We start from the raw sequence: 143,708 nt of genomic DNA on the forward strand, positions 1-143,708 counted from the left end.
TTTAACATTAATCTTCCCACCAGCTTCTCATTACTTTGCCAATAAGATGATCTCCCTCACACCACATTTCGATATATTTGACATCTGTCATAAAACTCAGGTCACACATATCTGTCTTCTGGTAAAATGAGTCATCCTACAGAGACCCATGCTACACTGTTCAGGTCTCACCAGAAATAATTATTGATATATTGTCAACACATCCAGCCTACAGTATTAACAGGAGTCATAAATTACCAACCTTTTTCTACCCACTACCTAGCAGGGAAACGAGGGGACATACAGCAGGAAAACAGGTATGTGGAAGTTGGGCAATGGCCTTTCACTGTTTCCTAGAAGAAATCCAAAATATAAATGTATTTAAGCAAGTAAATAGTTTCAGAAATCATTCAAAACTAGTAGGAACTTTCCCTTTGTTTTGGTGCTTTTAGGAATCATACAGGTCCTGATTTGTCACCAAACCAACCAGCCACAAACTCCCTAAAACTTGTAGCTGATAAACAGCAGTTATTTAGAGAAGAATGGTTACAGACAGATAAAAGCTGAACTATTCTCGGTATGTCATTGACTGCATTGAGGAGAAAAATTTAACCTGTTCTTGGCACTTGCTGTGCAAGAGAAAGGCAACTTTTTTGTTTTGTCACATGAAACTGATTTCATTAGTTTAGGCATTGGGTTGTTATTCTGCTCTTTTTCTTTTAAACTACAAGTTCACACAGCTAAAGGTGAAAGAAGAGAGATTCCAGCCAGAGATGGAGGAGAGGCAAAGCCTTTCCCACAAGCAGCATCTGCTGCAGAACAGTCACTGGGTTCAAACACTGTTGCATTTCCCTTTGGGGGTTGCTTCAGTGGGTTCCCACCTCCTTGCAATTTAGGGACCAGGGGCTCCCCATGCTCCACGTTTTCATGTCAGAGGCACAAGGTCAAGGCGGTTACACCATCTTCCTGCAGGCCCAGAGAGAGGAGCACAAGCTTTGCTTTGAGGGCAGGCCTGAGCTGTGGGTGGAACTGGGAAGTGGTGATGGACATCACATGATGTTCTGCTCCATCAGCTGCAGAACAAGGCCATTACTGCTCTAATTGAGGTGTGCTGGGCTGCAGCCAGGCAGGCTCTGACCTTGACCTTTAGCAGGTGAATGCTGTGGTGTGCAGAGCTCCTCCTGTGCACTCTGGAGTAGGGATTGTGACTGCCTTGCTAGAGAGACCAGAGAGACCAGGAGCACCTTGGGGAGGTCCTCCGTGGGAAGGAAATTTGTTTTGTACCACTAAACCTCCACAGGCTGCTGTGTTGGAGACAGGCTGCTGTTGCTGAGGTCAGGGGAGTTCAAACCCACCAAAAATCACATGCACACAATGGATAAATTTTGGGAGAATATTCCTCCTTGTATAAATCTAGCACAAACCCCAATCCCCAGCTTCAGTGTCAAAATCTCAAATCTTTCTGTGCAACTTTCATTTGTTTTTGTAAGACCCCAGCTGGGATGACACTGAGTGAGTTATCCAAGTAAGGGTGCTCTGCACATCACAGTAGCACTCCACAGGCCCAGCAGCTGCTAAAATGTCACCTCAGTATTTTACGTTTTTAGCCCTTCCATATATGCAGGAGCACTGAGAGCACCTCACACTAATTAATAAGCTGCTCTGTATCTTTGTGCATTAGCATTCTTTTCCCCCTTTGATTCACACACAAATTATTTTTAGAAAAGGAAAGAAAGGTTTCAGGGAGGGGGGTTTAGGAAAAAGCAATGAAGAGAGGTCTGGCACTGTCATCTGCTCTGTTCAGTGCCTCAGCAGTATATTAGGTTTGTGGGAATATGGAGGAGGGGGAAATGTGAGGAGACCCTTCACTCCTGTCACCTCCTTCATCCCAAAACCTCCCAGGTCCTCAACAAGCACCAACTCCCTTCCTTCCTCCCCCTCAAAAACCCCTGTGGTTTTACTGGCAAAATCCTGGTAGGAATCTTTGAACTGTGCTCTGCCCACTTTCCATCATTTTTGTAAGGGAAAGCTGCTGCTCCAAGGCAGTTTTCATTTTCCTGGAGTACCTGTGGGTGGCACATACCTGGGTCAGCTGCCTTGGTGGCACCTCCAGCCTTACACTGTAGGCACCGTGTGATGGCACAGGCACCTCAGATATTCGGTTCAGGTGTCGAGTTCTTGGGCAATTCTGGGCCAAGAAAAGTGACCTGCAGAGATCATTTTAAATCCTGCTAATTACAGTATCCCTGAATCTGCTCCAGTTTTTTTCCAGGTTGAATTTAGCAGATAGGGGTGCAGAAAGGCACTCTTGCTTCTCTTCTTGGGCACTGAGCTCTGACACACCAGAGGATGTCGTCTTTCATTATTAACTTTGGCAGCATTTAAATTAAGTAATATCTTGACAGGGGAAAGGAAGGGAATGAAGGGCCCTGGGAATATTTTTTTTTCTCCTGTTTAATTGTACTGCATTTGATGTGTTCCAAAAAACGCTAGAAAAGCTGCTCTTCAGAGACCAGGAAAAAAAAGTTTATAAACCTCCACCAGTTGAGGTAGTTTGGCAGCACATAGAAGGATGGAGAATTATCATCTGTCCAGGGAAATCCACCCCCCACTCCTCCCAACCCTCTTTCAGCTGGTGCACACAAGATGTTCCTGCTCACTTCATCTTCAAACATTTAAACACTTTGAGGACCACACACCTACAGTGCGTTATTTGCAGGGCTTTCCGAGCCGAAATCCAGCATGTGTGTGTGTATCTGTGGGTGGGAATGGCTGGATAATGTTACCCTGATAGTTGATGATAATATTTCTACCAATTGTTAAGCTTCCTAAGTCTCCACTTTGCAAATGCTTCAGAGGCTGGGTTTCTGAAAAACCCATCTCTCCTTGCCGAGGGAAAGGGACGAGTCAATAACGTGTTTGTGCAGATTATCTCAGAGGCTCTGATTTACTCCAGAGGAAAAAAAAAGTCTCCCTTACACAAATGCACCTTTCTAAACACTTCAGGGGTCGCATGGTTCACTGCAGGATTGTGTCAGTGCAGCCATAAAACGAGGGGGCCATTCAAGCTGTCCTGGGCTGGCAGCAGAGCAGGTCCTGCAGAAACACAGATGTGCTGGGGCTGGGCTTGTCAGAACTGCCTCCCTGCTTCTGAGCTCTCTGCTTTGGGTCCAAACAGACATTAGGAAAATGTGTGAGGAACAAGAGAGTGTGTTCCTTCAGTGTTTCGGGAGGGGAAAAAGCGTGGGATGAGGGATAATTTTGTTGAGTCAAATTCCTAATTCCCTTCAGACCTGTAAAGTCAGTGGGAGTTGCTTCACTTTCATCTTAACATGCAAAGAGGGGTGAAGTTAGAACAAAGGAAGGTGGAAAAAAATAAATAAGCTGGTTTTTATAAAGTGAGTTTAAGGAAAACCAAAAGAACCAGCAATGTTCTTAGTGTAAGGACAAAGACAAAAGCAAACTTCATTCTTCATAACATACTTTTATCTCATAATACTTTTTCAGATCCTGGCTTCTGAGAAGTCCTCTGCTCATCTTTGTTCCATTTCCTCCACTGTGGTGACCCTTCTGGGCTGTGCATGCCTCACACAAAGCATAATATCTTCTGGGACTTGGTTAAAATGCTATTTAAGACCAACTTCAAGCCCACTTCTGACTTTATTAGGCCTTTGTTTCATATTTTCCATCAGTGCCTCCTCTTCATCCACTGAATTAAGGCACAAGATTGTTCTTTTATTCAACGATATTTACAAGTTAAATCCTCCATAACATTCTTCTCAGCTGTTTTTGTCCCCAAAAAAATCAAACCTGACTCTACACTTCTCCCCCAAGTATTTGCAGTCTCAACATTTCTCAAACTCCACAAATTAACAATTACTTTTGCGGCAGGGATTCACATTCTACTATTCCAAATTTACCTTAGACTGAGCAGTTTTGCACCTCAAGTTCTGCACAATTTTTTGTTTAGTCTTGAGGCAGAGAATATCTTTTTAGAGATCCATGGGAGGCAATTTATGTATGTAAGACTGATTTTTAGGGTGTTTAAATCTGCCACAGAAGACAAAAATGCTGTGGATTCACAATTCAAAATGAGTTGAAAAATCACAATTTAGATATTTGTAGATTTCCTGGTACTAAAAGGTTCTGACTTTAATAAAACCATCTGCACTCTACTGTAAAATATACAGTAAAGCTGTGCTGTCCCCATCACAATGTCAGGCTCCCATACTCTCACTGAGAGCTCCCAGGCTCTCTCTTTCTTCTGGAAGGCACCGAAGAAATAGATTATACAAAAAGTCTGTTTGTGCACAAGGGGGGAAAAAACCCAGCACCAAGGCTAAGCTAAGCAACAGCAATGAATCACTCGTTTCATTGGGGAAGCAGAGAGCTCCAGTTTTGTTTATCTTTTGTGTGCACAAGTTCCCTGCTCTGGGTCCCTATCTTTTTTGAAAGCCCCATCCCCCAGCAGGCCCCAGCTGACAGCCCCATTGTCCCCATGGCTGTCGTGGGAAGTCATGATAGATGGTGGCACCCCGACCCTTTTAGGAGGTGCTTGTTCATGTTATGCTCAGAGACCCTTTTTTTTTTGATCAATAGTCATTTTGAACCTTTCCACTCGTGGAGACACACAGATATATTTATGTTTATGATATATGTGTGTATAAATAAGTGGCTGGAGAATTGTTAAGATGAGCAAAACTACTTCAAGAGGTTTCAGCGTTCTGGAGCCCAAGGCAGTGATATCTGATGAGTAAATGTGGTCATTTGCAGTTTCTGCAACATTTTTTTTCAGTATTTTAGTCAAAGGAAGAGCAGCCAGAATACTTTCATTGTGGGGAGCACAGAGACTTGAAATAGCTAGGGTTTGATACTAGCCATATTGCACTTCACTTTTCCTCAGCACAAAATGCCAGCTTGTTTCTTCAAATTAAGACAATATGCTTATAGTGATGAACCTTATTGGCCATCTATCTTCCTTTTGTAATCTGGCTCTCATCAAGCTGAAATGAAGCCATTTCTTCTGACTGTGGCTGATTAAACACAGAGTAAACCTAGATCTCTGAGGAGGCTCTAATGATTCTCCACAGGCCTAGTGTCAGCCCAGCACCTGCAGCATTCAGCTTCCCCATTTCCATCATGAAATGAAGCATCTGTTACAGAGAAGTGTTATCTTTTTATCATCGATGGTATCTTTCTGTTTGAATTCACCTACCCCATTTGGTATAAATTACAGCCATTTCATATGTAATGAATGGTCACACAGGATGCACTCTGGTTATTGGGGGTTAAAAGGGCACAAAATCCTTTTACTAAACCTTTATTTAACTTGGTGAAAGTTAAGACTACATGGCTTGTGTAAAACCTCCTTTCTTACAACAAACAGGAGGAAATACTTACCACAGCTTAACGCTGAAGCATTTTGATATTGCTTATCTAAATACTGGCCTTTGAGTTTTTTGGAAGCAATTCCTGAAGAAACATTATTAGTTACAGGGAAGAGAAACAGAGAAACATGTTCATGCCAAAGACATTTCTGTCTCAGTAACTTGATTAACTATAAGCCTGAGATGTAAAAGTAGACAAGATTTGTTTGCTAGAAAGGGTAGTTGCCAGCTTAGAACCTGCTGCAAATCCCACAGAAGTCAATTGGCATATTTTCAATTATTTCAACAGCATTTGTTTGGATCAGGCCAGAGATCAGGTGGCTGTTTACTTTTTGTGTGGTCCACATGCTCCTCTATGTTTTACCTTCTCCAGCTTTCCATCTGAGCTGAAAGAGGCAATTTCATCTCAAAAAAAAATTATTTTCCTCTGAGGGGGATTTGGGACACAAGCATTTTGCTGTTTCCAGCCTACAACATGGATAGTCTGGACAACTTCACATATCAGAAAAGGAAAGAAAAACTTCCAAAGACTCTAACTCGGAAGTGAAACTTTGCTCACCTAAGTAGCAATGTAATTGATGGCAAAAGCAGCTGTAAAACTGCTGAATAATTCCACTTAGTAACATGCAGCTACAGGATATAGAGGTGGGGACAGCAACTGCACAATGGCCTTCCTGGTCACATGGACCTGAAAGAGTTTATAACATAGCAACCACTGTGATAACATCTGAAGATTGCAAATAAGAAATGGCTTGATGTAAGTAGAGATAAAGACTTCAGTGAGCCAAAGAGCAGCACAGAGGCAGCTTGCTCAGGTATTGGTATGAGGCTATTTGAAATATCAGCATCAGCTATTTCCTGGCAAATTCTTGGGATGTTGAACCATTCAGGTGTTACATAAATCTGGGACAGGAGAGGCAGTTGCAGTGCAAAAATTTCATTCCACTCATTGGTCTATGCCACAGTCTGAACAGGGATCTACAGCCCAGCATAGCCCAGCAGCCACACAAAGCAGCACTGTCAATGTTCTATTGAATTACAGATGTCAAACAATCAAAAAGGAAATTACAATCACCAAAAAAATAACATAGCCACAGCCTCTCTGGTGGATCATTTGCCTAGGTGTTTTTCATACTTCTCTGCAGGTGAAATAATTTCACTATATAAAATTAACTTAAAATAATGTACTTTATTGTCATGTTTAAACTTTCAACTACCTGTTATCTCCAAAGCCAAGAATTTCTTAATGGACTCATTAGTGGGGGAAGGGGGGAAATCATCCTTGTGAAAATAATGAAGAATGAGCAATTTTGTACCAACATGCATTTTCATGATAGCTTTGCTAACCTGAATTATGTGGTGACTTTCTGCAGATCCATTTTGTAGCAAGCAAAATCATATTGTCCTACCACAAGAGCACACTTGTTATTCAAAATAATTAAGACGTGAGTCATCTTAGTATCAAAGTTGGCATTAGTGATATATGGGGCTGATGACTGATGAGTCCAATGAATGTTTGACTCATGTAGCCTTAAAATATGCAGCTGAAAAGCTCAGTTAATTCAGAAGAGACACAGCACAGATGTGATAGGATCTTGTAAAAGCAGGATCCAAGACAAGTAGAGATGCAGTAACACTAGTGATGAAAACAGCTGAGGTCTTTGGATTTCTCAGGACAGCTGAAAAATGGAAGAACTTTTTCATTAAAAATTTCAAAATTCCATTGTTTTCCCCTTGACAAGGTACAAAATGTAATATTTTTTTCTACTGTTTACATGGTATTTTTTGTAAGAACTGGAATTATTTTTGTTGCCTGTCCATTTCCTCTCATTTTTCCTTTTTGTTGCTTTAGTTGAATAAGTGAATAATATCCAAAATTTCAGTTTGGTTTGGAAAAGCTATAACAGCAGAAAGAAAAATGAAACTACTTTAACCACTTTAGAGAGTTTCAGTTTTCCTTTGTTTTCCTCTGTAAGTTCTCCAGAATTAACAATTTTTAAGAATTAGTCTGAAAAGAGGAAAAATAAGGAAAACAAGTATGAGGAGTGCAAAAGGAGGGGGAAAGAAAAATAAGGAAAAAATCCATAGTACTGCTTATTCTCTTACAGGAAAAAAGAGGAAAATGGGAAATAGGTGTTTAATATTTGTTTCAAACAAAAGAAAGGGAAAAATATGAAAAGAAGCTTTTGTTTTAGTCTTTTCTTGTGGATGCCAACCATTTCCCTGTCAGCAACTGTGTAATTGACTTATACAGTGAACATGTGGCAACTATTTTCAGCTGTATTTAGCCAAGTCTGCTGCCTTGTTTCAGACATAATGAAAGCTTCCAATGCCCAATAGTTGCTTTTCCAGCTTTTCTATGGGACCTAACAAAGGCCATTGCACCTAACAGCCTTTGACTCAGTTTAAAAAGTAGCAATGTTTGCATCTAAATATGATTTAAGACAGTATCATGGGATAAATCTGTGTCTGGTACAATTAATTTTGAAGGCCAGCTCTGGTAGGATTTCCACTTGGTAGCCCAGTCAAGGTGTCCCAAAACCAGCTGCCTTCAAAGCCTCTCCATGGAGCTCTAAAACCAATAAAAGCTTCAGCAGCTGGACACCCTGAGGCAAAGAGAAAGCAAACAGAGCCAGAAACTCCAGTGAGTGTTTTCTTCCTCCGTGGGACAGTTCTGGGTGACACGAGGGTGTTCCCCACCTCTGCGTTAGATCCAAATGTCACTGGAGTTAACAGGCTGTAAAGCAGTGGAGACCACAGCATTTAACTGCAGACTATAAAACTTAGGGGATCTTGTTTCTACCAGACACCTCACAGAGAAATCTGGTTTGTAATGAGTCAAAAATAAACATTTGAAAACTGGGAGAAGAATACATGTGTGTCTCCTCAACAATGGCAAATATCAAGGCATCTAACCACAAGCTTAATGTTAAAGGATTTGCAATCTCTGGAACCAGTCTTAGGTTTGTGCTCCCCTAGAAAAAAAAATGGCTGCTTCACACCTCTTATTCTTTTTTAAAATGTTGCTCTTTTACATTTAAAACATTCAAGTGACACAACTATATTTGTGATCAAGTGTCTTCTTGCTGTAAGTTTTTTTTCTTCACTGATTCAAATGCTCTAATATATACAACTCATATATAATGGTGTCTGTAGAGGCTCCATTAATGGACTGAGACTATTCAGTGCTTTATTGCAAGCCATCAAATCATTCTGTAGTTATTCTGGGGGGGTAAAAAATTACCTGAGCTAGAATGAAATATCAGAGGGGGACACCAGCTTACGTGATTGTGAAGAATACGTGAAAAATGTTGTGATCACAGGAGATGAAGAAACTTTGAGATGAAATTGGTCTTTCACAGAAATGTCAGTTCTCTTCATCAACAACAATGCATCTGGACAATGCACCAGAGCACTGACTTTCACCATTTTAAAGGCTTTTAATACTGATTACTGCCCAGTGAATAAAAGCTTTTCTGGTGAGGAGTCTGAAAAAGTTGATTATATGTACATTACAGCTGAAAATGGATCAGAGGAGTAGTAAGTTATGAAAGTACAAACACAAGAGAATAAAACCATTCACTGGGCTTGAATTACTTTAGTTTATCTTCTTAGACTGAATTGTGTCTGTGGTCTTTTGCAACTCAAATAAAAAGCATAGATCAAGATGAGATAAAGATAACAGAGTATTGTCAGCATTAGGCAATAAAATCAGTAGCAGGAATGGAAGAAAACTTTGATAACCAGAGAGAAAAATTTTTAAAAGTTATAGTAATAGAGGCAAAAGTCCTCCATAGCTACTGCAGTTGAATGAATTAGGCACTGAGACAATAAAAAGATGCAAACATCTGCTCTTGCATTTCTTCATGAAGATATTTGGAACTGAAATTATTCTGACCAGCTGAAGGGACTGTCTCTGATGTTCCAGTTAAACATGGTTTGAGAGTGGGAACAACTTTCATGTTAGGGCCCACACAGGATGGTAATTGAGATTCAAAATTCATTCAAAGTTCCGTTTTACACTGGGGAAAAAGAAACAATTCTTTTCAAAAAAGCCGTTTGGTTCTCGAATGGATTGTCCAAGGTCTTTAAAATCATGTTTCTTTCCATATCTTGAAAAGAAACTTAAGTTTTGATTACTTTATGTTTGCTTTAGCATGAAGGAGGCAACAAAGCCACCGCTGGAAGAATTTGTGTTGGTAACAAGAGCTCACACCTCAGGAGGAACACAGCCTGGTCTCCAAGGTTGAGCTGAGTTTGCAGATTGAGCAGACAGGGAAAAACTATCATAAATATCTTTCAAAAATGCATTTTTGTTCTAAGTCACAATGAAGACCATGGAAGCCCCATTGTTATTCCTGTATAACAAAGCATACACCTTTTAAAACAAAAGATCCTAAATTAAATTTTAGCCACTGCATTAAAGGGTCATTTCCAAAAGATGAAAGTACATTCTGTGGCAGTGTAAAAGGATAATAGAGGGCAAAAACAGAATTACAACACACTTGTATTGTGGAAAAAAGAGCGTGAGTTTTGATATCCATGAAATGTTAGATTTTCCGCTATTCACAAGGCTCTGCATTCTTAATATCTGTAAAGAATGGTCATCTCACTTGCTAAAATATAACCCAAATGCTCAAGCCACTCAGCTAAAATACTCCAAAGTAGCCACTCCATCCAGCTGATTCTGCCATTTAGCACTTCTCCTGTAACATCAGCAGTGTAACCTTAGTCCCCAAAAATCGGAGGGTGAGTTATGCCATTTACCCCAGCCTGATCTGGCTCTAGGACAAGCAGCTGTGCAGTCCCTTGGGGCTGTGAGCCATGGGGGAACTCCAGGGCTCTGGAAGAGGAAAACAGCCCCAGATGCCTCAGCTAGAGGGAAAAGTCAGAGCTATAACCTCTCTCTGCAGCTGCCAGGAGCCTGAAGTAGTGGGGCCAGGTTTTTGGAGAATCACAGAATGGTTTGGGTTGGAAGGACCCTTAAGGATCATCTTGTTCCACCCTCTGCCATGGGCGGGGACACCTTCCATGAGAATAGGCTCCTCAAAACCCTAAACAACCTGGTCTTGAGCACTTTGAAGGACCTGTTCCACCCTCCCAGTAAAGAATTTCTTCCAAATATCTCATCTAACCCTGCCATCTTTCAGTTTGAGGCCATTGCCCTTCACCCAGTCACTCCATGCTCTGGTCAAAATCCCTTTCAGCTCTCTTGGAGCCTCTTTAGGCACTGAAAGGTGCTGTGAGATCTCCCCAGAGCCTTCTCCTCTCCAGGCTGAACAACCTCATGTCTCTCAGGCTGTCTCCATGGCAGAGACATTCCAGCTCTTGGATCATCTCCATGGCCTCCTCTGGACTCACTCCAACATCCTTCTTATCAAAGGGGTCTCAAGGCTGGATGCAGAGCTCCGGGTGGAGTCTCACAAGAGTTCATCCTGGCACACAAAAATGGAGAAATCCCAAACCAGAGCCCACCTGGTGACACACTGGAAGGTGCTGGTGCAGCCTCATGGATGAACAGCCAGTGTTGGTGTTGATGTGGGTTCATCATAGTGAGAAATTCACATCTCCAAGTCTTTAGACACATTGTTTAGACACCAAACCCTTGTATTAAACACTGGGGGACACAAGAGACCCTTTTGCTGTCTCACCACATGTCACACTCTCCAAAGTGCACAAATACACACACCCCTGTAGGGACACTTGCATGCAAGCACTGTCTCCTAAGCCACAGAGCAAAACTCACTAATTAATGTTTGTTAAAATTAATATTTTTGCCAGTCAGTATTAGTCACACTTGAAGCATCCTGAGCTTCCAGTAGGCTGTCTTAATTAAAGTTTTATCTCCCACTTAATGGAAGAATTATTGATCAATTTTGATCACTCTTTTTTTCTTGCAGATTACAGCAGTGCTGTATCCCTGTATAGAAAGCACAATTTCTTTCTGATTTCAAAGGCAGGCTGATTTATTTTGCAATATTCTGCTGCATCCTGGGGTGTCTTGGATCCAATGCTCTCACCCCACAGTGCAGAAACCACCAAACAGGTGTCCCACAAAAGGAAAGGACAGTCCCCATGATGGGTATTTTTATGGAAAGCAATACCATTTGCACAGCTTTGTTTTCCACTGCTTCAGACATTTTCAACAGCAAAAAGCCATCCAAGTACTGCTTCTAGTGACAACTGAAGGCTCTTTCTTCCTTTTTTTTTAATCAAATAATAATTCAGCAGCACTGATTTCCCTGTAAGGTCTATTGCCCTCATGCAAGTCTGGAATAATAGCACCATCATGAATGGAATTCAATCTGGAGTCATTCAGGAGCAGCTGAGATCCAAATTCCCCAATCAGTAACATTTTGTTCCAGATTGCAAAACTTCTTGTTAGAACACAAACACTCTCTTTACAAGAGTTTAAATGAGTTGTTAGTGACGTCTTCACAGAGAGAGTTGGAGAATTTATTTGTACTTCACAAAGACCCTCTTCCTCTCTTTAAAAGCACCAGTTGTTTTAATTTAAACTATTATTAAAGGGTTTTTTGCCCTGAGTGTGGTGCTGGATGTACAACTGTACAGCATCTCTCTATCAGTGGAGGGATTCAATGGCATAAAGACCAGGCACTGGAGTGAGACAGATCCTTGTATTGCTTCCCTCAGCTTGCCAGAATTAATCCAGATTTACACGCCACTCATCCGTAAGGGATGGCCAGCGCCTAATTCTTTCCTCATAACCATGGAGCAGCAGGGAAGACAAGACCCTCTATGTATTTTAATTGAAAAGAATGGATTGGTAAACCAAAGTGTCCCCTTTTCAGTCACAGACTCAGACCTGGATCAAGTGACAATATGTCCTAGAAACTGCAGCGTCACCAGCACAGTGACCCAAGTCAAGAATGCCTTGGTGGCACTTTTAAGAATTTCTTTTTCTCTTAAAAAAAAAAAAATAGCAGCCAATCTTCCTCTTGTGCCACGTTGACGTCAGGAAACACAGAAATCTACAGAATTCTCTTTAAAGTATTTTGGCCGCATGCAGCGGAGCTTAAATAGGATCAGCTCTTTCCTGACAGGTCACAGTATGCTGACTAAGTTTAGTTACACTTTATGATTTCAAAGGCTTCTCCCCCAAAGATACTCCCCTCTCTCTTCTGTTGTTTTTTTTTTTAACAGCGCCATGATCAAAGTGCTTTTCAAAATGCTATTCATGACGACTTTGAGCTAAAAAATGAAACCTAAAGTGATTCCGAGCAGCATTTCATTTTAATTTAAGTGATGCATAAATTTTGCACGACTGCTCAGCTTCCTCCATTCAACCACTATAGATAATAAAGAGTTATTTAAAATATGTGGAATATGCGAATAGTTCTGTTAGTGTGAAATGGTGCTATGTATATGCCAAAAGCTGAAGAGATGCCCAAGAACTTTAAAATGCCCAAGAACTTTAAACCAGAGCAAGGGTGTTTGGTACCATGAAGAATTAAGGCAAGAAGACACAAGTGAAACAGAGTCATCACCTTTGATTTAACTGCTATCATTTTATTCAAGCTTTGAGTTATATGGAGCAAAGTTTTAAAAACTGGAGAGCTTTATTATTGCAACTGAAAGGGAGAAAGAGGAATATTTCTGCCACTTGTACAGGGTATCTCAAGCATGTAACATGAAATGCAGCCTTGTGCAGAACTTCAGCAGAGATGAAAAGCACTTTAGTCTCCGGAGCAAGTTTATATTTTTGTGGTGTTATCTGAAATAACCGCTCAATGCAAACTCCATACTTACCTTGGGGGGAAAAGCCAAGTTCTTTCTGCCAGGATTTAAACACCCTGTTCCTGGGAAGTGTATGTTTTCCATGCTCAGACTGCCAAACCTCCTGCACCAGCACTCATTACATGGTCCAGTGAGAGTTAAGGGCAATCTACTTCCTCCAAAAAACAGACTTTTTGCTCATTTCACCATTTTTTTCTGAAATATAGGGCTTCTCCAGGGGACCAGCTTCAGCTCCTAAGTAGGTAGTATATAATGACATAATATTCTGGGCACAGTGTCTGCAAAGGTACACCCATCCCATGTGAAAGCCTGTTACTAAAAAACATTGCCACCTCTTTGGTATCCTTGGGAAAAAAATGAAGGGGAAAACCAGATTAAGTGTTAGAGCAGAGAAGGGGGAGCCACTGGCATTTGTGCTGCTGATTCTCTGCAGTTTGGGGGCTGAGAAGTTAATGCATTCAGCTCATCTTGAACGGCAGCCTTCCCTCACGTTATTCATACAACTTAACTCCAGCTGCCTCCTCCTCCTCATCCCTCCTGCTTCGCCTTGTGCTTCTCAAAAGGCATTTCTCTGCACGGCACATCAGAAACTAAAAATCTAAGTTGCTATCTTACTTCCAAACCAAGCTGTTGTCAGCATTAAAGCTACACAATGCATTACAATATAATCCATTTACAGGGTGTCTTATCATGCAAATAACTCAAGGTGCCTCACAATAAAATAAAAAGGACGAGAGGAATAAACCTCAGCCATTGGAACACACAAAAAGGAAACCTTGAAATTTACTTTTAAACACACTAATGGCTCTTTTCTCCCAGTGAGGCATGAAGAGGGACAGGGCAGAGGATTTGACCAAGGAATTCCTATTAGCATTTGATGCGACTTAAATGTGTAAATCCATCCCAAGGTTACTGGGAGACCAGACTTCTTAAAAGGAGAAACTTCCTTCATACCTTGAAGAGAGAAGACTCATAAAAGCACAAATGTTAGAGGAAACCTTGGTCAACAAAAGATCATCTCATTGGCCTAGATCTAAACAGGAGTAAGGACTGAATTATCCAATTCAGGGCACAAACCATGAAAGTTCCCCATAACACAGAAGCAGAAATAGTGTTTAAAAGTAAGAACAGCTTTGCCCAGGGCTTACCTCTGACTCATTTCCAAAAAGGTTCCTTAAAATTAATGTTCCATTATCAGTGCAGAAATATCAAATAAAAGGTGTTTTGTTTTGTTTTTTTTTGTTTCCTACTTTATTTGTTTTCATTTTCCATAGTTTTTCCTTAGACTTATATAATGCTCTTTGGAAAAGACAGATTGGCAGTTCCCCCCTCTCCTTTGCCCCCCTGAGTTGAAGCATGAAGCAGTCAGAAATCATAGCAAAAATGCCAAATACTGGAGATAAAAGGCAGCACTAGGAACAAACATGTGAAGGTACCAGCTCTTGTAGTATATTCAAGGTATTTCCTTTATTTTCTCTTCTCCGTTTTTCAGATGTACCTGACAGTTCAAATTAAAAATATTTGGTGAGTGTTCAGCTTTAGGGCATTCAGGAAGGGAATTAGAAGGACTGGAGCACCTCAACCATCAGGAGATAATGAGGAGCATAGAATTCAGCCTAGAATGAAAAACCCATGGATATCTTGGCAGAGTTGAACAATTCTTCCTGCTCCCAGAAAAGAAAAAACCTCCCCAACCCAAATATATCCAGCATATATCCAGTAGTAGTTTACTACTTTTTAAATTAGTGGGCATTAACACAACATCCAAATCATAGTTCAGCTAGCAGCCATCTATCCCATTCTAATTTTACTGAGGAATGTATAACCTATTTCCAAATCTATACTAGCAGCCATTATAGAAAATTATTATTATTATGCACCAATATTTGCTCTACTTCTAGAGCTCATTGCAGCCAGCCTTGCCTACAAGCTGGGTTAAGTCTACGGACGAATTAGCAGAAATATAAATTGCTATTTTACATTTTAAATACCACTCCCTTTCTTTCAAGGTCACAGTAGCCATGGTTTCTGTGTTGCTGAACACTGGCTCCACTCAGATTTGAGTGATCTTTTTCTTCAGGATTTCCATTTCCACATTCATTCCCACAGATTTAAATCCAGAGTAATACTTAAATAGTGAGTGATTTTCCACATTTCTAAATGCTATCAGATATTTTCCTATGGCCCAGGCTAAGCAGTAATGAACTCCTAAAGTTACTCTAAGAAATAAAAGACTAAAGTAAAAATGCAATTTAAATTGGAAAGCACTGTGTTGTTTGACTTCTCTTGCTTCAAAGTAAAAAGGCCAATTTATTTGCCATTTGAAGAGGATGAAAGCCTTTCTAAGACACCATTCCCCCTTCATCTATCACATATTGCTGGAGACATGTATTGCACCCATGGTTTGTGAGAGCCCTTCCTGGGGGATCATAGCTAATTTCAGAAGAGACAGAGGGATATGTATCATCTGCCTTGCCAAGATCAGAATCAGGTCTGCCTTGGTAAGCTAAGCTTTAGCTTGGAGAGAGTTTTTATGGCTGAGTTATAAAAACCCTGGAAACAGGGGAGTTTATGACAGAACCACTGACAGACCCTTAACTATGGCAGTATTCATGGTTACCACTACAAGACAGGCATTATGTTGGAGGGCAGTAAAGTTAAACCTGCCCATAGGGCATTCCCAAATGTTAACTGCTGGTGCATACAGTAAAATTTTTAGCACAGGTGCACTCTCCAAATAAACTTGACTTCCAGAAACCCCCTTTAAAAAAAAATAGGGAAAAAAAAAAGGTTTTCATCTATGCCACTGGAAACATTTCTATAGTTGTGAACAACTACATTTGATTAAAAACTGTCAGATTTATCTTCTTAGCAGGAGGGAAGAAATATGTGTTTTCCTCCAAAAGGAAATCAATGTGTCTTTCTGACAGATACAGAGTGAAAACAGGGATGGTGCCACTTTAAAAGGGGAGGGAGGAAGGAGTGTGACCCATTGGATGTGGCCATTAGCTGCTGGCATAATCATTGTGAGGAAATGCCCTGTTCAGGACTTATATTCTGCATTTATAGGGCTGGTTTATAGTCACTGACCCAACAGTTACTACTCACACTCTTAAGGCACAGCATCTTCAGTGCAGAGACACTGTGATTCTTTGTCCTCTTCCCATTTCTTAATTATCATGCCTTAATGAAATCTCATGAAAAAGGCCCTTGGCTTTTTCTTTACTGATATTATCACTGCTAGAGTCCAACCAGATTCTTTAAAACAGCAGAATAAAAGCAAATTCATTTTAATTGAAATAACACAGAATTTTTTTATTATGGCATACTGGTTGATTTAGTGGCCAAAACAAATATTCTCACTGAGACAATGTATCACTGAAATTAAATATATATATATATATATATATATATATATATAAACTGAAAGAGTGAAATGGAGCTTGATTAAAACCAGTGACTTAATGCCTCTATCAGGCTATTTGACCTTAACAAATGCACTATCAGCTTGGATTATGACTTCATCCAGAGTTACCAAACAAAATGGTTTAAAGAAAAATCTAGAGGTAAAGATACTGCCTCTATCCTGGAAAGCTTAGAAGGTGAAGAGAGGTGATGGAAGAAACAAGTAATGATTGCACCTCTGAGCAACTGCACTGCAGGAAGATGAAACAACTTGCTCAGTAAGACAGATTTTTGGCAGAGAAGGAGTACAACCTGTATATCGCAAATGCCATATCACAGCCTTAAGCAGAAAAATGCATTCTCCTTTTGAAATTATTTTAAATTTAACCAAGCAAAACCACCGTGGCTTTTAATGCCAGGTGATGTTCAGAACCACCCCTTGCTCTGCACAAATTCCTTTTAATGAGGTTCTGCCAAAGGAATCAGTCACTTCACGTGCATCTCCAGCAAGGGCACACAGATTTTTAGAAAGGCTTTGAGAAGGTTTCAGTGCTTTAAACTGAGCTGTCCTAAAATGTGATGGCTGCAAGAATAAATACTCAGCTTTCAGAGTGGGGGCAGCTACTGAGCAGGGGCCCCCAGGAGTCTGTCACCAACTATGCTGATCATATATGGATAAATGAGAGAGAATTATCCAACACTCTCCAAGCTGAAATATCTCACTGTGCTAAGTGCCAGAGTATTAGAAAAACAGGAGAAATTCAGTGTCGCTGGGTGGAGAGTAATAAAAGTGCAATACAGACACACACAGAGGCTGTAGATGCATCTGTGTCAGAAAGATCTCAGTGACTGTGAATAATTCACTGTAAAGCATCAATTCAGTGCCCCACAAAAGGGAAAATAAGATACAAGATTATGAGTGGAGAAGGAAAATGCAGAAAATATCCTCATGCCATGTATAAATCCACTGTAGTTCTGGTCACTCTGACTCAAAATAGATGCAGAAAATTACAACACCTTCCTGCTTCTTTTAAGTAAAGAATATCTGAAAAAGAAAAAGGGAGCACAATATCTGGCCTATAAAATCTGGAATAGAGAAGGTAAGTAGGGAATGATTATTCACTCTTTTTCATAATACAATATAGGGCACTTGCTGCAAGAAAGTATTTTTCTCCTCAGCATGAATTCAATGATGGAACTCATTTTCAAAGATGTTGGAGAGAACAAAAGTATAGATGGATTTTAAAAACCATTAAACCATACTGAGTAAAATTAAACATCAGCTTTGGATGTCTTTTAACTGCAGATTTTGAAATCAGGAAGGTACAGAGTTCTCCTTCCAATAATCTTTCCCTAATCTGTCACAGACTATGGCTGGGCCAGGTTTTACTTTGGTTTGACACAACTTGAAGTTTATAGTATCATGAACTTTATTATGAAATTTTCACATAGCACATAAAATTGTGCCAATAAAATCTGTAGATGACAGGAAGAATTATTTTAGCAAGTGGTGGGAGAGGATGAGGTTCTGATTCAGGGCACTCTGTTATGCTGTATTTGCTGCAATGTAGCTAAACAATGCAAAAATCAGGGAACAAGGCTAATTTTATGGAGTGGGAAACTGTCTCAAAACATTTGAACCTGAAGTGTTTAATCTCCACCTCTACTCAGCATAACAAGGCCAAAACTCTCTGAAGTCCAGAGCCAGAATGGGAAAAAAAAAAAAAAAAGGAGAAAGTTTCAAGTAGAAACAAGGAAATTATCTGCTCTGACAAAAACTGGCAATTTGAATCATTAGACATCTGGGTCTAACTTTACTTTCAAAAGGGAGACCTACCAAAGTAAGACCACAGAAGAATAAAATAATCTAGATATTAGAAAGAAGCACTGCTGTGCAACATATAAACTCAAATTCCTCAGCTGAACAAGAAAGGAGGAAGAGGACTTGATTTCTAAGCAGTGGGACCTGTGCACAGGGAGAATATTGGATAACATGGGGCATTTGACCTTGCTGCCAACAACATGACAAGATGCAAAAATGGAAACAGGAGTTACAGAAACTCAGCTTTGAAGTAAAATGCAGTTTCCCAGTGCTGCAAACTGCTATAATTTGAGATCATTGGGCTTGGACAACGTAGAATTTATCTTCTTCATCATCTGACTTGGAACACGCAGCAGTTTATACACCCTCCTGTTTGAGAGGATAAGGGGAAAGGAGGAGGATTCTTGTGCAAGTGAGAGAAATGCAGATGCTCAGCGTCCATAAAGCAGAGTCTTTCTCTTTACCAGTCTGTGAATCTGGGGCTTTGGCTTGTCTCCTTTTATTATCCTTGTGGCCCAACATTAGGAAAATATTTATGCTCCAGAGTTTCAAGCATTAGAAAGGTACTTGCAATGTCAAGAACAATTCTCACACCTTGGTGTATAACTCAGTTTCTGGCCTTGCTTTATGCCAGTATTTCTTCCCTTGGCTACATCCAAGATTTTGCAATGCTAGACGTGAAATGCTGAAAAGGTGATCAAAGTCTAGGGGGGGCAATAAAAAGGTCTCACAGGTGGTAGATGGTTCTGATCACCAGTGTCAGACCTGGTAACTTGTTCTGATCACCAGTTTCAGACCTGAGAGTGAAATTAGCCCAGATCAGATAATCAGGGAATTCTTACTGGGCAGGAATCCCCAGATATATTTCAGCCAGTTTCTCTGGACTTTAGTATTGCCTTGCTATGACCCATTCTCTGCCTACACTTAATATTTGAGGAACAAGAAAGGGCAGAGCTAAGGGGGGGTGGGGGAGAAAGCACAGAGTTTTAAATAGGTTGCAATCTCTGCTCTTATCATAGGTAATTTGTAGTATTTAATAGCCCTGATATACAGGAGGTCACATGAAATCATTTAGAAGTCCTGTCTGGATTCAATTTCTAAGAATGTATTAATCTCTGCCTGGCACGGGAAAGATAATGGCATTTCCTTCAGCAGAGCCTCAGTGTGTGCCAAGAGCAGGAGCCCGACTGTCATCAGATCAGCCAGTGAAAACAAGAGGGCTGTATGGTTGTTTATTTATTGAGTCATTCCAGCCTGATATTGGCTTTGTGCCAATGCATATAAGGCCAGAGATAAATAGTTATTCCTGATGATAGCAGGACAATCCACTTCTCCCCATCGCAGCGCAGAAATCCAGGGCTAAATTAAATCCAAGCCCAGATATGCAGGTAACCTGAATCTTGACTTTCACAAGGGAGAAAAGGTTCAGGAGACAAGTTGGGACAAATCCAGAGAAGGGTCATAAAGGCACAACGAGCCAGATCCTGCACAAACCTTTTGCTGTCTTTCAACAGCCCAGTGCAGATCTGAACTTGGAAAGGTCCAAAGGAAACTATTTAAAGCCAGGTCCCAGAATGCAAAGTGAGCTGGTGGGATTGCTCAGGAGACTGAAGTGGCATTTTTTTATAGAGCAAACAATATAAAGTAAATAAAGGAGAATGACAACCCTCGAAAAGAAGACTAAAAGCCTCACTGGTGTGTGCTGCCTGTCAGAGAATACAGGAGCAAAATGCAAGTGTGGTAAAAGGTTCTAGCCTGGAAAAACCTTTTTTATTTCTTTCTTCTTTAAAGTAATGAAATGGTTCAACAGCCTTCTGAGAAGGTGAAAAATCTTGCCTGTTTACATTTGTAAGAGAAGCCTGAATTACCTGCCTTTCCCTTTAAGCATTTTCAGATACAAATCAAACACAGATGGCCCATTATGTTTATGACCTCACTGTCAATTGCTCTAGATAGTGCATGCATTAATTATTGAAATATTTTCATAGTATACAACTTTTTAGTGTTCACATTGTCACAGATAATTTCAACTTTCTGATTAGGAGATATAAACAGTGTTATTTACGAGAATTAATCTCTCAAATGCCATAAAAGTCACCAATATACTGGGGGGAAGGGAGGTTTTCCATATATATGTATATATATATACACACAATGAAGCCAGCCCAAAAAAATAAAATAAAAAAAAATTGGCCTCAGTCCTGAAAGTCAACATTATGTTAACATTCCCTGTGATACATAAACGATGCCAAAACCTATTACAATTGCAGTAAATTTTGATTACCAGAGTTGTTTGTTATTTATGTCTAGAAGATAAAGATAATATTGGGAATAGCCCTCTTCTTTTCTGCTTATAAATTACATCCATAAAATATTGTGTTCTTCAAAGAATAAGAAACTTGATTGAGGTTTTTTTAAATTGTGTCTATTCTGCTTCAAGAAAACCTGCTTTGGTGAGTGAGCAGGTAGTAGGACTTTTTTTAATTCTCATTTAGTTTCATTAGTAAAAATTGAGCAGCTCTAGATTATGTCCAGAGAATTCTGCAGAGTAACAAACATCTCCTAGGGATGGCCAGGTGTTCATTTTACAGTGAGGTCATTAAAAACACCAGTTTCACCAGAAACAGCCCATTGCAACTTGCCTGTTAATCACTGTATTGCTTAAAAAAAAAATTAACCTTGACTTCTAATACTATTTTCCCCTCCCAATACTATTTTTACCCTCACAAAAAATCTGCATTCATATTGTGATAAACTTTTCTAGACTTCCTCCAGCAGCAAAGCATGGAATTTTTATCCTAGGTACTGTTTAAAAGGAAAGAAGAAAAGGAGATCACCTGCTCATTAAGGTTGCAAAAGTATATCTATGTACTAAAAACTTTTCATTTCCTTTTACTTACACTTCTCTTGCCTTAGTATTTCTGCAAGGCAAAACTAGAGTGTAAACCCCAAATTTATGGGGTGAAGAATTCAAAGAGTTAATCCTCCCCAGAATCTTCCAGATGAGCCAACAGAAAACATGCCTTTTTAATATTTCTATTTTCAGCAAACCCCTCCAACCAGCTGATGGCATCCAAAAGAGCAAAGGTAGAATGAGGAGGGGGGAAGGAAGAGAAAGAAACATCTCATAGAAGTAGCCCAAGGGAGAAATAAGTTCATGACTAGCACATTTACACCTTTCTTGATTTATTTAAGGTACAAGAATAGTGTAATATGACCTGTTTGCTTCCCTAACAAGCATTTCTATTTGCAGCAGATCAAGTCCAGACCCACTTCTTGTGGCACAGGCACCTCTCAGAGCCCTTCAGGAGAGCACAGACCTGAGCCCTCTGCAGCATCCCATGAGCATGGGGGAAAGAGCAGATGAAGCAGGAGGAAAAACACCACACTACTCCTTTTTAACCAAATTTTGTGGTGAAGCAGCATTCTCCCTTTTAGCCATAGCCCCCATCTTCACACCGATTCCATCTCTAATTGTTCCAGCCAAGTGGCTTTTGGGTTCTCATAGACCCCAGGTTTGTTTGCCCAGCCCAAGGAAGAGCCACACCTGAGAGCAGAGTGATTTCTTACTGCTCCCATGAAACCCTCCCAAACAATTATTTCCCCTCTCCTCACTTCACTCTCCTCAAACAGGTCTGTCATAGATTTTCTGATAGTCAAAATAACAGAAAAAGAAAAACAGCTGGCAAATAAAAGCCTAACTTTTCCAAGACACCCCTTGTCTCATGATGATTTTTAAGTCCTGCAAGGACTCAGACTTCCTTTAGTCCAATGTACACCCAGGCCCCAACTCTCTATAAATTTCCTTAATGCAATTTCTTCCCCTGTGGGGTCCTGTGCATTGTTAGAAGGGAATTGGGAAGGAAAGAAGAGGTTTGCTTCTAGGTAGAAGTTTTTCTGACCTTGAAGGAAGGAAAGATGTAGGTTTTCCATGCCCCTGTTTCTATGCAAAACTGCTCTTAATCCATCCTGCTGATTTTATTGATTCTGAAATTGTTAGCACTGGCTTTTGCTGGAGCTGAAAAACAGGAGAAGAATTAGGATTCTTGATTTTTTGTGGGTCTTTTTTTATTCTGTAGAGGATTGTTGTGGTTTTCTACAGCTTGAAGAGCTAAACCTCACACTTGTGATCATTTCAGATGGATTGTCCCTATCAACTCTTCCAGGACTAGTGCTTATGAGAGATAGTAAATATTAACCCTTTCTTCTTTCCTTTTTTGCTTCCAAACAGAAAGCAGAGGCTAGGTGAAGCTTCTGTCCAGGCAGATAGCTAGGAGGTTTATTGTTTAACTATCATTTAACGGCAAAACTTTCCTGCTTTTTTTTTCCCCTATAAACTGTGAGGGAAAAGTGGATGTTCAGGAAAGGACAGACCCTACTGAAACATGTTTGGGGCTGATGGAAGCAGGTTGGCTGTGCAAACAGATCTTTAGAGATTTATGATGATCAGTTTTTCAAGCATTAGGAAAGCCTGAGAGCACATTATTTTTAAATGAGTTATATATTTAGCACTATGCCCACCATTCTTTCAGTTCTAATTTTAGAGGGCAGGGGACAACTCTGGCACTATTGTAGCCTTGTCTAAATTTAATATAGTTGAGCAGCTGATGATTATCAGAGAGATTGGCTTTTTGCTCCTTCAGGAATTTTTCACTCAGGAAAAAAAATCACTGTGTAGTACTCTGCTCAGGGTATTGTACCAGCTGTTGTACTTGAGTAGAAAGTGTGCTCTGCAATAGTCTTTTAAGCCTTATCTTTTACTCCAGGTAGGGGTTTTAGATACAGGAGAAGGGGATGAGGTTGGTTTGGTCAAGGTTTTCCTTTCCCTTCTGCAGGAAGAGCAGTACCTCATGCTGCCATGTACCAATAGACAACTCCTTATGAGTGCAGACACAACTGGAGACAGAGCTCAGGAACGTCCAGGTCACCAGCTGTCCTGTGGGAGGGGTGAGGAGAGGTGTTTCCAACTTCTTGCCCACTGCCAGAAGTCAGATGGTCCATCCAGAGCCATGGCTTGAAGACCAGAAGAGGAACTTTTGTAATCTTTCAGCTCAGCCTCCCCCAGTCCCAGCCAAATGTGAATTTTAACTCTTACATGCACTGCAAGACAGCCCAGACCTGGTGCTGTCTTTCTTGCTGTGGCCTCAGTGAGCAGTGTCATCCCAAGCATCATTTGTCTCTGAGTTTGACAAATGATATGCCAGTCATAGTTTATGGAAACAGGGGCACGATGCAGGGAGGGTGTTTAAGTGTTTGTAAGTGATTAAAGGCAGCATTCAGAAACACTTCAGTATTAGAGGCAAGCTCAATCTGCATAACTCTACACAGTGTCAAAGACTCATTCTAGACAAAGGATGTTTAAGGAAAATCTCTGTAAAAAGAGGCCTTGCAACTTCCTATAAATATTAGGCTTTCTGCCTTCCTTCTGAAATATATTAACAGCCTCAAGAGGGGTTATTGATGCTGGCAAGTTTAAACAGCCCTCAGAAGTCCCTGACACTGTGTGCAGCATTAGAATTTTGCACATGGTTCCCCCCTCATGCACTGAAGTATTTTGAGGTTGAGGTGACTGCAGGTCTCTGAGAAAGCAAGATTGATAAAGCAAAGCAATCGGAGTTATTTCCTATGCATGAAATTGATTAAATGCTTCACTAAATGGCTTATAAATTTGGCTCTCATATTTCTGTCACCCACTGCAAAGATTACAGAAATTCCGTCTATAACCATGTTGTATACAATACCAAATTACAAAAGGTTGTAAAAACTAATGTTTTGTTTAAAGTTTTGAGCAGGACCATATGCCTTTGGTGACCTTGAGTAAGCTATTTTAATTCAAAACATTTTAAAGAGTAGAGGAGAAGGAAAAAAATCCATCTGCATAACAAAACTGAACTAACAGAATTTAGTACTTAGGATGCTGCACATCATTTTTCACTTGTTGCCAGAAAAAATGTTGAATCCTCTTGTACCACAGTATTCTAATTTTATAGCTACTAAATGTACATGGCATGAAACCTAGAAGCTCGGGTTTCCCCAGATTGAATTTGTTTTTCTTATTTTATGAATTCTGTTATCAAATCTACCTGGGAACTTGCATGGTCCCCTCTACTCTTGAACCCATGTGCATCAGGCACTGGTGTTTCCTTGACCTCATCAACCCTTTAAAGTGAAGCTTTATTGATTCTTGCCTTAGCATAGAGTTTCATTACCTCCCAAAATAGGGTGAAAAACTGAGCCACAGAGACCCTGAGGATCTTTAGATGCCAAAAACAGGTGTGAGTGTAGTTTGCACCCAGATCTGCTTGTTTTCCTTTCACGTGAGACAGCCACAGGACTTCCTAGAGTTTGTGCAATGCTCTGTGAGCATTGTCAGCTGCTGAGATCCACTGGTACAACATTAATTTCCTGACTGTGCTCAGCCATGTGCAGTGTTCTGCACACATTTGACAACAGCTGCTGCTCACACCCAGTTGTGCTCTCAGTCCACAGCAGAACAAACTTCGGGGCATCTGAGTCTTCTGTTATTTTAAAATCTTGTGTTGGATTATGCCTTGGCTGCCCTTGTGTAAGCACCTGACCTGGAAACCTAAGCCCTCCCAAAGTGTCTAATTGTGGATGTCCCATCCCTGGCAGTGCCCAGTGTCAGGTTAGACAAAGCTTGGAGTAACCTGGTGTAGTGGAAATTTCCCTGCCCACAGCAGGGGAGTTGGAACAGGATGATCCTAAATGTTTCAACCCAAATCATGCAGTGATTTTCTGACTGTAGGAAAGGACATTACTTAGAAAGTTACAGATATATAGTTAGCCACACTGAAATAGCCAGATTGCTTTATAGATCAAATAAACACTGAACTTCTCACAATCACAAACAAAATTTTATGGGATCTTTTTTACATGGAGCTCCATTGTACAGATGAGAAGAGTAAAGTTCAAGTGGGCACATTGCTTTTGCCCAGTTTCACAGTGCAAGACCTCTGGCAAAACTTGAGGCTGAGCTCTGGCTCTTTTACTCCCCAGTGCTTCAAGAACTCAACCATTCTCTCCTCAACTATACAAATAAAGACCTTAAGTGATTAAATGTAAGTACTGAAGCGAAGCTCATAGCAAGCAAGAGTGAATTGGCATGAAATGCAAACACAAGCATGAGAAAACAATCCATGTTTTAACCATAAATGCCTGTTTTCTACAGGAAAAGCTGTGTTCTCCCATAACATTTACAAGCCATCTTGTCCCCAGCAAGGATTAACATTTGGCATGGAAGTACTGATCTGGCAAAGGGCTGCCAGTAACGTAATCTTTTTTACAACCAACAACATGCTTAAAGTCTTGACAGACTTGACCTCTGCCCATTGCTAATCCCTAACTTTCTTGCCCACTCAGATATACATCTTTAAAGAGATGGCACCGAATGTATAGCAAACAGCTACACTTTAAGTGATGGTGAAACAAGAGCTGCCCAGGGAAAATCATTGGATGGAGAGCTAACCCAGCCTGGCTGGGATTTTGGCTCCATGGTGGGGAGAGGTGCCTGCTCAGTTAGACATTTGTGGAGACTTTGTTGCTGCCCAGATGGGAGAGCACACCTTTTGGCAAGAGAGGATGCAATGTATTTGCTTGGATTACTGGAGAGCCCAAACTGTAATCAGACTCTTTGTGCTCAGACAGTCTGAACAGTCCTTGATCCCGAAGGATAAAGCTAAACAAAGTAGATGAAACTCACACATGGAAAAATGAGATCTAAAGAGACCTTATATTTTACTGAATCAGTTTCTAAACTCCCAGTTCAGGTGTCTGGTTGAAAAACCAGAGTGGTAGATTTACATTATATTCACAGAAAATAACAGTCAATCCAAAAAGATTCCAGCTGTCTTTTCTTTCATTTGTATGACAACCAGTCCTGGGACACATGCCAGCTCCTCAGATATTGCTGCTCCACAGTCTAGTTATTTTAACTTCTGGCAACTGGTTATTTGACCTCTTGGTGGCTTGTCATTTTAGTATCACTTTCTCTATGTGGATAATCTAGTGGGAATCCTTCTTTTATAAGGCCACGTGGTAATTGGCCAGAACACTTAAGAATTGTGCTGTTAAGTCCAGTCGTGATCTACAGCTGAGGAATTGTGGCTGGGAAGCACAGAGAGTACATTTCAGGGTCTTGTTCATGAATTGGTGGTCATCAGACACTGGGAGAAAATGAATTTTTTCTAAGCCATGTGTTATATATCAGCTTTGGATCACTCCATAAAGCCATGTGATAGCAGACTCTTCTCCTGGATGAGCACAGGCTCCAAAGGACACACAAGGAGGAGATTTGAACATCATCCCCCTCAGCTTTCACTGGCTTGAGAATGCTGAGTTAGGTCACTCTGACCAGAGAAACCATCCAAGTGTAAGAACTGATCTATCCTTCTCTGTCCAGTGATTCCAAAGTGGCACAAAAGCCAGCGGAGTTCTCTGTATCCCATGGAATTCCTCCGGGGACTGGCCAGCGCTGCTGGATGAGAGTTGCCTTTCAACAGTTTCCAAAGCAGCCTGAAAGCACTTCAGAAGAGCCTTGTGTCTGTAAACAGTCTCATCTTCTGATGAGAAAAAGCAGTGAGAAATGTCAACAAAAGGGGCAGCCATATATCTTTAATTTAAGGCAATATTCCTTTGTCCACCTTGAGCAGTCAAAGCACAGCCATAGATTTTTCCAGTAGTCTGGGAATGGGATCTTAGAAAATGGAGTACTCAGTCTGACATGGACTTAAATAGGTTTCAGAATAATCCATTATGCATCAAGTGTTTAATTGACATAATTAATATTTTTAAGGGGAGCCATTTACATTGTAAGTTCTATACACATTATTTACAATTTCAACAGTAACAGTTAATGCTCTGTGACAAACTATATTGTTTCCAGCTTGTTATCCATTCATAACAAGGTCAATCTATTACCATTATTTTTGTGAATGTAGCTTTTACCTTGAGGCAAAAATTTAATTGTAAATTACAGAGGAGGGATTATTGAGTTGGATTTTTTAACTGTATTCACTGCAATGTATGGTAATGCTGCTGTTTTATGAAACATTTACATTTAAAAGCATTTTGTTATTCATATCACACATGCTGGACAAATTCACTTTTAAACTTTTCAAGAACTCGCTCAATAGGAAGGGAAGAGCCATTTGGAAGGATCCAGCTGAACACTTCATAACCACTGCAGTTAAAACCAGATGGAGCCTCATCTATTTTTCCCCCTTTGTCTGAGGCTGGTCCCTCTGCCACCACCATCCAACACAACTCTGAGAAGTGCTTAGTGCTCTGAGGAGCAGGAGCAGATTTGATTGTAGTTTAAAATAACATCACAAAAGTGATCTGTTAGAGATGTATCTGCAGATTTTATTCAGCCCCTGACACAGCAAGTACACAGGGCCACTCTGATGGCCGAACTCTTCTCCTCCCTACTCCTGAACAATTTCTACTGCGTTGGTTGATGCCCTGGAAGGCAGAGCTAAATTTTATGTTTACACCCTGCCTTGTTTGCTCCCACCTGAGCAAAAGTCAAAGGGTCCATGGCATTGCTGCTTCCCAGATGGCAGTAAAATTGTCATTCAGAGACTACACAGAAAAGGATGGAGAACCATCATAAAACATGTCTTTTTTTCCTACATCAATTTAACAATGCATCTCAGGGCAAAACCCATGAGCTTTCCATTAGATCGTGGACTTGTCCATCTTAAAGGAGAGCTGACACCTTTTAACTCCAATCTAGATCTGTCTGCAACATTGATCTCCACTTTAGTTTTCTTCTATATTGCACTTGGAATTAGTTGATTTATATAATCCCATTCTATCCTGGCTTCAATTAAAATACTGTCATTTTATCTTCACAATCACTTCCAGAATAAGAGAAGAGAAACTCATAAACACTGAATATTTTGAGCACACTAAAGAATGTAAGAGGCTGATCAGATGCAGAAATGCACTTGCAGTCGCACAGAAATAAAAAAAGTGTGTTAGAGTTTTATCTTCCTTTACTTAAGAATAGGCAGGTGAGAGTTCTTGGGATATTTCTTTAACCAAGCTATAGGAGATATGTTCTAACTTCTCAGTGATGAAATTTGTGTAGCATGCTGAGGCATATTAGGTGAAATTTTATAGAGAAAAATTTAAGTCCGTTAGAATCTCAGCTGATCACTTGAAAAAATTTATTCCTTTCTTCCTCAGGTCCTGATGAAAAGTAAATTTGTCAGGCTTGTGTTTTATATTTCAAATGTTTAATGTGCTATATCAGACCAAGGCTTTTTCCCACCTCATGCTCTCAGAAACTTCAAAGCATCATCAGGTATTAGCATATCAGGCTTGCAATGGGTTAATTAACATTATTTCTGTGGTCTCCTTTGCTGGCAGCATGTTCAAAGTGCACAAAGCTCAGGACATGTGCATTCTTCGTCCAATAACTTGTCCAGTAATTGGTATATTGATTGCTAATGTCATCATGTTTTAGTATATATAAACCCTCTCACTCTATCACACAGCAGCCAACAATCCAAGAAGTCATTGTTTATTCATTGTAACTCCCAAACTGGCCGTGTCAGATTCTGCTTCAGGCCTTGCTGATAAAAATCAGCAGATGATTGGGCACACACATTCTTGACATGGCTGACCCATGACATCTTAGGGCCAGCAGGGAGCCTGTCATTATGTGTACAATACTCTTCTTTCTTCCCCCTTATCTAGTCCCAGATGACTTTGAGATTTTTATTAACTCATTAATGACTGAAGATGTCATTAAAGAAAGTGGGGAGGAAGGGGGAAGAAGGACATGGTGTTTGTTTGTTTAAAAGTGGGGAGCAGCGAGCCATTGGCTCCACTTGGAGAAAGGTGAGGAGCCTTAAAGACAAAGCTGAAGTATGTCCAATGGAAAAGATCATTAGTTCATTAGGATGAATAAAGCCAAGCTTTGAACAGAGAAAAAAATATATCAGGTCGTATTTGAAACAGAACTAAAAAGGGAGGGATGAATTTGTCTACAAAAAGAGTAAAAAAAGGCTGGTCAAGTTTATTTAGCACAATCAGGAGCCCTCACAAGCACATAAGGATATGTCCCTGGCACTGCCTGGTGCTCAAACACTTCAGAATTCAGTCAGAAGGAGTTTTGTGTTCAGGCTTAGAATTTTATCATGTCTTTAAAAGAGCACCACTTCACAAACAGAAATAGGGCTTGGGTTTATGTTTTTTTTTAATTTTCTTGTGTACATGTCAGTTGAAAGGACATTGAAAAGCATTAAATAGTAATAACACCTGAAGTTTTTCTCAGGGTTTTTTTATCCTAAGTTTATGAATTCTATCTGTAAACGTAGAAAACTACTGCATAAATAATTTTGCAGATTTTTACTGTATGGTCAGATTTTATTACATTCAAATATATGTATTTAAAGCAGAATTTCATGTGAGTCTGTTGACAGCCTATTTCTGGTCCTACAGCACTCAGTCACAAAAATAACCCTAAATTCAGGATAAACAGTTAGTCGTACCTTATAGATTTTTCTTCCACCTCAAAATATTGCTTATATTTCTTAATTTCTCTCTGAAACAATCTCAAATCTAATACTTTATTGGAAGCTGGATTCATATGAGAATGAAAGTAGCCTTTTTCTCCTGAAATTTGTGTGTTTCCTATAATTAGAGTCCTGTCAGTTTAGAACCAAGGACTTAATATTTTAAAGATTGCAATTATTTTATTTTAATGATTGCCATTTGTGGGTTGACTGAGGAATAGTGAATGTTTTCCTTTCCTGGGCAGCTGCCCTCCATATGGTTGTTGATCTCAACCTAGGAAACTCAGATGTGATTCTGTGATTCCTGGGTGCTAAAGTGACCCATAGCTCGGCGTCATCTCCATTGGCTGTCCCTTCATGTTCCTTGTTTCCATGTCTTTCTGCTCCATGAGGTGAGTGGAATAAAGATGAGCCTGTTTCTCAAAGAGAGCTTCAGGTATTGGTATAAAATATACCTGTTATATTATATTCCATTATAAAATAATGGAATAACCTCTGTAGATTGGACGTGTGAGTTCCTGCAACCAGCTCAAACAGGAATCTGCTTATTCCATCACATAAACAGCAGATAATGGATCAGATGTATCAATCTGATCTCATAGACTGAGTACAGTCAGTTTTAGTACTCCTAATAGGAGCTAAATTAAAATAATTTAATTAAACCACATTGTTGGGGACAACTCTCCATTCTCTCCACTCAATAGGTGATCAGATCACCTGGGTCATAGGGCAAACATTTATTCTCAGGAATAATGATAAGATTTGCTGTGTCCCAAGTTCCTATGAAGACAGTGGACATTTTCTCAATATTAGATGTCATTTCTGGTTTGCTTCTTTAAGAGTGATTTCTATTCTTCTTTTGTCTCCTGATAATTAACAGAACATTGTTTGTATTGTAGTGGGAGCTGGAGCTCTCCATCATAGGTCACAGACTTGTGGAAGATGCTGTCAGGGGCTTTAAAAATCTGCACGTACATATATTTTTATATACCTATATTCTCCAAAGGAGCACAGATGGTTTTAAAAAAGAAAAAAAAAAAAAAAAGGCAAGCATTTGCTGGCCTAATCAGCTATGCCCTGATTAATCAAGGTGTGTCATTTCCCAAATGCACCTTTCTGAGAGGAATCTTTCCTTTCTCCTCCCTTTCTGACATCCAGCCTCTCTTCCATTGTGTACCAGAGTGGGAATCTGTCATGAATCTTTGGATAATGGACTGTTGCTTTGACAAACTACTCCTGGTGAAACACGTGCCTGTCTTGGCAACAATAATAGCAAAGTGCAGATTTTGGGGAAGAAATAGAGGTTTTGAGGGCCTCAGCGCCAGACTTTGAGTCTATAAATTGCTGGCCTGGGATGTTAGATGCCTTTTAATATTTTCAAACATCCAGTAGAGTAATGAAAGGACTGTAGGACTACCCTGATGTAAGACCTCGGGAGAGTTGTTTTCAGAGATCATGGGAGCTCAGAACTTGTTTAAGAACATGAAGTCCTATCCAAGTAATAGCTGGAAATAAGTTGCTTGATTTTTCTATCCCTAAAGACAAATTCTTGTAATAGCAAAAGTGTAAAATCCAACAAAGAGGGGCTTGATACTTTCAGATACTCCAGCCACTTCACAGTGGGGAAAGAAAAAAAAAAGTAAGGGCAGACTGACAGTGAAACTATTTGGGGTAAATAATGAGGACAGACTTCTCAGAAACAAACTGGCATGGATTTGGCCATGAGATGTCAGATTCATAACTTGGGAAATGAAAGCCTCTATATACTAGAGAGCAGGCCCTAGCCCAGCAGTGGCAATTCAGCCTTCTGAGCCACAGGGATTTCTTTATAAGCAGTGGTATATTAAATGTGGGATCGGGCAGGCCAAAGGGACAGCAGTAAAACAGAGACAGCGTGCAGTGACCAAAAATGAGCTAAAGCCAGACACTAACTACTTCACAGTAATTTGGTTTTCCTGTAGAGTTGACTAATATTGCTTGCTCCTGGAAAGTAAATGCTTTCCCTATCAGTTGGGTTTTAGACCTAGTACGGGGCTTTTTTTTCGTTTAAGTGAAACCGGGGAGAAAGCAGTTTTTGTTTATTTGTCTGATTTTGCACCTTTTTCGACGTGAAGATGAGGGGTGGATTGTTACACTGTGCACATAAATGGAGTGGGCTGAGGAGGAGACAGGCCTAGGTCAACAAAACAGATTCATCCATCACATCTGCCAGAGTGGAAAGATAGTTGTCTGGATGCTCGGTCAACCCTAGACCTTTCTGCTGAGTCAACTGACAAGATTGCAGATACCTGTGACAACGAGGACACTTATCCACGAGTAAGTGGACTGAAGACCACCAACACGTTTTTGGCGGTGGGTCTTCAGCTTGGGAAGCTCTGAACTCTTGAACACCAGAGTTTGCAGCCCTCCTCTCCTTATCACCCGAGAATCGTTGCCAAAAACTAAGATGGAATAAGATAAAAAGAACAAAAGGAAGGGATTCTGAGGTGCTAATGGTGGAAGGTGTGCGAGTCAGTAGAAAGTACAGTAAAGAAACCCATGACAAGTCATGATAAATGGGTCGTTATAAAATTCATGTTTAGGCTGCACCAGTCTGGGGATAATGCCATTCGTCATGGCAACACTGGGGCACTAATGAGCCCTCATTGCATATTCATGGCTTTGGCGCCTCTCTCCTCTCTCTGCCTCCCTCCCACCCCGAACCAATGCCTGGTAAATATCTCCACCTCAAGCTGAAACTCGACTTAGGCTGCTTTTTTTTTTTTTTATTTGTTATGTTGCAGCAATTACACTGTAAAAGTGCTGCACAAGATTGATTGCTCTGATCTGTAGTTCAATTGTAAATTAGAATACACATCCCCCTGGGGACACACGGCCCCTATTTGTGATTAAGAAAAAAGCCCCATAATAGACTAATAGCTAAAGTTCTCTCTCTTTTACTTTCAGGCAATTAGCTTGATGAAATGGCCTCTTTTTGTGTACCCTGGAAGTGTAAACCGATATCATAATGAAGTATATGATGTTTATTCTATTATTTTCACCTTGCCATGTATGCAGGAATGCATAAATAATGGCTGCTTTGTCTAGTACATTTACTGATTCAGAAGTAAACTCTGTCTTAAAGATGCAGCCTGTGATCCCATAGCCTTCTGAACACCGTGACTAGTCCCTATAAAAACTCACATTCTGCCCAAAGAAGTTGGAGACCATTTTTGGCCAGGTGATTAAATACTGTTTGCCAGACACTTTCAATTATGATGAACCTTAATTGGAAAATCCTCCTAATAACCTTGTGGAAAACAAGGTATGCCCATTTTACAGAAAGGAAAACTGAGGGGCAGATGCTGAGCGCGTTACACAAGCCCACACAGGACCTTAATAAGTACTTAAGAAATCCTACCTCCTTGAAGGTTTTTTCAGGCAATCAGAGGCTCCCTTTCCTCCCTCTTGTGAAGTTATTAATGCTGTCATGGATGGGTCATGGAGTGGCTCTGACCTTACTCTTCCTCAACAGCGCACGAGTCCACAGTGTCGCGGTTGCCTTCATTTCCACGTGACACACAGAGCTAAAGCTCTTTCACCTGAATCCAAGGTGGATGTGGTCATGCCCATTCTCAATGTTGTGTGCTGGATGTTGGCTTTCCCAAGGCTCAATTTGAGCTGTCAGTCTGAGCCAAAGGAGTGGTGTTGTGCAACAGCGTTAGAACGTGGGGATGGTGTTCGTGCAGTTGAGCTCCAGATAAATATCTGGGAAGAAAACTGCCATGTGATGATAGCTCTGGGCATATCTGCCTGCTGAGGAAAGCTGCTTCTGCATTAGCCTTTCACTTTGGCCCAGGAGTGCACTTTTGAAGAGAATCCTCCAAATATAACCCTGCTTACCCCGTCCCACCATGCCAGGCAGCCTTGGAGCACGCAAACAGAATTCTTTAGTGCAGAATTAAAGCAGGTGATGTGGTCTGGGAGCTGCAGCAGCAGCTAACAGGAATTCTGTCCACAGGAGCATGCTAGAGTTAGTCTGAGTAAACCTCTGCCATGCAGCCACCTGGGCCAGTCCCTGCTCCTCAGAGCATGGTGTAGACAGAGCTTTCTTTGCACATTTGCAGGGCTCCTATCCAAGGAGTTATGACAAACTTGGGCAGTATGGTAGGGAGGACGTCTGAAATGGCCTGAAAATCCTGCCTGAGGAAATGCACTGCTTTATGTACAACCCCATCAGTTTGCCTGCAGTAGAAATGTCTCAATTTAGTTTAAATTCTGTGTGAGAAGGGTTCTGTAGGGGAATATAACACAGCTTGGAAACATTTTGCTAAGAAGCACTACCAGTGCAAACCTTCAAAGGGTAACTCTGTACGTGGCTACAAAACCATATTCTGTTTAAACTTGTTCATCATTGTCTTCTTGCATGACAGCCCTGGCATTTAAAATATGTTAGGGGTGACACAATACTTTCACCTGGTGCAGACATATATCACTGGAAGGATGTTCTCATAAACAAAGTGCTGCAGGCTATGATCTTATCATTCTCCTCTTCCTTCTTCTCAGCTCAGTTCAATGACAAACACGTATTTCTCTTCTTTGCTCCAGTTTCTGCTCTACAGGAGCCTGGTGTTGGAGCAACAGGTGATGTTGCAAATCAGGAATGACAAGCGTTGGTGGTGGCCTGGTGAGGGGAAAGCATCAGAGGGGGCAGAAAACAAATGGAACAAATTTTATCCCAATCCAGCTGGTGCAGTTTCATGGCACGGGCAGAAGTGCACTCGCGTGCGTGCCTGCACACGCGTGAGCTTTTTTTGAGGAAGACAAAGCAAATTAGAGTGTTCATGTGTAATTAGCTGACTATTAGTGTGGTTCAGCCAAGGCAATAGGCAGACAGTTAACTTGAAGATAGCTCGCAGATAAAAGGGCTGGGAAGGGTGTTCTGGGGAAAGCTGGAGGTAATAGTTCAGAAGATAAAATCCTGACAAATTGAGCAGGCATCTCAGAAGTTCTTTCCCCACACCATTAGCACAGTGAAGCTACACAGGCCTTCCCTCTCTGCCCTACAAAGCTTAACCCTTCACGGCATCTGGGGCTCTTTACCCTTGGATAGCTCACTTCTAAATTATTTAATTATCATTTCCTGTTTAAATGCATTCGTTTGAGATAAAACTATGAAATTTCCTGCTCGTGCTTCCTGCCCTCCTTCTTGTGCTAGCATAAGAAACAGAGATTATTAGCCCTGTAGAGGCTGGAATAATACCTCCAGCTCTTTATCTGAGAGGGTGTGTGACCAGGTCTAGTAAAAACATTATCATTAAGCATCACACCTAGGGAGAAACAAAAAGTCTGTCCGAGTTCAAGTCTTTGCAACTTCTGTGAAAATGTGGGTGTTTTAGTAAATCTCTGTGCTAAATGAAAATGTCATTATAATTTTCACTCATTTTATAGCTGACAGGGAAGTGCTTTCTTCTGTCCCTTGGGAGTTTTCAGGATTTCATCTTTTTTCAGCTAATTCTGTGGCTAACCAATAAGCTGCTAAAAAGTGAAAAATCTTACTGAGCCATTTGCTTCAGTAGTTTCAAAATATTTCATTTTTTTACTTTCACTTATAAATTAAAAATTAAAATCAAAATATATTTCAAACCAAATATACGTTCACTTAGAATAATATTATTGGGACACTTGCAATGATTTTTAAAAGTCTTTAACATCTTTTTTTTGCAGCGGAGAAGCCTCATGAAAACTGCATTGTTCAATCCAAACCTTTTTGGTTGTTTGGCATTTTCCAGGACAAAGTTCTCATGGAAACCCTAGCCACAATCCACTTTTATCATTAATTCAGTATATCAGGGTGTTCCTGTTTGGGATGACTTTTGGGAAAGAATAATTGAGAACTTCATGCTGAGTTGATCCAGCAATGAAATTCTCAAATAGTGCTGAAATCATCCATACTTCTGAGTAGCCATTCATGGAAAATTTACATTTCTCTAAGGTCTATATGCCTATGGCCCCTTCCATTCCTCTCAAACAGGATTAATTAAAACTTCTTTTGTTGAAGTAAAAGTTTATCACGGGTTTTGCACAACTTGTGCACTGTTTCTCTGTCAGTGTGTAGACTCTGCAGCAAGACTGTTAGAACTTTTTCCTGCAAGGAAAATGCACTCAGGGTATTTCGGATGTTCCTTTCTGTGATGCCAGACACAGAATTCACCAAACAGACAGGAAAACCTGCACTGTTGGGGTGGGTAAAGCCATATTCACTGAAGAACATGTTATTTTTTTCAGGCAAAAAAAAAATCACCTCTCAGGGTACAATTAGCAACTTTTGGTTCATAGCTATTCTTTAACCCCCAAAAGAAAATTCCCACTGCTGCTTTTAATGCTTGTTTGTCCAAGCCTTGTGTAGGCATTTGTCACGAGCCAAATTTGGAGCAAATTCCCTACAGAAGAAATGAGGAATGAAGAGTGGGCAAGACTGTGTTGGTGTTTCTGTTCATCTTGAAGGAGGGAACCTTCTGCTGCAGCTCTCAAGTGATGCTCGAGGGGAAGAACAGCACGTACAAGGAGGAGAGCCAAGTGCCTGCCACTAGAGAGAAACCCTGGGGACAGTACCAAGGTAAGGGCCCTCACCAGCCACTCAGCAAATGCTTTCCTTGTGACTTTTGCTGCCCCACTCACCTTCTTCCCATGTCCTGTCGTTTCCCTCATCCCATTTTGCACAACGACAGGAAAGCCTGAGGTTTTTTTAGACAGGTTTCAGAGGCGAGGAGCAAGCTTTTTAACAACTGTTTACCTTGCCTAAAAATAGCAGTAGGGTTACACCAGAGGCCCTGCAAGCCCCTCACCATCCCCTCTGATGAGCAGCTGAGGGAGCTTGGGGTGCTCAGCCTGGAGAAAAGGAGGCTCAGGGGGGACCTTATCACTCTCTACAACTCCCTGACAGGATGGTGCAGCCAGGTGTGGGCTGGTCTCTTCCCCCAGGTAACAAGCCACAGGACAAGAGGAAGAAGACTCAAGTTGCACCAGGGGAGGTTTATGTTGAATATTAGGGAAAATTTCATCACTGAGAGAGTCATCAAACACTGGAACAAGCTGCCCAGAGAAGAAGTGCAGTCAGTATACCTGGAGGTGTTAAAAAATGTGTGGATATGGTGCTCAGGAACATTGTTTAGTGCTAGACCTGGCAGTGCAGGTTAATGGTTGGACTGATGATCTCAGAGGTCTTTTCCTACCTTAATGATTCCATGGTTCTATGGCCCCTGTGGCAGAAACTCCCAGCAGATACACAGAAAAAAGTCAGAAGTCAAACTAATTCTTCTCATGAGGTATTTTCCTTGTTCCTAACATGCAGTGCATTAGAGACTGGCAATAGAAGTTGCATAAAACAAGAATGTTTAATGGTATTTTAAGTTGATTATATTTTCAGTATTCTTTCGGCAGAAAGTCCTGCAATTTAATTAACTAATTGTGCCGCATGACAAAATTTTATTCACTTTAAACCTCTTTTGCTCCTTGTATTAACATAGTCTATAAATATTCCCCTCCTAAGAACATTCTCCGTAACATTTGCCATGGTATAAACCTCAGCCCCCTCCTCCCAAGGAGTTCTAAATTTATCTAGTTTATCCTGGCATGGAAGCAGATACATACAATTACTGACAAGACAACCACTATCAAACCCAACTGTTGTTACCCAGACTGAAATTCTTCCAAAAATTAATTATTTAAAATAATCCAAACGGTGCAAATATCCAAAGATCAGACAGATCTATAAAACTTGCCTGTAGCAAAATCATGCAATTAGAATCATGCTCATAAGTGTTGCAGTCTTAAAACATTAATGGAAGGAGTTATTAAAATTGTATTTGATTTGCATTATTACAACACTGAATGCACTATGGAAAACTGAGTCCATGAGTGAGGTGCAGCACAAACCAGAGTCTTATTATCTGAGTTGGAACTTTAAAATAGACTGTGCTTTACAGTTCTGCCTGAATTTTCTTTAGTTTTATTGCTCTTGTAAATTGATAAGGATTCCTGGTTTTATATTAGAAATAGAAAATGAGGAGGAGGATAAGAAAATAGTTGTAGATAAAGACTCAGAAAAGCAATTTGAGAAAAAAACAATCCTTCCCAAAGTAAGTAATTTTTATCAGAAATGAGATGTGTTGTTGTGATCATAAGTGCCATCAGAAGCCCCAAGAATTGCAGGGTTTCTGTAGACAACCTAGGGAAAAGTTTCCCCAAATGTGGAAGCAATTATAAAGAAATTCATGACTCACAGTAAGAATTTCTGGTTTTATTTCCATTACAAATAGACTGCAATTTGTGCATCTCTGTCTGGCATCTTTTTATTGGGCACTTACCCTCCCTGACATGTTTATAAAATTACCTGCTTCATCACCAGCAAATCTGATGCACAAATATTGCCTTTAATCCAGCAGGAAACAGAGTTTGCTAAAGTCAGAGGAATAATTTCAATCAATTCCAACAGAATTAGAGATAAACCTGTGAGGGTTAAAAAAGATATATATATATAACCACTATTACAAAGTGTAAGAAGGAATACAGGGAATTTTCTTTGCAACTGAGATATTTTTAGGTTTTTTATTCTTTAGAATCCCTGTACAGGCACGTCCCTCGTGCACAGTTGTCAAAAATAGTGTTTAGGCATTTAGACTCAAGTTGATCTAATCCAGTACAGAAGTGTGCTCTAAATTTTTCAGGGCAGTGAAAATGTGAAAAAATGGTATCTTCATGTTCAAAAGCTCCATTTCATTCAGAAGAACAGTGCCAATAAATTAAATAAATGAGATTATTTCTATTAAAAATAGAAATAGTGTCTTGTAGAAAAAAACTCCTTCTTCTGAACTTAATCTATGTTTTAAAATTCAGTATTCAGATCCTTAGCAGGTGTAAATCATCACAGAAATTATGCTGTTACACTTTACATGATATTACCAAGTTGTCTTGCTGGTAATTAAGAATATCCTCTATGGAATAAGGACCAATGACAGGAGAAAGTATAAGTTGATATTGTCTCAGCACGCCTAAGTGGTAGACAGAAATATTCATGTGCATAATCTTGCACCTTCCCTACATGATACCCAGTGGGCTGAAGTAATAGTGTACAGAATTATCTTGGAAAAGGCAATTCTCAACAGAAACTAAAAAATCTTATGAGTTGTCTGTGATTCTCATAAGTATACATGGCAAAAATTAAGATAAAACTAACAGGCATGCTCCTGGAAAATGTTTCTTTAAGCTTTCAGCATATTATACTTAAATGTTTTCCAAGCTCAAATTTACTGTATTTTATTCCAAGAAAATCAATATCCCTTTTTCTATTTCTTTTCATGGGTCTATCATGTCTATAATGTACAGCACAGGGAAACCAATGCCATTCCTATTACTCAGGAAGGCAATGAAGCTGTTCTGATCAAAGACGAAATTTCTGAATTTCTGGTGTAAATTTCAGGGGAAAGGCCTGAATTCAACAGAGGCTTCCATGAAGAGCCCAACAGCCACTCTGTCTTCTACAGCACAGCTCCTCTAACTCACCAACAGAGAGTCTTTTCCAGAATCAAACTTTTCTTTAAAATGCAAATGCTCTCCTTCCTCAGTATTAAAAAGTGATTCTCGTGAAAAGCATTTTCTTCTGATTCTCATAGAAATTATTGTCAGCAGCTCCCTTAAGGAGATGTCCACTATGAGCAGCAGAGGCTCAGGGCTGGCATTTCAGGTGCTCATGAAACATGCTCTGACCTATGTGTTCAGCTCATGGGTCTCCCCAGTATGCTTTGGGCTTTAGAAATCACTTTTCTTTAATTCCAGCTAAGTTACTGTGAGGATACAAGGTCTAAATTCCATGGAACATGATGTTACATCCATGGAACATCAGCATACAGCTGATGACCAAGTCCCCATTTTCTCATTTTGGATAAAAAGGTCAATATGGGTTTCATTATCCCCAAAAAAATTGAAAATAGTCAACTGAGACAGGGAAAAAATACAATGTATAGTGGTGAATGATGCTTGGATGCATGTGTTTAAAATGTCCTGTAAGTGCAGAGTAACCAGAATCATGATGTCATAAACATATGACATTGAAAGGCCATACATATTAAGACCAAAAAATATTCTGTATAGATTACTAGTGACCATCCTTATGGCAGATACTGAGGGATATTCTAGATTCTAGCAGGAATCAAGAAAGAATTAGGCATATATGGATATATAGGAGTAGTTTTTGATCTCACATAAAATGTAGAAAGCATCAAATACTGTGTATTAGAGGTCCCCTGAGCAAGAACTATTATCTCAGCATCAACTGCAAACACATTACCATCGGAAGGCTGACTCCAAGGTATGAAAAAAATCCACTAACAGCAGGAAATAGAAACGTTTGAAAGCTCCTCTGGAAGCCCTCAGAACCAAACCAGGATGCCTCTGTTCAAGGCAGGCTCCAGCAGCACGGTCCCTCCAGGAGCTCTGATCAGGCACTTCCCTGATCTTCATGTCTGCACACTCCAAGCAGGGACATGCTGAATATTAGCATCTTTCTGAAGCTGCTTAATGTGTGAGGCTCTTGTTTAACCTCTTGGTATCCTGTCTGCACGTGGAATGCAGAGAAGTGTGGTTTTTATCCTTATTAATATAGAACTGACAAGGAAAGCATCACCTGTTGTAATGCAGGACGAATTTTGTACAGAGGGAAAATTCTGTGTCCTGCCCACTAAATGACAGGCACAAGCAGCTCCTTCTGTACATGTGATCACATCCCACTTTGTGCACATTGAGGCTTTTCAAACCTCCAGAGTTTTGTGTTTAGCAAAGCAGATGTGCAAATGGAGATCAGGGTGACCTCCCCTCTGAGAAGCAGGCCTTTGACACACATTACTCCCCTGCTGACAGCACCAGAAGTGTGGATCAGTTGGCATTTCACACCTGCAACTAATGTTGAAGTTGTAACAATATGAGTGAGCATTAGGGAGAGAAGGAATCCTTTGGACATAAACCAGCTATATTTAACAGGAAAGGTGCAAATCCACATTATGACTCAGGATATGTATTAGCTGCAGCCCTTCTATAACCTAGAAAGAAAGAATTATATCCAAGGGAACTTACCTCAAAGAGTTTCTCTTTCCTCAGGCAGAAGTGATGATTAGGCTAAAACTGGCCATTTGTTTTATCTGTGGGTCGGGAATAGACAATTTAGTCCTTGCAGCTTCAGCTATCTTGGCTCAAGATCCTGACCTACAATAAATACCTCTCCAATCAATAGAGCACTGAACTTGGAGCACAGCCAAGGACCTTTCCTGGCAACTTTGGCCTGGACTGAGCTGACCTGGTAAATCTGCAGCGTTTGGGGAGAGATCTCACGGAGGAGCCTGAGTTCTCCAAGTCTTCCAAGCCTTGGGAAATCTGTGCCTCCAGTTAGGCTGCTGGGGACAGGAATTACAACAGCTTTTCACATGCTATTTTCTTGGTGACAGATGCTCTGCACTGCTCCTTGGGCTGTTTGGACCTTCCTGATGCTGCAGCACGTATCCTACAGCGCTCATCACTGTTCAGGGCTCTCTTCACTGAAGCAGGTCTATCAAGTGCAGAGCATTTGGGGTAGGATGTATTTGCTCCCCCATTTAGGAGTAGCAAATCTTGTTGGGTGGGTAGGATTCTACCACCTTCCTTAGTACCAGCATGGTCTGGGAGCTCACCTCTGGATGAGTTCTGGAGGTTTCTTTGGCAGTGTCTGAAGGTGGCTGCCCTGATCCCTCCCTACAGCCTGATGCTTTCTGCCTTTCTTCCTGCCTGAGAGACGTCACAGCCGTGAATGAGCAGCTTCAGCTCCTCCTGCCAGGCTGGGGACACAGCAGCACATCTCTCCTTGAAAAATCAGGGTGCAACCCCCACCAAAAGGGGCCCCTGGGCAGTTACGTGACATTTCCTTGGGAAAGGAAACCGGTTTGTCACCTCTTGCTTAACGGTGTCACCTCAAGGCAGAGCTGAGGAGCACCTATGGGCACCAGAGATAAGGTTGCATTAGTAACACCATATTCATCTTGTTCTGAAGATCATGGAATCATAGGAAAGCTTGGGTTGAAAAAGACCTTCAAGATCACCTAGTTCCAAGACATTCTATTTTCCAGGCTCAAAATGTGATACAACATTAAAAATGTGGTGAGAGTCTCACTTACATAAATGTTAATTTATAGATTGTCCTACCAAAGAAAGTAAAGCATCTCTCCCAACTCGTCTTCCTTTCTCTTAGAAGATAGAACAGCTCCAAAGTAGATGAGAGCTGTCACCATCCATGACCTCTTGGGCTGAGAACTGTATGAAAACATAGAAAAGGTGTTTTAATGCAGAATGACAAACTACAGATGAAGTACGTGTGAATACTTTTGTGTAAGGTGATTGTATGTATGTACTCTGCAAAATGTATTTTAAATGTAGCTGAGAATAGTAGTGCACACAATTCAAAGTTACCAGGAATATTAAAACAGGTGGGAAGGGCACAGAAGAGACAAAGGAAATTGTAGATAAAGACAGGAAAAAAGGAAAGATGATAGATATGGAGACAGCTAAGAGGATGACAGGTGTGACAGGCAGGATGAGGTAGGACAAACCCAAATAGTTCATTAGATGGAAAAAAGCCTCTCTGGCATTGTACCTTTAGTTTGTTTTTCCACAGTGGTGTTACAGTTCTTTTTCTACTGCTGCTGCAAATGCAGCACTGAAGTTCTCCTGATTAGTTTTTCCCCCCTGTGTAAGATGTCCTTTATGCTGTGATGAGATCATTTGTGTATTAGTTCATTTTAATCTTTTCAGAAGGAATCCAGGAACTGCGATGAGGTCATGACTGCAGTAATGTCTAAAAGGATGGTTTTATAGAGGAGGGGAGGAATATTCCTCTCATTTAGCAAAACTGTAACAGAATTTGTGGCTCTCAAGTGTGTTGGACAAGTTAAGGTTTGGGATTTTTTCTGTTGCATGTGTTTGCAAAGGACAGCCTGCTTCATACTCTTGTTTGTCCCTAAGTATTGCATAAATCTAGTAAAGTTTGCAGACAAAGGACCCTGTTGGAACTCCACCTGAATAATCCTCTAGCATCATCCCAACCCATGGCACCTCCAAGTTTTACAGTCAAGAGCAGGGTAAAAAAACCCAGACTCCTCTGATGGCCTGAGTGTCCTCACATCAGACCTTCTGTACTATTGAGAAGGCAGATGCCTCACTGAGAGCATCCTTGTTCCCATCTCAAGGAGAAAAATCCTTGGGGCATGCCCCAGGGCCATGGTATCACTGTTTAATATGACATATTTGTGCCTCATGGGTCAACAGAGCAATGTCAGGCATGAATTTGGACCGTGACATTTCAGGCAACGACCCAAAAATAAAAGTGCCAAAATTTCACTGTTACTCTGATTTTCACCTCCAGTCTTTTCCACTCTCTGTGGGCGTGACAAGACTTAATGATATAATTCTGAAAGGTCTCTCTGGATGGATTTAGTACTGGAAAGAGACATGTAGACAGATGGAATCACGTGCCTTGCTTTGCCATGGCCAATGTATTATATTTTGATGTGTTCTAATGAATTTTAAAATTATTCCCCAGCATGCATTGGTCAGAGGGGCTATCCTGAGTGTGCCATCTTCCTGGATCCTTCAGATCATTCCCTCTGGATCTGTTGGATCAACACCAGAGTGGTGATAACAAATACAGTGCTGCTTTAACTGCTTTCCCCCTCTTTGCTAAATGGATTTGTGCATACCAAGAGTTACGCTGCTCCTCTTTTAGCAACTTCAGGGCATTAGTCATGTGCTCAAAACCAGTTCCCCTCTTATATCTAGAGACCAAATGTCTTGGATGATCCATGGGACGCAGAAGACGCCACAGGCTTAGTTTTGCTCCAGGGGTTTGAGAGATTTAGTTACCCAGAGAGGAGTGGGAGATTAATGGTGCTCGTTGATGGTGACAGGGACCTGTGTGCTCCAAATCCCATCACAAGCAGAGAAGAACCCACCTCTGCACGCTACTAATATGCATAACTATGGAAAGCCTTTTCAATAAAAAAGACTAATTAATAATGCTTAGTGGTCTAGGTGTCTAAGTATGAATTGTCAGGGATTTCTGCAGGCTCAGGGAGGTGGGGAAATGGGTTAACATTGCATTGTTTCAAATTACAGGGTTTTAGATTGTTTCAAACGAGAAGCAGAGAGGGTTTCCACGCCAGATTTGAGACGTTTGTTCTCTTTTATTTGTACTCAAATTTCGGCTTCAGCTCACATTGTCATTCTACCCAGGCTGCTTCCCAGACCAGCTAATTTGTCTACCTGTGTTCCATTTTAGGCCTTGGTTTTAATTTGAGGATGATTCCTGCTAATACCAAAGAGTGGATAGGACATCCATTAAAAGTCTACACAGCAATTGAAATGGAAAATTCCAAAAGAAACCCTATTAGAGTTTTTCTCCATCAAATCAACATTACAGACTTCTTATGCATTTCTTAATTAGACATTGATATTAACTGGACTGCTGCATGATTTAAATCTAGTTCTTAATCTCAGCTATTCTATGCTGCTGTAGTTTTTATGACATCCAACTAGCGACTGCTTTATACATTAATCTATCTGGAAAACCACCTTCACATTTTTTTTGTCTTTTTTTAGAAGAATAAAGGCCCCAAGAAGGAAATGAAAGCTTTTGGGTTCAGCCATTAGTAATTTTCTGCTTAGTATTTGAAAAATTGCTTATTTTAATTGCTTCATAGAAGAAAAAGATATCAAAGCTAACGTTCTTTCTCTCCAAACTTTGTAATTATTTCTCTCAGACTCTTATTTGAAATGCCTTGAAAGGATTTTCATTGAAATGTAGATTTCTTCTCTTTCAAAAGTACTTTTATTCCCCTGTGCTTCTTTCCCTTTTTTTTTTTTTTTTTCCTATTGACTTCCTCTCTAGATTTAGAGCAAAAACATAGTCTCCAATGTCTGGACACTGCAGCATGTGTCACACAGATGTCCCCAAAGTGACATCTTCTTTAAACCTAACCTTCCCATGGCCTATAGACTGTGCTGACAATTTGCCTTAGGTCTTAGTCTGGTACCCTTGGGCTTCCTCCAGGGATAGCAAAGAAAAGTCATGGGTATTATAGGGGTTTGCTCTATCTACTCATTCTGAAAAGTATTGTGTGATTTGCTAATTAATATCACCACCAAAATTAGGAATCTAATGGAAAAATTCTGTAAATATGAATCAGGGTGTCAGTGAGCTGAAAGAAAAGCAGAGGTAAGCCTTGTACAGTTTTGGGTTCTGTTTCCAGCAGTGTAAATCCTGAATATCCTAATCCAGAAGGGAATTTACTAACCAAACCCTGTAGTTAATTCTGCATTGTATTTAAATGCCAGTAGCACAAATCCTCAGGATCATGTTGGCCTCCACAGTAATCCTTGATACCAATACAGCAATAGTAGCAAGAAGTTCTTTATTTCACCTATACATTTTCAGAGAGCATTATTTACTAATAGATTATGATCTGGTCAAAGTGATCTATACATTCATTACATCTGGAGTGGGCTTTCATAACTCACAGGACCTAAGAATGAGGCAAAACTCACATTTGTTTATAGTGCTGCAGTTCTGCTCAGCAAGAAAAGGTGCAGAGAAAACACTGTCCTAAGCACTTGTGGTCTGCTCTGAGTCCCAGGTGATTTCTCATGCCAGCTCACAAATATCTTTAAGAGCCTCAGAAGAGTGGGGACGTGGCTGCCCCAGAGCCACCTCAAAATGCAGCTGTTCCTTTGCAAATCAGTCACCCCACAAGCCTCGTGCAGTCATGGCTGAGGTTATCTCCCAGGGGAAATCTGCCCAGTGGAACAAAACATTTTGAGACTAGAAGATGGAAATGAAGCTAAAGCATTCTCAATATCAGATTTTGCACACATTTTTTTGCAATAACACAGAGGGAAGAAAGAGAATAAGAAAATGAGTTAGAGGGAGATGGAGAGAGAGATGGTCTATTAAGCAAAGCTACATTTTTACTCTCTGAATTTACAGTCCTGATAGACATCTTTTTTCAAAATTACTCATTTTTTATATTCAGATACTACAGCTTTCAGTACTAGGTCCTAGATTTGTCTGGACAGATTACCCTCTTATTTCCACAGTGAAACTTAATTATCCTTTTTATGTCTTCAGATACTGCCAGTTATTTCCTGAACTGTTTCTGGGGACAGAGAGCAGCTGATGGGTCAGTCAGTAAAGTAAATACTGTGCATCCCTACTGTTTTTAAGGAAAAGCCCTTTGGCCCCAGGTCTTTTTAGAATATTTTGAGGGCTAGTACATATAATTTGCTCAGATCTACTTTTCTGATCTTTTTTTTCTTTTTGTGACTAGGCAGAGACTCATTATTTTCTCACCAACTTTCTGTGTATTACTTGGAAGCATCTAAATGTGACTAACTCACCTGGAATCCGTAGAGGGATATTTGAATGCGTCATCTCTGAGACAAGAATAACTCCTCCTGAAATCCAGGGTGGAATTGACTGCATGGTTTCAAACACCCCTTCCTGTACCCCTGCTGTTGCAGCAAGAAGGAATGCATCCGAGTGCTTAGAGCCCAAATGAATAAATAAACTGGTTCAAAGCAATGGCAGGAGCACAGAGGGGTGTGGAAGTTGATGGTATTGAGTAGTTACTGGATTTTAGGGACACTCCAGGTTTTATCTGTAAAGAAACCTATAACACATGATGCACTATCACTTCATTCTGTCTGAGCAGAACTAACACAGAGCAGTCAACATGAAAATGTCACCTAAGATAACCCAGGACCTGCAAGTACTGAACAGAAAATTATAATGAGTATCCATTCAGACTTTGAGAGTTATTTTTTTAGCTTTTTTCTTTTTTTTTTTTTAAAGTCTCAGTTGTTCAAATTAGAAAGTTAAGAAGGAAGTAGAGAGAGGGCACAACTGGGCATGTGTTATAGAATCCTTTTTGAATTAAATGCTAAATCCTAAAGGGCTGACCTGGCAAAATAATCTTAATAAATAAATAGAGCAGGTGTTGCTGTGGTACCCAGGTATGCTTTACTGGGTTGAACAAGTAGTGGTCAAATGCAGTTTAACTATGCTGGGATGAACAACAGAATTTGTATGGACTTTACCTCTTGCATACACCTCAAATTAAACAAAATTTCTCTTACCCTGGCACAGTATTCACACTGCAGTCACATCTCTGCATGGAAGTTCCTTCTTCCAAGTCCAACTTGTGGCCCCAGCCTGAAAGCAGGAACCAGGATGGTTCAGTATCACTTAGTCTGTCATACCAAAACCAGAAATTAAGATGTCACTGAGGTATAAAACACAAGTTTCTCTGTCACACCCAACCTACATTTTCTCCAGATGAGCTCATCATACTCAGTTTCCACTATCCTCAGAGAACAGATAATCTGTTTCCTATAAATACAATAAAGAGTGCTTCAAATGACATGACATTTTTTCAATTCATCATTTCGGTGATTCAAAATAAGTGTGATGGGAAAAGATGCTGAAAGCAACAAGCAGCAGGAGCCCAGGACTGAGGAGCTCAGGAGGCTGAGTCCCCATTTTTGCTGCATTTTGCTGGATTCTCCCATCTCAGACCTGTCACCTGAACCTTCAGCCTGGGTGCATTTACCTGCCCCCACAGGGTCCTGCAGCCCCATGTGCTGCACAATAAACTGGGTCCTGATCTCATCTCTGCCCTTACTCCCTGCAACTGGAAAAAGAGTGATAAAAAATAATAATAAGCCCAGAATAATTATGTATTGTCTTTGTAGTGAAGGCTATGCCTCTCCCGCCTTGAGCATTGAGAGCTCTCCACTGGGAGAAGTCCCATTTAAAAAAATCTCCCTGGCATAAAAATGAATCGGATCCTGTTACATGAATGGCCTGTGTTTACTATTCTTTTCACTTACCTTCTAGTCGTTCATTTTCTGAGCTGACTTGTGCCTCTTCCTCTGTTGTCAGCAGGAATTGGGTAACAAGAACTTGCTGGAAATTGAGTGGTAAATAAATAAACAAACACAGAAAAGGACCTGCTGACTTGGCAGATGCACTATTACAACCATGATGTAAAACTATCAAACAACAAATGCAACTTCTGAATGTCTCATGACTCACGTCACAAACAGAGAGGGGGGAAACTGAAAGAGGATTTTAATCAGTGATAATGAATTTGGAACAACGCTGGATTTCCAGATCATAGGAAAATCAGGACAAGTCTGGGTTGAATTCTTGGTCTGAATCAAATATTCTTCTTCCTGTAGCCATCAATCACTACATCCATTATCTGTAAAAAGGCAGCACTTGGACTACCCCAATAGCAACGATCACTCTACTATAACCAAGAAAATCAGTCAGCATCTTTGCTCTAGGGAAAGGAAAATATTTGGACACTTCAGGAGTACTCATTTCTCCTCCCAAGAGCCCCAAACCTCTAAGTGTGTTACCAGGGCTCCTTGCTTCATCTGTTTCAATTTTGAAGCTCTTGGAAAAGGTAACAGTTCACAACTGCTGCAATGGTCTTGCCCCAGGGAGATGGACAAAGCAGCAGGGCAGAGGCAGACACACCACAAGGAACCTAACGGATGTTTTCTTGGGAAAAAGGGGAGATTAATTAAAGGGGAAAATCTGCTGGTCATTAAGTGTCCTGGAGCAACTATTGTAACACTGAAGCAGTGAGTTTCTGTGTGGCTTTAAGACATCTGCCCTGAGGAAACATTTGCAATTGAAACTGTGTCCTCTTTTTCCCAAGTCTCAGATTCCCATGGGCCAGCAGTTGCCTTGCTAAATGAAATGCTTCTTTAGGGAGACTGGCTGGCCCCAGGGATTGGTAATGCAATATAGAGCCTTTCATCTCTCACCCATGAACCCAAGTCAAACAGAGTTTGGTAAATGGCCAATAACCCCTACCATTCCAGGGCTGTTTGGTGACCTGTGCGAAATGAGGAGGGTCATCTCTGTGTCTGTTTACTAGAAGGCAAGTGTCAACTTCACCATAAAAAAGGACACAGTTACTTCTCATTATCACCCAATTTAACATTCTGAAGACAAGAGAACGAGCCTGGAAAACTCAGCCATCTTCTGACTCAACCATGGCGGTCCCAGTACATCAGGGCTTGAAGAACATTAATGAGGACAGTTGCATTGTAGCAAACCGGGCTGTGCCTCTCCTGCCAACAAGAAATCCAAGTCTGAGCTACTCTCAGCTGCATGTGATTACAGTCCTTCCCAGATCCACAGAGAAATCCACAGGACTCAGTCCAGTTTTTGGGTGCATCGGGCACTAAAGCACAACCATGAAGTTACAGATTGCTGCAGGCTTCTGCAAATCTGCATTTATGGTCTTAAATAGGCACAAGCAACTTGCACAGGGACCCAGAATCCAGCACTGAGAGAGTTAATGTGCTGAGAAGCCCTGCACTGAAAGGCTCTGTTCCCTCACCCATGGTGAATATAGTGTTCTGGTTACCAAAATAGATGTATTTGGAAGGGTTGAAGGCCAGAAGCTCACTGCAGTACCCACTCTTGCCCTATGCACTGCTCATTTTAAGGTCAGACCTTTAGCATCAGGAATCTGTTAGAAGAAAGAGGAATCGCTTTAAAAGTTGTTGCCACTCTGGGGATTACCCTGGAAGGTCTGAGAGGGTAAAGGAAAGGGCAGGGGCAGATAAACACTTGGCCACATGAAAAATCAGCTGCCCCTAAATTTCAATACATCTGCATAAACCTTCCAAAACTGCAGCCAGCTTGTTCTTCCTCACAGTGTTCCCAGTCACCAGTCTCATTTTGCAGCCCTTCTCATGCCACAGCAATGCTGACTCTGTCATTGTCAGCTGAGTTACTGTTTAATCCCTCCTATCTTGATTAATTGCATTAAATTGGTATACCTATGTTAATTAAACAGAAGATGGCAGAGGCAGCTTTTACTTCTTGTTCTTTTGTGTAGATCATTTCCCAGGGCTTCACAGGTTGTGGAAAAATAACAATACAGACACACCACACATCATATTTCAGCACAGCTGATAAAGCTATTTCACTCATACAGTGGTCCATGATTCTTTTTGCATATCACAGCACAGGTTTAATTACCATGCTGCTGCTGCATGGCAGCTCTTCTCGCTTTTTCTTTTTTTTATTTGTATTATTTGCAAGTCATAATCATGTTTTCCTGTCATCCCCGAGCAATGTGCATGCGTGCGTACAGGCAAATGCCAAGCCTGGAAAGGAAATTTGATGCGTGTCCATGAATTAGAGTTTTCAAACTTTGGCTGAAGATTAGTACATGTAAACATAGCTCTGCCCCCTTCATCTTGGATAATTGGTCACAAATGCTACTTGACACTTCTCAAATCAGACACTTTACATACTTCTGAGCATAGCTGAACTTTTTTGGCAGGAATTAATTTGCTTTGCAACTTAGCTGCTCATTCCTGGCCCAATCCCTGCTGCAGTGATTTCAGGGCAATGTTCTGCCCGTGTGAGGAGCACAGAGGCAGGACCAGATCTGTTTGCTAGCGCCGACGAGCCCGGCTTTGTTGAGTCCCTCAGAAAAACAATTACTGCAGCTAATGTTCTGCCCTTTGCCAACCTTGATTAACACTGGGATTTTTACCTTCAGGCCCCTCTTTCTATTCCAATGACTGAGCAAGTTATAATGCATCAGGGGACATCTCAAAAGAACGGAGAAGGCGAAGTAGCATCACCAGAAAATGCGACTTTTGACACACCAAGACCCTTCCACAGCTTTACCAGCTTTATGGGAGATGGTCACAGACACCATCCAAGGAAACTCTCTCACTTTTTTTCCTGCCCCCTCCTGCAAACAGGGCACGCTCCAGCAGAGAAGGGAAATCCATTTCTGGAGTAGTGATGGAGTTTGAAGCAGGCACAGAATTTCGTGCTATTAAAGAGCCCCCTGTTTGCTCTCACAGTTCAGGGTGTTTACTCACCCTGCACCAGCACTGAGAGAGCTGAGCAGACCATATGCTCAATTAGAAGGGCTGCCAGGTCTCAGGGAGCATTGCTGTGCCTATTCTAGCAGGGGTTTGGGGCAAGAACACATTCCATAATGGATTTCACTAGGAATATTGTGTTTTATTTGGTGATTTATTTCTGTCCAGTGACTGGACTAAATGGCAGATTATAAGCATCTCCATGTAGATCTATGAATAACCAGTGGAAAAATCTCATTTGCCCTTTATTCAGTGGGATGTTGATAAGCTGCAGCATATTAAAAATATTTGTCAGTTTGTTCTCAGCTATCAAGTGGGGTATGTCCCAGCATGCCCTCCTCACATTGGCTACTTCATCCAGAAAATGGAGAGAAAATGATGAAAAAATGTCAGTTCTAGAAGAGGGTGACCATTTGAGTTGAGTTATTTTAGGATTATTGCCTTGCTTCTAACCAAAACTTAAATCTGTAAATTAGATTGAGCTCCTACCTGCAGAAGCAAAGGGTGGAACTTTGTGCTGTGCTTCAGGTGTAGAGAGAAGGAAATCCCTGGTGGTGCACTCGTGTTTCATTGGTTCTCAGGGCTTCCTGCAGCTCAAAGCACTGATGAGGAGTAGCCAAGACAGAAACAGTCCCCACCTCTGGCCTCTGGTGCTTGTGCCATGACCAAGAGCTGAGCCCAGGGCCAGGGAACCAGCTGCATCAGCCACCTCCCTGAGGGCTTGGTCCCCCTGCTTTCCAATCACAGGCTTGTGATGGTTCATCCCTAGAAAAGAAGGGTAGCTCCTGTTATCAGAAATATGGCAGATTCATTGTGCCCCAGAATTTGCCACGGAATAATTCAAAAAAAGACATGGCATGTTAGTATGTCTTGAGTTTTTCTAGATCCATACTATGAAATAAACAAATTGAGATGTATTTTGCTTCCTTCTGTTTGAATCACTGTGGGAGTGGTGGGTATGATATTTCTAGGTGAACAAGGCAACAATTGGCCAAGAGATACAGCACAGCTCTAAAGTCTGAACTAAGGAGGATGCTTGGTTTCCATTACTATTATCTATCACTATAAATTTAGCTTTCAGGTCCTAGACATTTTAAAATAACATGTCTAGTGTTGGAATAGGAGACTATCAGAAAAAGTGAATTACAGGTTACAGGCTTCCAGGATTTGCAGTAAAAGAACTATTACCGTAATTACACCTGTGGAGTACTCATTTATGTTGTTATTAGGGGAAAGGGATGGGAGAATTAGGATGTGTGGAAAGAAAACATTGCAGAAGGGGAGCTAAATAGTTTAGCTGGGACAAAGAACTATGATGGCTCCCGGTCAATCTTGTGTTTTCAGCACATGAAATCACCATGTGCATGTGGACCTGAAATGTCCAGGGATTTAGGTGAAACCACTATAGATCACCAATATCTGGTACAAATGGAAACAAACCTCAGCCTCTAGATTGGGAGCTGATGCCTTTTTGTACCATTGAACACCTCCATGGTCTCTGCTGGGTGCAAATGGGGATTGACCAAGTGACTCCATGAGCTCCCTTCTTCAGAGACAAAAGTCCTTCCCCATCCTCAAAGAAGATCAAACCCGGATTCTTGAACATTTGAAATTAGACTAGAATAGGGAAAAACAAAATCTTTCTTTTCAGGGGAGAGGTGAATCTCCATTTTGTCTCCTTATTTTGTCAGGACTGAGTGGCCATTATTAGTCCATAAGCATTTGCTGGTGTAAATCCACTGTGTCACCTCCTGGATGTCATTACTTAAAGTCAGCAAACTTGTGCTTCAGTGGCCGAAGGTTTGCTTGCTTAATGCCTGGTTTCATCAACAAATTCAGGCTGGCAATGACATCCTACTTGTCTGAGCTAATATACAGCCTTGCACTGGGCTTGTTTCCCTTCCCATTCAAACTTATGGCTCAGTGGTAGCGTCTACCAAAAACCAACATTACAGCTGAAGAGAATCAAGTGATGAATGAGCATGAGGTTTGCATGTAGGTAATTAGAAGTCCGGCTGGGTAGATCACATTATTTAATGTATCATCATTATGTTTGTATTTAAAAAGCATTTAAAATGTATTATTTCTTCTATTACTCCATCTCTTCAGTGCTCTGACGCCAGGGAAGAATCATGCTGTGTTTTTTGGTAGAGATTTGTTTTCTAAAACATGATGGAACCATGTGGATCATTGCTGTAATAAGTAAGTTGTCCCTACTTGAGGAAACTCTTGTGTCAAGAGTAAAATCCTCGTTTGGCTGTGCTGCAAGAAGCAGGATAATATTTAATTATGACAGCTGAAACTCATCTCCAAGTGCAGACAATATTGATTTGTTCTAATATAGAAAAGGTGGAATTAAAAAGCTGGTTTATTTAGAAATTTACGTATTCCTAAAAGTGTCTGTTCAGCTCATTTTTAAATTTGATTTCTTATCCCAGGTGAATTACACTGCATTTCTGAATCTCAAGAACTGCCTGTGCCTGATAATAGCTGATCGAAGTACCACCATAATGTAGTTGTTTTGATTGTAAGATTTTTTTTTTGCTGCTTTATTGGACAATGGTGTTTGCAAAAGAGAGGTGAAGAGCACCAGATATGGAATTACAGCCCACAATTGGTGCATGAGACTTAATATTAGGATAGGACCATGGTCTATAAGGTCAGTGGCAAATGATACCAAGCTAGCAGGCAAAATCAATGCCTGGTTCTGAAAAAAAAAAAACAGCAAGGAGAATCTGTGCCAGCATCCCAGCATGACAAATGAACTTGGGCAAGTTGAAGATAATCATGATTATTTAATATTCCACAGCTTTACAACTTGATACTCTGTGGACAAAAGATCAGAAGTCTGCTGAATCCAAAGTTTTGAATCTTTGGGTCAATATGCTTCTCATGTCTTCAACATTGTTTAATTTAGGAGGAAACAGTTCTGAGCTAAGATAAGATCTCAGACAAAATTGACGTGGACTCACAACATGGCCTAACATAACAATTTAATCTATCCTGTGCTTCCCCTGAAAGAAAGCTTAATAACTATGGTATGATTTCACCTGCTGCTTCTAACATTTGCTCATTCTTTTTTCCTGAGCAAATTTGGATTATCAGATGGCGAGCAGCTTTGTTCATGGTAGACAAACTTGAATTCATTTAGGATTAATAACAATAGGTTCAATCTTGGATTCAATGGCAGTTCTTAATGAATGGAGTCTTTGGAAGATAAATGTTTGTTTGTGTGAAAAGAGAAATAATTAATTCTCCATTTTTCTGGGTATGAGGCGATTATAGTGCATATCACAAAATGTTTTCCCTGTGTTTCCAGCCCTGGGTATAAGAACTGCAGGAATGTTCCCCAAGCCCCAGCATTGCAGATATGAGCCTTTTTGACCTTGTCATTTCAAAATCTGAAGTTTTGCAACGAATTGTTTGTGTGAGAAAAAAAATGTATCTCTTACTCACAGTACTCTCAGGTCCTCCTGGTGATCTGATGCAGGGCAGCGAGGAGGGAGGGAGGAAAGGTCCACGTCGCTGCGATCCATCAGCAGCCGTGGGTCAGCACAGGGTCACTTGGATGAAGGAATCAAGGCTGCATCTGGATTTTGGCCCAATCCTCACCATTGTCTTAGACATGGGCATCTTCCAAAATTCCTGTGGGAAATCCCACGTTCTTCACTGCTGTCCCTGTCTCTTGGGAAGCAGCCGGAGCCCACCGTGCCCGGCCAGGAGAGGCTGTGCTGCCCAGCACCCGGTACCCACTGACCTCAGGAGGAATTAACAGGCTTCAGCAAACGTACCCTGCAGGCAATTTTACCCTGCAAAAACATCACCCACATTGCTAGAGTTTAGGACAACAAATTAGAGCTTTTAATATGCACTGGCCGCTTTTTTTTTTCACCCCCCCATCCCCACACCACCACCATCCCCCCTCCCAGCCCAGTAACATCCAGTTGCTTAATTCCATTTGAAATCACCCGGGTTAGGCACCTAAATAATCTTGTCCTTCATGCCTGTCAACATCTTGAGGCACCTAACCACCTTTAGAGATGTGGTGTGAAAGCTTGTGAACGATGCAATCGAGGAGGGAAACAAAAGACAAGTATCCCTATTTGCTGCCCAAGAATCCACAAAGAATGCTGCTTCAGCTCTGCTCTGATTTCTAATTAGATTATGAGTGATGTAGGACTCTGAAGCCAAGCTGGAGTTTGTGCTAGCACTTTGCATGTATGAATGACAAAGGGACACCACTTTCATATTGATTTAAGCAAGCCAGTGGAAGAATGTTTAAACATCAAGTGCTTGATGTCCCAGTTTGCCAGAGCACCTGGAAATATCAAATTAATTCCAGGTGTTCTGCCATTAAGACAGGCTTGCTGCTTTTACAACCACACATACAAAATGTGGCTCCCAGTTCCACAAATAAAAACGGAATGGTTTCTGCTCCTAATGCCTCGATAACTCCGACATATTGCAAGTTCTGGAAAGAATTTTAATCTACATAGTTTTTTTTTTAAATGGGGAGGGGAGCGAGGGGGGAAAGATTTTAAATATGCTGCATACAATTTGTGATGGTCATCTCTAAAATGCAGCTCCATTATCCTTTTCCATTTGGAATGAATGAGGCTAATTAATTTCAGGCCATACTTGATGAGGTCAGCACCATACGAAGGGTGCGTGCTAGACATTGCTAATCTCTTTCAGCTGAGAGTGATGAATTAAAGATGAAGCATTCCTTTGCAGGCCTAATTTAGAATGTATATCAAAAACCTACAGCAAATAATACTATACCCTACAACAAAGGAAAACTTGTTCTCTCAGGCTCCCATGTAGGGTTGATTTTAAAGGCATTTTCATTTCGCTTTGGAATTCCAGCTGTGGATGGGTGAAACAGTTCAGAAAATTCAAGCTTTCTCTCTTTCTATTGCTTTTATGGACAAAAGTAGGCAAAGGGGGGCTAAGGGGAGAGAGAAACTGGTCCGTGTTTGATCCTGTATGTCCTGTGATTCTGACTGTACGCTCGGCATTTAGGAAACCAAGTACCTGTGACGTGACACCCCCCAGGGCCACACTCACATCTTGCTGTTGGGGATTTCTAAGTCTGAGGGGAAAGCAGTCAAGGGTCCCCTTTGGTTCAGCATCATCCCATGTTGGACGTTGCAGGCAGTTCTGCTGGGTCACTCAACAAGGACAGGAGCTTCCAAGCCCTCACAGAGCTGTCATTCTCCCTAGGGATAAACACCTCCCTTTGCAAAAAGGTCCCATCACATCTAGAAGTGCAGATAGCAAAACTGAATGGAACAAATCACTGCGAAAACAACCAGGTCTGGGAGCAGGACAAATGGCTACACAGCTCCCAAACTTGGCTGGAGTTGAGGCTCAGCCAAGCTTTGCCACCTTTCCCTCAAGGCAAAGCCACCCACAAAGTCCACAGGGGTTTCCCCCGAGCGAGGGACTGCACGATTTATCCCTGTGGGCAGCAAGAAGCTGAATTGTCATTTTGGTAAAATAGGGACTTAGGAAATCGTAACCCAGCCTCAGAAGGAGGCTGCAAACAATAGACCAACGTCCTCCCCAGCACTTCTCTGCTCAATACCTGGCAGCTCCTTGGAATTCTTGACAGGTTGCTGCAGCGAGTGGAAGTTCCCAACTGGTGGCCATAAGCGGCTGCCGTCTTTGTATCCCAGTAGTCCTCATTAGAACAAAGCTGCTTCGAATTAAATCCAATCTACATGCCGAATCAATCTTTCAACCCTTTGATTGCTTCTGAAAATATTTATACTTCTTAATAATGCACATTTTGTCCCAAAGCCTGTGATTAAACCCAGACAAGGTCCGGAGAAGCCTGAAGTATATGTGGAAGGGGTTATTTTGGACAGGAAAAGAAAGATAAAGACACAGGTTTTTCCTATTGTGAAATCATTAGAGTGTATAAATCTAGCAATTGCAGTTGTATAAGCATCAGAGTGGGGTTGTAATAAATACAGATTGGAGTATTATGGTAACCAAATGGAGTTTATGGATTATGTTCACTAGTTCATATTTCTCAGCTACTACAACCTAACTAGCTTCATGCTGCACGCACCTCTGTTAATATTCCCTATTAATATTCTCTTTACGTGTTTGTGGGGGGAAAAAAAAAGTTAGGATTCAACTGCTGCTCTGTGTAAAACAAATATGTTTAAAGAATCATGCCCTCCAAAGAAAAAAAATAAACACGGGGATGCTGCAAAGCGACCGTGTTCGAAGGGCACAGGCTGTGGCTGGCTGAAATCGCCCTGTTCTGCTGAAAGTTAATAACTTCCATCTGAGTGGGATCTGCTCCTAATGCAGGGCATTTGCTGTGTGAAAATTGGGGTGTAAAAACGAGGAAAATAACTTCTGCTATCCCTTGCCCTGGTGGATTTTTAGGGTGGTAAATAATAAGCTTTGGCTGGAGATGAGAAATGCACAAAGGCTTTGAAACTGGGCTCTGTGGTAAACAGCGTGTTATTCCCTGCTCAAAAAGCAACACGCATCACAGGTGAGACATGAGGAGATGAAGGGAAGGAAACATTCCTTGGCTAAAAAGTAACCCAGACAGGGCCAGATCCTCCAGAGTGGGGATCTGCCGTCGATTAGGAAGGTGCTGGTGGCTGGGGACGCAGATCAGATAAAGGCTCTGTACCTGTCTCCCTCCCTAAACACAAATGACTGCCCTTGTCTCTAAAAAAAGGGAAAAATTGACTTTGGAAAACACACCATGATAAATCTCCTTGGATAAAGTATGCAGTGTCTGGGTGAGAGGGAAAGAAATCCTAGAAACTAAAAGTATGTAATGCTTATTTAATATCATTATCATCAGCAGCATCAGATGGCAAATGCAGGTAATATTCTTCCAGAGTGGGCTGATAAATGCTTGTGGTAGTTTTGCTTGTGACAGTTTCCCCTTTCATAAAGGAGAGAAAGAAATATTCTCAGCTAAAATATTATTCATTGACTCTTTCATCACATAGTTCATTATATTAAGTTGTTATTTCCTAAATATGTTAGGGGGTGGTAATATTATTATACATATATCCTGAGTCATGATGGCTGTTTTGCATTAATGTATGATTTGGATGCTCAGTCTTTAAGGTAGAGAGAAGGGGTGTGTTTATCATGACCATAAATAAGGGGAGAGCAGAGATTGTAAAAAACCTCTCATAAACAGGGATGGATCCAAAATCTAATGACACACATGAAAATCCATTTTGGATCAGACCCCCATCAGAACTCTGTATTATATAACCTGCATTTTCTGAGTATCTTCTATTGTTTGACAGCCCTGATTTCACACTGAACTTGGAGTTCATTTCTGAGCAGAGGCTTTTTGTACAGAAACTTTTAATCATATCTCTTTGTGAACACACACATACCATCGAGGATATTGTCTTATTAAAGAGTTTAAGCCTAAAGGTGTATGCCTACTTTTAAAAGAAATTTTCTGATTGCAGATAACTGCTCAATTTGATTTAGTGTCCAATGATAGTGATGGGGTTGATAACTGAGCATTCATCGGTAATTCATCTTGTGCTAGTAGAAATTTACAGCAAAGCAGTGCTTTCCCAACACTGACAAGTCCTATTAATCTTCTTCAGACACATTTCAATAGGTGTCTCCATCTGTGCCCAACATCTAAACACTCTGGCATCACTGGGGACTTGGAGACACCTTCATTTCAGGTTACACTAGTGAAAATGTGATACTAGATTGTACTCTATTTTTAACCTAATTCTCTCTTTTCATTCAATTAGCCTTTCTTGCCTGCATTTTTCTACTCATGTGTAACATCCTTTTCCCAGGAATAGCTTAAAAATGAGATTTAGTTACTTAAAGAGACAGAATCTGCCAGGGCAAGAGCAACCAAGAGCTCAGTACAGAAAAGCAGAATAACAAGCTCAGGGACACAGCATGGAGACCGAATTGCCAGTCACCAAACATGTCCCAAGCAGCATTCCCACAATATTCCCCTCCTGATGCACCACAGGGTTAGGACAGGTCTGAAACTAGAACTGAAAACAATTGCAGGATGTTTGGGTGTTGAAATCCCAAAGAGCTCTGTTTGTTCGTGCTGCATGGGGATCCCCACCATCCATCCCCACTTCGCTTTACATATACAACTAATGCATGAACAAACACAGAGCAGTCAAATTACAGCAATAACATTTATGGGTGGATTATGTTCCAACTTCCTCACTTATTATTAAAAGCGAGTAAATTGCGAAGCACATGGAAGAGGTAGGGTGCAAATGCAGGCGAATTTCCACTCTGAACCAAATGTTGTTTTTTCACTTTCAAAGCTGCGATGAGTTTGCGAGCAGACGCAGCACAGCTTTAAAGCTTACTCATTCAAAAATGTGTGTTTGGGTTCCTCTTTTTTTTTTTTTTTCCCTCTCCCCTCCTAACTCCATTTACGTTTTGCCTTTCAAAGAGGAGCAGATGCACACCATTTGGGTTTGGGTGGCTCCTACTTGCTCTGAACTTTCTTCTGAAAAGAGCAAACCGTGAGCCGTGCGTCTGCTCCGCGCCTCAGAGGCAGTCTCAAACTTTGTTTCTGGCTTTATGAAGTTCTCTCGTGAGTCGTATTATAGATCTAAATGACCTTATTGTAGGTGGCAAGTTTAAATGTGCCATATTAATAACTTGTTATCCAAGACAAATTAAGTCCTTATGTGTCAAAAGCACTCTGTTCTGGATTACCTACAAGACAAGTATTTATTGAATAAACGTTGGATCCAATTTCATTTTAATGTGACTGACTGTATGCTGCAGCCCCTTAGAACGAGATAAAAACACTCAAACCTACAACTGTGTTGCAACATTACACCTAACTTGTCTATTTCTATTATTGTCTTTTTAACATGGGATCTCAAAAGTGTTTGGGGGGGGGGTTAAGGATTTATTATTATTATTGTTGTTATTATTTTTTCTGAAGAGCAAGGAGAGAGATAGAAAAAAAGACTGGCATTCAGCCTAAAGAGAAATCATTGAAACAAATTAATCCTATGCCGTTTAAATTGACATGGTAATCCATCATCAGCAAAGGGAAACTCTGAAAGCAATCTAGAATCTGCAGTGTTCTTTCACTGGCCCTCAGGCACAAAGACAGATAGTAAAAGAGGAAGGGGGGAAAAAATCATAAAAGTTAGCAGCACCTTAGCATAGGGAAGGGCTGGAGAAAGCAGCTTTCACTTTTTCCTGCTTTCAAGCATCCAGCTCAGAAAGCAGTGCCGATTAACCCTCAGTCACTGCCTGCTAAGGTTTGCTTGTGTGTCAGATCATCTTCAGCTGCTGGGATAGGAGTTATTTCAAATAGTGCAGAGCCCCCGTCCTGTATAAACTCCACGATTGAAAACTCTGCCAAACATCAACTTGGGCATTTCTGCTTACAGAGGGCCTTTTATTAGCCTAAACTTGATCATTCCAAATGGACAATAAATTCTATCTGCAGAGCCCTGCAGAAAATAGCTGTACTATCCTTGGGAGTTTAATAGCCAGGATTTTCATAGAGCTAGCATGAAAAAAACTGGGGGGGTTTATTTGGGTTTGGACTCAGGGTATTTTTTTGTCTATCCCTTGCTTTCTCAGCGGGGCTATCCACCATAATTTATGTTTCCCAACAGATTTTTCAAACTAGTTTTAAATATCTAAAGTGATGAGACTTTGTGCACCTTTAAAATTTTATTAGACTTACGGTCAGAGGAAAACATAAACCTCTTGGGCCTTGAAAGCCCATTGCAATACAGCCATTATCCCTATAATGTCAACAGAGCTACAAAATTCTCTAGAAATAAACCTTTTAAGAACAGCTTTCCCTGCCTCATGTTTTCTTTTAAGGTCAGTGGTGCATCACTTTTTTGGAAAGCGTTTCCCCTCTCTGGCCAGGTTTAGCAATGTGAAATAGAATGTATATTACTAAATGAATAGGTTTAATTTTAGACACTGAAAAAATAAATAGAAGAAGAGAGCCAGGGCAGGAATAATACCTTTCAGTTAGAAACAGACATAGTAGAAAGAAAAAGTCAGAACTTTAGTGCCAGGGGCAAAGGGGTGAAAGGCTGGCTAATATGAACCATATCCAACATCTGCCCTATTTTAATTTAGCAGGGATAAAGTTTCTTCTTTTTTATTATTAAGAAAACTTTATGTGGCAGAGAAACCCATGAGCTATGTTATCAAAACTGTTTTATTGTCACACTGAAAGTTAGAACTATTAAGAATTGGCGGGGCAAAGAGATAAAAACTCCCCTTCTCTCTCCTTTTATACTCTGTGACAAGCCTGGGCTCGGGTCCTGCTGACTGGGATGTCCTTTTCATGTCTTTATGAAGTACTGCACTTGGGGCTCTAATATAAAGGGGAGGTTAATTGTTCAGGATGGGTCCAAATGATTGATTCTCCAGGTTTAAAAAAAAATAAATTAATAAATAAAAAAATCTGAATATTTAAAAAAAAATCCTGTCGCGGTGGTCGCCCTCGGAGGAGAGCGATGGTGGTGCACAACAAGTGTAAAGAAGGGCTGGGCTGGGGACCTGTATGAGAAACAGCCCAACTTGCCAGGCTGGAACATGATCTCATTCCACCTAAAAGTTTTCCACCTCAATAGTGCAAATTCCACTATAAAATAACAAAGTGTACCAAACCACATGTGAGTAGCTGTAGGAGTAAGAGAGCAAATTGGTTTCTGACAAAAGAAGAATGAATACCTTCGGATAATCTAAAGTTAAAATTTGATTGAAAGCATAACATTCCTCTAAGCATCAATATGCTTAGGATCCAAAATATGGTTATTTTATTACCAGCTAATACTTAGATCAAAGCAAAACACTGTAGCTGGAAGGGACATTCTCTCTGGAAATAAAGTTCCATGTAATTATTTCCTATTAAAAACTAAAACTGGTCTTAGATTCAAAAATTTGGGCTTCCTTACATGTGATATAATGCAAGCTTGTCAAGAGAGAGCAGATGTACCATTTTTCACTGTTTGCTGGTATCTCTTTGCTTTAAAGTTTTCGGTTTAGCTTTAACCCTTTGAAGGTGAAAGATTCTCATCCAATTTACCTCAATCAGACCAGGGGGGTTGTTTTGGATTAAATCAACTCATTTCTTATGTTAAAAAATTAGGATTTTATATGAGCTAACATCATTTTAAATAGAGCCTGCAAATGTAAGGAGGTGAAATCTAAAGAAAATTATATGGCTATGGGTAGGCAGCTGAAAGTTAAATATTAAATTGTAAACAAAGGTTTTACTCTTGGGCAAAACAGCTCATCTTAATTCAGTTCGAGACATGGAGTTTAAAATATGCACTCAAAATACTTCCAAGAAAGCTGCAACCTTTCAGAGGAGAGAGATAAGAATGTATTTTAATTATGAGGTTATAAATATGCGATAGATTTATTTTTTTTTTACCAACTCCTAATGTGCTATGTAACATTGTTCAGATGCAGTTATACATTTATCTGTCTGTCTCTATTCCTGTCCAGGGTTTTGCTTTTATTTTATTCTTTCTCTTTTTTTTTTTTTTTTTTCCCTCCTGATAGCTCAATCTCTATTTATGGCATCGTTGAGACAGGCCCTGGGAAAAAAAAAAAGAATCTATCCTTCTGTATTTATAAACCACCACAGAATAAATAGGGAATGGTTCCTTTTTACAGCTGAAGGGCTGGTATTATAAGTAGCAATATGAAATATTTAGACACATTATTTCAAGCTTCCCGGCTGCTTGTGATTCTGCTAATTATTTTTGATCTGTCACTCAGAAATAAAAAAATAAATAAATAAAACTTTAAAGAGTTCATTAGGACTGCGAAAAGGAAGAAGAGTCAGATATAAGGCAGCAATTATAATTTGGTTTTAACATGTTTTTTTCATTTTTTGCTGACTCCTCAGCTACATTGTTTAGTAGAAGGATGGCTACAATATACTTCTACATTAAAGCCTGTTAAATAGGGAAGAAGCTGAGACATTCAGCTGGGATATTGTTTGCTAGCTCAATTAGCATCCCAAGAATTTGAAAGTACAATAAATGTATCTGAAGATCATATCTAAACATACTTACCAAAAAGTACCCACCTCTCTCAGCAGTTCACATATTTCTGCCTTCTAACTGGGAGGAAAAAAAAAAAAAAAAGGAAAAAAGGCAGTTCGATGTGTAGGTTAAGATTGGCGTGTGGCAAGGTTTGTGTGAGATACAAAGAAATCTGTATTTCACTCAACAATTTCATTGCTTAAACATATAGTTTAGAAGCATCTTTTCCTTAAACATGTGGTTCAATAACATTTTCTTCAAAGGAACAACTCAGTGTGTTAAAAGATTTAAGAACAAAGAATGTGCTGCAAAATGCAAATTCCTCCAGTGTTACACTGTGTATGCAATTATGTATGTAGGCAGATAGATATAATTTGAGAGTTATTAACTTTCAACATCAATGATGTACCCTGAATCAATACAATGTAACTACCTATTAAAATATAAACCAGGTGTGTTCCCAGGCAAATACAGTCTGAGAAGCTTCTCTTGATTTTTTTTTCTTTAAAGATTACAGCTCTACTGTGGACAAGAAGCTCAAGAGATTGGTGCTGGTCCTAAAGATGGAGATTGGTTTGCCTTTTGCTGATGGTTCTAGAATGTTTCATTTCCTCCACGTTTAGGGAAAAAAATAATTCAAAATATTAAACAATATTGAAATGGCGTGAAGGGGATGAATTGCCTCACAAACATCCGTACATTTATACATCTCCGGATGCATAGGAAAGACAAAAGTTCCCTATTTCCATATTTCCTTTGGCTGAAGGGAGGGAATGAAGGGAGCAGAAATCATTTTAAGCTTTGCCCTCCCGGCGGATCGACCCCTCTTGCAAATCCCTTTCTCCTGGCCGCCCTCCCTCGCTCCCCCGAGCACACAGCCCCGCGCAGTTAACCTTGGAGCGGCGCCGGGCAGGGAAGGGTTAATGAAACCCAGCTCTTTACGACCTCCAGGGTCAGACTCTTCCTATCTGCAATCTAAGGAATTAGGTAAGGAGGTTATAAGATTATAGTGAAAGGAGTTATAGGCCCTCGTAGCCTCACACCTGAACATATTGGGCTAATCCACTGGGATTCTTAAAAATCGCTTCAGCTATGGAAAACTGTTAATTAGGCTGGGTCTGTCCCGAGGTTTCCTGTTGCATTAGAGATCCAGCCGAGCTGCCTGCGCTCCATAGGCTCGCCTGAAACGCTCTTAGTGTGCCTAACTTTCTGTCCCTTCTCCACAGCTGAAATCAGCATCAGCCCCTGATTTCGGGGTTAAAATAAAGCAAAGCTGGGGGAAAATTCAGCCCGGGAGATGAACAAAAGTCAACCCCCTCCGGTCCCTGAGCCCTGGGTGCCCGGCAGGCTATTTGCAGCTGTTTCTAACTTCAGTGTTTGTTTACAGTAGCAAAATTAGCACTTGGAGGAGAAGTGAAAAGCTGTTTTCACATCAGTTTTACTCCTCGGTTCCTAGCTTGTGATGCCTTTCCTCCCTCCCAGCAATCAGCATCATTTAAAGTGCGGTACAAACTTTCTCTCGCTGCTTTGACTTAGTTCTCTGCAGTCGCATCCTATTTTCTGCTGAAGAAAAATACGCGGAGAGAAGGTAGCATGTGAACACGGGCCAAACATCACGGATTCGAGGCAAAAAAATAATATTCATAATCCCGAGCATCCCCCCAGAACGTATTTCAATGTCGCATGGCAGAGCCCTGCCCTAGTCCCAGCTTTCTGCCCTTTGGCACTCAGATATTTGCTTGTCTCCAGCAAAGTTTTCTTTAATCCGCCGAGACACCCCAGGGCTGTACCTGAGCCACGGCTAAATTGCTCCCTACAACCGATAAAATCCTGCAGCAGCAACTCCCCAACTTCAATACTTAAAGCAAGGGCTGGTTTTAGCCATTTTGTCATTTGCAGAAATGCTGAATTTTTTATTTTTTTAAATTTTTTTTCTGTGCCACTTGTGGTCACCCTCGAATGGCAGTAATCTGTAGATTACATATTACGAGCCTTGTCATTACGTGGATAAAATGAGGTGGTTAAACGCTAAAATCCATTTTACTCACCACATTTGCTTGTGGGGAGGGAGGGGGGCGGGAAGGAGAGGGGAGGACAAACTTGTAGGAGAAGGATTTAAACCCCTCGGATGGGAGCTGGATGTGCTGTCAGAGCCCTCTCTGCCTGGTGGGTACACGGGCTGGGCACCCCTCAACTTCACCTCCAAGGCAGGCGCCCGATCACTCCAGCCCTTCTCCCTCGCTCCTGAGCCTTTTGTCCCCATTTTCGTGGTATCTCAGCTTTGCTCCACAGAGGCGACTTTTCTCTGCCTCTCCTGGATTTGCTCTGTAGCATTTCTAGGCTCCTACTCTCCAGCTCTCCCCCCGTTTGCCTCTTTCATCTGTGTCCCTGATCCCTCTCCAGCTGATGCGATTCTTTAGAAATGTGGTTCTTATCCCGTCCCTACCTTTGCCGGCTCTGATTAGATATTATTTTTTCATTGGCTCTGCTACAATGGGTTCCTCCCTTTAATCTCTCGGTATATTTTCCCCCTCCCGGTATAACCAAATCCATGAAATTCACAGCCTCTCTCTTTGACACGACTGGTTCGTCTAATCACTCCATATCGATTTCCCTAACTCTTTTCATCCAGCTGAAGACACATTTTAAAACACTCCAAGCCAGAGTGTGCTCTTTGCTTTATACACACTAATAAAATGATTTACCCTTCTCTCTCTGCTCTCCTCACAGGAGAAAATCGTTCAAGTCGCGGCTATTTGTGTGTGATCAGTAAATATTTAGTGTGGCGACATCCTCAGCTCCTCTCCTGATCAATACGCAACCCAACAGGAGGTGGACTATTGTCCGGGTAGTGACTTGCTGAGATCTCCTTTAGATGAATTCTTTGCCCCCCATACTGTCTGTTATGATTTATCCTCGAAGGTGACCAATAAAGAAAAACCGAGTCTTTAAAACCGCCTGTTTCTAACCTGTTTACCGTGCCATTAAAGCACCTAAGCGAGGAATGGCTTATTCATCCCCGTCTCCCACATCCCTGGCATGGGCTGACACACACAGGGCGCTGCTGGAAAACGGGGATCAGAGCGGGCAGAGCGCTGCTCTGCACCCCTGCACCCCTGTTCCCCCTGTTCCCCTGCAGGAAAACCCCGGCCGCTCTCTGCGCTGCGGTGTCACGGCACCGAGAGGGCGATTCCCTGCTCGCAGCCACCCTGCAGCACCCTCGGGCACAGCTCAGCCTCAGCCCGTGCCAACGGTGTGCCCAGGGATGGAGGGTGCCCCAGCAACTTCCAGCCCGCCTCCCTCCTCCTCCTCATCGCATCCCGCGGCTCTGCCTGCCCCAGGAGCAGGCTGAGGCAGGGCTGCTGGGGGCTCAGTGGTTGGTTTGTTTGTTTGTTTGCCTGGGGTTTTTTGGTTTGGGGTGGTTGTTTTTTTGAACGACATGGAAAAGCTGCAGTGAAGGAAAATAATAATAATAATAATAATGGAAATGGAGAAGAGCTTTAAAGCCCGTTTCCTGTGGTTAACCATAACGAGAGCTTTCCCAGAGTGATAAAATGGGCAGCAGGAGAAGTTCGCGTGTGTGTGTGCGTGTGCTTTATCCTGATCTGCTCTTTCGCTCCTAGGAAAGCCAATGCCTCCCCTTGCAATCACCCCAGGAGTGTGCTGTGCCCGCCGAGATGTCCGAGGCAGCAGTGCCTGCTGCGTGGGTGCCTGTCTGATGCAGGCTGGGCGCCTCCACACAATGGCCACCCAGTGATCTCTGCATCGCCTCTGTGTGCTCACTCACACCATGCCCTGCAGCCCACAGAGGTGCCCAGATATTTATTTTATCCCCGTGCGTGTGCGTTTGCACCTCAGCTCTAGGTCGGAGGCGTTTATCTCTGCAAATGGACATTGCCTGCACAGGCGCTGCATAAATCCAGGGCTGTGTATTACAGATGTGCGACTGTTATTCAAATGTAAAACCAGCTACATCCACCTGTTAACTTTGTTTAGAAACCACTTTCACTAATGGCTTTTCTCTAACTTATTCAGCCCGTTACTCGAGTATAGGAGGCAATGGAGGGGAAAAATCCATATGAAACCCTGCTCACAGCCTCTCTTCGAGAGGACACTTTCCACACCTTGCCTAGACAGGGCTCCTATAGAGCGCTTATCTCTCGAATATATCTTTATACTAATGCATACTTAATTGGTCTGTCTTGACTGTCCATATAAAACAATTTAATTAGGGTGCTTTCTGCTTTGGAAAGAAAGAAAAAAAAAAATCTGCCCAGCATTTATTGTATTTAGCACCAATACAGGCAGAAAATGTTGCACAAGTTTTTGGTTGAAAGAGCACCTATGTGTCCATTGAAGGGCGTTGATCCGAAAAGACAGAGAGGACAAGTAAAATCGATTTGAAGCAACCCTCTCTGTCCCTTTCACACCATTCAGACACTCCATTCCTTCTAAGACAAAGACCCAGCGCCTTGGGAATGCTGGCAAGGCGGGGGGGGAGGGGGGGGGAAGGAAGAAAAAGGGAAAAAAAGAGGGGAGGGAAAAAAAAAAAAAAGGAAAAAAGCTTCAATCCCCCCAAGCGAAAGGGAGAGCTCTGAAATTCCTTCATATTGCTGTTATTTACCCCCGAAGATATGTTCAACTCCAGGATTTTCTTCAATTCGGCGTCTAACACTGCTGCTGCGAGGAATGTCCCTGGAAGGGGAGGAGGTAATTATGGCTATTAGTGCTGCGAGCCCAGCCGCAACCTTGGTCACTCGCAGGCTTTTAGGGTTAAAATAGCCCTCACCTCTGACCCCTGCGGAGCAAAGTTGTAGCTATTGCCACAAGTTGGGCCAAAGTTTTCAAATCCAGGGCTGGGCAACACCGGAGGGGGCAAACTTCTCCCTGGAATTATTTTTGGTTGGGATTTAAATCATCTTTAGTCTATTTAATTGCCTTTCCCTCCTCCTTTGGCCAAATAATCCCTTTCGGAGAGGTGGGGGGGATTTCAAAACGCCCTGCTCTCACTACCTTTCCCACTGCTCTTTCCATTTAGGTTTAATTTGGCAGATTGTTTTCAAGCATGAAAATGGTTATCATCAAACTGAATTACTGGGTCAGCCTTTCATCCAGAGATCTCAAGAATAAACGGGGGGGGTTGGGGGGGTCTGGCAGGGGTGCCCCCCCTCTTTAGGCTTTCCCCGCCATGACCCGTTCAGCTTTACAAAAAAAATTTTAAAAAGGAGCATTTGGAAAAATGAAGAAAGGACAAAAAGCTTGGATTTGTCTCCTGTGCTTTCTGCACACCTTCACGACCCTCCTCTGCAAGGGGGGATTTTGGAAGGGGGGGGCGGGGGGGTCTCAAATTGAGGAGGAAAGGGAGCCCACAGATGCAAGTACCCCTCTGGCAATAATAAAAATTCATTCAAGTGGGCTATGTCTCCATCTTCCATGTACTGATTAGACTTAACAAGAGTGGAAACTTGTGTAGACCATATTTATGGTATTAACAAGCAGTTAAAAGATTTATCCTTCTTCTGATCAATATTGTTCGTGGCCGGTCCTTCCCCCCCACCCCCCGGGCCCTCCCCGAAGGCTGCAATGACAATCGCCTTCATACTTTTTCATCACCGATCGAGGTGGCAAAACCCTTTTGTAATTTTCATTAGCCCAGTAAACATGCAATTAACATGCAGCACTGTGGTTAACTTAATTCCTGTTTTAAGGCAAGGACAAGCAAGAAATGGAAGAGCGTTTGTTCCATTTGTCAAGTATGACACACTCCCTACCCTAACAGTTTCTTAAAATAAAAGCTCGGCTCCCCACCACCACGACCACCACCCCTCTTTCCAGAAACCCCCCACACTGATACACACACACACACAAAAAGGAGCAGGAATCCATTAGTTGGAGAGTATTCTCCTGCCAAAGGCGGTATAATGTATTCCAAATTTTCCCAAGCCCTCACTGTACCGGGGTCCCGTTCCCCCCACTCCCCCCTCCCATCCCGAGGAAGGGGGCTGACTCGCTGATATTTCTCGTGGGTGAAAGATTCAGCCTTTTCCTAACCGTATTTTTTTTTTAATTTAAATAAAATAAAACTAAACGTGCTTCCCATGACTAAAAGTTGCCATGTTTGTGAAGGGGGTGGGGAAAAATGTCTCCAAGGGTTTCAATTAGCAACAAATGATTATTGCAACGGATTTTTGGTAATGAAAAAATGTGGAGTACCTCTTTCGAGCTGGGATCTCAGGGGCAGTGAGAGAGAGAGAGAGAGGGGGAGAGGGAGAGAAGGAGAGAGAGAGAAAGAGATTGCTGATTAGCTCGGATTCTTTCCCAACTTGCTTTAGCGTGTGCTTGCGTTCCCTGCCGACCCTACACAGGACACTATATATTTTTTCCCCTTCGGTGCATGTGTTGATAGTCCAGCCTGTAGTTGTTTGCGGTTGGCTTTTTTTTTTCCTTTTCGTTTTTTTTTTTTTTTTCCTGCCGGGGAGGGGGGAGGTGGGAAAGGGGGGGAGGGGGGGCTGAAATCCGTCGCATCCATCCTACCCCCACAGTCATTAACTTAGGAGATTTCCCTCTCTTATTTTTTTTTCTCCCCAATTGGAAGGGTGGGTTGTGAATATTTTTCCCCTTTTTTTTTTTTTTTTTTCTAATTTTTTTTTTTAAAGTCTCGCCTTTCCAGCTCCAAACAAGGTGTAGCGAGACGCTCTTCCTTCTAAGGAATGAAATGAGACAAGGATCACTCAAAGACATCTCCTACCTTGGGCTTGGGGATTTTTTCTTAAAGGCAAGGCGCACATTCCTAAGCAGCTGTGTACAAAGCCCCCCCTGAAATCTTGTCTGTGTAAAGTTAGAGTGTGTTCAGGGTGTTTTTTTTTTTCCTCTCTCTCCCAAGGCTGATCGCTAATAATACATCGAAAGCACTTCCCTTTAGGTTGTGGGAAATCTATTCCCTTCACCTTGCTTCCTTTTTTTCCCCCCCTGAAGGCTGTAACTTTACTTTTTTTTTCTCTCTCTCTCTTTTTTTTTTTTTTTAATCAGTTTGCACAATCGCTTAGATAAACACCAAGAAGGAGACTTCTCTTTAATTACCCAACGCACATCTTTCTGGGGGGCAAACAGCGGTCTGAATTTTTTTTTATTTGTTTGTTTCACCTGCCAAACTAAAGGAGAGGTAGAAAAAGGAAGATGCAAGCGATTTGGGACCTTGAACAAGGCAAATATGGTTTTGGTATGTTTACTTATAGTTTTTTTTCTTCTTCTTTGACACTTTTTTCGGGCAATGTGTTGTGATTCTTGTGTTTCTCTTTTAAGGAAAACAAAAAATCCAAAAAAGCAAATGTTAGCTAACGTGCGTCTTAAACGATCGTTTCTAAGGTTACGTGGGTTGCTCTAAGGAGGGGAAGAGGGGAGGGGGGCAGACCCAAGTATGTGTAATTGCAGCACCATCAGTTAGCACGTCCTTTAGCTAAATAAAGCAAAAGCAGCAAACAAACAAACAAGCGAACAAACCCGAGGACCGGAGCCGCTTTCCAGGTCCGAGGCAAAGCGCCTCCGAGTCATTTCCGCGGGAGCAGCGCCCGCTGCCCTGCCCGGCGCCGGGGCTGCTCGGGCGGAGCGCGGACCGACCTGCTCCGGAGGGTGGGAGGGCAGGACGAGGCTCTGAACTTAAGTGAGAGGTGTTAAACTGCCCGCGATCGCGTCGCTGTGTGCGGCTGGCAGCGTTTATTTGGGGTGGGGGGGAAGGAAAAAAAGAAAGAAAGGGAAAAAAAAAAAAAAAAAAAAAAAAAGGTCGGTGGTGAAGGTAGAGCGCCGAGATCCCCTCTCCCCCTCCGGTCGCTTCCCTGGCTAAGCAAGTACAATGGAAAGAAGCTGGAATATACTCACCATCCGAAGGTGTGGTTGGCAGTTCGGCTGAGGCTTTAAGGCAATTATTTATCCTTTTTTTTTTTTTTAAGTATTATTGCAAAAGACGTAGATCTGACTTTAGGCAGCAGAAGTGTTTTGCTCTGACAACAGCAAGCGAGGCTCGGATCCTCGTTAAAAAAAAAAAAATCACAAAACAGGATCTCCCCCCCCCCCCTCCCAATCCCTTACCACTATCCCTTAAAAATACCTATTCGGCACAGCTCTCGCAGAAACCCTGATGCAGAAATCTTATAGTCCGGTCTAGGAGTGCCCAAGCCAATTAATTTTAAATCCTTAGGAATTAATCAGATTAAAATGTACAGAAGTTTCATTCTCGTATGCATACGTGAGCCAAAAGTCGTTTCCCTTTAAGAGATCCTTTTCTTTTAAAGTTGAATTTTAGGCAGATAAGAGACTTACACTAGGGGGCAGCCAGATACTGTACTTGCTCCAATCTTAAGCAATTTTTTTTCCTCTCTCACAGCATATGCTCTGATTTAGCACTGTAAATTTTTCAGAGGACCCAACTCTGACAGCCCCTGGTGATTTTCAAAGTACCACAAGCCAGTGGTTAAAAATTGCATTGACTTGGAAGTTCAGAGGCACACAATAGGAGCCACTTTCCCTATTCATGGAACTTCAGTGTGGTGGAAGAGAAAAACACACACATACTACATTGAGGGAGAAGAGGAATTCATTGAATTCTGTTAGACGTAACTGCTTTCCACTGAGTTCAGAGCGAAACTCGGTATTTGTTCGATGCTGTATTCATATTGCGATTTAATCTAGAAAGAATTAGAGGACTGTTAGGCAGCTTTCTGCCAGCAAAGCAGCTTCCCCCTCCTTCCTCCTCTCTTTTTGAAACCTAAAGATTTACACCGGCTCTATCCCCAACTCAATTTTAGCAAAATAAATCCTTCCACTCCCTCTCATTAAAATAAATTTACATCTGCAGTAAAATGGCAGGAGGGATGCGTTTGTTTATTTGGAAAACCAACACGGTCTCACTTTTAAACCAGAGCATTTCTATTGTCATTAAGCCTCGGAGAAGGACAGTGGAGAATCTCCCCCTTCCTTGCGAAGCGCTCAGGTTTTGAGGATTATTTAGCGAAATTAGCTGCAGATCATTTTTACATTCATCTCCTCTGTCTCAACCCACTCGCAGGGGTGTTTTCAAATAAATAGCAAAGCATCTAATGGTGCTAATAGATAGTTATATCGCTGCATCCCTCGAAGAGCAAATAGTTAATCTAAGGCATTCTTCATTAATGCTTGAGCAATCAGCGTATACGGCGGCTTTTAAGCGTATATCAATGGTTTTTCATTTTTACGATCATACGTTCAAACTATTAATATTGTGCGTCCTGTTAAAACCGCTTTCTCTTCTGATTTCTGCATTTGTTAGGACGGCGTTTATGTTTTTTCATATGGTGAATTAATCCTGTTTACTTTGTCAGATTCGAGACAGGAAAGGTTGGTGTTGGGTTGTGGTTTGGGTTTTGGCTTTTATTTTTTTCCTCAGGAAACCCAACATCAGCAACAATCTGTGGCTATTCTGCATTTTGAACCCCCACCTTCTCCTACCCTCCCCGAAAGGTCACCTCCTCAGCTCTGGCTTGTTTGGAAATCATAAGGCAGCTCCCCACATTTTAACCTGGAAAGATTCCTTCCCCACTTTCTGTCTTCCCAGTCCCTCCTGGTCACTGCTTCGGGTAAAGGTTATTTTTTGCTCTGTGAGGATCAATGGGAACGCTGCAGCCTTGTCTTTGAAATTGAGTCGCAAAAACCTCTTCGCCCGTGGGGTCTGAACACGCCAGGTTTCCCGGCAGGACACTCTCAAGTCGAGGTGCTTTTTACAACTTTCCAACCATCCCCGCACCTGCGGCTTTAGCCACACGTTTTATTTCTGCGGCAGAAGTGTGTGGGCATGTGGCAACATGAAAAAGTGTGTGTGAGGAGGTGAGGGGCAATTAATCCCTTACAGAGTTGTGCCCAGGTCTGTGTCCCCGCGGCCGTGCTTGGTGAGCGGCTGGGATGTGAGCGCTCACAGGCGCGTGTGTTCGCAGAGGAGGAACGGTCCGGCCGGGCATTTATCTGTCTATGTTAACATGTTTTCTATTTTATCTCTCCGTCTCTTCGCTTGTTCGAGTGTCTTTTGGCCATTTTCACCGGGAGACGGACTCGAGTCTCCGCTCCGCTGGCCGGTAGCTCCCTTCAGCGGGAAATAAACACGTCCCCGTGCTTAGCTCTGTTACCTGCTCGTGGTAGAGAACGGAGGTCGCGTTACAGAGTCGGGGTGCGTGCGGTCACGAAACCCCCGAACCCGCAAAACCCCGAAATAAAGTTAAAGGGGTTGAGGCGAGCCACGCCGTGGCGATGCCGTGCGGAAGGCACGGCTGTCACGCTCTGCGGAGCGCCGTGCCGGGCTCCGGAGCTGTCTGCAGCGGAGCCGCGCTCCCCTCGCTTCGGGGCGAGCGGGACCCAGGAGCGCTCGGGCGGAACGGCGGAGCCCCCGCGCCCCGCCGGGGCCGGGCTGTGCGAGCGGCCGCTCCCGGAGCGCGGGGCGCGCTCAGCTCGGCGCGGCTCAGCGCAGCCCGGCCGGGCTCGGCGCGGCTCCGCGGGCGGCCGGGACTCGGCCCGGCTCGGGAGGGCGGCGGGACACGGGGCGGCCGCGCCGAGCGCAGGTGCCCGGAGCGGGGCCGGGGGGGCTCCGCCGTGAGACCCCCGGCGGGCACCAGCCCGCACTGCGCTCCCCGAGCGCTTTCGGACAACCCGCGGCCGCCCCTTCCCCGCAGCGGCGGCGGCGCCGGGGCTCGGCTTTACTTTATTCCGTGGAGTTTTACCTCGGTTTAGCGCCTGCTTTCCGCTTTGCACCCGGCCGCCCCCTCCGACCCCGGAGGCCGTGCCCCGGCGGGCAGCCCCAGGTGAGGCGGCGGCGGCGGCGGCGCCCCGCTCCGCACGCCGGGCTCGCCCTCACCCCTGGCCCCGGCGGGGCGTGAGGGCGCGGGGCGGCGGGCGCGGGGCGGCGGGCGGCGCTAGGACCGCGCGGGCGGCGGCGGCGGCCATGGCGGGCCGCGCAAGGGCGGCGCGGGCCAATGAGGGCCGGGGGGCGGGGCGCGCGCTCCTGACCACTCAGGCGCCGGCCCGGTTGCCTTATAAGGCGCGCGGTCGCCATGGCGACGCGCGCTGAGTTGCAGCAGCCGTGTCAAAGTTCACTCTCCCGCCAGCGGGGCGAGCGGCCGGCGGGGAGCGCGCTCGCCGCTCCTCGGCCCACACGCCGCCCGCACCGCCCGCCCGCCCGCCCCGCCCCGCGCCGCCCCTCCCCGCCGCCGCCAGGGGAGGGGAGCGGGGGGGAGCCCCTGCTTCTTTTTATTTTGGGGCGGGGGGGGGGGGGGGGGGAGCGCTGGCGCGCTCTCCCCGTGGTGATTTTTTTCCCCTCCTCCCTCCCTCCCCGGCTGAGGAGCGATGCTGCGCGCTGGGTTATGATCCTTCCCTCTCTCTCTCTCTCTCTCCTCTCCCTCCCTCTCCTCCTCCTCCTCCTCCTCTCCTCCTCCTCCTCCTCCTCCTCCTCCTCCTCCTCCCGCTCCCCTCTTTTATCATCCTGGCTGGCTGGGCGCTGCTGCGCTGGCGAGTTGACTCCTTCCCTCCCCCCCGCCCCGCGGCCCCCCTCCCCCTGCCCGCGCCGTGAGCACCGGCGGCGCGGAGGCGAGAGCCCACTTGCGAGGCGGCAGAAGCAGCATAAGGCAGCGCGGCGGCGGCGGCAGCGGCGGCGGGAGCGGCGGCGGCGGGAGCGGCGGCAGCGGCACCCGAGCGGCGGCGGGAGCGGGAGCGGCGGCGGGGACGCGGCGCGGCGGGAGCGGCGAACCGGCGGAACGGGGCAGAGCGGAGCAGAGCGGCGGCGCCGGAGAGGAGGAGGAGGAGGAACAAATAAACAATCATAATAATAATTCATAATAATCGTAACGATCATAAGAATTTTTTATAAAACAAAAAAAAAAAAAAGAGAGAGAGCGAGGAGGAGGAAAAAAAAAAAGCCAACAGCCCCCCCACACCCCCGAGCCCAAAAGAGGGAGCGAGAGAGAGCAAGAGCGCAGCGGCCGGGCGGAGCGGCGGAGAGGAAGAATTAAAGCGAGCGAAGGAGGGAGGAGAGACAGAGCAGAGAGAGAGGAGGAAAGAGGAGGAGGAGGAAAAAAAAAAGCCCACAAAAACAAAGCGATCGCAGTTGATGTTGCTGCTGCAAGCTGGACTTCCAAAAACTACGGCGAGACCGACCGCTCTCCGCGCCGAGAAGAGTCTCCTCCGCTGTGCGTGTTTTTTTCCGCTGTGTGTGTAATCTTTAACCTTTTATTCATTCTTATTTTGATGGCTTTCCTGAATGGCTGACTGCGAGCTTCCCTGGACCTGGCCCCCAGACACCCGCCTCTCCTCCTTCAACTACTCTGCTGCAGATCAGCTCTAAGAGAGAGAGAGGGAGATCTTTGAAGAGATTTTTTTTTTTTCTCCTCTCTCTCTCTCTCTCTCTCCCCCTCTCTCCCCCACCCCCACCACCCCTTTACTTTGCTCTCCTGGAGCCCAGACAATCGACTCGCACCTCGCCCCCCCGCACACACACCTCCATCGCCCCGTGCTTCTGCACCTTCGCCGGTACCGGGAGATCCCCCCCACCCCGACCCTCCTGAAAAAAAAAAAAAAAAAAAAAAAGGCAAAACAACAAAAGAGAGAGAGGGAAAGAGAGAGAGAGAGAGAGAGGGGAGGACAAAAAAATAAAAAGACTGCTGCAAAGCTGATCTGAAAAGCAAAGCAAACAAACTTTGAAAATAAAGGGGGAACAGGAAGTTTGGCAACGGTGTCCAATAGATATGGCAATGGTAGTCGGTGCGTGGCGAGACCCCCAGGACGATGTGCCCGGAGCTCAGGGAACGCAGCCTTCGCAAGCCCCGCCGGTGCAGGGACCCCCGGCCGGGGCCCCGCACACCCCACAGACCCCGGGGCCCGGGGGCCCTCCCAGTACGCCAGCCCAGACCAACCCGCCGAGCCAGCAGAACCAAGGAGACAAGCAGCAGCAGCAGCAGCACATTGAATGTGTGGTTTGTGGGGACAAGTCTAGTGGCAAACATTATGGCCAGTTTACCTGCGAGGGTTGCAAGAGTTTCTTCAAGCGGAGTGTAAGGAGGAATCTCAGCTACACTTGTCGTGCCAACAGGAACTGTCCCATTGACCAGCACCACCGCAATCAGTGTCAGTACTGCCGCCTCAAAAAATGCCTCAAAGTTGGCATGAGACGGGAAGGTATTGGGATTTCATTTGTTTTGCAATTTTTTTTTCACTCGCTGCGTTTTGGGGTTTGTTTGGTTTTCCTTTTTTTATTATTTTTAAATAATATATATAATTGCTCTTAGCATTTTTTAACTTTCCTCTCCAAACCCCAAACCCAACCAGAACCTTTCCTCCCCCCCACCCACCCCCCTCGAATAAACCAGCCAGAAACTTTCTCGTAATGAAAGAAAGCGGTGTTGGGGAGGGTGGGCAGGGAGGCAGGGGCTCTCGCATGCTTTCTCCTGCACTCGTAATTGATTTGTGTTTGTTTTGATTTTGCTGATGGAGGTTTATTGAAAGTGGATTTTTAGTTTCACGCTGCTTAGGAGCGAGATGATGATTCTGACGTGTGGTTACTTTTCCTTCGTGTTTCCTCCTGCATGCTCAGCCTTAGCCCCCGTCCCCCGAGCAGCCCTGTGTGTGTGTGTGTGTGTATCTGTGTGTGTGTGTACACACACACACGGAGCCTCCCGAGATGCACACACACACACACACACACACACACACACATATATATATCCTCCAGCACCCTGCCTTAGATTGCAATTTTACACAGGCGGTTCAAATTACTATTACAATGGGACTCACCCTACCGAGGCTCTACAGCACTCCACTGTGGATTCCCAGCCGGATTTTTCCTCCTTTAAAAATATATATACACACACACACACATATCTCCACGAGTGTGTGTGTATACACACACTGCCGTGTGTCTGCCTTTCCTGGTTGTTATTACCTCACTTTTCTCTTCTTCCTCTTATTTTCTTGTTCCTCCGGGAGAGGCAGGAGGGGGTAGAAGGGATGGGGTGGGGGGTGTAAGGAGCAGTCCAGAAGTAAGTGTGGGGTGCTCGGATCTCTGCAAGTGGAGTCTTTGTGATATAAAATTAGACGGGAAATGTGAGCCTGCAGTTTTCCAGTGCGTGCTGTGTGTCTGGACGCTGCTATGTAGGTTAAGGGTGAGGGGGCTTGGGACTCGCCGGGCTCCTCTCTTTGTGTTTCTGCAAGAGTAACTAACCTTGGAATACAGGCGATAACAAATATAAATCAAGCACATTTTTAGGCGTTCTCCCTTCTTGTCGTCTCTCTGCCTCTGAGCCCTTTTTCTCTCTCCTTTTTCTCTCGCTGTCACCGTGTAAATTTATTAACAAAATGAAAGGCCCACTTTCCATGGGCAGCGGGGGAAGGTGCCTTTGGATAATGCCCTCAGCCTCACCAGGGGACCTGCCGGGGATGTCGTGGGGTGATTTCGCCTCCTTTGGTATTTTTTACGAGAGGGGGGGATGTATAATACCAGCAGCAACAATGTATTCAGTGGGCGAGAAACGCGTGTGGGACCAGAGCCGGGGATTTCGAACTGAAGTGTTTCTTCCTTCTCCCCTCCTCCTTCCCCATCCCGCTCCCCCAGCCTCAAATCAACGAGCTGGTTTAGGTGTAACGGAGAAAAAACACACAAAGACGTATCCTGCATCTCTTGAAGGAGGGGGTGGCGGTGCAGGGGAGGGGGGGATAACCGGACTGTGGTGTGTTTTGGGAAGTGAGGAGCTGGGCTCCCACAGCAGCCCTGGCCGAGCCCACAGCGTCCCTCAGCTTTTGTTGTTGCTTGACTTGACCCGAGAACTGCGGAGCCTTAGAGCGGGGCTGGGGCTGAACTCTGGCTGGGAAAATGCACGTTTAGCCCCGAAGCTGGCCGGGTGCGGGGTCACACAGGCACGCACAAGCACACAAAGCAGGCTGTATTGGAACCGATGGTCGCAATTCAGATATTAATAGCTGTAGTTTCTTCTTTATTTACTGCAGCGGTCCAGAGGGGCAGAATGCCACCCACACAGCCAACTCATGGTCAGTTCGCCTTGACAAATGGGGACCCTCTCAACTGCCATTCCTACCTATCCGGATATATCTCCCTTCTTCTGAGAGCAGAGCCCTACCCCACCTCCCGCTTTGGCAGTCAGTGCATGCAACCCAACAACATCATGGGCATCGAGAACATTTGTGAACTGGCAGCTAGGATGCTCTTCAGCGCAGTGGAGTGGGCCAGGAATATCCCCTTCTTCCCAGACCTCCAGATCACAGACCAGGTGGCCCTCCTGAGGCTGACCTGGAGCGAGTTATTTGTCCTCAACGCTGCCCAGTGCTCCATGCCCCTCCACGTAGCTCCGCTCCTGGCAGCTGCTGGCCTCCACGCTTCGCCAATGTCTGCTGACCGAGTGGTCGCCTTTATGGACCACATACGAATCTTCCAAGAGCAAGTAGAAAAACTGAAAGCATTGCATGTCGACTCTGCAGAATATAGCTGTTTAAAGGCCATAGTCCTCTTCACCTCAGGTAGGCGGCATTTCTTTGCTCCTTTTTTTTTTTTTTTTTTTCCTTTTTTCTCTCTCCTTCCCCGGGCCCCCCTTGAGAAGTGTTTGCTCTTGCAAAGTGTTATTGCCTGCACCCCATGCCCGCTCCCTGCCCCCCGAGAACCAGCGCGGTCTCTTTTCCTTTTAGGAAGCGTTGCCCTGTGCTCTGCCCTGCAGGGCCTCAGATCCGAGCATCCCATCTTCTAGGGAGTGCAAATCAGAGAAAAAAATAAAATTAAAATAAAATACACACACCCCATTTATTTTAATTTTTTTTTAAAGAAAAAAGCAGACAGACAAAATACACCCCAAGCCTAGCTGAATAATGCTGGGGACTGGGAAAGAAGGGGCCCGGGAAGAGGCACCCATTCGCCACGAGAGACTGCGCTCTTCCCATTGAAAATAATATTTTATTTAACAGTATAGCTCTGGGTTGTTGCATTTAATGACACGCATCCGAACAGCAGCAAAATCTGTTTGATGTTGTTAAATACAAGTCGTCCTATCAGTGAAACCACTTTAAAAAGAGGATCATTTTATGGGCAGCCAGGAAGGGAAAAAAGCCCTGCAGGATTAAAAATTGAATTAAAAAAAAAAAAGTTAAATGCGCAAATCTGAGTTTAAAATATGTTCCCTGCCATCTCATAAAATAAAATAAATCAACTTTGCAAAGAGCTGTCTCTGATTTAAACAGAATGTGGCAGTGAGCAGTTCTGTGTCATTTAAGCTAAGGGGAAAAGTTTGCATTTGTACCCAGCAGGAACTGCATAGTCCAAAGCGAGTAGCGGGTGCGAAAAGATCATTACCATAAGTAGACAGGGATAGTATGGAAAAGTAAGAGGAGGCTGAAGCTGCCGCTCCGCAGTGTAATTCCGGGGTGGCACAAGCATGACTCTCCCGAGGAAAAGACCTCGAGGTGTTTCTTAGATAATCAAAGAGGGGAGGGGGGGGGAAATATGTGTCAACTTTTGCTGCCTAGAAATAGTGCATGAGTTATAAAGCAATAATTGAGTGCGTTGTGAAATCTAATTAGCTTGCACTAGAGTTTAACCTGGGTGAGTAATAATCCTGATATTAACTCTGGAGGCTAAATTTTTTTTTTTTTCTTCTGAGGGGAAAAAAAAAAAAAAATCTGCTCGCTAATTTGTGCAATACGTTATCTCAGATCACTAACTTTGAGGCTGCACCGGCAACCCAGTGTGCTGGAGCCCTGGAAGTTTGGGGATTAAATTTAAAAATACATATATTTCGCCTGTAACTCATTCGGACGCTTGGGAAAGTGGCCACGCGATAAACATATGAATGGAAGCAGGACCTGCAAAATAATTACTCATCAGAGTTTTTTAAAGCCTGATATCAGGAAACAGGAAAAAAATGTAGTTTATGTGGGAAAAGAAGGGCTCACAATCCGTTCCTTGTTGTGTTAAAGGGGGTCTGGGGAACGAAGTCATTTTCTGGACTTTGTCCAGGTTCTGGGTCGTGACCTAAACTTCCTTTTATATATTATTGCTTTACACATAAAAAACTTCTGCTTTTTTTTTTCCTCCCCCCCCAATTACTGGTGTTAAATCCTGAGGTGATCAATGAGCAGGGCACATCTAGCCACAGGGAGACAGGGATCCCGAGTGGGAAGGGGTGTCCGTGGGGTGCTTATTTTATTTTTCTATCGTTTTTCTAGGATGCATTTTCCTCTCCCTCGCTCAGCCGCTCAGCGAGGATCCCACACACGCTCACATCCCTCCCCAGCCCCTGCCCAGCTCACACCCACACCAAGGAGTTTATTTCCAATCCTGCCTTTTCTCCCAAATCACTTTTTTTTTTACTTTTTTTTTCTTTTTTTTTTTTTAGCCTTCTGAGAAAACAATCGTCCGATCCTGTCGTAACTGTTTAATTTATGACTATTTTCAAAATGGGAGGCCTGGCGTGTAAATTGCCTCCCAACTAGATAAACGTTTCTTGTTATCTGATTCTGGGGAAGACAGCCGCATGCAAAAAAATATAGGGTGATGCTTGCAGCTTCTGCAGCACCCCAATAACCCTCCCTGATGTAAAGCAGACGCACATAGATGCATATAATGTTTGCTGCAGCCTCTTTTAAGAGGGAGGGGGGAAAAAATCTGGGTTCTAATGACTCGCAGAATATGCATGTGTTAGCCCTGTGCCTAGGAAAGCCACAGGGAGGTCAGGTCACAACCTGTGCTCTTTCAGCACAGACGTCTCTGATTTAAAGGGAACTTATTGTATTTTAGCGTATCAGGGAAAAAAAAAAGAAAAAAAAAAGAAAAAAAAAAAAGAAAAAAAATGTCCAGACCCTATCAGGGAGTTTTCTTCTTGTAAGGGCCTTTAGGTTTAAAAAGAAGAAGAAGAGGAAAAAAAAAAAGAGGGGGGAGTGGAGGGGGGGGAAGAAAGAAAGAGAAAAGAAAAGAGGGGGGAAAAGAAACAGCTCAAATGAACAGAGAGATCACAGTTTGCATGGCTGCCTCTGAATAGGCTAAACTGACAAGATCAGTTTTAAAGGGCCACTTAAATCAGTTTCAAAGACTGAAGAAAAACGCGTTGTCTTCTTTGGGGGAGAATCTGTTGCTGGATCCGGGGCGCCATTATCTTTGGCTGGGCCAGTTTTTTATTATTATTATGATTTCTATCACTGTGAGTAGTAGTCCTTCTCATCACAGGGTTAGGCTCCCCCCAATTATTTTCCAAGAAGGGGGGGTGTGGAGAAATAGTGGCTCCCTTTCCCCCTCTTTGACTCAAGCCTTCCCCGCCCCCCCAGCCTTTCCCCCAAAAACCACAGAGATATGAAATTAGGCTTGGCCAGCACCTCCTTGCCACCCCTCAGGTCTGTCGTGCCATTAGAAATCTCGACCCTGGGAGCTGTGCTCAGTCCTAAAGGAGATCCTCTAGAAGAGAGAGAAATGCAGACACACACACACACATGCACAGAGAGATTGCCCCTTTTGGTGAAACCCACTTAAACTCTGCAGGGCGAGGTGATGGCGCACGATCCACTCTTAAACCTAGACATTTGGAAAAAAAAAAATCAAATTAAAAATTAAAAAAAAAAAAGCACAAACCACCAAAACCTTTTTAATCTGATGATTGCTTTCTTTTCTTTTTTTTTTTTTTATCTTTTCTTTCTTTTTTTTTTTTTTTTTTTTTTAATACACTTTCTTCTAGATGCCTGTGGTCTCTCTGATGTAGCCCATGTTGAAAGTTTACAGGAGAAGTCACAGTGTGCTTTGGAAGAGTATGTTAGGAGCCAGTATCCCAACCAGCCAACACGATTCGGGAAGCTATTACTACGTCTCCCCTCCCTTCGCACTGTCTCCTCTTCTGTCATAGAGCAATTGTTTTTCGTCCGTTTGGTAGGTAAAACCCCCATAGAAACCCTAATCAGGGATATGTTACTGTCTGGCAGCAGTTTTAACTGGCCTTACATGTCCATTCAATAAAACATCCAAGAGAGAGAGAGAGAGAGAGAGAGAGAGAGAGAAAATAAAAGGAAAAAAAAAAACAAAAAACCAACACCGAGACAAAAATTTTAAAAAAAAGAAATAAAAATTCAAAATTGAGAAGGGAGATGTGAGTGAAAGGAAAGCAAATGACATTTGGGTTCTGGTTGTTTCTTAAATTTCCTTCTGCTAAGAAAGGATGTAAAAGGATGTTACAAGTTTGCTAAGAGAAGACAGGAAAAAATTAATGGACTGTGAATTAAAAAAAGAGACTGTCAAATGAACTTTTACAGAATGCATTAAAAACTCCCGTGTCGTTCAGAAAAAAACTTGCTACTTATCATTTTTTTTGTAAAAAATAAAAAAGAGGGAAAGAAAAAAAGAAAGAAGAAGAAAAGAAATGATGGTGGGCTTTTTCTTTTTTTCTTTTTTCTTCTTTTTTTTTCTTTTTTTTTGGGGTAAACTTTTTAAAAAATCTCGCTTAAAGTGCATTTAAAGGAAATTTGGAGAAAATTAGCAGAACGGAAGAAAGTAAGTCTTTTTTTTCCAAATTATTAATTGTCCTATGTGTCTATGTACCTATAGCTGTTCTTTTTTGTATTTTTCTGGTTTCAAACCAGTTTATTCTGTGGTTCTATAATAATTTTTGATATAACCTTGGCTTCTTTAAAAAAAAAAAATAAACTGTGTATCCTTAAAATATATGTTCTGAAAGAATTAAAACTGAGTCCACGAAAGTATCATAGGAAGAAAGGAAAAGAGAAAAAAAAAAAAAACCCTCAACAACACAATGGTGGAAGCGCACTTAAGGTGGTGACCCAAAATCTAGCTTGAAGCTGAGAGAGCTATAATTATATAGACCCGAATGAACCACACGTGTCATATAACTCCCCCCAAATCTAGGTTTTTTTGATATTTCGGACAGAAAATGAACTGTGGGGATTTATTATAGGTAGAAGGATTTTGTGTCCAAGACACACTACGGTTTTGATTTAAAAGGAAAAAAAAAAAAAACAAGCAAACAAGCAAAGTGAACTTTTGTAATTTGAATTGGGTTCCACATAGTTCATCATGAATTGTTATTAAACTCCTCTATCTGTTTGTATATTTGCAAGCCCTTTGTATTATAATAATTGTTGATATTTTCCCTTTTTAAAAAATACCATTGAAATCAGCATGACAAAATAACACTGTTGGCACTTATAGATAACGTGATTGATTCAGTATCTTAGAGTTTACAGTTTTGTGTTTAAAAAAACTGAAGGTTTTTTTTTTTTTTTAAGTGCAACATTTCTGTATACTGTAAAAGTTATAATAACTGAACTGTTTGGTCGAGTCTTTGTGTGTTATATTCCAAGGAAAATTGAAAGTATTCAGAAATTAAAATATTATTTGATATCTGAAACTTGTTTGGCTGTCATAAATGTCTTTCAGAAACCACATTACTTCTCTATAGTTTGCAGTCATTTAAGTCCATAGGCGATTGATTTGTTTACTTGTCACAGTAAGTTTGTAGCAGATGTATTGTAGTGTATTTACCTGTTTAATTCCGGGATGGGGGTGGAGGACTTAAGTTCGTGGTTTATCTCTGGTTTTAGGAAGTACTATGCTGAAATGGTAAACCATCAACCCCCATTCATCTAATCCTCCTGTTAATTAAAAATGGATTTTCTGGAAAAAAAAAAAAAAAAGGCCCTTATTTTTGTCACACTTAAGTGCCTGCGTAGGAAAGGTATTGTTGTGAAAAAGTATTAGAAATCTGGAGATCAGTATCTATTTTATGATCAGAATGGGGCGAAAAATCTTTTGTAAATGTCTGACATACGCGCACAAGATCATTCAAGCAAGGTAATAGCAGTATTGTAAATATAGGTCAGTTGTTTGCAATGAGTTTTCTTTAAGTATGTGTGATTTTTTATAATACTCCGTAGTTGCCATCTATCGTTGTCATTGAGAGGTCTTCAAATGGAGTGGCTTTAGCTTCTAGCACTGAGGAGTCGGTTTTTAATGTATATATACTCTCAAGTGGATTTCTTTTTTTTTTTTTTTTTTGTTATTATTATTATTATTATTATTTTATTTTTTATTTTTTAACCTTAGACTGTGAAAGCATGACCACAGGTCATCTCTCTCTCTTTTCCATATGGGCTATATGTCTGTGTGTATGCTGGCACACAGGCAGGCGTGGGCGTCCCTGGATGTGCCCTGTGTGTGGAGGCACAGGGCCCTCTCCTGCAGCCCTGGCACAGGCGCAGCTCCCAGGGACCCGCCTGGGCGGGTGGCACAGCCCCGGACACACCACTGGGCAATGGACTGCTATCCCCAGCAGGCAAAAAAATGCAAACCCCACCAAATAACCCAACCCAAACCTGAATGAAGGCAAGATGATGTGGTTTTTTGCAAGGGGTTGATATTTTATTTCGTGTGTGTGCGTGTCATTTATTTTTTTTTTCCTCTTTTCTTTCTCTCTCCCCCCGCCCGCCCTCCCCTTGGTCTATAGCAGATGCTTTGTATGTGAAAGCTTGCAATTTTGTTCTTGTCTGAGGCTTCCCCCTCTCCCTTTTTACCACACGTAACTACACCATGTTGTGGTTTCACAAAAAGAGAGAGAGGGAGGGAGAGAGATCATTCTGTAAAGTCGATTAAACCCTGATCTTTAGTGTGTTCCAGTTAGACACATCTGTACTGGGGGCTGAGGGGCGTATGACTGTGAATTTGAGCAGAGTTTTACATCTGAATCATGGCTCCTTTTCTATAAATATATAAATATATATAAATATATAAATATACTATTATTGCAGGGGAATTGCTGACCTCTAGATTTAGCTTTTTCTATTGCAAGTGCTATCCATGTGAGTGTGTGTGTGTGAAGTTTTTATGCTTACTAAGAACACAGGATCTTGACTTGTTTGTTTTGTGTTAGTTTATTGTAAACAACCATTTGTTGTAAATTGTTATTGGCATTAAATTATAATTTATGATTTTCAAATCCAAAACATTCTCTGCTTTTTATGTTTTAAAGCCTGTAAGCTATCTCTGTATTTATAAGTTTCTTGCAGCGAGCTTTGGTTCACAGAGAATAATAGTAAACAGAAAATGCACCAGGGTTAAATAAAAACACACACACACACACACACACGCACGCACACACACAAGCCCCGTGTATATATGTTTGGAATGCTCAGAGGAGGATTTGTTTAGGGACTTCAGTTAGTTTTAAGTTTATAGCATTTAAAGAAAGTTTTTCTTTTCATGCTGAGTTAGAACAAAAGATCTATCCAAAGATTGAATTGGACAAAAGAGGAGGGTTGGGATGGAGAAGCTTGTTCTATGTTGAATTGAGGAGATCCTTTTTTTTTTTTTTTAAGAAAAGCTAAAAAAAAAAAAAAAAAGCTGTTAAACATGGCGACTCTTTCCCTCTAAGTGTCTAATTTATTTTTTTTCCTTGCGGTTCCCCCACTTCCCAACCCTCCCTTTTATTATATTTTCTGCTTTAATGTGATCTTAGCTCGCTCTATTCCTTCCCCCCCCCCCTCCCCGCCCCATTCCTGACACCGGCACTGGCGGGGAAAGACCCAAAGGCGACCCGGAACGACAGCGAGAGCTGCGGAGCCGCCCGCGGTGCAACCCACAGCTCGGGAAAGGTCTTCTTCACCCCCCCTTCCCCTTCCTCCTCCTCCTCTGCTCCGCTCTCCCCTCCCCGCCGCCGCTCTCCCAAACCTCCCCCGGCCCCGCCGGGGGGGCGGCGGCCCCGCGGGGCGCGGAGGGGGCGCGGGAGGAGGCGGCTCCCCAAGTTCAGACAAAAGCGGGGGCTGGGGCCGGAGGAGGCGCCGGGCGGGCGGTGCCAGCCCGCGCGTGTGAGCGTGTCCGTGTGTCTGTCCGTGTGTCTGTCCGTGTGTGCGTGAGCGCGTGTGGCAACCGCGCGTGCGAGCGCGTCCGCGCGCGTATCTCCGTGCGCGCGGGGCCGGCCCGGTGGGAGGTGGTTTTTGGTTGGTTTTTTTTTTTGTTTTTGGTTTTTGGTTTTTTTTTTTGGGGGTTTTTTGGAGGTTTTTTTGGAGGTTCGGAGGAGGAGCGGGGGGCTGCGCGGCCGCGGGGGCGACGCGTGGGAAAGTCCGCGGTGGGCGGCGGAGCTCAGCCAACATGGCGGCCCCGGCCGGGCCGCTCGCCCCGCGCAGCCTGGGGGGCCCCGCGGCCCCGCTCCGCGCCCCGCGCAGCGCCCGCGGCTCGCCCGACAGCGCCGGGATCAGCCGGGATCAGCCGGGGCCGCGGCCGCGGGCGGCGCTTCCCCCGGAGCCCGTATCCCATCCGCATGTCAATGACCTGTGGAAGCATCTCCCCCGTGCGAGCGCGGCGCGGAGCAGCGGGGTCACACCGACCCCGGGCGGGATAGCGGGGTCTGCGCCCGCAGGGAGAGCGGCATCCTCGGGATGGGCCCGAAAAGGGAAGGGGGGAGAGGGAAAAAATAATAAAAAAGAAAAGGAAAAGGGGAGAGAGAAAGAGGGATAGCGAGGAAAAGGCAAGGATGTTTCGAGGCGCTCGGTAACCGCCGCTGATAACGAGCGGGATGTGGGAATGGAGATGGGTTTTATTTTTATTTCCTTCTCCTCTTCTTTTTTTTTCTTTTTCTTCTTTTTTTTTTTTTTTTTTTTTTTTTTAATTAAAACTTTAGTGGGTCCTGGGGATCGCGCTCGCTTCGCTTTGCTTTGTAGAATGGAAAGAGATACACGGAGAAATGCAGGCCTTGTCAGGATTTATTGAAGTTGGGTTTAAAAAACGTGCTTCAGATGATTTTTCCCATTTTCTCAGATTTCAAAGGCTCCCCGCAGTGCGGCTGCCTAATTAATGGTGAAATTCAACTAAATCTAATTATGCAGTAATTTTAAAGCAGTTAGTCCTGGGCGCTGCTTTGTAATAGGAACCCAGTTTTTAAAGTTTGCTTAATGTGTTGGTTTAGGGAGCTGGGGAGGAGAAGGGTGTAAGGGACAGAGCTGTGGGGTTGCTTTTTTTCATTTCCCCCTTCTCCCCTTTTTCTCCCCCCCCCCCTTTTTGTAAAGCAAAGAAATGCAAAATATAAACCCAAAACAGCCAGCGAAAGGCAAGGAGAGAGGCTGTCTTATCCCCTCGTATGTGATACGGGTATTGAGTGAGAAGCACCAGCGAAAGTGTAAATAACACAGTAGTTAATAGGGACCATAAAGGTATTCCTGGCCTGTGGATTTCCAAGTGCCGAGCTGTTTTAGAGAGGATCTTGAATCCTGCGGTAATAAAGGGGCAACGGAGACACACAGCGTCTCTTCTTGGGAAATAGAAACCAGATTTCAGCTATTGAACATCTATTGTCATTAAGAGGAGAGGCTTGTGCTCGCGAAGTTATAAATCTTATCACCCTTTTGATAACACAGTTGTAATCAGTTAGCATCGCATTCAAACCCAATTGTAAAACTGCCTAATTTAATATGTCATACATGTCATTAAAACTTTATTTTTCCCACTTCTCTTTTTTTCCTCCCCTCTCTCTACCCATCCCCCCCCACGTAAAATGTCAACAGATCTGGCTGGTAACGTGCAGCAGGGAGAGCCCGAGGTGGCTGCGCTGCTCCGGGGGCGAGCCCGGTGCTATGATGAAGAGGGTTTGCTTTCTTCCCATCTAGGTAATCGGAAGCGTTTCTATCATATTAGAAGTATAGGGGAGAAAAAAAAAAAAAAAAAAAAAAAAACAAAACCCAACATAATAATAAAAATAGAGGGGGGTGGGAGGCAAGGGAGAGAGGAAAATGAAATCCTTCTCCTTCCTTCGGAATTGCCATCGCTCAATGAAGTTCTTTGAAAGAAACTTGTCTTATGATTAGCTAAGCAAACACATCTGCTTTCCTAGTTTGGGCTTAGCTAATTATCAAAACAAAGGGGCCGTTTCTTCTTCTACCTTGCTGGAAAGAAGATGTTATTTCAGGAGTCCTGTCCCTCCTCCCCCCTCCCTGATCCACACACACACGCAGCCCCCGTCCCAGCCCTTCCCAGCGAAGCACCACGCTCCTTTTATTGGGATTACCGATGGGGAAATGAGTTTGCGCACTCCTCTTCCTAATGTTAAGCTTTATCATTACCTTCCTTGGAACAATATTTTTCCAACCAAATGTCCCTGCGGCAGGGCGGAGGGTGGAGGTGGGAAGGGGAAGGGAGGAGGGGGAAGGTGGTTTTGAATTGCGGACCAACTTCGCAGCTATTTGAATCAAGGTTGCACTCGGTTGATTTTAGTTGACAGAGCGTGTGTTGAAGCTGAACTCTATAATTTGCACTTCTGTTCTTTTATTAGACTTGGACAACGAACTAATGAGCTTTCCCCCACCACTGTGTCACTTGTATTTATTTTCTTTCGGAAACTTTTAGATAGAAGAAGTGTTCTCGCAGAAGGGCAGAGGTGGAGGGAAGGTTTCGCGCGGTGGTTATTTATTTATTTATTTTCCTGGAGGTGCAGGGATCAGCTCTGTGCTTGTGCGGATGTGTCTGTGTGTGTGTGCGTGTGTCCCTGTCCCCGGTGAAAGGCGACCCACGCGGTGTTAGAGGAGGAGAAGCTCCGAGCTACATGTGCTATCCGGGCGATGCTGCCCTTGGAGTGACTCGGGTGGTGGGAAGGTAACGCGGGGGCGAGCCTTGCGAGACTCCCGAAAACAAAATAAATACATGTATTTGCGTCTAAATCCTTGGTCCTGAGGCAGAGGCTCCGCGGTGCGGGCGCGCTGTGGAGCGGAGGGCAGTGAGCGGCGTGAACCCGAATTTGATCAGATCTCTGCAGGAGCGGGTTCACTTCATAAAAGCGAGAGGTGGCTTTAAACGTGTACCTGAGAGACGCTGGAAGAAAGGGGTTTGAAAGCAAATAGGAAGGTTTTAAATATACATGTATATTTAAGAAAGGGAGAAAAAGCCCAAAGGAAGGGTTTCCATATACACACACACACACAAAAAAAAAAAAAAAAAAAAAAAAGAGGGTGAAATGTTTGTCACTACATGACCACCAACGCACGAAGCCGTATCCATCGCTCGCAGCCTGCTCCATCCGTGCGAGTCGTGAGATATTTTGAATTTTGATTCCAGCGTGTTTTCTTTGAACTGGGCCTTTCGGTTTATTAAGGCAGGAAGAGGAACTCAGCAATCCTCTTTGAAACACGCTTGGTTTAACTATTTTACACAAGTTTGCCCAGGTCCCTGGAGATTCTCCAGTTGAAGAAGATTGAAATTAGAGTTAAAAGCTGGCGGGGAGGGGGGTGTGTGCTGGGAGGGGGTGTAAGAGGGGTAAGGGGGTGGAGGGCGAGTGTGGAAGAGGGTGATGAATCTATTGTAAATGCTCTCCTGTATTCTTGTGTGTTGGGGAATGGAACAGAAATCTGCGTCGCCTTGTTTGATCCATACGCGCACATCTGCGTGTGCGAGTGCGTGGCTCGTACTCTGTATGGAGACATGTACACGCATCTCTAGGCCACGATTAATATTCCCAGAAATGCAGGAGAAAAAAGCTGGTATTTAGCGGCCATACGGAGAGGAGCACGCTGCCTGCTTCCCAGCAGCTTCACTCCCAAACTTTGCCTTTTCTTTTGTTTTCTTTTCTTTATTCTTTTTTTTTCCCCCTCCTTCTTGTAAATTGCTGTTAACGTGTGTCTTTATGTTCTGTCTATAACTAGGATGTAATCAGGCGCCCCATGTCTCTCTCTGAAAGCATTTAATAAATGTCTATTAAAGCGCTACAAATGTAAGATAAATTTAGTGGCGCTGCTGTCTCCCTGTATCCAAACGGTAATGATGGATTTATCAACAGGGATTCGCCTTCAGCGCGGTGAGAGAGATTTACTCAACAAATAAGTCGGAAAAGCACCCACCCAAATACAATCATTTATACGGAAACTGATTTCTTTACAGCACCACAGATTCGAGGGAACATACAGCTTATTGCCTTTTTTTTTTCTCTCTTTGCTTTTTCTTTTTTTTTTTTCCCTTTTTTCACCCGTCCTCCTTTTATTTCCCTCCTTTTTAACATAATCAGTGGAGCTGAGAGCGTGTGTTTGTCTCTGTTTTGGGAGTGTTTGCTTGCTTATTGCTGGTGGAAGCTCCCAGACTCGATCAAACCCGGATCAATGCCTAATTTCTCGGCATCACCCTCTCCCTTCTCCCCCCTACCTTCACGTAATTTTTTTTTCCTTCAGCCCCAAAATATCTAACATACGGGTGTTAGGTATCAAAACCCGTCGAGTTTCGAAGTCCAAGATGAATAATAAAAGGGGGGAAATTGTCCCTGAATTATCTGCGTGTCGCTTCATAAATGCTTGCGAGCGGCTCTCAGGAGCCACAGCACCTCGCAGAGATGCTGCCTACCTCTGCTGAAATTTCTCTCTCCTTTTTCTTAGCCTTTGCTTTGAACCCTACCCAATACCCTGCATGCGTATAAAAGGAATGAACTCAGAAAGAAGCGCCATTCATTGTTGGATTCAAGCACTGTCAAAAAAAAAAAAAATTATTGAAATGCAGCCACGTAGCGCCCTTAAGATTATTTCCCTTTCCTAGAAAGTAGCTCCTAACCTCGGATTTCTCCCCCCTCCCCCTTCTTCCCTGGTTTTATTCCCCCCCTCCCCCCCCACGCACACACACCCTTGACCACATCTTTCTCCGATTCGCCTTGAAAAAAAAAAAAATTGCATGTGCTGATGTGATGGAGCCCTTTAAACAACGGGCATGTGAGAGCTGTATTCACTCTGAAACATTACCCCTATTTTCTGAATTTCCTTCCTTTCAAATAGCTGCTCGTATCTTACTATCCTGGATCCCCTGATTTAAACAGCCTCAGTTCTGGGAGCTTGTTAGATACATCTACATTTTAATTTAATTTCGGTATTGTACTTAAAACAACAATAAATAAACCCGAGAACTTGTGTTTTCCTTTGCAGAGAGTTTTTTATTCTTCTCTAGAAATTTCATTGAGATGTCTCTGTACTTTGTTTGTCAGTTATCTTTGTTCCTTTTAAATAAAGGGCTTTTAAATGGACTTATTGCTCCCAGCGTGGGTTCTTCTCTCTAAATGTTAGAAAATTGTGCCATCTACCCGCTATTCTAAGTACTGTCACACTCGGAGACCTCCAAGGACCTTCCAGCCCCAACTTCAATACAACTGTGTCAAAGGGTGCCTAGTAGCGAGAGGAGAAAGGTTTGCGTGGATTTTACAGATTTCCAGCCTGAATCGCTCTCTGAAGCGCCAAAATGATCTGCAAAGATGCAGTTGGCTTCCTTTGATGGCTGGCGCTCCGGCCCCAGCTCCAACCCAAGCCTTTGCAGGAACTAATGAAGCCTCCCTGCCTTTAGCTACATCGCACTTTTTCTCCAGTGCATAGTTTTCCTGCTAATTTTAGACACGAAAAGTGTGGGTGTGCAGGGAAAGGGGGGGGGATGGGGGGAGGGGGCAGTCAGTCTTCTGTCGTAATTTTTTTTTTTTTTCCTTTAAGAGAAATAGTCAGATATTTATAGCCATGGCCTCTAATGCTGAAAATATAGTGTCGTTAATTGAAAAACAAAAGTTCGCTCGCTGAGGTTGGTTCTGGCTGATTAGCTGGGGATGCTGCTGGCTGTGTTTCCAAGGGCGGGATGAGCAAAACAGAAATGTATATAAACTTTACAGGCCTTTTTATCTCCACCCCAATACTTTGCACAGTAACCCAGTTCTACCTCATTAGCCCAACTGAAACATTAGTGCTCAGGTTTAAAATTAGATTTCAAAACCTTTCTTGCTCGTGGGTAAGTAGAAATAGTTGGGAAGGTGTCTTAATCTTATTTTTTTTTTCTTTCCCACTAAAACTTAAAATCAGAAGCGCCTTCTAAATCAGTTGAAATGGATTACCAGTTTCCAGGTTTCTGTAATGGTGTAGTTACACGTCTTCGAAATTATTTTCGCACCTCTTAGGAGTATCAGGAGAGAATTGAGGGTGCTGGACGAGTATTTATGTGCGGGGAAAAAACAGTGATACGCTTTATGACTTTTATGACTTGTTTCACACTGTTCGAGAAATGGAGTTTTAAGCAATGTACAATTAAAACTATATTGCTCTTTGGACAAATTCCAAGAAACTTCAGAATCAATTACTTTAGATCCTTGAATACTTGTTGCTAATACGTACATAAATGTATACATATATATATATAATATATATATATGATATCAAAGAGCAAGAACGACTTGCCAAGGACAGCTCTGCTCCAGATGTAATTTTTAAGTCCCTGCCATAAAGCTGCACAGAATCGCTTCTCCGATTTCTCATTTTTCATTCATTCCTGTCGGAATATCCAGGCATCACAGAATCATTTTTCTCTCCCTTTTTTCCACCCCCCCTCCCCCGCCCAATCCCCTCTTTTCGTGCCCTTTCAAGCTTTCCGGGAAGTTTCGCGATTTGGTTTTGTTTGTTTGTTTATTTGTTTGTTTTTCCGTTTGATACTTCCCAGCGTCTTTTTAACCATTCCCGTGATTATTTCTATTGGCCAGGTACTAGGGTTAAAACTTTATTCTTCTCTACCCACAAACTCCCTCCCCGCAGGCGAAGCCACATTCAGCCACTCTTAATTCCCAGGTTTAAAGATAATCCTAATTTTGAAAGCGGCTCCACCAGCCGCTCTCTTCCCTTGATCACAAACTGTTTTGTCATCTTAAGTGCGATTTTCCATCCTTCTCCAATATTTTTTTTTTCCTTGCCCCAGAGCCTTTTTCAGACCACATTTCCACATTTCTGCAGCCTGAGCTTGGCGGTGGGAGCGGGGCTGTTCCCCACCCGCTGCAGGGCTCTGTCTTTGGGGCCGCAGCGGCTGAAGCTCAGCCCCGGGCATCCCAAATCATCCCAAATGATCCCAAACCATCCCAGCGCCTCCCGTTTCTTCCTTGGAGATCATTGTCCGTCCCTATTCTTTGCAAGGTTTATTTTTCTGGACACGAAAGTCGTCCCCCGCTGCAGATGTAATGGATTCCACTCGCAGGTTTTCCTTCCTGCAGAATCTAATCTCAGCCAACAAGTTTCTGCCTTAACTCCTGCGTCGTTATTAGTGAACGACCCCTGGAAATTAGCTGTACAGTGACCTCAAATTTCATCCTCTCGGCAGACAGTTTCACTTACCCTTAAAAAGAAGCTAATTTTTTTAACCTCACTAAAGTAAATAATAATAACAACAACATTAATAATAATAAACTCTGACAGAAGCATATGCAAAATATCTTGAGGATAAAGCCTTAAATGAGACATTGACACCCAGACTAGTTTTTGCATTGACACTGCATGAGGCTCAAAGGAGCAGTGAGAGGAAGGGCTGCCATCCAGCAAAGTTTGCTGGACTTTATTCAGATAAAACCCGATCTTTCCCTCGCTGAAGCCAATGGCGAACTTGTACAATAGGAGGCAGGTCAGAGCACATCACACTGCCCATATTGTCTTCTGAAACATGGGAAGAACCCTGCCACCTTCCTCAGCTGCCTTTAAAAAAAAAAAAAATTATTATGTTCCACGCCTGATAGACACCCCCTCCCCGTTCGTGTTTTGTGTTTCCTAGTCCCTTTATAGGAGGATGATTCATTTTGCACTGTCACTATTTTCAATTTTGTAGGTTTACTGATGTCTTACTAAAGGAAAAAAAAAAAAAAGTACACTTTTCCTACCCCAAAGGTCTCATTAGCCTCCGCTGGCTGCTTTTTAGACAGCAGCTCAGTCTCTCTCCTCCAGCTGAATTTGTCCAACCCCTTCATCTTCTCATGTTTTATTTCGAGGTCTCACTGAAAAAAACCCATTAAATCCCCAAAAGGTCAGCTTGTCCCCGCTCTAATATCCCCGCAAGCCGAGGTTCCGTCCGTGCACCCGTTCGGATGCGCTGCGGGGATGCGGCGGGGCCGGGGAGCGGCGGGGCCGGGGCTCGGGGCGAGCCGGGGTCCGCAGCGTCCCCCGGGACAGCCCCGGCACCGCCAGCGCTGCTCCCAGCACCTTCCCTCTCCAGCTCCCTGCACGCTCTGGCGAGACCTTAATGTTGTTGATATTATTATTATTATTATTATTATTATTATTATTATTATTATTATTATTATTATTATTATTATTATTATTACTGATATTCAAATGGGTGCCTGTTTGTCCCCGCCACCAGCGTGTTGCAGAGCGATTATCTCATATCTTTCCTGCAGCAGTAAGCTATCCTTCAGCCCCGGGTCAGGCATTGATCTCTCTGCAATGTAACAAACGGCCGGGTTAATTTTCCCTCATTACCATCTCCATAGCTCAGGCTCCACACACAGGACGGAGCCCTCCAGCCCCGCAGCCGCTGTGTGCGGCTCGGGGCGCGCACACGGACACACAGCCGGACAGACGGACATGTGTGGTGGCAGCACCCCAAACCCGCAGAGCCCGCTCCGAGCACCCCCGGCAGCGCGGGGCTGCTTTTCTCTCCCGTGTCACCTTGCCTGACCCCCCCTCTTTGTACGGATTTGGGGTTTTCTTTGGGGTTGTATTATTTTTTAAACGTTGTTCTGCTCGCTATAAATTAGAAGGATTTTTTTTTGTTGTTCACCCCGTTTACTTCTTAATCTTTTCTTTTTTTTTTTTCTTTTTTTTTTTTTTTTTTTCTTCATCGAGTCTTTTCATTCACTGGTTGCAAAAGAAAAGGGGGTTGGTCAACACCAAAATGGCAAAGTTCAGCTTGGAGAAAAAAAAACAAAAAAAAAACCTCCAGCTACCTACAAAGGGGCTCAGGGCTTTGTAATGGCAGAAAGAAACAAAAATGAAAAGAAAATTGCAGTTGAGGCTAAAGTGTGAGAGTGTGTTTGTGTGTATGTATATCTGTGTGTATTTTTAAAGGTTTCTTTGAACTGCCTTTGTGCTGACTAGGCAAAGCTCCTTGCCAATGCTAGTCACGGTTTAAGGAACTTTGAGTTAACCTCTTATATCGAATGAATCTTTTCATTTGGAAACCAATAAATCTCAATCTCTAGCCACCTTTTGTAGAACAGGCTGGGGCTTACCAAGGCGAGGCTGAAGCTTATAATAAAGAAGAGATAAAGTTTGCCAAAGTTTGGGTTGGTTTTTTTTTTTTTTCTTTTTTTTTTTTTTTAACCTTCCCCTCCTTCTTCTTCCTCTTCTTCTCTTGTAAATAAAAGTTTTGGAGATGGCAGCATTTGGAAGCAATCCGGAGGAGGACTTGGATCTATGCATTGTTTCACAGTAAGCCTATTTACTTAAATAGAGTCTTCAGGGATTGAAACACGAAAATGATTTATAGTTTTCCAACAAGTCATTATTTTGGTCAGTTGTTGAGGGTGGGGTTGTGGAAAAGGAGGGGGGTCCATACAGTCTAATAATCAATGTGTGTCTATGGAAAGTGAAAAGGGAGGGGTGGGGAGGGGAGGGTTCTGTAGATAAGTAGGGTTAACACTATAAACATTGCAGACAATTGAGTTTTCCCATCTGAGCGGGAGTTGGGGAGAAAAGGGGTCTTCACATTTATCAGGCATGGAAGAGGGGGAGTGTGGGTGAACGAGAGAGAGGGCGAAAATACATTTCTCAAATCACTCCGGACTCACTCCTTTGGTTTCTGCCTTGCACTTTTGCATTTTGGGGATCATTTCTTTGAAGTACTTTGAAACCCAGCGTTTCATCTAATCTTTGGACGGGAGACGTGACCACGAGAATCAATGTTTTGATTTATTTTTTCAGTATTTATCTCCTGTCCAGTCTCCCTCGCTCGCTCGCCTGATTATTCCATATTTATACTTGTGTATACATAATGTTCAGATTATATATATAATGCCCCCGTAGACATCTTTTAAAAAATCATTTGCAATTTCTCTTCCACGGAGGCGCAGTTCACTTCTCAACCCCTCTCTTTATCCTGTTTTATTTCAAGACGCTGTCTTCTTGCCGTCTCCAAATTGTTCCCATCCAGGAGTTATTAATTACTCTTACAAGGCGGGAGATTCTTAACTAATAACAAAGTTGTAAATTACCACCTTCCCTCAAATATTTCTCATTTGTCAACCCTGATTGATTTGATTAATATTCCACCGGCTGAGATCATTTCAAGTTGCACTATATAATCAGCAGCACCAGGCTGCTCAGCAGAGCTTCTGCTTGCGGAGAAGGATTTTCTCCAGCCCTCGAGCTGAAGTGTATTTTGTACTTGCTCCAGAGGAGGTATAAACGTGGACCTATCGCTCAAAGGACTTTAAGGTGCAGAGGCTGAATGCGGTGTCGGGAAATTAAATGAGCAAAGCGTATCTGTTTGGTTAAAAAAAAAAAAAAAAAAGGAAAAAAAAAGATGAAAAAAAAATCAGTAAAGAAAAAGAAACGAATGATAAAGCCTCATGTAAGCCTGGAAGAAAAAGAAGACACGGGTTTCAGCCCTGCTTGCGGGGCTGGTTCAGCCCTCGCCTGAACTCTCCCACACTCCCTCCTCGCCTTGCATCCAGACTGTCACATCGCCTGGAATAAACACCCGGCACTTCGGTTTGTGCTTTGCTTGTGGCCTCGGACGCAGGGAAATAATACCAATAGCGCTTAAATTAACCCCCCATCCCTTGAAGTGACAGACAATAAACTTGGCTTCAGCCCCTCTCGCTCCACCGCGAGTGGGACTGGGATTCTGGTTCGAAACCATCATATTGACTTAATTACGTGGCTGTAAATAACGGCCCAGAGATCATCTTTCTCTGCTTTTAAGGGGGGAAAAAAAGGAAAAAGGTCATCTGGGTGAGCTTTCTGCCCTGTGCCAGAGCGGAACCTCCGCGCACCGCCGCGCATATGCGCAGCCCTATGCACCTAAAGAGCAGGATATAGGAAAGAAGGTGGAAATGGCTAAACAGAAGTGACCCCTGCGTGCCTGAGCCGGGGCAGCAGATCCCGCTGCTGTCCTTGCGACCCAGCGACACCCGCTCCCTCTGCCAGCACTTCAGTTTTAATCTTAATTATATTAAGTGAAGTAGCGGGCTGGCCGTGGGGTTGGATGTGGTGCGCGCCGGCTGCCTGGCAAAGCATCGATCGTGACTATCGCCTTTCTATCGCTGTTCACGACCCACCTTGTCTGCGGCCGGGGAGCTGGGGGGCTTTTTGCTTTTTTCCTTCCCCCCCTCCCCTTTTGGTGTGGTTGTTGTTGTTGTTGTTGTTGTGGTTTTGGTGTGAGTGTAAATGTAAAAATGAGAGACACGAGTGAAATAACATTCCGCCCAGTCACCTGCAATTCAATATGCACACGAGAGACGCTGATGTATATGAGACGATTTTAATTATGATTAGAAGACACACTCTGAGCAAGAAAATAGATTTGGAGGGAGGGGACGGGGGGGGGGGGAAAAAGGGGAGCTGGAGGAGCATTAATGAAATCTTTCCCCGCGATACTAAAAGAAACAAGTGGTTGATACAACGGAGGTGATTTGTCACCCAACTGCAAAGGGGGGTGGGCGATGGGATCTGAGCATCATTCCTTTCCTCCCCCCCCCCATCTTTTGAAGCACATGATATGCCATGGTGCCTGGCAGGCAGAGCTCGCACCACGCCTTTGCCGGGCTCTCCCAGCCGAGCCCCCCCTGCCCGCCGCCCCCCGCCGCCCCCCGGCTCACGGAGCGGCCGCCGGCCCCGGCTCCGAGCAGCGCCGTGCTCAGGCCTCGAGGAGATCGTGTTTGTGCACATGAAACCTTTTGTCTCGGCCCGCGGATCGCCGGCCTTTCCGCAGACAGCCGCCAACAGTTCAGGGTCACCGGCGATTCCCAGCCCCGCTGCCGGCGGGGTGGGGGGGACACGGGCAGAAGGTGGCCCTGGCCTGTCCCCTCCCGGACAGTTGTCGCCTTGGGAGCCGCAGCGGAGGCGGTGGAGGTGCGGGGCGGCCCGGGGAGTGGACAGGACCTGTTCTCCCCCCGGCTGTGCCCTCCCAGCCCCGGCGCAGCCCCCGCCCGCCCCGCGCCGCCGCTGTGCGAGAGCCGGCTATTTTTCTCAGGATGTGACTTCCAAGTGGCATAATCTGTGGGAGTGTGAATCTGTTCTCGTTATGTTTGTCCCCTTCGGTATTTCTACAGGCTCTTTTATTTTTTCCTTTCTTTCCTTTTTTTTTTTTTTTTTTTTTTTCCCATCTCTCTCTCTCTCTCTTTTTTTTTTTTTTTCGGTATAAATTAACTCCGACTGAAACCACCAGATTGTTCCGAGGAGACTACCTCCCTAATGACTTCATCTCCAAAAGTTGACTGACACTCTAGCGAACTGCCAACACCTGTTTCCCAGCACCCAGACTCCAGAACCCACCAGACCTCGTAAATTTAGCTTCTCCCTTCTCCCCCCCACCCTCCCTTAATAGATGACGTGAATATCTGAAGGAAGGGGGAGGGGGAGATGGAAGTAGGTCACATTTGAAACTTTTTATTTTTCATCTCTTCTGAGCGAAACCCGGGGATAAAAGGGCCGGACAGCTCCTGCCGCTGCCCGTCCCGGCGGGGTGCCCGGGGCTGGTGGCAGCCCTGGGGTCGGGGTCGGCCTCCAGGGCTGGCAGCTGCCCGCGGGTCCTGCTTAGGCGGGGTTTAGGGGCAAAGCTCACGCCTGCCCGGCAGATCTCAGGGGCTGTAACCATGACCCGAGCCCTTGCCTCGCCTCTGCCTTTTCCCGAGGATGCTACAGGTCTCGGGCTCTTTGGTCCCACCTGGCCTCGCAGGTCCCTGGTCCGGCCTCGCTGCAGGGGTGATGCCAAGCTGGGCCGAGGGGACAGGGATGGGAGCGGGCAAGGAGTCACTGCGGGGAGAGGGACGCACCGGAGGGGCTGCCCCTGGGGGAGGAGGGGTAGGACGGCGGCCAGCATCGCCCCCGAGCCTGCGGGAAGGGTGGAGATGGCTCCAGCTCGCGGTGGCCGGGGCAGGGGAGGTGGCAGCGGTCCCCCCACCAGGGTCCCGGGCTGTCTGGGCACTGCCCCGCTCCCCGGGACGCCCTTCGATCCCTGCACGGGTTTCAGAGGTTCAGGAGAAAAATGAAAAAAAAAAATAAAAGGGGAAAAAAAAGGAAGGAGAGAAATTAAAAAGAAAACTATCTTGTCAAATGGGGGAAATCTTTTCCAGCTGCAGCCTTGCTGGAGAGGCTGCGGGGCACAGGGACCACGAGGCCGGGAACGGGCACCCCGAGCCCGGCGGCTCCACAGCCCCTGCTCCGGGCGGCCGAACCCCGCCTGTCCCTGCTCACCGTGCAGGGGGGCTCTGCTCTGCTCACACCCTCCCCCCAAACCTCCCACCCTGCCCCGGAGAGCCTTTGCCACCGGGCCTGGAGCCCAGCACGGGAGGAGGGCGAGGAAAGCCCCGCAGCGCCGGCCGGGTGGCATCTCGGCAGGGCGCTCCTTAATCCCCACATCTCCCCTTCCCACCCCTCTCCTCATCTCCCCGGGGCCCTGCACGGCCTGAGAGGAGCCGGTCCGCACCCGGAGCAGCCGGGACAGAGGTTTTGCACACCCTGGGCGGAGGGGAGAGCTTTTGGGGGGCAGTGGTAGTGTAACTTTGAAGCGCTCTTCACCCCGAGCGGAAATCCCCAGCCCTTGGAGCATCCCGCCCCCCACACGGATACAAAGTTGGAAGTTGTCTTCTCTTGAAAAGAACCTCCTGAAATTAATAGGCTGCGAACATAATTAATAGGTGGAATATGCAAAACGTTTGCGGTGTTTAAAAGGCTCATGGCAGGTCCGCGTGTCTGTGCGAGATACTGAGATGTGGCAAGGGCTGGTTATTAATGGGCAGGTTTTACGTAGTTTAAGAAGAGGGAAAAAAAAAGAAAAAAAAAGAAAAAAAAAAGAAAAAAAGAAACCAGGTTTTCTTTTTCTCACTTCTCGCTCTCCCTCTCTCTAATCCAGGAATCATTAGCAACCCCCTCTGGCTACATGTTTTGCATCAGTGAAACATTATGACATAGTTGTAATACAAACTCCGCTGACTTGCTCTGCATCTTGTGGTAGGAAGTGCAATAGCAATAAAAGCATTTTTTAAAAAAGACTCCGGGCATTAAGTTGTCTACCTGGAACACTCTTTTCTAAACAAAAAAAAAAAACCAAACCACCCCAAAAAACAAAACACAAAACAAAACAAAAACCAACAAGCAAAAAAAACCAACCAACCAAACAAACAAACAAAAAAAAGGTGGTGTTAGGACGGGAAACTTCTCAGCCTGAGGGATCTACTGTCCGCAGTGGACAGGGGGAATTTCTTCCCAATCTTCTCACCCTCCTGTTTTGTTGGGTTTTTTTTTTCCTTTTCCATAATTCTGAGTGTTTTTCATAATTTCTGGGTGTTGCTGCATCCCCCGCACTGCCTGTTCGCATCCCCGGGCTCTTAACAAACCCCGACCGGGGACATTATCTCCCCGCAATATTAATTGTCAAAAGCAGCCTTTGCTCAATTATCTCTCTTCCACCTGTCGCAGCTGTTGGGTTATATTGTTCCCGGTTGAAATTCTCGCTGGAATTAAAAAATAGAGCGATTTTTCCTCTTCTTTTCTGCTTTCTTTGAAAGAATCCAATTGTGCTGGGGCCGGCCGGGGGCCCGCCGCCCCGCACCTCTCTATTTTCTCCATTACTCATTAACTAATATTCGCTACTTTCTGGTAAAGTCAAATGGCTCTTAATAGCTCTTTACATTCTCGGAATAACATGTGGATGCTCTTGATCAATACTTAATAGCACGTTTCATGCTAAGCAACTGCCATGCGTGCTGGTGGGCAGGAGTTCTCCGCGAACGGGAGGGCGAAGAGGACCCGGGGGATGTCTGCCCTCCGTTGCCACCCAAAACCACCAAAAGCTCGGGAGATGGGGACTTTCCTTTCCTCCCTGCCTCTGCCGCTGATCCCTGCTCAAAAGGACGGAAAAGGGATCCCCCCAATTCCGCCTCCCCGCGCAGCACCTGCCTGCGAGCCGGCCCGCGGAGAGATCCGCGGGGTGCTTTGAAATGCGCGTGTGACACTGTCCCTATTGTGAGCCTGCAGGGGCCTTCCTCTTTTTTTTTTTTTTTTTTCTTTTCTTTTTCTTTTTAATAATTTCCCAAATGAGTCCTCCAAGTGCTAAAACTATTTCGAGACTTTACATTTTCATCATCTTTACATTGCATTATTCACTGCTTCCTATTCCATTATTATTATGATTATTCCCTTAAGCGACGTGGGAATTTCGAGCTATATCAGCGCTAATGCTGGTGTTTGGGGGATTTTACCATTTAATTTATTTTTTTTTCCTGGGGAAAACAAACAGATTAAAAAATGTTAAATTGTCTTGAGAAATAGCAGTGGTACGTGCTCCATAAGGAAATGACTCTGCCTTCTGAGTATCATTTTGATTTAAAGAAAGTAGTTGATAGTAGTTGATGTGGGGGTTTTGGGGGGTTTTTGGTTTTTTGGTGCAGAAATTGCTGCCTGAGCACCCGGGCCATAGCGGGCAGAGAGAACTCCTTCAATTCTGCTCATTTTACCCGAATGTCCAATCCTATCGCGGCAGCTTGTGCTCCGGGACACTCCCGAGCTCCATCTCCCCTGCCAGGTCAGGCATCACCGCGCAGGGGAAAAAAAAATTGCAGAGAAAGCGAGAAAACCCCTTCTGTTCTTTTCGAGACCTGGCTGCGGGAGCTCCGCGGGAGCTGTGCCCTGGTGCTGTCCCCTGGGTGCTGTCCCCTGGGTGCTGTCCCCTATTGCTGTCCCCTGGTGCTGTCCCTTGGGTGCTGTCCCCTGGCTCTGTCCCCTGATGCTGTCCCTTGGGTGCTGTCCCCTGGCTCTGTCCCCTATTGCTGTCCCCTGGCTCTGTCCCCTGGGTCTGTCCCTTATTGCTGTCCCCTGGCTCTGTCCCCTGGCTCTGTCCCCAGGCGCTGTCCCCAGGCGCTGTCCCCTGGGTGCTGTCCCCTGGGTGCTGTCCCCTGGCTCTATCCCCAGGCGCTGTCCCCAGGCGCTGTCCCCTATTGCTGTCTCCTGGTGCTGTCCCCTGGCTCTGTCCCCTGGCTCTGTCCCCAGGTGCTGTCCCCAGGTGCTGTCCCCTGGCTCTGTCCCCTGGCTCTGTCCCCAGGTGATGTCCCCTGGCTCTGTCCCCTGGTTTCTGTCCCCTGGCGCTGTCCCCAGGTTCTGTCCCCTCGCTCCGCGCCCCCGCAGGTGCGCGTTCCCTGCGCGGCTGCAGTAGCGCCCAGCGCAGCGAGGTGGCGCTGGGGAGCGCGGCGGGAGGCGGCGCGGGGGGACGCGGGCGCGCAGCGGGCGCGCAGCGGGGTCACCCCACCACACAAAACACCCTCCTAACCCATCATACGTGGTTTTTTATTAAAATACAACCCGCCAATGGCGGCTGGCCGCGGTCTGACCCCCCCCCCGATTGCCCTCTGGAGCACGCACCTTCCGCACCCGCGCTCTCCGCACGCCCCTGCGGGCATCCCGCCTCCTGCGCGGCCGCGGAGCGGGGTCAGGCTCTGCCGGCACCTCTGCTCCGTTTTTAGGGTGGTCAGTGTTATTTTAGCGCTCAGGCGCCCGGCGTTAAGAGAGAGCAAAGGTAGGGAGCAACCTGTCTGCTTTGTTTAAAATAATTCCCCCTCTCCCACAGCTCTGCCCCCTGGAAGCATCTCTGGCGCGGATTTATTAATAAACGCAGGTTATTGGCAATAGTTTTATAGAGCCAAACACGCTGCGGGAACCTGGCCGCGCAGGGAGAAGAACTCCCACAAAGGTGAATTCCCAGCATGGGGAGCAAACACGGAGCCGCCAGTTCTTATGCGGCCAGGGAAACTCCTGAGAGCTCTGACGCGTGCTGTCATTGAGGAGTGCATTTCTCTGATTTAGATTTTTTTGTTTACTCTTTTAAGGTCTCTAAAAAATGTGGAAAAAAAATTTTCCTTTATGGGTCTATCCTTTCCCTACAATACCTGCAACCTTCTCAGAGATGATCGCTTTTAAAGAAATGTCTTAATAGTGTATGAAAATTACTCCGTGAGCTAAAAGGATCCGAGGTACCTTTCCTTTAATGGTTTCTAGAATATAATGATGATTACTATTATTATTCCCCCCTCACACTCCCCCCCATATATTAAACAGCCTCAACAGGAGTGTGAGGAAGAAACGGGCACAAGAGAATTATTTACGGCTAACCCAGTGCTAACTTCCACATCTCCGTGCGTGGGCACATGTGTGATCATACATGATGCTTCCTCCGTGCCAGTGCAGCATCTCGGTCCTGCTCTTCCTCTGTCCCCACTTTTCGCCTTCCCTGTAACTTTTGGAGGCTGGTGGGTTGATGTTGATTTTCTTTTTGTTATTGTTTTTAATCTCGGCGTTAGGCACGCAGGTTCCCCATGCAGGTCAGGTCATTAGGAATGTTAACGTCGAGACAAAGAATTATAAACACGATCTCCAAGTCTCTCCCAATTCATTTCTTCAACCGTTTATTCGGTTTAAGTGATGAAAAGTGACAGTTCTGAAATAGACAGCTTTTAAAAGTAATGAAGTCAGATGACGCTTTAACCTGTCGATTGCTATAAATCAACTTTGAAAAAGATGAATGAACAATATTATTTGCTGGCTTAACTAGGAGTTAATACAGTGTCGCAGTAGGAGCTGCGGGAGCGCAGCGGCGTTGGGTGCTGCCTCCTTCCCCGAGCCTCACCCGCCGCCAAAAATAACAATGTTAAAGCAGCGAAACATTCCTCCTTGTGCGGAAACCAGTGTCATTGTCACCGCTTTTATTATGGACCCTCGAAGGGAAAAAGGGGTATTTAAACGATCCCCAACATCCAGCTGGGAAAGGGAGGCATCAGCTATTTTCTCCTTTTTTTTTTTTTCTTTTTTTTTCTTTTTTTCTTTTTTTTCTTTTTTTTCCCTTGTCGTTTTTAGAGGCCTTTCGAGCAAAAGTCTCGCCGCGTTACTGGTATTTAAGGCCAAACTGATCCTTGTAGCGAACCCACAACCTCCACCAGGAAGGTTTTCAAAATAAATATGGGCCTTTTCCTCCCCTTTACCTGATTCGTTTACTACCTGCAAGCTTGTAGGCACAGGTGGAAAAAAAATAAAAAAGGAAAATAAATGAAAAAAAGAAAACCGGGAGGAATAACAGGAGAGGAAAAAGTCGATTCTTTTCTGGGGAAAAAAGATAATTTTCGTGGGCGAAACAAGTGCAAGCGTGATGGGGATATCGCCCGTTCCTCCCGTCCCTTCCCGGCCTCGCGTGTAACCCGAAAAGTATTGAAAAAGGAAGGAATTGTCGCTCCTTTCGAAGGAATGATCAGGAATGAATCAATGACTGGGTTTATGTGCGGAGGGTTCGCTCCCGCAGGGTCTCCTTGCGCCCTTCCCAAACCTCGCTCGGGGCTGCAGCCCCAGGACGGGGTGCGGAGGCTTCGCCTCTGCTCTTGGGAAACACAAATATCGCCCGGGGGTTTATGAACTTCTTCTTTTTTTAGTTCGTAAAATGGTTTTTAAATAAGCTGTAAACAGACAAACAAACGACGAGAACTCTGCTCGGGATTCAGGGCCGGAATGGATTTTTTAATTGCCTTATTTCTCCCCTTTTTTCTTTCCCGAACACAATATAAATCAAAGCGCTGCTCTTCCTTTCTCAGCACTGCTAACCGTCCTTGATTTTTTATTTTTTTTTCTATAGTTCTGGGGTTTATTTTCCCCCCAAGGTGGCGAGGGGCAGAGGTGCGCGCCCGAGCGCGGAGCTCCGCGGACGCCGGAGCGCGGGACCAGCGGCCACAAACGCGGGCCACGGGCTGGGAATTGGGGCTGGGGGGTGTCTGAGGTGTTACCCGAGCTTCTTTCTATAAAGTGTTATCGATTTTAGGCAAATGTCTCGGCGCCCTCGCCCCCCCCCGAGAAATGTCAGAGCAGAGAACTTGCGAGAGAAGTTTCTCTGCTGCTTTAAAGGTGACCTTTGGGAAAGTTTCCGCACTTTCTCTTTCACCGCTCAAGGACTTTATTTGAAGTTCCTTGTCTGACTACACTCTCTCCGAAGCCGAAGCTGTCTCTTACATTGCACTTCTCAAGTCTTTATCCTTGAAAAACATGGAGACGCAGATACATTTTTCTTCCTTTTAATTTTTTTTTTTTAATTTCCCTAAGAAAAACAACAGATCCTCCGCAGGGACCCCTCTCTCTCGGGAAAAAAAAAAAAAAAAAAAAGCCTCTCTGTTTAGAGAAGAGCTCGGGAGGAAGGAAAATGCCTTCTATACCTGTTGCAAGTGCAGATTGCCCCAGCGAGCCCCCGTGCCCCCAGCGTGAAGCAGCAGCCGCTGGTGGCTGCGGGGAGCGCGGGGTCCGGCGGGAACGGTTCCGCGCTTGCCAGGGGGGGTCCGTGGGTGCCGACCCCGGCCCGTGCGGGGCTCAGTGTCCCCTGCCTGTCCCACAGCCCAGCCCAGTGTCGCCTGCCCCGCGGCCCTGCGGAGAGGCGCTTCCCTCGCCCCACACCCTGCGTGGACTTCCCAGCAGCTGCAGGGAGGTTTCCCCGAGGTTTATTTGCACGGAGGATGCGGAGGCAGCGGCAGGCGAAGATTTATTTTTACGGTAGGAGTTTGTGGGGCGAGCTGGGCCCAGTTTCTGTCACGGCCCTCGGGCCACCGGCCCCGAGCTGGCCTCGCCTCAGGCGAGCGAGTCCCCGGCCCGACCAGCCCCGGGGTGCCGGCATCGGGAAAAAGGCCACGGAAAGAAACTTTCCCCTCTCTGATTGTGTTACCTTTGGCTGAACGTGTAATGAAAATCCTCGGAAAATGTTACACAACACGAGGATACCCTTTTGGAGCGAAGCGTCCAGAAAAGCCTGGCCGCTTCCCTGGGGGCGAGCGACGATGCTGGGGGCGACGTTATCGCCCGGGAAGTACAAACGCATCCTCAGCGATCCCGCCGCGCTTCCCCCCTTCCCGGGCCACCGAAACCCGAGCCCGAAAATAATATAACCCGTCTGCGGCCGCAGACACGGCTCTCACCCTTACAGTGTTACAAAAAGCATTTAAATTAATCAGGGCGCTCCCCACGGCTGCTAATTAGGCGGGGAGGGAAGGGAGGGCTGGCCGGGGCCGCCTGTGCCGCGCCGGGAGGAGCCCACGGGCGGCACCCCCGGGCCGGGGCTGAGCGCTGGGGAGGGACCGGGGGGCGCTGCTCGGCCCCCGCGGGGCGGCTCGGGGCGCTGCCCGTGCCTGCGGAGAGACGGGGAGGATGGGAGGACGGGGACGGGGAGGACGGGGAGGATGGGGCTTGGCGGCACACGGGGACACGCCACTTCCACCCAGCTGTCCCGGCTGACGGCGGGATTAGCGAGGACGCTGCAGCCAGGGAGCTGCACCCTCTTCTCCCCCCCCCACCTCCCTCCGTGCACCTCCACTAAGAACCGAAGAGTGGGTTTCTTATATTTTGTAAAAATTCCATTTAATATTATTTTAATTGGCCCAGATCTCGCGATAAGGCAAACCTGGCGAGAGCTGGATTCATTCCCCCCCCATCCCCGCCCCCCTCCACCAAAGTTATGATGGAAAAAGCAGAATAAATCCATCTCTGCACCCCATCTCCACCCAGTACCGGGGAGGTTTCTTGCCCGGCGCGGGGGCGAGTGGGGGCCTCATCCCTAAAGCTGCAGCGAGAAGCTCCTGCTCGGGGACGGGGGATGCTGGGGAGAGGCGAACTGCCCCTAGGAGATCCCCTTCTCCCAAAGTCCCGAACTGGATCTTGCAATGTTTGCAATCCACCCCCCCCCCCATTTCACCACTCCTCGCAGGAACCGGTTCTATTCTCAGCCAGCCGGGCTCCACACCCCTCGCAAAATCCAGCTCGGGGATGCACATTATTATTATTATTATTATTATTATTATTATTATTATTATTATTATTATTATTATTATTATTATTATTATTATTATTATTATTATTATTTTTTTTTATTATTATTACTACTACTACTACTACACCCTGCCAATGCCATCCATCACAAGCGAAGGGCTGTGGGGTTTGAGTTGCTGGGGTTTTTTGTTGGTTTTTTTTTTTTTTTGGCCGTGGCAAAAGGAGGGGCTTCAGGGCGAGGCTGGAGGGGCTCAGGTGAAGCCGGGGCCGGGGCCGCAGCCCCGCTCCGCCCGCAGCTGCCGCCGCTCCCCCGCACGGCAGCGCCGGTGGCTCCGCGCTGCTCCGGGTGGGTGGGAAGCGGGGCAGGGGGGTGTAGGCAGACAGGCAGGCAGGGAGGCAGGGAGGGAGGGAGGGCTTGGAAAACCGTCCAATTTTCCTGTGAAAGAAAAAGAAAATAATCAAGGGGGAGAGGGACTGTGGTGAATCGGTGTGAAGGAAGTGGGATTATTGCCTTAATTTTGGACATTGATAAGGGAATGAGGTAAAAACAAAACTCGCTTCATTATATACAACAAAATGTAATTTATACCCAGGGATGCCTGTCCACTGAGATTTACATCATTTGCTGATAGCGATCACACTTATTACTTTTCTTCAAAGACTTTTTTTTTCCCCTTTAAAAAAAAAAAAAAAAAAAAAAAGAGGGCATTTGTGCTAAATTGCCCAATGCTAGTGTGATAACTGTCAAAAGTTTGACATCAAAGGGAACTAATATTATTCAGTTACCAGAGGAGCTGTCTGTCCAAATAAGAATATCTTAATTACTGAATCACAACGGTAGAAAAGGGAACAGATCTGAAAAGGAGAGGGGCTGGCGGGGGGGGCGGGCGGGGTTGGGGGGGAGCTTTCAGTCTGTTCCTTTTTGATGAACCATCTATATTAGGCCACTGTGCGATTCTTAATCATGTTTAGTGGTTTATACCCTTTCTCTCTCCCCACCGGTCCTCTGAACTTTATAACTATATGTAAACACGTTGTCAGTTTGAAAATAATCTTCTCTGGGTTCTTGTTAGAAGAAATTTCAATCTTCTTCAGTTCTAGATTAGGCAGTCTAGTTTTCTCTATCAGTGAATGGACTGGGTTTCTTGGACAATAATGTGCCAATTGTTGATGGTTTGTGACCCATAAAATGTGAGGGTGACTATTCTGGCTTTGGTATGTAATTATGCAAAACACTTTCTATAAAGGCTTGCCATCTGATCTAATGACAGTCCCTGCGGTCTATTTCAAAAAGGGAGGGTCTCTATACACAGCTCCTGAGAGAAAGAAAAGTAACATTTTGTTTTAATACAAGTTTTATGGGAAAAATGGATAAACACAGAAACAGCTGAACACATAGGCAAAGCGTTTTCGGGGCAAACTAAACCAAGGAGGAGATATTTTCATAAGTTCAGCAGAGCAACACCACAGGTCTACAGCATCGGGGTAGGGACAAATGATGTGAAATCCCCATAGGGGGAAAAAAAAATATCTTCAACTCCTAAGCACCTTGGAAGAGATGGGAGGTCGCCGGGGAGGAGGTGGACGCCGGGGATCCCGCAGCAGCCTCCCACCTCTGCGGGCTTTTGCCATGCCACAGGAATCATTTATTCCCCCCTTTTTTAGCTGCACAGCAAGGCGGGGTTCTGCCTTACCAAGCCTGTGACAACGAGCTGGGCACTTGGGATGGCACCTACCATGCTTTCAATGGACGGCCGTTCCACCTGAGATATTAACGCCAGCAATGTAAAATGCGATAAAAATAACCGGGATCGGCATCACCAGCTCCATCTCCCTCTCCAAAGAGCCTCTGGACAACACAGGGTTTCTTTAAACAGGTGAACAGGAGGATAGGAAGGACTATAAACGTCCCCTTAAAGAAAAGGGGGGAAGTTAGAGATGTTTGGGGGTCTTTTGTTTAATATATTATTTGTATTTTCCCCATTCCTCCTCCGCCCCCCCCCTTTCTGCTTTCCTGAAAGGAGGGACGCTAAAGGGCTCCGGCTGCTTTGGTTGCTATCAAATGACATTGCTGCTACGTCACGGGACAAAACATAAACACTGCTGCCAATTTAAACTGATGTATAAAGATTAATGGGAGATGAAGCATACTAACAACCTGGATTATAATGGCAGGAATAGTTATTATTTCTCCAGAGCACATCCATATATACAGGGAGCCATAGGGAGCAAGCACTCATGGCCAGAATTTTATCTCTCCACATAGGCATGATGTGTGTCCACTGTGACATGTTTAATTCCCCCGTGGACTCAAGTAATACGAAAAACAGAAAAAAAAAAAAAAAAGTAAGCAAGAAAGGCTGATTAAAAGGGAGAATCAACAAAATATCAACATGCCACAGAGAGGAAGGAGGAATAGATAATTAGAAGCAAAAGAGGAGCAGGTAATTATGATCTGAAATTAAACATGATGTTTAAGACGTCTCCTTTGTACTGCAGTGAAGATTTCAGATTCATACACATAATAAACACTCAGGTTGTCATCTGGAGGTGCAAATCTGAAAGATATTCCAACAAATGAAGTGCTGGCAGAGAGAGGTATAAAGAGATCTCCGCCTGTCAGGGGTCAGACAGCCTGAGATTGCTTCTAGAGATCTTTTGAAAATTTCACACGATTGAAGGCTTAGGGGCTTTGCTGTGTTCGCATTTCAAACTCAGATCAGCGGGATCACAATCAAAAATAGAGGTCTGGAAAATTTTGATGCAAAGATGGCCACAGGCTCCACGGATTTTTTTTTTTTTCCTTCTTCTTCTTCTTCTCCCAGACAGACACTCTGACATGACTATGATCCCGGGGATGACAGAGTTGTCAGAAAAGAAAGGGAAAATAGCATCTTGTCTTGTAACTTCCTATCAGTCAAAAGGAATTTAGGATCCTCTTTCCAATAAAAGAGAGGGAGAAGGAGCAAGAGGGGGAGCGGAGGAAGACGAGGCTTTCTTAGTGAGCAAAGAAAAGTGAAGAGAGTTGTGTGTTTCATAATTAATATTCCACACCTAAACGTTTCTGATCTCTTCCCTTTGCAGTCCTCCCACCCCATCACCTTCTTCTTCTCTACAATTTCAAGTTTAGATCAATCCAGGTCCTCTGAAACAGTGTGCACAAGTGATAAAATACTGGCTACATGTATATTCGTGTCTGATACTGTATCATTCACCCTATATTCTTCCACGAGAGATATCTTTTACTCGAACTTAATGGAACTACATGGTTTTTGCTACAAACGTCTCCTACCGTTATTGTTTTGTTAAAAACATTAAATCGTTCTAATAAAATATGTTTAAAGTCTGAAAAAATAAGTCACAAAAACGGAAGGAAATAGAAATTTTGGAAGCGTACTAAGAGCCGAAGAACAGCAAAAGAAGGATTGAAGCAATGGGAATTGACTTAAAACACATATTCAGTATATTCTATTTATAGCTCTTTTGGCAAGGTCAGGTGCAATAGGAAGTGTTTTATCATCTCAGCTATTTCAAATTAATTGCTATTGATTTGTTGACCAGGAGGAAGAGTAGTTAGTTCAGGTCTAATTATTGTGGTTTCTAAAAGAAATGACGCGGGTAACTTTCCAAAGGAAACGAGCTGGGTTTGGAAACCGGACCTTGCCGGGATGCTCTTTCCTAATTAGCTCCGAGGCGAGTGCTTGGCACCTCGAACCGCCCCAAAGTTCCCCCCTCTGCGTTTTACTCCTGGGTGCTCTGCAAGACAAGTCCTAAGAATTAGTAAAAAAGTGCCCGATTCTGCACATCCTGCATGGATTTTTGTGGGGTTGATATTTTAAAATCAATTTCTGTGGTGCCGTGTGTGCTTCTTCAGGTAAAGAGAGGACAGGGAAGCAGCGAAAATGTGCTTTTGGTAATTGAGCATTAACATATATATTTATATATATGTATATAATTTTTTTTCTTTATGAAGAAAAAGAAATACTAACAAGAAAGATAAATATTTTTCTCCTTGGAAAGGATGAAAAAGGATTCGGACTCCACTGAGTAACTGAAGTTTCACAATCTCTTCAGAAATAAAACATAACCACCCTTGCCACGCTGGGAGGCAGAAAATAACCTCTGCAAAATGCTTAAAATGATGCTATTTACATGGTTAAAGTTATGATAAGAAAGTCTGTATTTGAAACCGCCAAAGTTTCCCGTTCCCCCGCTCCTCCCCAAATGTGACAGTGGTAACTCTGGCAAATGACATCTCAATAATGAACAAAACATTCCCTTTTTTTTCTCCTTTTTTTTTTTTCCCCTTGCCATCTGAAGCAGCCAGTTAATTAACAAATAACCCCCTCATTTTTCGTGGACCCCACTTTTTCTAAATGAAGGACGAGAACTTCAAGGGGAAAAATTAACAACGAACTTGAGGGTGTGAAGAAAAATAAAACAAAAAAACTTTTGAGGGATGCGTTTGGGGTGTATTTTGCTCTGCTGGGAATATTTCAGAGTTATGTCACAAAAATAAACCTAAGCGGTAGTGGAAGCAATTTTTTGAAGATAATAAACAAGGCTAAAGAATTAAAAATAAAATCATTTGAACATACAGAAATGGGTTGTTTCAAAGGATTATTAGAAATATCTTTTGGGGGGAAGCTTTTGTTTTTTCTCCCTGAAAAGAAAAATCAGAATTAGGAGGATTCGGGTTTTTGTGCCCCTGTGCCTGTACCTGGATGGTGACATGTTTGCAATCCAGACTTTCGGGTGCAACTTTAGAAATGGGGAAATAAAGACAGAAAATCGGAGAAAAAGAATTAGAAAGACGCAAGATTAAAAGCATTCTACGGGGAGTGTGGAGAAACAGAAATAAGCCGATTTTTAAAGAACCATTTCCCAACTTGGGGAAAAAAAAATCCGAGAATTTTTCCACATGTACAACATAAATTCCAGCTTCTGCCGAATTCCCCGCTTTCAGCTGAACAAACTGTATTCTAGGAGGAAAAAAAAAAAAGCCGAAAAAAATTACGAAAGTCCTAACTCTGCCATGGAGCTGCCCTGTAAACCAGCACGTTTGTGCTCGCATCGCCTGGATATTTTTTAATCTCTGGCAAGGTCCCGTCCCGCTGCGGGGAGTTCGTACCTGGTCAGAGGGGAGGGAGGGGAGGAAAAGCAGCAAACGAACTTGGCAGGAGGAAATCGTTGCCATTCTGGGCAAGGACGTGGGGCAGGAGTTTAACTCTCAAACTTTTACTTGGGAAGAGGAGAGAAACTGAAATATTAACGAGCCGGCTTGCGGGGAGGGCGGTGGGCGCAGGATTGAAGTGGTGATGCCCCCTCCTGCGGGCTGAGGGAGAGGAGGGGGGGGAATTTGTATTCCTTTTACCCTAGAGATGGACAAGATTGTCCTGACAACTGCAAAACGCGGGGGTTCGGACCTTTGTTCTGGGCTGCCGATTGCAATTTGGAAGTGGCGATTTGTTTTTTCTCCCTTTTTAAAGGAAAACAGGACGATCCGTGGATGGACTTTTATTTTTCCCCCAATACAGTTTTCACAAACCGAGAGTGGATTTTAGGGGGCTATTTTTTCTTTTTCTTTTTTTTTTAAATTTTTTTTCCTGCTTTTCTTTTTGTTTTGAAGCGTGGCCAACAGCTCGCTAAGAAACGTGGAAATTAGTGGGAGCTCTCCTGATGATTTGGTGAAAGCGTCCCTAAATCGGGGCAGGAGCCGGCGGACGGGCCCGATCCTGTCTCCTTTCCTCAGGGAAATCCACCTGCCCCTCATCCTGTCTCTGTAATTCCGGGGGGGAGCGGGATGTGTGTTAGTCTGAATTCCCCAAACCGGGATGCCCCATCCCATCTTCATCCCCGCCCCGCCTCCACCACCCAGCCTCCCCTCCCTCTGCCCCACGGCCACGCAGGACAGCCCGGTGCGAGCATTCCCAGCTGGATCTGGGTGCTGGATGTGACTTCCCGGGCCCCATCCCGGCTCCTCTCCGGGGGTATCCCTTGTTTCCCACCCCCACGCGTGTCCCCCGCTCGGGGTCAGCCCGCTGGAGGTGGAAACCACTCAAATTCCACGTGTCGGGTTGCGAACACCTCCCACGGCACTCAACACCTTTTCCTACACCCCCGAGTCAATGAAATCCTCCTGAAATCTCCCCAGTTGCGGCGGGAGATGGCAGCGGGTGGTGCCGAGAGTGGAAAGGGGAGCTGCGCTCGGCTCACCGGGATTTTCCCCGGGGTTTTTCACACGGGGAGGGATTTGGGGCTTCTCTCACACCCGAATTCCTGTGAGCACCTCGCAGCCCTGAGGTGAAACGCTCATTGCCTGCTGCACGGGGTTAATCCCGGGCTGGCAGCGGGTGTTTAACCAGAATCTATAGGTACGGCCTGTGATGTACACAATGCCCCGCGCGTGTTCCTCACGGACGCGCTGAAGGTGCCAGCGGGTGGCACACACAGCCCCGGCCACGGGCGGGTGTCCCATTGTGCCCCACTGAGGGGTGCCAGCCTGTGCCCCGAGCTGCTCGCAGAGGGCTCGGTGCCTCCGCTGGGTTTGGGGCACCGGGAACGGAGCGGGGGGGGGGCAGCGCCAGAATTATTCCCAGGCACCAAAAGCTGCTGTGGAGATTTCGCATGATCTTCCTAATTCCACGTTTTATATTTTATGATTTCTTGCCAGCATCACAGTGTGTTTCTGTTTAGATATACTAAGCTCCTTGAAATTAATTAACCTGTGGTCAGCAACAAAAAAAAAAAAAAAAAAAAAAAAAAAGAAAAAAGAAAAAAAAAAGTAATACTGGTTAAGCTATATTCCTTTACAACGTTTGGTCACAGTTAGTTACAGAATTTTCCAGCTGCGAGGATGATGTACACTATTTATTGTAATTGAATTGCTGTTATAACACCTTTCAAGAGGAAAAGTGATACATGACAAAAGTTGAGCTGACGCGGGGGCCCCCTTTCATCCCCCCCCCCCCCCCCCACAACTCCCCCCGGTTTATCTGGAATAAAAACTTCACTGCGGAGAGCCCCCACTCGGGGGTGAGGACCCCGGGTGGGTGAGGACCCCGGGTGGGTGAGGAGCTCTGCTGATCCCCGACAGCCGCGCTCCGCTGCCAGCCCGCATCCCGCGGGAATTCCCGGCTGGAGCCTGGAGCGGGTACCGAGCTCAGCCCTGCGCATCCCGCGGGAATACTCGGTTGGAGCCTGGAGCGGGTACCGAGCTCAGCCCTGCGCATCCCGCGGGAATTCCCGGCTGGAGCCTGGAGCGGGTACCGGGCTGAGCCCTGCGCATCCCGCGGGAATTCCCGGCTGGAGCGGGCACCGGGCTCTGAACCCTGCGCACCCTGCAGGAATTCCCGGCTGGAGCGTGGAGCGGGCACCGGGCTCTGAACCCTGCGCATCCCGCGGGAATTCCCGGCTGGAGCCTGGAGCGGGCACCGGGCTCAGCCCCGCGGTGCCCGGGCGGGTCGGGTCGCTCCATCAGCCGCAAACGGGCAGAGCAGGGGGAGAGGGTGCAGAGGGTGCTCGTTTATAGCCCAAAGCGCCGAAAAGAGCCGTTCTCCTGTTCGGGGAGGCAATTGGATTTATTTCCATCCCACGCGTAATAGATTCTCTGGAGCATCTGAGAGATTATTTTATAGAGCAAATTCAAACCAGGCTGTTCATTAGATCCCATTATTATGAAAAGGGAATGATCAGTTGGGAAAAATTCTATCTAATTTGGAGGGAAAAGAGCACAGATTTTAAATAATTTCTGTAACTTTTGCTACCTTTGGCGGTTTTGGCAAGAGAACAAATAAAAACCCCGAGGAGTTAGAAGTGTTTTTTCCTCTCTCTCATATTTTTTCCCTTCTCAGTGCCACACAGCAGCCTTTCCTCCTTCAACTTCAAAGAGCACTGAAAGGACAAACATTCTGATACAGCTAATAATACACGGAGAGAAAGAATTTGCATTCCTTAGCAAATATAAGTGCTCATTAATAGAATCATGTATTTGGCTAAGAACATCTTGCCAGTACAGCTGGGAGATAGAAAGTGCTCGTGTGGGGAGGGTTGGAGGAAGAGTTTTGATTGACGCTGTAGGAGCCACATCACCCCCCCTTTCCCTCAGTCATCTATATCAGGTCGACGATTACTATTAAAAAAAAAAAAAAAAGTAATAATCATAAAGGAACAGATGGGGACAGAGTGCCCTGCGACTTCTGAAAGGCACAGCAAGGACTCGCTGCCTAGAAATTCATCAAGATAATGCTAATTGCACTCTCAGGCCGTGCTGGGGGTCCCGCACCCGCGGCACATCCGCGCCCTCCCAGCCCCGGGACCGCCCCGATCCCTCTGAGCCCGCGGGTCCGGCGGGGAAGGAGGCGGAGGGCAGCGATCCCTCCCTCCATCCCTCCCTCCATCCCTCCCTCCATCCATCCCCTCGGGCGCTGGGATAACTCTGCCCAATGGGTGTGGTGGGAACTGATAAACCAAATTAAAGTTGCCTCCTGATGGAAACTTTGTTCGCTTGGCTGAGCTGAGGACGATTATTGTGATTTATCCTTATTTTACACTCGCGAGAACTCTAATTTAGTTCTTGTATTCCCTACTGTAAATCTGAACTTGCTGTTCCCTGCAGAGGAGTCTTCTCCAAGAGGGAATATGTAAAAATCAGCTTGACACAGTCCCCAGGAAAGTTTACAGACACCCAGGTGGGCAAACCTTTCCTGTTCTCAGCACAATAGATCATATAAAAAAGAGAAAACCTTAGAGAAATTAAAAAACAACTCAGCCTTTTAAGGTGATTATCATAATTTACGCCTACATTTACTGATTCCCACCTTTCTACAAAGAAAAAAAAAATAAAAATATCTGGCCAGCAGAGACTGAGTAGGTGTGTCTGTGAGGAGACTCTCAGTGAGGAGATGCTGAATTGGAATTGCAGCTCAACATCAGGACTATAATTTGTTCTCCCGGGTTCCCAGGCTTAAAAGTGTCATAATTAACAGGATTTTAAAGGTGAACAATATATTTCAAACTGTTATTTTGAAGGAGCCTGTGAGTTTATTTTTCCCTTCAGTCTTGAACATCGGGTTTGGATATCTTTGTGGAAGATAACCCTTAATTCAGCTGCAAGGCTGAGAGCTTACACAGAATGTGGATGCTTTGGTGAGAGTTTTACTCCATCAGATTTTGCTGCTAACAATTTCTTTCTAGGTTTTAAGTCCTTCAATCATATTTATAGAAGGTGCCTTTATCTGTGAGCTTCTTTAGTTTTAGCTAATTCAGAAGGATTTTTTGCACATTACATGAGTGTATTTTTATTTCTCCAGCACAGCTGAACATAGCTTGGCTTTGACTTTAATGGACTTTATTTCATTGGAGATGCACATGAATGCCAGAGGAATGCACAGGCAATGCATCACATGTGGTTTTCCAGGATGGTTTGTCTATGGCAAGAGCAGAAACACGCATTGGCTTCAAAGAAATCCTCTATTTTATCAATATAATCTGTAGAAATTATCAGTCAGGGGCCTGCTGTTGGTTTAGGCCCAGTGGTCATGGGTCTAATAACCTTCTGACTGAGCCTGGGATTAAAAAGTCAAAGATCTGTGCTTCCTTCAGCAGGTGGGACCCTCCATCTGAGCACTCTGATGTCTGCAGTGACTCTTTGTTCTGTCCCAGTGGTCCCCAGCCCACCACGGCCCTGGGATAATAACATCAAGCAAGGAATGCACTGTCTTTTTTTTTTTTTTCCCCCTCACCTCTCCCCATCCTTTTTAACTCCTGTGGCTGTGAGCAGCCTCAGAGGGTCCATAAGGTTAACAAATTGGGAATTTCAACCCCCCTTTGTTTCAGCCTCCCCTGGAACACCCCTGTTGGCTTTGCTGCAGGGCCTTGAACCCAGGAATCCCTCCTGACCCACAGCCCCAAGGCCCCCGAGCTCACAGGGACAGCCCCAGCAGGGGAGTGCCCCAGGGTGAGGAGCCCAGATCTTCGGGGATGAAACAAAATGTTTCAGATGTGATGAATTGGACATCTGTTTCATCAGAGGGGAAAAAAAGGGAAAATTCATCAGCTCTAATGAGAGATGCAAAGATATTTTGGTCTGTTGATAGGCTGCCTCCTGCTCCTCACAGCTGGAACAAACACTGCCTAATCTATTGGCCTCTAGGAATGATTTTTTTTTATCTCCCCTGGGCAATATCTTTTCTTCACATCAGATCACTGGAGTATCAGTAGCAGGCACTCGATGCTTTGCATTGTGCTCTTTAGCAGTTTTGGGTCACTGCCAGCCTCCAATTTACCTGCAGGCTCCCTTCTCCCTGGGATGTGGATCCATTCCATACTGGATTTCTTAAACATGATCTCCTCTTCCTGTGCAAGTTTTATTTTTTATTCAGTAGCTCTACAAGGGCATTTTGTTTCTCTGTCAATGTGATCAGGGGATCTGCTTTTACCCCAACCTTTTCCTGTAGGATTCACCTACTCCAAATGTTTCCATGCCCTCTAAATGTGGTCAAGAGGCACGAGGGACATGTTCTTTGTCACCCTGAGAACATCTCAGTGTCACCCATCACCTGCACTGGTCCATAGCTCAGTGCTGGTGGACATTCCCTGTGCCAGCTGCTTTATCAAGGGATTGATAAAACCACCATGAGATTGTTATTAGCAGCTTTGTGTGGCCTCTAAAAGGTGTTACAGCACATCCCTGGACCTGGGGACATTTTCCCCATTGGAGATATGTTGGTTTCATGCACAAATTCAGCTTTTGCAAACAGAACCCTTCTTTATGCAAAATTAATTTTTCTGTAAATACAATTACTAATGGAGCCTTTTCCGGAAAGAATTTCCCCTCCAGCTCCTACTCACTTCATTCCCATGTCCTGTGTTGTTCTAGGTGCAGGGATTTTGCTTTTATTTGTATTTTCCTCCTTGCAAGAGGTGACAGGAGGCCAAGCCCTGCCCAGGCCATCCTGCACACCCCAGGCTGAAGGAAGCCTTGAAAGAAGTCTCTGCCTCTAACCCCAAGTGTGTGCTTTTCATCTGAAAGGCTGTGGCCAGAGATGATGCAAGCCCAGCTGGGATTTCAGCCAGGCACTTGCAGACCAAGTTTTACAGCATTGCCTGAGAGGGGCCAAGTAGGCATCTGCCTTTTCCTGGACCTCCTTGCAGCTGCCCCAGCAGTGGCCAGTTTCCAAAGTGCTGTCACCCACGTTTATTCAATACTTGATGCAGTAGAGGCTCTTCAGGAAGCTTCAGGATCCTGTCTGAAGCTCCAGATAACACCTTGTTGTGCTGTTGACACGCTTGCAGATCCTGTGACTCCCCATATTTCTTTTTTTAGAAGTTGCATTCCAGCTCTCTCTCTCTTTTTTTTTTTTTTAAGCCTCCCTTTCATTACATTGTGCTGATGCCACAGAAAATTGTCAGCTGTCCATTCTTTCCCCAGACAGGGAATATGTGTGTATGTATATATATGTATATATGTATGTATAATCAAGGCAAGGGGAGAAGAGGGTCAGGTGTTGCTATGGAAAGAGACTATTAATCTGTGACAGAACTGCTAGTCTGGGAGGTGAGAGCCTTCCCCTGCACAAAATAAGCCTTTAAAGGGAAGCTCACCAGCCTTTCTCCAGGGGACACCTGCCCCAGGTTTGCTGATTTGGTAATTTGCTCCCCTTGTTGCTCGACTTTGATGGTGGCTTTTCAACCAGATTTCTGCTGCTCTGAATGTAGCCCAGTCTCAGCTAGTCTGGATTAAATTAGAGAGAAGATTTGTGTGAGGTATTGCCTTGAATGCTTCACAAAGAGCTTGATGGCCAGGTCCTGGAGATTATCATAAATTTCTCAAAAATTCTGTGATAGTTTATGCCAGACAAGCACCTACTTACACTCATCAGACATCTTTCACTTTTAATAGATGCATCCAAAGAGAAAGAAGTGGAAGTTGAAGGAAAGGGAGAGATGAATCCCTTTCCCATCTATTCTGTTACAATGATGTCTCTTGCAGACCCCACCTGGGTATCCCTGGTCCACATTGGTTTCACCAGGGACTGTCAAGCTAACCAGCCTGCAGCAACAAAAGCAGTTCTGTTCACTTGCTAAGCCCATTTCTGACCAGGAGGGTGGAGCAGAAGGAATCCTCCTTTGGAGGTGCCTTTGCAGAGCTGGTTTCTCTTTGCTCCGTGCATGGACATCCAAGAACACACAAAAGGCTTCATCCTCCCAAGGTCCCCAGTGAGGAGGGGTTTGAAGCAGCCGCTCCTGACCCACAAACTGATCTTCCTCTGAGGGCCCCACAAAGCCTAGGACACAAGTTATTAACTGTGGCAAATTGATTGCATTAAATTTAATGTGATAAAAGGTAGATTTGCCAGCTGAATGTCTCATCTATAAAACTCAGGCTGCACTCTGGGTGTTTTTACACCTTTGGAAGAATTCTCTCCGTGGGTGCAATTTCAGCTTGTCCCATAGCTTTATCCTGGCCTAGCAATGGAAGCAGAACTAAAGAGTTAAATGAATTTCTTCCCATACAGCAGGATTTTTCAATCCATTTCACTTTTCCAGCCCCTGCCACTCTGGCTGCTGACTGCAGAGCTGCCAGTTGGTGCTGCCTCCCCCAGTCACTTGGAGCTTGCCCCATGGACCACGAGGTCTTCCCCAGCCAGAGGCTGAGAGCAGCTGCTTGGAGGAATGTGAATGAGCAGAACCAGCCTCTCTCAGGGTCACTGGCCTGGTGTGATGCTCACACACACACCAAGCAATGTGCCACAAGCAACATTTTATTTTTGTTCTGCCTGGCAGTCTCAGTTTCCACTTGTTAAATTTTTTCCTTTGCATTGAGCACTGTATACAACAAGAAGAGTTGGTTTAAATATTAAAGTGTTAACATGTCCTTTGGTGCCCCTTATCTCCAGCATTTTTAAGTTTTCTTCAGCAGTCATTTGATTGATTCTCAGATTTTTGTACTGCTTTGGACCTTTAAAGCCTGGTAATAAATCACTGTGTCTGGTTTTTAAATCTTTGAAATCTGAACATTTTTCCTCATGGGCACAGGTGGGTGTGTGTGCATACATGTGTGTACCCAGAAAAATGGAGGTATGTGCCTCTCTGGAAATCAAACCTGGCAAAAGGAGGGTAGCTCTTTCCTCTATAGCACTTAGAAATTTTCCATGATCCCTTTCTATCTTTTTCAGAGTAGATTTTGCTGCAAAACCAGCCCTCAGAGAAGGGCTGTGGCTGTGGCTTCAGCGTCATTTCTCCTTTCCACCCAGCTCAGCAGCAATGTTTCTGGTCAAGAACGGTGATGGACACAGGGTATCAATCACAGGGGCTCTCAGGAGCTTCCCAATAATAAACCAGACAAAGTTGTGTGGCCCAGCCAACACTGCTCAAGGAATTTGAGCATCAAGGCACACTGATCATCAGCTGCTGCATGGTTCTACCAGGTAAAATAACAGGAGTATAAATTAGGAAAGAACCCACCAGGCCTACTCAGAACTTTGCCTTACATTTCAAGATGCTGCTGTCAGTGGTCACTGCTGACAAAGTGACTGGTGAGAAGAGGAGGAGGTGATAAGAAAGAGGCAGACAAAAGAAAAGTCGTGAAGAAACAAAGAGAACTTTCCAGAGCAAGAGATTACTGAGACAGAAGGGCTGTTTTTGCAGGAAAGAGAAGGTTTTCTTCACAAATGGGCTTGAATTGCACCATTAAGAGATGGGGTGCATTTCTCCACTTGGGAATCCATGGCTTGTTTGCTAGGGAAGAAAGAGGGATGCAACCTCCTTGGTCCTACCAGCAAATCTATCCCAAATAAAAGCAAATCCGAGTAAATTGGGTGAGGATTTTGTTTGCTTTTGTGGGGTTGTTTTGAGTGGAATATGTGCCTTGTTACACACGTGCCTTGTTATCCATGTACGTCATTGCAACTGCTCCTTGGATCCAAAACTGTTTCCAGGCTAAATTTCAGATGAAGAGAAACTCCCAGTGTCCATTTCAAATTAAGGGACAACTTAAGAGACAGATTTTCTGCTACATTTGACATAATATCCATTATGGTCTTGGCAATGTTTTTAAAAGCTGTCACCTCAGTATAATTTCTTAGGTGATAGGAAAGAAGGAAAATCCACTCTGATGCAGGAATGCCATGAAGGGAGGATTGGGGGAATGGAGAAAAAGAAGCAGTTGTACAAGTGGGTAAACAGAGGATCCAAGCTGGTGAAAAAAACCCTGAGATATAGTAAGAAAGAATGAAACATGTGAAAGAAGATGGGCATCTGGGAAGGGAGGGTAAGAAGTATGATCTTGGTGAAGGATGGAAAAAAAGCAGTGTAAAGGGTGTCTCTGGGGGATAGGCACAGCGTGGTGGGAAAAGGGATTTGTCACTTGGGTTTTGGGATGGGCAGACAGACAGGAGGCTGTGGGGAGGAAGGAGACACAGAAAGGGGCACCCAGCAGACCAGGCTGGCCCTCAGGAGGGAGGTGGGGGAAGGCACTGCAGGTTGGGGGAGGTGGGGATGGCTGCCAGCCTGCCTGGTGATGGGGTGGCACTGTCAGTGCTGCTGCTGTCAGGGATGGCAGATGACAGGAGCAGGAAATGGGGAATATGGGAGAAGAAAGCACTCTCAGCCCCCACCACTGACACGGGAGGGGTGAGTTCAGCTTCCATCTCTCAGTGTAGCTCCTCAAAATCTGGGGCCATCTGGACACAGTCCTGTCCCTCCTACAAGCTGTCAGCAGCACCGAGGGATTGCTCTGGCAGCCAGGACTCCCTGGCACATCCAAGAGGCGCCGTGCTCATGGCCAGAAGGGCAGATGGCACCGGATCCAGCACCGTGCCTTTGCACCACCTGGTGTCCCCTGCAGAGCCAGGTGAGCCTGGCCCTGGGCACAGCCCTGTCACTCAGCCAGGGGCTGCAGAGCCACAGCAGGGCTGGGAGGGGACACCTCAGCACCTTGGAGGATGTGAACCATGGTGGGAACGTTCAGGATGGCCACGTTTGGTTCTGGCTGGCTGTGCTGTGCCAGGCTTTGTCACCAGAGCAGCAGCTCGGGATGGGTGACAGAGCAGGGGAGTGAGAGCTTGGCTGGCACAATGTCTGCAAAGGAACAGATCCTTGCAGTGCTCAGTCTTCAACCCCATCTCCTCAGCACTTCTTCTGCCCACAAACTGAAATTTGGGCTGGTGTTTTTGAGTTGCTTCTGCAATGGGTATGGATAAGAGAAAGTATTGGCTGTTCCTGATCGTGCCCACCTGTACATCAGGGATTATTTTATTCATTAAATGTTTCACTAACCCTCAGTCTTCCCAAGAACAACACAAATTATTTCATTAAATTTGTTTATTACAGCAAATCTGGTAAGGGGCATCTGCAAAGTGAATGCTTTGGGCTAAGAAAGTGATGTGTGTTTTTTTACTTAGAGCTGCAGAAAATAATGCCAAGGATTGCAGCTCTTCTATAAAAAAACAGACTAGACCAAACCCAACAAACAAACAAACAATTTGAAAATCCTGCCAAAAATCAAGCCTTGTAATAAGGACAGTATAAAATTTTGTATTAGAGGAGATGACATGGGATGCAAGTGGGGACTGTGAATTGGTTTAAGGGTCAGCTCTCCCTGGCTGGGGAGGGCTGTCTCTCCTGTCACCCCAGGCATTGCCTCCTCACAGATGTTGTTCCTGGGAGAGGGAAGAGGTTGTGGTTGACTTGTCCAACCCTCAGCCCTGACAAACTCTTCTGGCAAAGGAGACTCCGAGAGTTTTAGCTTGAATCCCATATATGCATGTATTTCTTCTGCTGGGAAGTAAAGATGCTTTAAAAAATTACATCTATTTCTGTTAAATTGTAAGATTTCTCTAATCTAGGTATGACATTCTGGCCAAAACCTTTGAGGCAGAAATCCTCCCAGAAGAAAAACAAATTGACCCACTGTGAAGATATCTACAGAGTGAAACAGAAAAATAAATAGAAGGTTTGAATGCAAGTTTTCTCTGCATGATAAACAGGTTCCCTAAACATTGATTTATTAGTCATTCAGTAAAGACGAGGAGGAAAAAAAAGAATAAAAAAGATTCTGGATTGATACCTTTGTAAATGTTTTAAATTTATTTTATCACGTAACATGAACATTTATGCAATGAATTCATACATAAACAAATAATGAAATACCTTTAGACACACAGATAAGTGTGCACACAAAATGCACTTGTAGGAAGCAGAGCCCAGCTTCAAAAACTGATCTCAGACCACACTGGACTGTCCAGCTGTGTCACTTTGCACTGGGACAGCAGTCACTGCATGATTGCACACCCTGCTTTGGAACTGCACTAATTTGGGAAGCAAACGAGTGACCTGAAGTGTGTGACAGCAGCCCCTGTGATGGCCCACCCCAAACTCCTCTTTTGGACAGGGTGAAAAGATGAAACCCTGTGACACTGTAGGCCTGGCACAGATATTTGATAGGATGCTGTAAGTGCAGTGGATGCGGCTCAGGGGAGGGACATAGTAGCTGCAAATATCATTAAAGCAGCTACCAATTTAAAAATGCATAAAATGCAGAGGAAACTGAGCCATAGCAAAACCTGTTAGTGATAAAATTGGAAAGAGAAGCACTGCGTGCCCAGCTGGTTAAATCCTGATGGAGGGCAAAATGGAGTGAAAAATAAACACCAGATTTAGAAGCACACTTGATGTATCTGGCAGACTGCAGGAGCTGGTGCCACTAAGGCAGAGATGTCTGTAGCCACATCAGAACTGCCCAGCTCTGCTCAGACCCACACATGATATTGGTGCCCTGCAGGGTCTCAGCCTCCTCCACTGGAGCAGGGAGTGAGCAGTGACCCAGCTCCACCCCTGCTGTCCCTGCTGGCAGAGGGAACTGCACTCAGACCCTCAGAACAGATTCATGCTCATGGAATCACGGAGCCACAGGATCCCAGAGTGGTTTGGGGTGGGAGGGACCATGAAGATCATCTCTTTGCACCCCCCTTGCCACGGGCAGGGACACATTTCACCAGCCCAAGGTGCTCCAAGCCCCATCCAACCTGGCCTTGGACACTTCCAGGGATGGGGCAGACACAGCTTCTCTGTGCCAGGGCCTCACCACCCTCACAGTGGAGAATTTCTTTCTAGTAGCTAATCTAAATCTAACCTATTTCAGTTTAAAACCATCACCATTCATCACTGTGCCCCCCCTAATATCTTGAACATCATTATATCCCCCCCTAAAGATCCAGAGGCAGTTTTGTAATCAACACAAAAAATTTCAGGAGAACAGTATTCATAACCTTCAGTGCTCAACATCCATTGCTTTCAACACAGGAGAAGTTTTTAAAACTTCTTTTATTTTCCTGATTAGCTCCTATGAAGGCAGCTTCTGGGTGTCCAAGCTCTCACGAAAAATCAAAGGAAGCCTGAATGCAAAGCAAAAGCACAGTTGTCACTTTAGTTTACTCATGCTTGTCCCAGAAAATGAAAAGAGGCTTTTTCTCACTTTGTTTTCTTTTTTTAATGCACTTGTGCAACACAGTTGTGTTTGGAGTTAAACTTCTTATTGTCATGTTGGAAACCCAAACTGTGCATGCAAATCTCCTGATGGCTCAGTACCAGACCTATGAGTCTCATTGCAGAGACATCTTTGAAAATTTGGCCTCATTTTGTAGTGACAAAGTGACAGATTCCTCTGGTAAGGAAATTCTGGTGAGCAGAGTGCCTGGAGGTTTGGCTAATTTGCTAGGATTGCAGTTTGGGTTTTAATGACAGTAGCTTAGTTTTAATGACAGTAGCTTAGTTTTCCCTCAAACCAGCGATCAAAATAGAGCTCTGCTTTTGGAGAAAACCAAATCCACAAAGATACAAAAGTAGATTTATCCCATCTGACTGGTGCTCCAAAGCTCCCAACTAAGCCTGTGTTCCCCTTGTCACATTTCCTCTGCTAGAACCTGGGTCTGGTTTTTCAGCTCTAACATTGTTTTGAGCAGCCAGGATTCTTGGGAAGCTCATTTTCATCCTGTTTACTTCAGAAATTAATTGGGATTTCTGTCTCACACTGATCCTGAGCATACACCTTGTCTTCTCCTCATAGGCTCTCATTTAAGGACCCAGTGGGATGGGTGGGATGGTTTCCCTTCTGCCACCCTCAGCTTGTGCTGCTCTGCCACACAAAAGGGAAGCCTTGGGCCAGGATCAGGTCCACCAACTCCTTCATGTGTTCAAAGACACCTTTTTATGACAGAAATTCTTCTCAAGCCCTTGCCAATTAAGCTCAGTTTAATAACTCTGACCATTTATGTGACATATTTCATCTTGGAAGAGCTAATAAAACCAGAAATTACTGTTCACAGTGCTCCCAAGAGGCAGATCATCATTATCACATCATCACATCCCTTTGACAGGGAAACTGAGGCAATGTGTTTTTAGGACAACAGAGTGGAGTCTTTGCCAAACCACCCAGGGGAGTTCCGTGCTCTGCAGTCTCCCATGTGGGACAAAATCTTCTTCTGCTGGGTATAAAGGGAGAATCTCCTGGCATTCCTCATCAGGAAGATGCAAAGGTGAAAAAGGGTCATGGAAATGATGTCTGTGCATCTTCCAATTCTCTGCTGGGCATTTGAACTTAAAATGCCAGCAATGCTCTTCTCCTTTGCTCTCAAGAGGAAAGCTATATCTGGAGTAGGGCAACATGCCTTAATTTGAGAAGTTTAATGCCTTCGAAGCATTACCAAAGCACAATTAGCAAATAAAAAAACCCCAGACGTCAAGGCAGGAGACCTGAGTATGTAGTTCAAACATCAAAGGAATATTACCTGTGCTTTCATCTCCCTTTCCTCTTGTGAGTCAAAGATACAACATATTACTGCATATTTTAAGCATTTTCTGTTTTGAAAGCTGAAATGTCAGTGTAATTACCCCAATGGTAATTTCTGTTGTGCTGCTCCAGGCTGGTGCTTCAGCAGAATCTCCCAGTTTTCACATGATTATCTCCATCTCTGCCTTTGATAGGTTTGTGTCCAATTCACTCTGGATTTGAACTGGTTGACATTCTTTGAAAATCTCCTCTGAATGCTGCCAATGAGGTAAGGTGCTGACTTTTGTGGGACATTTTTGATGTCCCTTCTTTCACCTGGTTCCCCCATCCTCTTTCCCAAGTGCAGGATCACCTGGTTGCACTGAAACCCACAGTTCAGAGCAATCTGTAATGTAACCACCTGGAACAGAACATAACTTTTACCTTTTTCTTTTTGTTCCGTCTTTCTTCCTTTAGAATAAACTTCGCAGTTGAGGATTATTGACCAATCTGCTTGAAAAAGACACATGAAGAACATCCTTTATGGTCCATCTTGTGGTAAAACACGGGTATTTCTTTGCTCATTTGAATGTCAGTGGATTATTTATGCTGGTGCAATGTTTTCAAGAGATAAAATACTCCCCACTGTGCTACATGCAAATCTCTGCAATGTAAACATAAATAGTTGTTGCACATGCATAATCAAAGGCATTTTTTTATAATTATTGTTGGATAGTTCAGTCCTCTAATAGCATCATCTGGTGTAAATCAATGTAGCTCTACTGAAGCCTGCAAAGCCCCTACTGATTTGTACCAGATGGGGCTCAAACTCTTCACTCTAAGTTTAGTCCTTCTTAAAAAAAAATAAAAAATGGAGAGAGAAAGCCTTGGTAGTCCTTGAAAATGAAGTTCTTTGTTCATTCATGGGAAGCTGGTAAAGCAAGAATGGCAGGGACTTTTCTTGATCCATACTCAGCCCTTATCTAGGGAGAACATTTCTGCCATGAAGGGAAGCAGGAGGTTCTGTGCCAAGTGAGCTCTTGGCCCCTCTGCTCAGACTGCTGCAAAGATTTGCCAGATAATGTAATTTATAACGTGAACTCCTTTCTGCCAAGATTTGGCCCAAGACCACCAGCTCTTTAGCATGACACTGCCAGATGCTAAGAATTTTCAGTTGTTCAGAGCCTGTGCTGCATTTTGAGACACCTAAAGGTGAAGGGCTGGAAATCTGGTTTTCTGTCCCCAGAGCGATCTTGTTTCACTGTCATTCAGCATTATCTTTGTACACAGCACAAAGAACTTTCTAAAGCTACTTTGACACCTGATTTGACTCCAGCTGAAGACAGCAACCTCAATTTTAATCCTTCTGGTGCTCTGTAGAAAACTGTGCTCCGAGTTAATATAAATGACAATATTCAGTGGCATCTATTTTCACAAATTAATTTAGACTACAACATTCAAATAGCTGCTAGTGGAAGCTGCCCATGCAGATTTCAATGCTATAAATATACAGTTATTTCCAAATCATCAACAATGTCTTAACTGCTGTACACAGTGTTTTATCAACAGACAGAAAGTTAACTTTGCTTGCATAAAAAGAGGTGGAAAATTAGGAGTTTGCTCCCCCTCTTTTGAATGCCGACAGCAAAAATATCCACTAAATACCAAATATTACCTATTAATGATAGATTGGAGGAGAGAGTTTTGACAGAAGTGAAGAGTACACATATACTGCATAGATTTACCCACCTTTCAAACAACTTAAAGTCTGCATTACTGTGCTCAGCTCTTTCAGGTTTACCTGTCAGATTTTTTTTTCCCTTGTGTTTTCCATTTTTTTGACAAGATCCTCCAAAACAGTTGCTGTTATTCCTGTACAGGCTTGACGTGGACATAAACTTTTTTGCAAGAAGCCTGAGCTACTGTTAGCAGCTCTTGAAGAGCTCCAAGTCCGACGTGGGTTTAATTTGTGGTGAGTGCCATGGCAGAAATGTCTAACAATATAAGTCTGTTGGACATGTCGTCTGGGCTGTCACGTTCAATTTGCACATGACCTCCTGGCCAAAAAATGGGAAAGAAGTGGTAGAATGTGGGACTGAAAGCTTATATTATTGCTTTGACAGCTTCACTCATCTAGAAGTAATGCAAAATGCAATTTATATTTATACTCTCTGACCTTCTGTACAGAGAGTGAAACTATCTAATGATGGGCCATGGTAGCAGAGAAAGAAACAGATCTCAATACAGCTGGAATTTGTCTACATTTTTTTTTTTTTTTGCTTTTCAACCATTCAATTACAGTCAAAAGATAAATGAAACATGAAGAGTGCCTTGGTTAGGTAGTGACACAATTATTTTATAGTGAGTAGGTTCTGGCTCTGAGCCTTGGCAAAGGTTGCCATGCACACCTTGTTTCACTAGATACAGATAATCTGCCTGCTCCCACCAGACAAATCCCCTCTGCTTGGAGGTGTGTCCTTCTGCCCATCACAGGAGGGGAAGAAAGACACCTCAGTACCACTGTTCCCTTGCATTTCAATCTCCTCCAGAAAGGCTGATGCTCTAATCCTATTAACCACGACAAACGGGACGTGAGGCATTTCTGTGGAAAACAGGCGGAGAGGAAGAATCTGCCACGTTCTTCTCATCTGAGGAGCAGCGCATGGGTTTGTGTCCTCCCAGGGAAAAGAAATAAATGCAGCAGCCTTGGATTCTGACAGTAAGCACCAGGTAACACCTGAGGATCCTTAACAAAACACCCCAGAGTTGGTACCGTAGTGCTGCAGCTCAGCATCCTTCAGAGGAGTTCACTGCAGCCACCACTGCTGAGTTTGGCTTCAAGATTCAGCCTCCAGCTGCATCTGTTTCTGCCCTCTCATCCAAAGGAGACACAGGATCTGAAGGAAAACTTATTTGCAGGGATGAGCATTAAGAGGAGATAACAAACACAGAAAACACAAAGTGTGGGGTTTATGCATCTCGGTGTGTTTTGGACAATGACATCAGTTTGAACTCATCTCTTCACTCCATTGATCCATCCTGCTTTAAACAGGAGTCTGTCCAAAGCCCACTGACCTCAGCAGAGAGAGTTTTATAAATGGTTGCAGGTTGTGAAACAGGTTTAGAAATCAGATGGTCATATAAACCAATTACTTGTTTTCTGTTGTAATTGTTTTCTTGTGGTTTGCCAATGTTTTTCTCTCGTACATTGAATTAAATGTAATAAAAATCGCTGGATGAAGATTTCAACTGATATCCAACTTTCTCCATGGAATTTTTTTAAAAAAATATATGTGTTGACAATAATAAACCATTAAACTGATGGTCACTATAAGTTAATATGTCATAAAAGAATAAAGATGCTGAAACAAAGGCTATGAGAAGGTCATGTTTCATAAATAAATACAATAAGATGAGATAACTAAGACAAAATAGTTCAATGATGAGAGGCTGAGTGAAGATTAATATGCAATTTATCTTTCTTTTGGTTTGTTTCCCACTGAGAAAGAGCAGTTTGTCCAAACTATTAGCTATCCTACTGGTTAAAAAATTCTTACTTCTGCACCTTTTGGAGCAGAATATGATTATATTTATTAAATTATTTGGAAATTTGTTATCTAGCTGATTTGTGGAGCTTCTTTCTCTGGTCCCTGCAGGCTGGTGCACTCTCCTGGCTTTCCAGGGTGTAATGTTTCAGCCCATGGGTTTGAACCTTGGGCCACACATGAGGACTGGGAGCCCTGGGGTGACTCCCTGGGGGCGAGGACAGCTCTCAGGATGACCACGGCTGTGTGAGGGGCACTTTGCAGCATGAACCTCGCAGTTGGTGCACATGGTTAAATCAATACCCACCTCCCCAGGGCTCCCCCAGCCACAGAGCACTGCAGCCCCACCAGGGGGATCTAACCAGGGGATCTGCTTCCTTTCCATTTTTTTTTTCCCCCAAGTGGACAGCTAGAATAAAAAAACATGAGTTAAAATAACCAAAACACTCCCCCAAGACACCTCCAGAGGTCCAAAAACTTGTCTAGGTCTGACTCCTGCTGGTGCCACCACAGGCTTTGCCCTTGGCAGAAGGAGGAGAAGGATGAAGCCCCTGATTTGGGTGGGAGGGAGAGGAACACCCCCAGGAAATTGCAAGGCTGCTTTTGCAACCTCTTGCCCAGCAGCTGGTACAGCGAGAAGCGCCTCCCCTCACACACTGCACAGATCTGTTCCAGCTGAGTCACTAAATCAGGAAAAAATGGAGCAGTTGAGCTGGCATTTTAGAGGACTGATTTGGAGGGGGGTGGGAGGAAGAAATCCCTCTCCTTTGTCTGTAGTGTTTTTATTTTTTTTTCCACCAAGCTGCTGGAGTGAAGCAGTTAATAGTGATTTTTTTTTTTCCATCATTTTTAATCCACAACCCTGCCCTGTACCTGCCCTTATAATCCCCTAGCATGTGCTGGTGACATCACATGGCCATCAGCTCCCAGCTCCATCCCTGTGACTGTCATTAACTGTTGCAAGCAAATGAAAAATGACTGGGAGACTTGGTGGCTCCCACCAGTGACCTTGGGTATTATTAGAATGACCTCGCTTTGGCTGGACCATAAAAAAAAAAGAAAAACCTTTCTTGATATCATCACTGGGGCTGACTGAGGCTGTTTGCAGCGAGGAGCAGGGAAAGGAGTGGAGAAAGCCATTAAAGAAAGCAAAGTAAATGTTATGCAAAGATGCAGTGGCCATAAATACTTGATCAGAGGCACAGCCCCAGCAGCAGCCCCACAGCCTGACCCCGTGCCAGGACACGCTGGGCTGTGCTGGGGTTACAGAGCACCTTGCTGGGAGTATTTTTTAACCAACCTCCTCTTTGTGATTTGTTTGCTTGGGCTTGAAAGGAAAATAAATCACGTGTAACCACTTAAGGGCTTATTGGCCTCTCACACCTTATATTCTGACATGCTTTTCTGGTCCTACACACAACTCTGTGAGCAGAGGAGGGGGCAGACCGGGCAGGATGGACATTTTTTGGTGCAGTACAACACAAGGAAAACGTGGGTTTATGTCTCTATGTAGATACATCTCTCTGTGCAAACACATGTGTACAGTGCATGCTTATTAATGTGCATATGTATGTAAGCATAAATACACAGCATTTATATTCATATTTATGGTCGTGCATTATTCTCAATGCACAGGCATGTGGACATAAAAGGAACAAATATTCATTGCATGTGTCTGATGTTGCCTTCTATATAATATATAATAGTATATATATATATATATAATATAGAATAGTGTATATCTATCTGTATCATATAATGGTACTCTGGAGACATCAGCAGTAAAAATAAAGAATTCAAATAAGAGTAAGAATTAAAAAGAATGACAATGACAGTGAGAATAAGAATAATTCACATTTCTGGGCTGGGCCATGAGGATGTTCTGGTGTTCGGTGCCCCCCTGGCAGGGACCTGCAGGCTCCCCCAGGGCAGGGGTTGCCCAGGAGCCCCAGCTCTGATCCCAGTGCGGTGCTGGGTGACCACGCCAGGCTGCAATGTTCCACCCGGGAGGGCAGGGTGGGGACCGGCTGCCCTGGGGGTGCCTCTCTGTGAAATAGTTAAAGCCCTGGGGGCACACAGAAGCGATCCTCCCGCCGCTGTCCTGCCCGGCTCCTCCGCTGTCAGCTGGAAATGGATCTGATGCCCTCTGGACTTTAACTCCCGACGAAAAGGGCATTTTATTACAGGTTCTGACAAGTTGCAGAGAGACTCAGAGAACTCAATAAGAAGAAACAGAGAGTGGAATCAAGGGGCAGGAGGGGGGGATGCTGCAGATGTTTGGCAGGCAGGGGGAAGATAGGTTCAGACGGGAGGTGTGAGCAGGGACACGCATGTAGGGTGTGAGCAGGGACACTGATGCAGGGTGTGAGCAGGGACATGGATGCCAGGGGTGTGAGCAGGGACACTGATGTCGGGGCTGTGAGCAGGGACACTGATGTCGGGGGTGTGAGCAGGGACATGCATGTATGGTGTGAGCAGGGACACTGATGCCGGGCTGTGAGCAGGGACATGCATGTATGGTGTGAGCAGGGACACTGATGCCGGGCTGTGAGCAGGGACACTGATGTCGGGGCTGTGAGCAGGGACACTGATGCCGGGCTGTGAGCAAGGACACGCATGTATGGTGTGAGCAGGGACACTGATGTCGGGGCTGTGAGCAGGGACACGCATGTAGGGTGTGAGCAGGGACACTGATGTCGGGGCTGTGAGCAGGGACACTGATGCCGGGCTGTGAGCAAGGACACTGATGTAGGGTGTGAGCAGATCAGCTGATCCCGGGGGATGCTGATGCTGCCAGCGGGAGCGCAGCGCATCCTCCGCCGGGCAGAGCTCCCCAGAGCGGGGAGGGGGCTCCCGACAGAGCCCCGCTACCAGCGGCACCTCCTCATCGGGGAGCAAGGAGCAGACATCACCAAACCTCCTTTTTTTCCCTATTAAATCCGTGCTTTCTGCGCGTCTCGAGAACTCCTGTCCCCTTTGCACCGCTCAGGACGCGCTGTGTGCGATGGGGGCGGGAGGGATGGGCTGCAGGTGGCTTCCCCACCCCATCCCTCGGTCCCTCTCCTGTTTTGGGCCAGCAGGGCGTCTCTGCCGGGCTGCAGGGCGGTGGCATCGCCCCGCGGTGCCAGGCGGAGCGGGCAGGGAGCGGCGCTCCGCCGGGCCGCGCTCACCCCCCGGCTCTCGCATCCCGCTCCTCGGACCTGTCACGTACCCAGAAGGATGCCAAGGACTTTATGGAGTCTGTCAAGCACTCAGTACTTCTGTCTTTAGTGGCATCCTCATAGACAAACTTCGCAGGTGTTAAAAAAATATGCCGGGAAATAATACTACTAATACTAATAAAAAAAACCTCAACGAGCTTAACAGCTGCTCAGGGACACTGCAAACCATCTGATTTTGCAGGATAGGGCTACCATCCTAATTCTCCCTGGCAGCTTTTCAAGCGCGTTTCATCGCTGGTTGCCAATGGAGGATGGCTCCGTCTCTCCCTTCGAGCCCTGCCGGGTGTCTCTGGGAGCGGCTTGGCACCGGGAAAATCAACTCCCATCCTGGGAATTGAAGGGAAAAAAAAGGGGGAAAAAAAAAGGAAAAAAAAAAGTGCTGGTGTCTGGAAAAGCAATAATAATAATTTAAAAAAGTTTTGAGGTGTCAGACTGTGAATTGAAGAGTTTCAGCCGGGGTAATGCGGTGCCTCATGGCAGGTGAGCGCTGCGCGGGGAGCTCCTCACCCTCCTCGGGGCAGGGAGGGAGAAACGCGACAATCGCGCACAGTCTGGGGACATTCGTGTGCTTCAAGAGCCCAAGGGTGACCTCTGTGCCAGCCTGCCACCCCTGTGCAAGACACGAGGCGCACAGGGCGCCGTCGGGAGGGCTGGAGGCAGGAATCCCAGAATCACAGCGCGGAGCTCCTGCGCATCCCTTCCCGAAGGGTGCTCCCGTCCAGCCGGCCGGGTGACTGTCAGCTCGCTATTTCCCTTTGGCTCATGGGTCTCGTTTCGGGTTTATATTTATTTTCGAAGTGTTGAAGCCCCAGTAACACAAAGGGTTTTCTCGAAAGGAAAAACAAACCCCAACGAAATCCCAGAGCAATCTTCACCGCGAAGCAGAGCTGCCGGTTTCTGGAAATGATGCTTGCAGAAAGGGTGAAAGTCAGGAGCCTCTAACCAAAAATGTAACAAACCCTGGCCAGTATCACAAGGGCAAACTTCCCATGGGCCTCAGGGTTTGCTGTTATCCTTGCTTACACTGATAAGTCCTTTTTCTAAATCCTCCAAAGTTGCTTGCTCTTCCCTTTCATGTATAAAGTTACCAAAATCTGACAGATAAGACAGATTTACTGTTTCTGGATAAGACTTATGGCCACACATAAGAGACCACACTGCAAAAGATCAGTTAAAATGTGTTGCTGCTTCAATGAAAGACTGTTGAAAAAAACCTATTTTTACTTTAAACGATTGCATGAAGAAAATAATAATATAGTAAAAGGGGAAAGGAGGCAGCTCCCAGAAGAATAAAGACATTTTCTGCTCCGCTGTCACTCGTGTTTTCACCTGGATGTGCGCTTTCCAGGGCAGGCAGTGTGGCTCAGGGAACTGCTTTTCTCCTCCTTTTCTTCTGCTTTATTTCAAAATGCAGCTGACACCTTCACAGGTACATGACATTATCGGCACTCACACTCGGAGAAAGGGCTGGGGAATGTGGTGGAAGGATGTGTCAAGGATGAGGCAGGAAAGCGCAAATTTAGAAAATCTTGGAAGTTTTTCTCAAAGCCGTCTGCAAAGACAAATTAGTGGGGATTCCTCGGATTATAACCTATACATTTTGAACTCTTTTTGGAGACCTTTATCATTTAAGGAATGGTGACCAATTTCCTTAGAGTGAACTATTTGTTTCTTTCCCTTCAGTGACAGGTTTTTGCCTACATTTGGCGTTTTGTAGCACTGGGGGAAGACAGCCCAAACCAAACTTCCTCACCTCACTGCTAAATCTCAGCCTTCCTTTGGTTATCCAAAACTGTTCGAATTTGAGCCAGCGAGTCCCAAAAGTTTTACAAAGCTGAGTAGAGAAATAACCCACCCAAGAGTGTATTAGCACTCAGGGAGACAAATCACAGCATAGTGGTTAAAATAAAAATTAAATAAAATAAAGTACGGGCTCTTGCTGAGGTTTGTTTTTGATTTACCTACTTTACACTTAAAAAAAAATAATTATGGTAGTAAAAGAATCGAAGGGACGAATAACAGCTGCAAAGGCAAATAGGAGAGGAGGATGGGGGATCCAAGGAAGAGCAAAGGAAGGCAGGAGTGCGGCTGCTGGAAACCAAGAGTTCCTGTGACATGGGCGAGCAGACACAGCCCTGCAGCCGGGCAGCGGGAATTGCCAGAGGCTGAGGGGGCATCGCCTTTCCCTGGGTCCCCCCAGCCCTCGGATAATAAACTCAAGTGTCTGCCTGTCTCAGCCCTGCCCATCTTCTTTAGCCAACTTGACAAAGTGGAAGAAATATGACATGTGAATTATTAAAGAGGAGGCAGTTGACTCCTAACCTCTGTTGCTTTTTCTCAGAACCCATTACCTGAGAATTTATCTTGCAGGAATTACAGTGTCTGAAAGCTTCGGGAGGAACAGCGAGGAGGGAGGGGGGCATTTGAATAAGAGTTTTGAAGAAATACCGCTGAAAAGCACCAGGTTTCACCTTAGCATTTGCGCCACTCAAGAGGTGGATAACGTGTAAGAGAAAACAAGCCATTCCTCCTCAGAAGTGGATCAGGTCGCCACAGGGAGCCAGGGAATAAAATCCGAACTGAATTTAAAACGGCTATCACCACTTAAATACCTTTAAAAAGTAGAAAGGGGAAAATGGAGAGCTTTTTTCGTGCTTAAAGCTTGTCCTTTAGCCCCGTTCTTAAAGTTAACGAGGGCTCTTGATAACCAATGTCCCCACCCTCCCTGGGGGCAGAGGGGCTCTGCAGTGTGTCCTGCTCATCCCCCGGCACCCAGAGACGGGATTCAGTTCCCTGCCAGGGATGCAGAGCCCGGAATCTCGGGGGAAAAAGCACGAACTCTGGGTACAGACTCCAAAGTTTACAGGTTCTGCCAGAACACTCCCTACAAAAGTTTGACAGCGCGATGGAGCTGGTGGGTGACTCTCAGGCCGAGCAAAGCTTTGGCTGATTTTTTTTTTTTTCCCCAGGAATTCGTAGCAGAGGGACAGATCAAATGGCATGGACATTAATATTCCTTTTTAAATTTTTTTCTCTTCCCCCCCCCCCTTTAAAAAAAAATTTCGGAAGGGGGAAAAACCTCTTTGGGAGAGAAGAAGACGAGGGTGATTTTTCCAGTCCTTTGGGCATAGATTTGTATCTAGCGCTGCCAAGCCTAAGGTAATAATTGAATCTCTCCCAAATCTTGGTGATAGAGCAGTCAGAAATGACTCCATCTGACAGCAGAGCCATGAGGCAAGTGATGGATACTATTGTCCAAGCCTGACCCTCCATTAACACCACCTATCAGCATCTGTATTCTGTCACCAATTCCCATGCCGGAGCCAAGAGGGGTGACTCTAATATTCTGAGCACATTGAAGGCTTCCATGCTGAGTTCAACCCTGCATCAACTAAATGGGTGGAGAGGATGACCTAAACCTTGCTCTCTCTATCTCCACTCGCCTTATTACCCCACTCCAATCCCATTGTTTTGCAGGTGCCTGCAATTTGCTCCTTATCTCCTCACTGTTTATGAGGGCTCCTTTTTATTAATACAAAGGGAGAAATGTTATTAATATTAATTAACAAAATAAAAAATGAAGCAGTTTTGGGAATCCACCAAATGAATAATCTCATCCCCTAATTGGAGATGAAGTGGTGGTGGGGGGGAGGAGGTGTAAGAGAAACAGATGACCTACTGGGTGACAGGCACAGGTTGGAAGGGTGACATTTTATTGTAAGCCTCCCTATGAAAGGAAGAAAAGGAAAGGACCAGTCAATTTAATGCAGGGACCAAGAGTGCAAGAGTGTTGCTAAGAGACAGAGATGCTGCTAAAGTTCTGTGAGAAGCTGTACCCTGACCTTATGCAAATGGAGGCTTCCAACTCTTTGTGGAAAGGCTGCAAATTCCACCCACTGTGTCACCAATACCTGGCATCGAGCCTTTTATTCAAATGTTCTCTAAAAACACACACGCAGAGGATGTGACAAAGCATGACACATTTAGGGCTGGAAGGGGGGGACGCGAAGGGGGGCAGCAGGGAGGGGGAAGGACGGATCTCATGGTGGAAATGTCACCCATCCATACCTCCCAGAGCCTGTCATCTCCCCGAGCTGAGAGACGAACCTAAGGATTCCTAAATTACCTTAATCCACATCTATTAGGAGTCATAAATAGCATCTACTCCTCGTGCGTGGGAGAAGCTTTGGGAAAACAGAGGAGCCACCACGATCTGCTGGCTAACAGCTCTCTGCCCCTACATCTGCAGCACCCACAGCTGCCCAGGGACCTCCTTCTGCATCTGATTACGTCCCACGGTCAAAATCAGCTGGAGAAAACCGCTGGGCACCCCTTAGCCAGGGCCCAGAGCTATGGGGAAACATTAAATGTGGGGGAGCAGGGAGGTGGGAACACTCCCAGTTCAAACACAACCTTCACCGAGGATTCAAGGTGAAGTAAGTGACTCTAGAGCTGGTTTTTTCTCACTGCAATCAGCAGAGAGCAAATACCCGGGTAAATCAATACAGATCCCCACCTGACGGAAAACAAGGTTGGTTTTTGGTTTTTTGGGTTTTTCTTTGTTTTTTTTTTTTTTTTTTCTTTCTCTTTTTTAATCGAATCTCAGTTCCAGACAGGCATCAGAGTAATTGAAGAGTTATCTCGGGGAAAAAAAATCTCAATACCCAGTTATGGCGACTTTCTCCCTAGTCTATTAAAACACCTGTGGATGCTTCACACGGAGCTCCCCAAAGCCCCCAGACTTTTCTCTCCCGGCACCATCCTCACACACAAATGGCAAATTTGTATTTTGTTACGAACGTTCAGGTTTGCGATGCAGGGAAAGGAAGGGCTGCTTGTGCTCAGAATGATAAATAAAAGTAATAAAAAGGAGCAGAATGACCTGGGCAGGGAGATAAAGTGCTCCAGGACAGGCTCGTCCTGCCGGGCTGAGCTTGCAGTGCTTAAATTCGATACCCCTCTGTTTTCCACGCGATCTGGAAATTATCGGTTTACTTTCATTTCAGTTGATCCTCGGGGCACTTTTGGGACTCCGGCGGCCAATTTTCCTTTCACAGGAGATAGGATTTCTCTGTCCGCTCTGAGCAGCAACTGAAAAGTGACTCAGCTGCGGTCTGCAAAGTAAGGTGATGCCTGATTACTCATCTTTGAGACACTCAGGGTTTGCTTGGACTTCAAACCGTCTCGAAAAGTCGAGCTGGGAGAAGCAGTCAAAAAATTTAAACCCCTCTGTCACCATCGGATCCACCTGATTCTCCTCGGCCCCATCCCTCGTTAGGGGAAAGCTGCTTTGGGCATCTCCTGTCCTCGGGATGCCCCAAAGCAGATGGAAAACGTGACCCTTCACGAGAGAATGACTCAGCCGGTGGGTGGAGGTGGCCCTGAGAGGGCCACGCTGCTTCCTGCGGTGCCACCCGTGCTCCGGGGCCGCTCCCGGGGCAGCCCCGCGGGGATGGGGGCTGAGGGTCCCCTCTGCGCCAGGTGGACACAGCAAATGAAGTTACCCGTGCAAATTGCCCCGTGTGTATATATATATATATATATATATATATATATATATATATATGTAATACTTTTCATAATGTGCACAATACTATTAATATTTCATATTAGCAGTGCGTGCATGGTGAACTTTGTAATGGGAAATTCAATCGCCGCTGTAAATATTAATAGAATATGAAATGAAGCCACAGCTCCCATGTAGCACTGACAGTAAAACGGAGTGAACATGTGGTGGCCCTGGGGCAAGATAGGCCTTTCCTCTTGTCTCTCTCGCTTTATTACATTAGCCCGAGCCTCTCCTTACAGTCCTGGGCTCAGAAGCTGAAGTTCACAGGTCAGCCATGACAAATGTCCCCACGTCTAGCCAAACAAGACCCCCTGGCCTTGCCATTACATTTGCCCAACAAGCCCCTGGAGAGTGCTTAAGGGTGGCAGGCGCAGGTAAAGAGCTCTTTAGCTCAACTCCCCAAAAGCATCCGAGCTCTTTAGCTCAACTTCCCAAAAGCATCCGAGCTCTTTAGCTCAACTTCCCAAAAGCATCCGAGCTTTTTAGCGCAACTTCCCAAAATCATCCGAGCTCTTTAGCGCAACTTCCCAAACGCACCCGAGGCGCGGAGCGGCTCCTTGGGGCTGGCTGCGGGCACCCTGCCACCCACCCCGGCTGCGGGCACAGCCTTTCCCCGTGACCGAGCCCACCCTGGGGGTCCTGTCCGATCCCGAGCTGGGATTTCCCGCTGATTTCCCCCCGTTCCGAGGAGCACCGGCGGAGCCCGCGAGGTTCGGGGCATCCCCGCGATGCCCACGGCCGCCCTGGGGCTCTCCAGAGGCGGAGGAGAGCACCGGGAATCAAACGCCTTCTTGGCTTCTCAGCCCCGTATTTTTTTTGGCTGACATCAGCCCCGGACCGGCAGCCTGCCGGGCTTTTGGGGTTTTTCCAGTCTTTCCCCTGTTTCCAGGATTTTTCTTGTATAAACATCATTTCCAGCCGCTTTCTTTTTACAGCGGGCATTAATCTCCATTTGTTAGGGGAAACCTTGTCAGAATTTCCTCCCGCTTTTCCCCACGGAGGTTTGGGCTGCCCGGTGATTTATGCCGTGTCTCCCCGGGGCTCGGCGCTGACGTTTCCCGTGCCTTGAGGAGCTGCAGGTGGGAGGAGAGGGGCTTGAAACCCGCGCTGCTGCCGCCAGCCCCCCAAAATCTGCGGGGCTCAGCAGCCCGGCAGTATCGGGGCCTGTCGGGGAGCGGGGTACAGCTGGGGAAGCGGGACAAGGCAGCGGGAAGGGAATTCCAAAGGGACACTTCAGTGAGTGGAAAGAGGGAAGTTAACAAATGGGCGATAATCCCAAAGCGTACTCGGGCGGCAGCTCTTTTTATCTCGGCAGGCAAAACTTCCCACCTGAGAGGGGGGAAACACATTGCACCCCGAGAGTTCCATCCCTTCCTATATTAAAAAAAATAAAAATCCAACCAAACCCCCTGTGATCAGCCCCTACCAAAAACTTTTATTTCAACAAATACCCGGGACTACTGACTTTTTTTTTTTTTTTTTTTTTTTTTTTTTTTAGGAAATTGAAATATTTTAGTATTTATCTGACAGTCTCTCTTAAAAAAAATCCAAGCAGGCCGCGTGTCTGCCGCTTCTCCAGCCGCTCCCACTGTCCGGCAGCTGCGGGAGATGCCGAGCTGGGAGGGAAGGACCCCCGGCCGCTTTCTCCTTGGAGCGGCTCGTCCCTAATTGCATGCCAAGAAGAAACAGTTCTCGGGAGCCTTTTAGCCACCCGGGTTGTGAAATCATGAATGAAAAGGAAATAAACCCTAATGCGCAGCCAGGAACCGACTCTGGCCACTTCTACATTGACTTATTCTTTTAACAGCTTCTGTATTTTTCCAGCATCGTGGCTCACGTACTTTGTACAGTGTCTGTGGCTTCATTAAAAGCTTTCTATTATATCCCCCAGGAAAATGCAACTGTTACCTCTCCGTGCCTCTTAAGAAGAGTTGCACTTTCAAAGAATATTTTTCTCCCCTTTTACTAAAAGAAACAGCACTGAATTCAGGTTTTGTAAGTGTTAAATAACTTTCCCAGCGTGTATTAAAGGAAGATTGTATTTTATCAACAGCTGATTGATGCGGCCATGTGATCCTCTCGGTTTGTCTATAGTATCATATTTATTTAACCTGCTGGGGGACTGTGTTCAGGGGCCGCTTGCTCCCGCTGGCAAGAGCACACACATTACACACTACCCCAGGTATTCTGATTGATTGTTCCCACCCCACAGCCTTTGGATCATAATTTAACACAGCAGGTCCTACAGCACAGAGGAGGCTTTCGTGCAATGCAGTGAGGGGTTTCTCTGAGCCAGTACCGCACAGCTACCAGGCTTTTCTGAACTAAAAATTTGATGTACGGGGAGAGGTGGAGGAGCGCTTACAGAATCGTGATGCGAGCGGTGGCACACGCAAACGCCTTTAGCCTCTACATTTAATCCAAGCCCTTCATTTTTAACAAGTTCTTCCTGCAAATGAGCATTTCCTGGGACTTTCGGAGCACCCGGGCGCAGCACCATCACGCACGTCAAACGCTCCATAGCGGCAGTCGGTCAATTATATTCAAGCATATTTAAAATGCGGAGAGAGTCAGACGTCAGTTTTCTCCTCACTTTCCTCAAATGAAACAGTTCAGAAAGTCTTTTGGCTGCCAGCTGCTGTTTGGCTCCAGAGAGGAGATAAAAACAAAACACCCATCATCCCCCCCCCCCCTCCAAAAAAAAACCCCAAACCCCTCAACCCCCCCAAGCCCACATCATGTCCGCCTTGCAAATCAATTGTTTAACAAGCTCTGTGATGAATTAATTTGCGCGGGGAGGTCTGGATCCCGGCGGCTGCTCCCCGCAGCGGTGCTGCTGGTGCCTGCCGGGGCCGGAGCGGGGCATCCCGGCCGAGCTGCGGGTCCGGGCTGCCGTCCCTGCCAGCATCCAGGGCAGCTTTCACTAAAACTATTTTTTTTTTCATGTTTATCCTGCGTGCACCCACATTTTACTACGGAAAACAACGTTTTCTAACTGATGTTTGTTGGTTTGTGGTTTTTTTTTTTCCTAAAGAAAGAATAATTATTTCTATTTTTAACCCCTTCCTGCAGCCGGGTCAGGGATGCGCTGCGGGGCAGATGTTCGCCCCCCAGCTGTCTCTCCTTTTTTCCCCCTCTGGCTTGTCTGTGCCCTTTGGAGAAGTGGGATCTCCCCATTTACTCTCTGGAGCTGCACCCTGGTCCCGCAGGAGGCCCCGGCCCCGGCCTGACCCCGCGCAGGGTGCGGGCCGGGAGCTCCCGGGCACAGCCTGGCACCCGGCTCGGGGTGTTTACCCATGACTCAGGGCCAGGCCAGGGATGCAGGGGCTCGGCAAGGTGAGGGAAATGGCAAAGGAGGTGCCAGCTAATGGATCGGCTCCAGTCCCGCAGTGCCGCGGGGCAGAGGCGTATTGACAGATCACGTTAATCAGTAATTTTTTTTGGTGTTTTTTTTTTTTTTTTTTTCCTCTGGTGGGTGCCGGTGACAAATGGCTCCACTCGCCGGGTTCGTAACCCTTTTGTGGCCGGGGCCCTTCTCCTTGCCCACCTTCCCGGTACCGATGTGAGCTCGTCCCGCTCACCCCTCAGGATTCCCCCCCGGGGGACGCGGATGGATTTCCCAGGGCGCTTCTTCTGCCCAGCTTAATTTTGCTGTAGGAAAACCCTGTCCCTTAGGACCACCTGTGCTGAGACCTCTTCAGGAAAGGCGGTTTTATGGTCCAAATATCTCTTTTGGAGGAGGGCACGGGGAGCGCTTTTGCTCCGCAGCGGAGACTTTCCGCATTACCTGTTCTGTTGACAAAGTAAACTAAATCCCACTTAAAAACATGATTCCTAGTCTCTGCGAGAATGAAGCATATATGTTTTTAGGGCTTGTTAGTGCCAGGTCATATTGACTGATTCCTGAATAGTTGCCATTGTGCCGCGCTTGCTAAAGGAACCCGAGCAAACACCGCCCGAGAAAGGCTTGTGGTTCCCTTCCAGCGCCGGCTGCGGGCTCGCAGCCAGCCTCTCCCTCCCCGGGCTAATCTCTTCCTTCTAAATTTGTTTAGGGGGAAAAAGGAGAAGATAATTCCTGGGAAGGTGGGGAGGGAGAACGGATCAAACAGCACGGGGAGGGTCATGCACCTCCGAGGCAGTCCCGGGGCGAGCATCAGCCAGAGGGAGATGCAGCGCGGCCGGGGGTTCCCAGCGCTTTTCTCGCGGGGGTGCCGGTTCTCCGTGCCCTGGAAAAGGCTGATGCACACTCCGTGGGCTGCGGGGCAGGGCAGGGCTGTCGCCTTTGGCAGGGGACGGCGGCTGTGTCGGGCAGGATGCGGGGCAGGACCCGCAGCAGCCGCGCCCTGCCCGCCCCGCGCCGCGGGAGCGCCGGGGCCGGAGCCGCCCCGAACCCCCCCGGTCCCCCTCCCCGAGGAGCTGTGGGAGGAAAACAACAACGTTTGTTCATTCCAAGCCTCGGCAAACAGCTAAACTAGTTTACACAGTTGGTTTTGACGAACGAATAAATTGTTTTCTTTAAGTGCACCGTCCTGAGCAAGCACACACTTTAACTAGCTTTCCTAGGAGAGAGCTTTTTACTAGATTGCTTTTTCATTGCGTGGCTATCGGAATGAGATAATGACCAAAGAGGTGGAACCTAATCAGCCTTTTAGTTGAGTTTAAAGAGTCTAGAGGTAGTTTAAAGGTAGCTTTGGTCATGTTTGCTGGGCAGCTGCGATGTTTGCACTACCACGTTATGATGGGGAGAGTAATGTGTTCGATAGATAAGGGAAAGAGGCTAGCCAAAAAGCAAGGTCAGGTGTGATAAGGCTTGACACTTTTACTCATTTTTCACACACATAAAAGGAAACTTTAAAATATGAAGCAAAAAGAAGGAAAGACTCGACATGTTAACATCTATCATAAAAACTGTACATTAACAGACCTCACTTCTTATTTAATTAGCCCAAAACCTTATCATAGTTTGGAACATGTCATGCCATTAAAAAGAAAAATAATTCTTCTATTTTGTTAGCACCTAGGTATGCTCTAAAAATAAAACCTCCCTGTTCATGGGATAACCACACAATTCCCTTTCTCCTCCTTCATGTTTTATCTTCACTTTCTAGAGTAGTTAATAAAATAAGTTATAAGCTGAAGATAAGAGTCTGTGAGTGTAATCAATAGGGAAGGGAGGGCATGAGGTTCTAACAGAGACAAAACTCCTGGAGGAAAAGGAAAAAAAAATTGTCTCACTGGATTTAAAAGCTGTACAAAATAAAACCACCAGGTACTGATGAAGAAATACAAAGTGCAATGTAACCAAACAATCAGTCGCAATACTCACTCCCTTAAATAAGACCTGCTGTGACTTGAATGGTATTTTAGCAATATTGGTGTCCAGGATGACAGCTACATATTATTGACCCTATATTCTATGAAAATGATTTGGTTTTTTGCTACACATGCAAGAATTCTAAACCAAAACTTACTACATTTCTTCTTTCAGGAAACTTTTCTGCCATCTTCAGTTGAAATCTAAGCTACGTATTGAAGGTCAATCTCTCCTCAACACCCACCTTCTATCAGAAAATTATTTCAGTCCCCATTCAACAAAAAAACTAGGAAGATAATATTTGCACAGCCATCTAAAACCAATTTTCAAAGGCAACTTATACTAGTGTACAGAGGCACTTACACACCCATGTCCAAAATGTGGCTTCTCAAAATGCCTGTGCAGCTGCTGGTCAAAATAAAACCAGAATTTGTAGGCACTGCAGCTTTTTTCCTTGAAGCCTGGCAAGTGCCTGGAATTTGCCTTTGGGCAGGTCTAGGGCTCTCAATCCCTTGGCAGGGCTGAACAGTTTGGCGTTTTCTGCTTTTTCCCTGAGCCTTTCTCAAGTGATGTTGC

At 44.6% G+C, this 143,708-nt stretch overlaps 1 protein-coding gene and 2 long non-coding RNA genes across 4 annotated transcripts; 2 read left to right on the forward strand and 1 right to left on the reverse strand.

The window, feature by feature from the left end:
* Window positions 1-25,162: 25,162 nt before the first annotated feature.
* LOC118690544 (uncharacterized) lies at window positions 25,163-73,786 on the reverse strand. The gene is made up of 14 exons (XR_008508589.1): window positions 73,654-73,786; window positions 71,019-73,065; window positions 70,790-70,938; window positions 62,945-62,992; window positions 55,941-56,709; window positions 54,330-54,682; window positions 51,363-51,638; window positions 47,835-47,910; window positions 47,082-47,195; window positions 42,102-45,740; window positions 41,004-41,892; window positions 33,295-34,557; window positions 32,183-32,335; window positions 25,163-26,930 (listed from the first exon to the last, which is right to left on the reverse strand). It is a non-coding gene; the product is annotated as an uncharacterized LOC118690544 (long non-coding RNA).
* NR2F2 (nuclear receptor subfamily 2 group F member 2) lies at window positions 69,918-84,916 on the forward strand. 2 transcript variants are annotated; one of them, XM_036389316.2, is made up of 3 exons: window positions 69,918-70,133; window positions 77,924-78,451; window positions 81,646-84,916. In XM_036389316.2, exons 1-3 carry the CDS (start codon window positions 70,091-70,093, stop codon window positions 81,918-81,920), a joined length of 846 nt encoding a protein of 281 aa, XP_036245209.1. In that variant the 5' UTR covers window positions 69,918-70,090; the 3' UTR covers window positions 81,921-84,916. The 2 variants fall into 2 exon arrangements, with proteins under 2 accessions (XP_036245209.1, XP_036245208.1); XM_036389315.2 differs by lacking the exon at window positions 69,918-70,133 and adding an exon at window positions 74,198-76,099.
* A 1,669-nt stretch (window positions 84,917-86,585) lies between these two features.
* Window positions 86,586-90,951, forward strand: LOC118690984 (uncharacterized). Its single transcript, XR_004980932.2, has 2 exons — window positions 86,586-87,571; window positions 90,116-90,951. It is a non-coding gene; the product is annotated as an uncharacterized LOC118690984 (long non-coding RNA).
* The last annotated feature ends 52,757 nt before the right edge of the window (window positions 90,952-143,708 follow it).

The sequence above is a fragment of the Molothrus ater genome, chromosome 13 (genome assembly GCF_012460135.2).
Source record: "Molothrus ater isolate BHLD 08-10-18 breed brown headed cowbird chromosome 13, BPBGC_Mater_1.1, whole genome shotgun sequence".
Taxonomy (NCBI): Eukaryota; Metazoa; Chordata; class Aves; order Passeriformes; family Icteridae; genus Molothrus; species Molothrus ater.

What these genes read in the sequence shown, in the direction of transcription:
- NR2F2 (XM_036389315.2), top strand. Translation starts at nt 75,670, where the DNA reads ATGGCAATGGTAGTCGGTGCGTGGCGAGACCCCCAGGACGATGTGCCC. An exon ending in AGTTGGCATGAGACGGGAAG is followed by an intron (nt 76,100 to 77,923) that starts GTATTGGGATTT and finishes TATTTACTGCAG; the next exon opens with CGGTCCAGAGGGGCAGAATG. An exon ending in CATAGTCCTCTTCACCTCAG is followed by an intron (nt 78,452 to 81,645) that starts GTAGGCGGCATT and finishes ACTTTCTTCTAG; the next exon opens with ATGCCTGTGGTCTCTCTGAT.